Source organism: Polyodon spathula, chromosome 19 (genome assembly GCF_017654505.1).
Source record: "Polyodon spathula isolate WHYD16114869_AA chromosome 19, ASM1765450v1, whole genome shotgun sequence".
NCBI classification, from domain to species: domain Eukaryota; kingdom Metazoa; phylum Chordata; class Actinopteri; order Acipenseriformes; family Polyodontidae; genus Polyodon; species Polyodon spathula.
Window position 1 is genome coordinate 1,464,528 of NC_054552.1, and position 144,179 is coordinate 1,608,706.

The 144,179-nt window shown below is 38.7% G+C and overlaps 2 protein-coding genes across 5 annotated transcripts; one reads left to right on the plus strand and one right to left on the minus strand.

Moving 5' to 3' along the window:
- Nucleotides 1-12,848: 12,848 nt before the first annotated feature.
- kif18a (kinesin family member 18A) lies at nt 12,849-37,834 on the minus strand. Its single transcript, XM_041217908.1, has 18 exons — nt 37,694-37,834; nt 36,091-36,477; nt 35,658-35,815; nt 34,515-34,619; nt 34,123-34,233; nt 33,229-33,426; nt 28,518-28,691; nt 28,293-28,367; nt 27,849-27,964; nt 26,318-26,480; nt 24,453-24,617; nt 23,102-23,223; nt 22,715-22,959; nt 22,459-22,548; nt 16,251-16,752; nt 15,395-15,502; nt 14,539-14,651; nt 12,849-13,238 (listed from the first exon to the last, which is right to left on the minus strand). Exons 2-18 carry the CDS (start codon nt 36,413-36,415, stop codon nt 13,096-13,098), a joined length of 2,913 nt encoding a protein of 970 aa, XP_041073842.1. The 5' UTR covers nt 36,416-36,477; nt 37,694-37,834; the 3' UTR covers nt 12,849-13,095.
- Nucleotides 37,835-38,592: 758 nt separating this feature from the next.
- mettl15 (methyltransferase like 15) lies at nt 38,593-102,090 on the plus strand. 4 transcript variants are annotated; one of them, XR_005946852.1, is made up of 8 exons: nt 38,669-38,736; nt 45,224-45,496; nt 47,781-47,855; nt 76,930-77,066; nt 89,291-89,482; nt 91,101-91,279; nt 101,242-101,806; nt 101,850-102,090. XR_005946852.1 is itself a non-coding variant. In XM_041219435.1 (7 exons), the coding sequence occupies exons 2-7, from the start codon at nt 45,233-45,235 to the stop codon at nt 101,724-101,726; spliced, it is 1,332 nt and encodes a 443-aa protein (XP_041075369.1). In that variant the 5' UTR covers nt 38,593-38,658; nt 45,224-45,232; the 3' UTR covers nt 101,727-102,090. The 4 variants fall into 4 exon arrangements, 3 of the variants coding, with proteins under 3 accessions (XP_041075369.1, XP_041075368.1, XP_041075370.1); XM_041219435.1 differs by lacking the exon at nt 38,669-38,736 and adding an exon at nt 38,593-38,658 and having other exon boundaries at nt 101,242-102,090; XM_041219434.1 differs by having other exon boundaries at nt 101,242-102,090.
- The last annotated feature ends 42,089 nt before the right edge of the window (nt 102,091-144,179 follow it).

Consider the following 144,179-nt stretch of genomic DNA (forward strand, 5'->3'; position numbering starts at 1 on the left):
ACAAGGGAATTAACAGCCGCATTGAAGGCAGAACCGAGCCACAAGCAGACTGCAGCCTTTCAGGTTTAGACACTCCAAAGAATCTGAGGGTTCAGTGACATGTGTGAACAACCAATGAAAGAGAGTCTGGTTTCCTTGGAAGCTTTAACTAACACTTCATTTAACTCAAGGTTGCTGCATCAAGTAGGTAGTGTTTCTTCTGTACTACGTGCTACTGAGTCACCTTGTTTGTTACGTCAGTTCCAATCTGTTCTCATCTTTCACAGTACTAAAGCCAAGCCCACCATTAACTCCCATTCGTTTTTATTTACTGTGGGACACAGTGTGAATTGAGAGTATTGACAGTCTTTGTATGCCAGCATTCATTTAGTCTGACATGCACGCAATTTTCTTAGGACACGTGTTTAAAGCAAGTTCCATCTTTAATGAACTACCAACCAATGATTCTTGTTTCAGCACCAAAGTTGTAGACCAAAAGCTCTCACTTTCAGAGTTTAAACAAAATTCCCAAATCACTGTGTATTGGTATACTTTGTGACTTACTTGTCGTAGCTGAGTTAGAGGATTCCTGAGCTTGGCGAAATGGTTAAAAAGAAAGAAAGAAAGAAAGTAAGAAAGAAAGAAAGAAAGAAAAACCCTCCAATATCAGAACCTGTGATGCACGCAGAGATGTTGTAGTTGTTTTAATGAAGAAGGATGCCAGGTTAATGCAGCTTAACTTTACTGATTTACTGAGATCAAAGGAGACTCCTGTCTTTATATTTTTGAAGCTGTTCCTGTTTGAAGTGCAGTCGTATCTGTGTACAGTATTTATTAGGTGTTGTCACAAAGTTTTCTTTTTTTCTTCTTCTTGTATTGCACATTTACATCCAGATCAAACTAATTACAAATATCACGATTCTTGTCAATGTTTTTTTTTTTTTTTTTTAATACTAGACAAGGAGATAGAGACACTTATTAGTATGGAATTACTGTACAGGTGCATCCACCACACACTACACATCAACAATGTACAAAACGTCTGTGCCAAGTACATAGGGGAAATGGTAATGCAGCTTCAGTTAGTTAATTCACCTGTATGTGGAACTTTATCCCTTCTGCTTGTATGTGTATACATATATATATGTGTGTGTGTGTGTGTGTGTGTGTGTGTGTGTGTATACACACACACACAGTGCCAATAGAAAGTCTACACCCACTTGAAGTTTTTTTTTCACATTTTGTTGTGTCAGTACCTCAGAGTTTCATGCATTTAAATGAGTTTTTTTTCTCCCCCACTTATCTACACACCGTACTCCACACTGTTAAGGGAAAAAAAGTTTTTACAGAGAAAAAAATTATATATTAAAAGTACAAAACTGAAAGATCATAATTGGATAAGTCTCCACTCCCTGAGTTAATACTTGGTGGAAGTACCTTTGGCAGCAATTACAGCTGTGAGTCTTTTGGGACAGGTCTCTACCAACTTTGCACACCTTGATTTGGCAATATTTGACCATTCTTCTTTACAAAACTGTGTAAGATCTATCACGCTCCTTGGGGATCGTTGATGGACAGCAATCTTCAAGTCATGCTACAAATATTCGATTGAATTTAGGTCGGGGCTCTGATTGGCCACTCAAGGACATTTACCTTTTTGTTCCTTAGCCTCTCCAGTGTAGCTTTGGCTGTGTGCTTTGGGTCGTTGTCATGCTGAAAGGTGAACTTCCGTCCCAGTTTCAGCTTTCTTGCAGAGGGCAGCAGGTTTTCCTCAAGGACTTCTCTGTACTTTGCTCCATTCATTTTCTCCATAACATGATGCTGCCACCACCATGCTTCACAGTAGCGATGGTGTTGTTTGGGTGATGCGCTGTGTTGGGTTTGCGCCAAACATAACGCTTTGCATTTAGGCAAAAAAGTTCCATTTTAGTTTCTACAGACCACTAAACTTTTAGCCACATGGCTACAGAATCTACAAAGCATTTTTTTGCATTCTTCAAACGAGATTCAAGGTGGGCTTTCTTGAGTAATGGCTTTCTTCTTGCCACCCTACCATACAGGCCAGATTTGTGGAGTGATTGGAATATTGTTGTCACATGCACACTTTGACCAGTCTTGGCCATAAAAGCCTGTAGCTCTTGCGAAGTTGCCATTGGCCTCTTTTTTTATACCCATCCCCTGATCTGTGCCTTTCAACAACTTTGTCCCAGAGTTCTTTTGAAAGCGCCTTGGTGCTCATGGTTGAGTCTTTGCTTTGACATGCACTACCCAGCAGAGGGAATCTACAGGAACTGCTGAATTTATCCTGAAATCATGTAAATCACTACAATTTAACACAGGTGGAGGCCACTTATCCAATGTATGATTTTGAAGACGATTGGTTACACCTGAGTTAATATAGGATTGCTATTACAAGGGGGGTGGACACTTATCCAACCAAGCTATGTCAGTTTTTATTTTTTATTAATTTTCTACACATTTCTAGTATATTTTCTTCAGTAATAAACCATTTTGTAAAGAAGCATTTCAATAAAAAATACCTGGGTTTACACAAACGCCTAAAAGATAATAAAGGCATGAGTCATTCAATAGGGTCAGGTGCCTTTCAGTGTAAAATAAGTATAATAGCGTGGGCGTCTAACTAGTTTGAAGATTTAAAAAAATAAAACTGGATATTGTTCTTATTATTCTTTTTAGTTAAAAATTGAGTTTTTCCAAGTTGTGGCAGATATGTTAGAAACTGTAGGATTTTACATGTTTCAGTGATGATATTGCAATCTGTGAAATGTGTGCTTCTTATTCAGGAGCATTCTTGAAAATGATGGGTCTATCAAGTAAAACAGGTGGCTCATTAGGGAGTACAGTAACGGACAGGGAGAATACAGCCAGGTGATCTGTTAGTAGTTTAGTTTGGTTGGATGTGTGCTTTTGTTTAAATTTTTCATATTTCTTAACCTTCACAATGACATTCAGAATGCTCAGTGAGTCATCCTCGTTCCGCACGTATTTTTGTGCTTTCTTGGAGGCGGGGGGGGGGGGGGGGGGGGTGCATTATTGTTCAATTAGGCAGTGGCCGATGGAGGGACTTTCTTTAGACTCAAACAATATTCCCTGTATAGCAGGTCAAAGGTGTCATTTTGAATTTTTGGGATGGGAAAGGGAATCTGTGGCATGCTTGATTGTACAAGGTATTAAGTTTAGAATGTGAAAAAAGGTAAAAGTACCAGACAATTAGGTACAATATTGGAAAGGGCCATTCGATTTGTAACATGCACCAGTTATGTAGCTTCAAATTTCCATAGACAGCATGGAAAGACATATAAAAGGGGCACAATTTTTCTACACAGAAAAAATATACCACGTGCATCCAAGTATTGGGCTTCAGTGTACAGCACAGCCTGTTAGTTTATTGGGAATATGCTAACCAAAAATATAGCCAGCGTTTAATAAATTTGAAACCAGCTCATGATTCTCGATCACTAGGGCTGACCTGGTTTGTCTATGGGAAAGAATCACGGACAAAAGCCAGGACAAAGAACACTCAATGTTGTAACTATTACTCCTTGACTGCTACAATTCATTTCATGATAAGTGCAACTGTCCTCGACATATCAAACCATTTCACATTTGAACAAAGAGAGTTTTAATTGCATTCTAAGCTATGGGATGAACGAGATAGAGAGTCTGAGCTTGTGTTTCACACATGGCTGTATTCACGCTGTAGTTCAAAATATGATTTTAGGCCAATCATTTCACTGTGCTGTAGAACATCATGTGTTCTTATTTTATTTTTTTGGATACATTTAAGAATTAGGATGGCAGCAGATCTCAGCTAATACACCTGACTTAAATATCTTTGCATAAATGCTTTGTGATGAGTATTTGATAGCGTCGCAATTAACCTCCTGTGTGAGTCGTTGATGCATTGGCTAGAACACTGGCGCTTTAATGAGTTATTTAAAAACCTGTTTGAATCACAAGCCAGTCTGACTTGGCTCATGCTTTTAACAGTGATAGTGCCCTGGGAGTAGCAGCCTGAGCTCTAGTAGTTAAATACAACGATTCATAAATAATCCAGCTTCATGATTTACTTATTCAACATGCAGAATAGCATTTCGGGTTCCATCCTGAGGCAGGATCTCCAAGTCAAAGACCCTGAGCAGCAAGGCTGGGGTCTATGGTTTGGAATAGCTTGGTCTCAAAAAGGCTAGCTAATGGTTGTCAATGCTACGCAAGGTCTTGTTGCTTAAGATTTTGAATTTAAAAACATTGTTCCCTGGCTGCTGCCACCTTTGCACCATTTCTGCCTGTGCTTGATGTGTAAACCCCTAGCTGGTGGAATAGATGTATAGAACTGAGGTAGGCACATGTTTTTCAGTGGATTTTGCATCTTTATATACTTTCTAAATGATTGTTAGAAAGAAAAAGAGAAGAACTGTAAACACAACCAAATTTAAAATTTCCAGGTGTCTGGGATTGTCCAACAATACCCAAAAACCTGACTCTATTGTGTATCTTCAATTCCACTTTCACAGTGTGCTGACGGAGCATCCACAGCGCCCAGCAACCCATCACTGAGGGGCTTCCCTGCCGGCAAGACTCATTGCGTTACAAACTGCAGGAAAATCCTGCTGCAATCTCATGTGGGCATTAATGCAACAACTAATTACATTTTAATAGGGAATTAAAGTCATAACTCACCGCGTAAGATGCCCAATGGGAGTCCTATACACGCTGATGCCTTTTCAACCCTGCTGGAGATTTCTGGCCAGTTTCCCACTAGTTTGAGACTTAGGTGTTTCAGGCACAGTTGGTAAGAGCATTCTTCAAGAGCTTAGAAAGAAGCTGTGGTTCAGGAATGTGTGTAAACAGGACTTCTGGAAACAAGAGCTCAAAAGAGCCTTTGGTGTATGCTAAGGTGTGACATGCTTTGACCCTGGAGACAGTGACCTAGGAAGTGAAATAGTAACAGACTGCATCAACACAAGCCATGCATCAGAGCTTCCTTTAACCCAGAACCACATCATTGAGCTTTTTAAAAGAAATGCATGCTTGACCTATGGTAGAGAAAAGAAGTGTGACAGGTAAGATTTATAGAATTGCTTCATTGTGAGCCACCACCCCTTTGAAAACTACTTCATAAAGATGGCTGCCTGTTTATAGCAATCCTCCAATAGGGAGTTCTGTGCTTACAACACAGCATGTTCTCATAGTGACTGTTCTGAAGATAACTCATCTTTTAAAAACAGCTTTCCTTTCTGCTAGTCTACCCCATAGATTTTTACCAGCATGGGCACAAGCTTTAGCTTGATGGCTTTGGGCAAACAGTTTCCGGTCTTGTTTATAAAGTGTGGTAAATGCATACACATGGCAAGGAAATATAGTAATCAGCAGGATAAGTTTAACACAGTATTTGTTAAGATCAACACGGTAATATCTGCTTTGAAAACGTTGCAGGTTTGAAATGCCAGCAAAAAGGAACTAAACATTATTTTGTCTGGGTACAAGGAAAACAAGTTCGCAGTTCAGAGGCAGTGATTAGCTCTGTTCTGCCAAGGTGACCCATAGCTTAAATAAAAGTCTTGAGATTATCATAGCTACCATTACTTCACAGGAAAAAAAAAAAACTTTTGCTAATGCAAAAAGATTGTACTGTGATTACTAAAAGGTCAGGCCAGAGGAAGGCAGATGCCTCTATTCCTGTGTAAATCAAATTAATTATGAGCGTATATTGGATAGCTGTAGTCTCAGATGACTCAGTTGTTATTGTCTCCCCCCCCCAGCAGAAAAGCTGGCTAAGGAGATCACTTGCAGATTATCTCCACTGTTCTTTCCAGTCCCAGTGGTGCTCTGACCAGGGGTCAGCTTGGATGCCTCATGTGCTCTTTTTTATGTCTGTGTCATCCATTTAAATTGGAGGGCCTAAAACAAAGCAGCACCATTTCCAGGTAAACTGTAAAAAAAGATCCAATTCAGGGGAGCTTTCCGATGATTCAGTAATGATCAGTTGGAATGCCTGGAAGCCTACATGTGGAGTTGACGGACTGCAGTATGGAAAGAATGGGACTTTAATTTTCTTTATTTGGAGGCTTGCCCTAATTCTAGGGGTGAGGTTCAGCCCGATACACTAATCCTTTTGGCTGCCCTCTATTGAGCCGGGGGGGTCCTGCTGGACGAGAAGAGATCCAGGATCAAACAGTCCAATCATTCCATCCCACTTTCTTAAATCCCAGCTATCAATGAGTACCTCAAGCTCTGAATGCTTGAATTTATTTATTTATCTTCCATTTATTTATTTATCTTGGTGCATGCAAATAAAATCAACCACAAAGCATCAACAACGCAACTGCAGTAGGTAACCTGTTCCATATTCCTCACCACACTGTGGAAAGAAATGTCTCCTACCTTTTGTTTAATGTCTGTCTCTACTGTGTGTCATCTAGTCCTGGTTTCTGTGCTGCTCTTAAAGAATTGGCCAATAACATATCTGTCAGCTCCTTTTGCATGAGGCATCCAAGCTGGCTTTTATTTATTTTTTTCTCATTTTTGTTGGTTGTTGAAAATGAATGGAAGTCACTGCTGCCCCGAGCTCATGAAATCTCATGGATAACAAGTAGGGTAACTTTGACAAAGCCCTGGAAATCATTGCTTAAGAATTCACATTTAGCAATGACGTTGACCCTAATGTTTTCTCCACTGGGTCTTCACTTTGACACCATTGCGTTGCTTCTGTCGCCACTGTTGATGGCATCTGTCGAAGTGTGCAGAAAAATTCAAACAGCAGCAACTTAAGACACAGAAATTGCAGACACAGGGAAGCTATCAACAAATTACACCACTTATATATATATATGCATTTCATAAATCATGCCATAATAAATAACAAGCAGAATGGTGTCTGACAAAAACTGTACAAAATTCCAATAATTCAGTTGCATTATTTCTTGATTAGCCTCATATCCCTCACCTAACCTTCAAACACAAAGATCAAAAAATCGTCAGAAATGACAAATACTTTGGAAAACTATATGATAATCCTCCCCATCCCACTCCAACACAAATTGAATAATTTGTGAATAATTTCTTAGCACAGATTGCAGGCTTGCTCTGAATCCAGCAACCCAAAACAAATAGATTTTAAATAAGCCACTCTTGAGTCTTAGATGCATCATCTTGTATTCAGGGAAACAAGAACTGTATAACAGGATTAACCCATAATGCATCAAACATGTACAATGCCATACAATACAATATATAAATCTGTGATAAAGTAGGCTTTAAAGAGCTCATTCAGATGAAACAAATACAGACATAAGAACATAAGAACATAAGAAAGTTTACAAACGAGAGGAGGCCATTCGGCCCATCTTGCTCGTTTGGTTGTTAGTAGCTTATTGATCCCAAAATCTCATCAAGCAGCTTCTTGAAGGATCCCAGGGTGTCAGCTTCAACAACATTACTGGGGAGTTGATTCCAGACCCTCACAATTCTCTGTGTAAAAAAGTGCCTCCTATTTTCTGTTCTGAATGCCCCTTTGTCTAATCTCCATTTGTGACCCCCGGTCCTTGTTTCTTTTTTCAGGCTGAAAAAGTCCCTTTAAACGTACAGCGCATGAGGCAGTAATTGCATTAAGGTAAATTCTACTATTGCTACTGTGCTAATATTTAAGTGCAGTCGACTGCCACAAAGTGACCAGCTCCCCTTCAGGGCCTCACTTTGACACTAAAACACCATCTGCAGCTCTTTGTCAAATAAGACTTTTTTTTGAATAGCGATACAACAAACAAAAACAAAGGTTTGTATTATATATTGTCACATTATGGTACTTAAACAAACATTCTTTACTTAAAAAAAAACTGCATGGCATTAGGCACTGTCTCTCCAGTCACACCAGTGCACACAGCAGACATGCGTGTAAACGAGCTGCGGCTCACCTTCAATAATTTGCTGTGCAAAATTGCATCCCTGACCTTATTCTGCAAAATATACAAACTGCACTTTCAGTCATGATGGGCAAGATAGTAGACTCTCAGTTGATAGGTGTTTTCGGTATTCCACGAGGGACAGTCTCAAAGACTCTTTGGATGAGAAAAAGCTTTTGTATATTGTCCACTTGCCTGAAGGATTCATTAAGAACCTTTACTGTTATCAAATCGGTGCCCTACACACCCCCACGACAGTATTCCGACAGGTGTTTATATTATTGTGCCCCCCCGTATGTGTGCAAGTTCTCAGTGGAGGTCCCTCTATGATCCCTTACTGGTTCATGTGCCAGTTGAAGGGAAAGCTACATGCACACGAGCTCTGAGAACTGCGTTCCAATCCAGACACTAAACGCTCACACTCTGCTTTACATGTCAAATGCAAAGTGAAGCACATCCTGTGATTTCCATATGTATAATTTGTATATTTCCATTTGTTTAACACATTCCTGCAATAGCAGGCCCCCCTGTGCTCTCTGGGGTGTGTCCCTCTTTGTTCTGATGTCTGAGCTTGATTGGGGTGCCACAAGGATAAAGAACAGCTAATGTTTACATGTGGCTGAACCTTAACACAGACTCAGTGTTTAGAGATACAAGTCCCCTTGACACAGATCTGTAAAATGTGACTGGTGTGAAGATGAGAAGAGTGGTCTTTAAACCATACTGGTATTCATAGGGCTAGCCTGACTGTGGGTCATATTTTGTATTATGATTTACAAAAACAGTGAAGAAAGATGTGATATAGAACAAAAAGGTACATTCAGACAAGACAGAATTGGGACTAAGTTGCCTCCAGTTAGAAATTAGATTGGGGCACTCAATTAAATAAAAACAGTGGGAGGGGGGTTTGTCCTACAATAATCTTAAAACTATTTCTCATCTGTTTTGCTTCCCAATTCAACCTGTCAAGCCTACTTCAAAACTACAATATACCATAGCTGTATGACTGTGCTATAAGGTTTATACAGAATAGTAACCCCGTGTCCTGCAGTGTTTCGTCGCTGTGATTCCTTTGGATGACAGAATCTTATGCAATGAAGTAATGTTCGTGTAATCTGGATAATGATGCTAAGGAATGCAAATAGGAAGCAGCATTCAAAATCTAAATGTCAGCTACTAATGAAGGATGAGTTATTTGGAATCTACCCTTTCACCCTCCAAATCAAAGGCTATCAGTTACAAGGCAGCGCTTAGCAGTACTGTCTCTGGTGTGCTTGAATTAAGGTTTGCTTCCCTGTACTGTTAAGGGTTGATTGTGTGTGCAACCCATAGAATGCTCAAAAATCATTTTTTATCTTGCCCCCCCAAAAAAATTCAAAATGCAGCTCATCGTTTGCGTTGCCTGGAAGGAGCGATAGGTTACAAGAAGGTCTGGTTTATTTCCTTTTAGAAATCGTGGACAGTCAGATGAAATTTATGCACTGATGATAATTCAGGATAACTTCTTTGAAAAAACTTTGAGGAGACGATTCCTGCTATGGATTGTTCAATCTTAATAACCAGGTGCTGTCCCTGTACTATTTATTTTGTTTGCAATTTCTGATGGCTTGCAATGAAAGACACAACAGATGCCATTTTGTTGCTGCTGTCTAAAAATAATTTCACGAGTAGGGGGGTTGATGCAAACCGTGCTAAAACATGAAATCATTAGTGTATAAAAGTTATTTGCTGTAAATATGACCCTCACAGTACAACTGTGCTTCTAATAAGACAGTCCACTGTACTGTAGCTATGACCAGTGAGCCAGAAAAATATGTCGTGCGATGGACAAGACTGGTTAGGTATTATAAAATACTTCACAATTAAATAGCAATGTTTGCATTATGAAATTAGAGAAACTCTGCTTTGGATGGATTCAGTTAAACACTTCCTAAGAATGATAAAAAAAAAAAAAAAAAAGAAAAAGAAAAAAGTTTTTTCGTTTGTTTGTTTTTTTTAGCTCACTCAAGTACTGTAATACAGCAGGATTAAGAAAGGCAGTGTAGTTCGGCTTGACTGACAAGCTCCCAGATGCTATCAAACCTCACTTGGGAATGAAAGGTTTCTGTCGAGATCGGATTTATTTGAAGTATTTTTGAGTATTCTTTTTTTTGCTTGTTCATGTTGTAGTAACGTTACTACGTTAACGTTAGTAACTCCTCTAACGTTAGTCACGCTTTAGCAATGAACATATACCTACAGCAGAACAGCTTATCCAATTGTGATGGAACCTTCCAAAGACCTTCTTTAGCACAAGTAATTATGAGTTTAAGAAAATGTAAATACAAGGACATGTCTGGGTATCTAAGGAACTGCCTATCCTCTTGTGTTGTAATTTTAAGGGCACATTACACATAAAATCTATAACATCTGTAGGGGAATGACTGTATCAGATGGTCCCTGAGGATCAGCACTGGGAAGCACTGCTCTCACGGACCCATCTAATAGAACGCTTCACCGTGTTTGTGTCACAACAGCGAGACCACTAATTAGCCAAGAGACAAGTCACACATCCGTGATAGATTTACGAATTGGTGCGTGTGCATTCTTGTTTCCCACTCAAGTCAATTTCCATGAAAAACTACACGTACAAACTGGGAGCTTCTTTTCGGATGTTTTATTTGTCAAGGACTGCAACACATTTGGGGAAAATAAATCTTTAAATGCATGCCAGGAGAGGTAGGCATGTTTTCCCGAAGCAATCATTTTCAGGACGTAAACCAACTCTGTCGGTTGCTGGGTATGCCACTGATTAATAGTGTTTCCAGAACACATTTAGTTAATATGTATCTATTCTAGGTCAAGGTTCAGTTTACCACCTAGTGAAAAGATGGCCTTAAAACTGGAAAGGCTCTTACTTCACTACCAAGTTATTATGTTCACTACTCCACAAGAGTAGAGAATGAGCAATGGACTTTAGAACTTAACAGTAAATTGATTTTTTTTTTTTTTTTTTTTTTTTTTTTTTTAAATGGGTCTATGCTTTTTTGAAGTTGCATACAACAGTGGAGGTCATTGCTGGGATTTCCACCAGGGCAGAGAAAACATCCAAAAATCACACTGAGGGTTGATGTTCTCATATTGTCTAAGAGCACAAACCTGAGTGTTTGTCAGGGTGTAAATCCAGTAGGTGTGTCACATTACACGTTGGCTTGTCTTGCAAGGCGAATTTGGTATTAAACCCGCTTGACTCTTGATTCTTTGGACAAGGTGGGTTTGCAAGCCACAGGGACACCTACTGTATAATAAAATCAACAGATTAATCCAACATTTAATTAGAAATCAGCCTTTAAACACAGCTTTTTGATGCCTCATTAGAGCACTGTGAATTACATAAGCTGTTAAAATTAGACTAATATAGTATTGATGGGAACAATAAGAATAAGCACAGTAACTTTGGCCTGACCCCAGATCTTGCATGTGGTTGCTAGGTAACTCCCTCCCCCTAACTACCTTCTACAGTATTTTGTGAGTTCAGAAAACACAGCTGCCATCTTATTGACTGGTACAAATAACATAAGAGTTCAGTTATGTCCAGCCCCCAAAGCGTTGAATTGTACATTTGTATTGTACATAAGGGTACAAAATTCTACATCTCACTAAAGGAAAAAGCAAGATGAGAAACATTAAGTGACCATGCACCATAGTTAATGCTTCAAATGCTTGTTTTAGAAACGTAATTGAACAATTAAGAAAAACTTAAGCTACCTTTTGGGTTGGGTTGCATTTGATCCGAAAGTCTAGTATTCTCAACACTGTCAACTTGAGGGTGATCCATGCCATCAAGCAATTAGTGTTGTTATCAGTCCACTGTTTTTCATGACAGTCTTTTAATCTTGAGATACAAGAGATTTGGGGAGGTTTCTATATTTAACAGTAGAAATATTATTTCGATTCATATCATCTGGATTTATAAGCTTTGCTTGAATCCCCAGCAAGCCATTTAAATCCAAAGAAACACATTGTCACTACTACACAGAACACAGTCTTTGTTCCACACGACCAGAACACTGAAAATGCTAAATGCTCTTTCGTCTGCACTTAGAGGACATTTCCTATTCACATTTTGAATTCGATTAGTACTACAGGATTTAAAAAACTTGGATTGATGTAATGAAAGACTGATGTGGTGTGTGAGCAACAGTAGGAGGTATAGAAGCCCCTCCTCGCCCCTTCCATACTATGTGTCGGTAGACGCTTGCACTCACTGCGAGCAACATCCAACCAGGCATGAGTCATTAGAAGACCAGGTTTAAATGCAGATGTGCAAGGAATGGCTCACCTGAGGATTATTTTCCAGCGATCTATTTAAGAGATCACCACTGGCAAGAAGTAAATCTAGCAGGATTTGACAGCGCTGTTACTGAAACGGACACCATTCAGTTACAAATCCCCCCCCCCCCCGGTCTTTATATGCAGTCAGTGCACAATCAAATCCAGTATAATCAAAAAGAGTCTGGTGCACTATGTAAAACACTTTATTACCGATTCTAACAGAACAATGGTAGCAGTGCACATTTTTTTCTTCCCATGGCACGAAAAATGCAAAAACACAAATAGTATGTGTGGTTGTAAAAGTTTAAGCAAGGATAGCACAAGGCAGCAGCTATGCCAGTTCATCAGAAATAACCCCTTCCCCTCACCCTCAGAGCCTAAAAATGACACTAGAAATGGGTCCCCTTCCAACCTACGCTATTTGGGTTAGCAATTTCACTCCAGGGGGGAGGCAGGGAGCAAGCAGGATATCAGATTGAGCTGCCAACTTCAGGGAAGGTTGCTTATTAAACACCATAGCTGGCAGCCTACTGCCACTCTTGTGGGTACTGAACAGTGAAATACAGCAACGATCTCAAAGATGGCTTAAAACAAGAGACACCAACAAGAAAAGAAAAGTCACTATAGACATTTTATTTGAGAGATTGATTTACAAGACAGAGAAATGAAAAGACAGTTCACAAAAGTTATTGGGTTGTTTTTTTTGTCAATATCATTTAACATTAAGTTTTAATAACTAACCTTGAAACACTTAATATTGTTGCTTTTCAAGTTACCAACAATCCACAGGTGTAACATGTATTTTTTTTTTTTATTATTATTATTTTTTTTTTTTTTAACTAAAACATTTAAAAAATAATAAAATGAATTTTTTAAAAAGTTATGGTTTCATCATTTGTTTCTTTAACAAGTTGGCAGGTCTGACAAACTTGGATTTCTGCCTCTTCACCCCAACAAGCTGTAGGTTTCCTTCAGAAAAACTCCGCACAGCCATCCGTCCAGGATCAGACTCCTCGCTGTGCTCTATTGATAAGGTAGTTAAGAAACATTAAAATAGATATAGAACCAAGATAACAGTTCCTGTAAAAATGGAAGTATGACCCATAGATGGAGCAACATACTTTATATAATGATGGAAATAAAGGATTTGTTGATCAGAGAGAAAAAAACAAAAGGTTTAAAATAGATTTGTTGTGAATAAAAGTTATTGCTTAAAAAGGGGACATAGGTAGAATAAAATTATATAATCAATGGAACATGAAACACAAGAATCCCTAGTAACCACTTCTAAACAATAACTACAATGGCACGTGCAAACATGACTGACGGCTAATGGAAGTCCATAAAAGGCAGTTGATGGTTTTGAGATTGTCAAATACTTTTGTAAAGTTAAATCTCAAAATGATTCCAACTCCAGAAATGAGCACCTGGGTCAATGAACAGCCCAGGTTTATGTTTAAATTCGGACATCCTAGACTATTTATTTTAAATCTGCATGTATTTCCAGTAAAAACAAAAGCACTGAATGCTTCAGAAGTTTGAAATGATACTTTGGTGCACCCTGTCTTCTGTACTCTGAAAATATGCAGGACAGGAACTTCCCTAGAAGTCAGTATTTTGGGTATGCATTAACAGCTCCAGCAGACTGAACTAGTGTCTGCCTGGACAACACAATTAGTTAAATTAGAAAGCCAGCAGTGTTTAAAATAAATCAAAAGATCATGTCTCAAATATAGATAGTTCATAGCAAAGAATTAGAAAACTACAGTTTAGGAAGGGAAGAAGGTACAACTCAAAGAAGTTAAACAAGCATGTGACTGTTAGTTCACACACATTATTTGCACTCCTAGAAATCAAACTGGCACATTTATCCAATGCTTCCAGAGGTGTGCAATAGGAATATCAAAAGTGTGGATTACAAACCAATTGTAGTCTGAATGACAGTGCAATCAGAGTCGATAGATCATGTTTCTACTGTGGTTTAATTTGGTACAAAAATAGAAAGTCCATCAGCAAAGTCCTTACTAAGGACTCTCAGCCAACAAAACACATTCCAGACAAAAACCGAAAAGGCTTTGAACAGTTTGCTAGAATGCAAAGAGTGCACAAAATGCACCACAAAACTTTTATAAAATCGCGACAGATATGGCATCAGCATTCTTTGCAACATGATTTAACCAATAAAAAACACAGCAACAGGTGATACTAAGAGTGATGCTACACATAATAAATGGACTGCTAAGGGTTAAATATAAGGCATCATCTTTTAGCACAGCCGCTTACAACCATTTGAGTAATACAATATTAACCCCATCACACCTACCTCCAAGCCTGCGCACTCGTAAAGGTTTTCCACCGAGCACATTGTCAATTTTAACGCGCTTGGGTGCATGTGGGCCTTGCATGTTCCCTCTCAAACCAGTCAGGGACATACAGCTGAGGCAAGTCAAAAAAACAAAAAGGAAAGATGAAAATTTGTCTTCTGCAGGCCTCAAGTCTGTAATCCCTTCAATAATTAGACTGCTTTAGGAGTACTTCGTATTAGTATCCAAAAAATTATTTAAATCTAAATTAGACGTTTCAACCAGAAAGGAAATAAACAAAAAAAAAAACCCACCCAAAACCACATTTTTTCTTTTACAAAATTACTCAAAACTACTGCAAAAAAAAAAACTAATGCTAGCAGATATTTTGTTCTGCTGAAATAAGTGCGCAAACAGCACACCTATATCAGACGTAAACTGAATCCATAGGACTAAAACACTATGTACACATAAAAAAAAAAAACATGCAAACACATTATACTGATAACATTCCTAATTGTTTCAATGCAAAATTAGCACCAACTACTTTGCAAGTATAATATAAAATGCTGACATTAACCTCCCAACCTGTGGTGGAAACAAGATGTATATGACAGCACTCTGCTATTAAAGCACCTCAAATATACAAATGGAGTTCCAGTTAATTTATTCTTCACTCATAAGCAATATTTCATTGGTTTTGCTCGAGCATGGCTTTGTCTCACTCCCCCCTCATCTTGCAAATGCAATAAATCTGTTCAACAGCCTGTATTTTAAACAGCGGCCTGCCACGGTTATTTTCTAAACAAGCAATCCAAATGAGGGACAAACAGGATTATACACTGCATCACATAAACATATAGGCTTAATTCTTACCTAGACAGGTTCCTCTTTCTTTCTGCAGCAGATGTCATTCCCATGTAGGACGGTTTTCCTGACCGTGCAGGCTTTTTATTATTATTAAGCAACGAAGGAAGACCCAACCTGTTCATTTAAAAAAATAAATAAATAAAAAATTCAATTTAGGGATGTCTAATGCAAAGCCTAGTGGTAGAAAAAAGTCTCCAAATACACTCAAGGAGCCCCCCCCCCCCCCCCCCCCCCCCCCACCCATTTTACCCCCCCCCCCCCCCCCCCGCCCCCCCCCCCCCATTTTACATAGTATGGAGGGGAGAAAGAGCTTGGTCCCTCTATTTAAAAAATAAAAAATAAAATACACGCATCTATCTATTGTTTTGTTTTTGTGTAAAATTCTGTTAAAGCCATGTGTTTACTGAGATCCTCTCCAGTAAATTTGTAAGAGGACAGAAAAAAAAAAAAAAAGCTAGAAACTACCCTATACCACCTCCTACACCAACCCTCCTCTCCCCACCTCACCCATGTCATTTTCCCCTCAACAAAGCAAGCAAGCCATTCACAAATCCCCCTGTGTATGATCTAGTTTAAAATTCCAAGAGTTTTCAGCAAAGCCCCATCTCACAGGATTAATTACTGAAACACCCCTTCTAGGAACAGGGCCAAGAAAAGTGGTTGATGTCACTGTGTCAGTGTTTCACCTTGCTGAGGCAATGATGAAGGCATCAAATAATAAGCAGCAAGAACCTAGGACCACCATCATCACGAGTCATGCAACAGGTTCCTAAAAGTTTAAATGCATTAACTGCTTAATGACCCTTTATTTCTTTGTTTTTGGGACAGTTTTACCAGGCTGGGAAAAAACTAAAAAACAAACCTTTGAAGAATGCTACTGCCTTTGCTGCTCTCCTGGCCCTGCTCTAGTTCCGCACTGCCGAAAGCGGTCTCTAATTTGCTCGAACCAGGGCTTAAGATCACTGTGGCGTCACAGTCAGCTTGCCTGCAAACATCTGTCAGGTTAAAGGTAAGGTTCAGGGGGATGCTGCCGCAGCTAGTGCCATCCTCTGTTGCACAAGAGGTGCCAGAGTCAGTCAGCTTTGGGCTTTCCTCCTTGTTGGTGGTTAAGCCTTCCCTCTGCAACGCCCCCATCCTGCAAGCATCCTGTGTGGGCTGTGCTCGGCAGATCTCGGGAGTATACAGGATAGGGAAGACACCCTCATTGCTGAAGGAATCGTCAAGCCGAGAGACGCAGGGATTTGTTGCAGAGGTTTGTGCCAAAGGGGACTCCACCAGTTTCCTCCGAGTCGGTTTGTGCAAGGGGACTCGGCAGGGCACGTCCGTGGATGGCAGGACGTTCTCCTTGGATTTGTCCTCAATTTCTGTAAGGGCATAACAGCCGTTATACATTTCATCAATGTGTTCTGAAAACAGCTATGAAATACCTGGCCAGTCATCCCTCGCTCTAGATGTAACCAACATGATGGTAGATAAACCCTATAAAAACATGGAGGTGCATAAGTTATAGCTTTGCCTGCATTTCTATTGCTTCCAGGGCTGTGACAGAATATACTTGAGAATTCCTTGTGTCTAATGCACAAAATAAAATTATCCATCTGAAATGGGGGTGGGGGCATACAAAAATCCAACTCTGCAATTCAGACCCTGCATTATTAAACAGATTACTCAAATTAATTTAAAACCAAATACATCATCCGCCATGCTACCAACTCCCTCTCGTCAGATGGTAAATTAACAGTTTGTACCTCATTAGAACAATGAATGTATCGCCGTTGTGTTCTAACTAGCCTTCCTTGTCAGCAGACAAATGTGCAGCCTGATACATCTTCACCACACAGAAATTAGATGGGGTACTTACCATTCCTCCAAGGAGTGAGGGACTGCAGCCTTATACACTAATGGCAAAAGGTTTTTATTACCAGCTCTTTGTTGGTGCTTTATAAATCATGATGATATTTAATTGCTTGTTATCCACCCCCCTCACCCCACACAAAGCATTCCTTACTGAGGGACTCAAGTTATTCTGAATGGTGGTTTTACTATAAGCCTTTTTTGCGTCACACTTTACTTAAAATGAAAATACACAAACCTTCTTAGTATGTCACCTTCCACTCTTAAAAAAAACATTTCAGTGCAATGCAGTACAGTACAAGGAAGTGCTCCAGTTTAATAGTCAGATGGATTTCATCATAACATAGCTTTGCATTAATTCTTTGCCTGCAAGCAAGGCAGAATTAATACAATAAATTAAAAGATCTGCAGTAGTTCTAACGTCAATGACTTTTCACCAAGGCATTGTAGGAATGTATAGTAGCTTGGTTTCCACTACTACAGTCCTACACTTTACAGCAGCAAGCTTGTTTTTATTTAGAGAATCTGTGTTGCTAGTAATTTATTCTCAATAAAAAAAATAAATAAAAAAAAACACACCACCTGACTTCCAGATCACAACCATATCAGAATCTCAGTTGCAGCTTTGAAGCCATGCATCAGAACCTGCCCACCACACAGTAGAAGTGCTAAACAAAGGGCGCTGTAGACAGAGCGGTGCTTTAAAAGCAGATGAATGGCACTTAATATCTGAAGTACAGAGAACATAAATACCATCAAATTAAATTAGAAAGAGCTTGGTTATCCTTTAAATAAGAGAAATATATCAATTCAGAATTAAACAGCTACAATAAATGACAAAACTGTTTTTTCTTCCACCATGCCAATCCTAATTGGCACATTCTAACAAAACAAAAAGATGACAGACAGCTTTTACTCTACATAATTGCCTAATGATCTCAACTGGAGATGCCACTAACCTTGCTTGTAAAATTTACTTTCTACCCTTTTCTCAGCATGTTGAATTAACGTATTATATAGCGGCAATGTCAATATTGTATATTTACACACAGAGAATATTTATATTAATATGTTAATATTCAAAAACAATTTGACCAATTCAATACTAAAAAGGCATTTTCTTAAAAGCACTGGATTTAAAAAACATTTTTAAATAGCCCTCAGTTTTTCAGTTGCCCCCAGCCCTCTAATACATTTAAACATTAATGCAGTAATTATATTGACTCCAAACGTTTCGGTTCAAAATTGTAATGGATAATTTTAGGCTGTTTTTACATCTTGGGTATTTGATTTGTTTTCATTATAAATTTTAAACTGAATAAATTGCTTCCTGAAACATTAGGAATTGCATTTATACAAAAAAGGAGCAATTTTATAGCTCCCTTTCTCAAGTGTTTAATTTTAGTTTCAGACATGGTTGCCTGAAGTTGCCATTCAGTTTGCCACTAACTATGCAAAGGGTTCTCACCCACAGGAAGCAATTCATCAAAAGGCAAGGTGTACAAACATTAGAAGATTTATGGATCAATGTTAATGTGAAAAGCAGGTTGCAATATTTCGCAAATATGAGTCACAGCCCACATGCTGAGGGGGGGAGGGGGGGTATGACAAAAGATATTGATAAATGGGATTAGTTCTAATGGAGATTTGGGACGTAATAAATGGTAGGGATTTTTCTTCGGTACATATTAATACATGCATGAGAGGATATTTCTGGAAACTATGCTAAATTAAGAAAAGTCTAGCGGGATATATGTCTTTGCACGGCTAAAACTGAAATAAGATATTAATGTATGCATGTCTATAAACATTTATGGGCTACCATACCAATAACTCATAATAACCTAAAACTCCAATTTTTTTGGTTTGAATCATGGAATTCCAAGCATATGTCAGTGAATGAATACCAGCTACAGACCTGCTGATGGTAATGCTATCCCCCCGCGTCACAACACTACATCAGCTGGTACAGACTGCTGTACTTTGGCTCAGCTTGCAGCCTCTCTAATAGGTCAGGATGGTCCTCTATACATTATTGATGCTGCTCATGTATCACATTCACACTGCAGCCACTGCCTTTCATTTAGATGGCTTGTTTAAAAAAGGTCCATCCGACTTGTGCCCTCATTACTCACAAGGCACCATCATACAGTTACTCCAATATGGAAAAAACATGAAAAGAAATAAAACAAAGCTGCAGTGGTTAAATCATCTAAACTGGATGGATTCATAGATTGGTTAATACTTTAATATACTTTAATACTTGTTTATCACTTATTCCACCCCCATCCTCACACATTCAGGGTTCTTGAACAAAATGATGGAATGATTTCCTTTCATAAAATCGGACAACACACATGCATGCATGCATGCATGCATATATATATATATATATATATATATATATATATATATATATATATATATATATATATATATATATATATATATAAAAACAAAATTTTTCCCCACCAAAGGGGAACCTTCAAAAGGTTCCCTTGGAACTTTTAAGATCAATTAGAAGTTTACAAGATATCTAGTTGCAAATCACAAATATAACATGTGAAATGGACGCTTGCTTGCTTGTACTTGGATGTCTGCATTTGACTTCAGCCTTTAAAAGGCAGCAGTTAAGAGCCACCTTTACGTTATGAAGGATTCTAAATAGATAAACCTGTTGTATAACGAACGGAAAAAAAACGACGAACAAACTCCCAAATGATTCAATAGTATATGGCTTAGTCACCATAATCAACACAAACTTATCCCATGTGTATACATGAATGTTAAACAGTTTGTTCAACACAACTGCACCTGGCGTGGAAGAATTATTATTGCCAGTAGAAGATAAAAAAAAAAAAAAGTTATTTTGTCAACTTTAAATTGAAAGGAAAGTTGGTGCACTCAACCCCAATACTGCAGATTTACATCTTCCTGTGACTTCTGGCACAGTGCCATTAACAGAGGAGCTGATCTCACACCTAATACAGCTGTAACCTTCATTTGCATGGATAAGAAAAACAATAATCTGCATTGTTCAGTAAAAACAGGAACATTTACTACTCTGGCATTTGTACACTGCCAAACCAACACTGTTCTTAGTAACAGTCAACCACATTGTACTGGGAGTTCTTTACACTCAGGTTTTCCTAGCCTCATGTAACCATGCTTTCCCCCAAAAAATGATACATTTTTGTATACATGAGGGCTGCAAATGAACATGTTTCTTACAAGCAAAAAAGATTTAAAATAATTCATACATGCAAAGTAAAATGCAAGATTGAGCTATTCTTCAGAACCTGTAAAGAGCACTGAACAGAAATAATCCATTTAAAAACAAAAAGATTGGTAAAATATACATACCTTAAAACAGTGGCATATTAAATGTGTCATTTAGCTTACGTTACTAAAAAGGACAGTTTGAATGACAATACTTGGATGTGACAGACACGTCCTGCTAAAGTTAGATTCATTAAGTTTTAAAAGTGAAGTTTTAATTTTGAAATTAGTTTCATATAGTCCCCATCCTTCTCAGAATGTGTATCAAAACAGGTTAAAATAAGTTTTCCCTAACCATTGCCTCTGTATGCTGCAAACATAGCAATTAAGGCAACATATGTCAACTATAGATGCGTTAAATAGGACTACAATAGTAATAAAAATGCAACATTTAAATTAAACTGTCTTATTTTTATAACTTGTTTTGAGTTTTTTTCTTTTATGTAAAAAGTTACCTCACACGCTCAAACAGCAGCAGTTACAAATAGCATCATTACACTCATCCAGACAGGACCTTAAGTTTCATTTGGTTCTCATGGACACCAATGAAATCAGACACGGACGCACAAATTAAAAACACGTTGCATCTCTTAGGATAGAATTACACAACGCCAAGCACAGGGGTTCATTAAAACCACTTCATCTGACATCAGAACTTAGTCGTCTGCCCCCCCCCCCCCCCCCCTCGTCAAACGATATTTCCACTACACTATTTATAAAACAAAAAAAAACAAACTTGCACTTGACAAAAAAAAGTTATTCTGCCTGGGCAGCTTTGAAATTAAGATATATGTTCCCCTGCAAGTGCTGGATCGTCTTGCCCACAAATTTAAATAAGTATTTTATACAATTACCATAGGCTCTAGGGGGAGGAGGTAACAATGTCTTTGGGGGAAGATTACTTATATAAAAGCAAGCAAGTGAAATATGGACTTTTAAATAAGTAGTAATGAAGTCCACTGTGGAGCAGGTGGTCAGTTTTCTTTAACACATGGTGGGAAAACCAGGATTTCAATAGAACATCTTGAAACAATTAGGAAAATGAATTTTTCAGTGCAGAAATCAGCAGAAAAAGTTTATTATAGGTTATATAAAAAAAAAAAAGGTTTTGAAAGCGCATCTTTCCTTTATTAGCCTTGTCTTGTGTTAAGATTTTATATGCACGCAATAAGCAGATTAATGTTTTAAACTGAAAGGGTGGATTTGAAAAACACCAACCTGCTAGCTTTAACAAAATAACTATTTATCTAAAAAGTACTAGCAATACTTGTTACATGATGCCCCTTCGCTCACACCCCCAAGTTAAACATCACCTACAACTATTTTAAGTGCCAGTCCACAAAGGTACAACACCTTTGGAGGTATTCATATCCATGTAGAGAAAGTCTTTCAACATACAGTAATGTAAAGACAAATTCAATAGTACATTAGACTTTAGATGCACCAATACTTGCATGCATTAAATAATTGATAGCGCATTAATTTGCTTTTATTTAAATATGAAAATGTATTTGATATACACACACTATGCAGAACACATAGCTAGCTCTGTATAAAAATCTCACAAAGCATGCGGCATATGGATTCTTTAACAAAAAAACAAAAAAGGATACAAGATGAATCCCCCATCATCTCATGTTGCTTTTACAACATTTCCACATGTCCAGTAACCTCTAGTTAGCATAGGGAATGTAGTGGTAGAAGCTGGGTCAAATAGCCTGTTCCTTAATTACCTCTGTAAACTGTCAGTGCTAAATAGCAAACTTTTTCTTCTTTAAGATGTTAAAAGTTGGTTTATAAATAATCTACCAAAATACCCAGTGATTAGATACCCTAATCAGTAAGACAGCATTGCAAATGTGCTCTTTACATTTAGGTGGTGTGGGACAACTGAAAAACATACATCTAAAAACCAACACAAAAGAGAGCCACCTTACCTTGACAACATTTCTCTCTGGCTAAAGGACTCTCTGTTATCTCCGCCAACCACCCTCTCTGTGAACTCTTTCTCTTGTGCCTTTCTGCACCTGTAGGAAAAGAAGGATTTAAAAACACATTTCTACAAAAAAAAAAAAAAAAAAAAAAAAATAGAAACAGAGAGAGAGAAAGCAAGGAGAGAGAACTACATGGTAGGGAGTGTATTGTAACACTTGCTAATTCCATTAAGGTTAGAAATAGTCAAAAAGCACTTACTGCAAGGAGTGTTCTGATGGCAGACGAGGTGCGAGAAGGAGATGATGGAGGACAGCTCCTGCTGGCTGCTCGGGTTGTGCTGTGGCTCCTCCGGTACTGGCTGATCGGCCCACACAACCCCCCTCTCCCGCAGCACCAGGTGTTCCAGTTCCTTGAACTCAGACTCAACCATGAAGCTCGCCAGTCCAGCCTCCTTCAGGGTCTCGTACTGTCTACGGAAGGCTGGCAGCAAGGAATTCAATATCCTGTAAAACAGAAGCCACTTTTAAATCAGAAGGGGGGTGGGCTGGCTAACCAAAAATTACCTTTAAGAGCTTAGAAGGTGCTTCCTCCTCCACACACATACACAAAAATCCTAGACAAGCCAGGAGGCCCTCTACTGCTTACTTTTCAGTTTGTTTGTTCTCCTGGTCCTGAAGGCCAATAAGGTAGGTTATGTGTTCAACACGTTGTTTCAAATCCAGAACCTCCAGCTGAGAATGGTGGCAATCCAGATCTTTTTGAAGCATCTGAACAAGAAAAACACAAAAACAAGGATGTATGGGTCTATAAAGAAAGAATACAAAAAAAACTGTGCAAACATTTCAAAGCAGTGTACCATGTCTTGAGACAACTGCAGTAATAGCAGCGTCCAAGCACGGTTTAATGCAAGTTTGTGTGTCAACTTCTCACAGTACTTAGAAATGGAAGGGTCACGACAAGAGTGTGACAAGTTTCAGATACTGTATTGTGCTGCCTTAGGTAAGTTCAAAAGAGAGCGGGCAACTACCTCTTGGAAGTAGGCCAAGAGGGAAGGGAATTCGAGATCTCGCACATGAACAGCCAGTGTATGCTGCTGAATTGGAAGACAGCGCAGCCTAGTGCTTAGAACTGCAGACTGGAAGAGAGATTTCAGGAAACACACTGTACAGTACTACAGCTTAATGTGTCTTATTCAGCTTTTAAAAGATGCTTCACTGCACTGTAAAGCAACAAACCTAAGCAGTCAAGCCGGGAGTATTTAAGTTGTCCCACTGAATGACAGGGGGCACACCCAGAGGTCTACATGAAACAAGCCTGTCTAAAGTGTGGCTCTCTTGCTAGAGGTACATGAAGGACTTACAGGCACCTCCACCGGACCCACCTCCTTTTAAAAAATGAAAATACCATGCAAGTACCTTTGTGAGGGTCAAGCTCTTTATGAATATACACATATATACATGCATTTATACTCTTTCTACAGCCAAACATTATAAATAAATAAAAATACATCTCTACTCCATGCTATGACAATGACGCAGGAGAGACCAGACTACCAAGAAATCTCACCCCAGTGTGTGTCACCAGCCTCTGTGATTGGTTCTTTAAAATTAATAAAAACTTGTTTCAGGTATTTCATACCAAGACAGCCTTGTCCTGCAGTGATCAGTGACCATCATCGATCTCTGTCTTATTACGATCTCTGCTGAAAACTAAATCACTCCTGCCTGCTGCAGTATTAATTAGGGGGTAGCCCATCACAAATATATTGGTTTAAAATAAAAAACAACACACACAGCAGAAGAAAACCTAAAAAAATACCTGTCCTTTAAAAACTAAAGATGCAACAGCCATCTCGATTATAGTTCTTTCAACAAGTGAAATTTTGTATCATGTACCCAAAAAGCAATTGCAAGAGTATTTCTTTCTACTGTATATTTTACGTTGCGCTCAAATAAAAACAAACACACACACACACACCACTTGCTGATATTCCTACCTTAGGAATCTGAGCATCCTGACCCAGCAATCGCATTTCATTTTCAACACGGTGCAGCCAGTTGTCGTTTTCCTCAAAGCGCTGCTGCACTTCCTTGAGCTTTCGCTTCATGTGCAAACGATGGGTAGCAAGGGCAGCCATCCTTCGCTCACGTTTACAGGTGGCCTTAAAACAAGAGCATATCATTACTTTTCAGACTTGCAGCTTGGATAAAAAAAAAAAAGGAGGCATGCACCTACAGTTCCAATTTTTAGTGCAAACATAGAACATGGAGAAAGGGGGGTATACATTATTTTTTGGAATGCTTTCTATCCACCAACAGAACACTAACAGACTGAGAAATCACCAGTGTCACTGTATTCCTTGCAATTACTCACATAACGATGGACATATCGATCGGTACAGCTCATGGTAAACAAACGCTAGCCTTAGGAATGTATTTAAAAACAGCAGGATAGAGCGGGGGGGCGACAGACAGCAGTTTTGTGACGTCAAAGGAGCATGAATAGAGTTCAATCAAGCATACAATAAAAAAAAAATAATAATATTAACAACCATCATCACCGCAAGTAGTATTTAGCTCCCCCCCCACCCACAAGGTCTTTAAACTTAACCAGACAGCCAGCAATTATAGCACAACTGCTCTACAGCAAAGCCTTCAAAGACAGATAGACAGTTATCCACTATTCTTCAGCTGTGCAAAGCTGTTAATTCTACAGGGAGTCTCGCTGTTGTAACAGTTTAAGGGAAGAAAGAAAATAAAATGTTCAAAAAGCTTTTTGTATGGCTCTGAACTAGCAGATTTTTTAAACAGCTGTCCTTTATTCACAGGACTAGTGGGAAATACCTTACCTGCTGCTTACATTTTTTAAAGGCCAATATCGGTTTTCTACATAACACTTAAATACAAAGTACAGAATTACAGTATCAATTAGACTTCACCCCATAGCGATATAAAAGCAGAATACTGCTATTTAAGTTTGTAGTTCATAGCGCCCTCTTACACGGACTAATGTACTAAATGCAGCTATGGGAACCTGGATTTCAATAGGATGGATTGAAGTTCTTTAAATGGCAGACCTTCAGAAAACAGTATAAAAAGAATTCAAATAAGCATCACAAATGCAAAACTTGAACCAAAGTGGTGCTGAATTTTAAGGCGCTGCTTTAAAACGACCCCAAGGATCAAAAGGTAAGTTCACAGGAGAGAACCAATGAAGGAAACTATCCATCACAAGACCTTTTTTCAAGCCAATGCGCATGCTATCTGCATTGCAAACTGAGACCAAATTATTCAAATCTCACCTTGGTTTGGGAATCACGTTTGCTCAGAGAGATTTCCAAGTGAAACTGCAGTCATGAATTTGCAAAATTCTAGTACTCTGCTGTATTTTAAACTATGCAAGTTCTCTGAATTTAAGTGCCGGGATAATGTGAAACAGTAATTTAAGATGTGCATGGACTACCGAATCAAGAATGACATGATTCTATGTATTTATTGACTATTGGGTTGGTAGCTTTTTAAAGAAGAGCATATGAAAATAAAACATTTGCATGTTAACCATGCATGCTCAGTGGAAAGTATGAAAATGTAAACAGGATTTACAGCAAGCATACAAAACAATCTTGCAAAATATTTGCATCTTAAGTTTTTTTTTTTTTTTATATATAAAAAGAGCAGCAGTTTACAGCACATTGTGTCTTCAGGAAGTGTGTGGAGACCTAGCATTACTTGCAGCCATACATCTCAGTTTCATGAAAATTCCATCAAGAGGACATGGATGGCGATTTTACTTTAACCTCTCTCCACAATTAATAGCTTGTACTTTCTTACTTAACTAAGCATGTGCCTGTGGAAACCTCACCTTTTCAGCTTTATCATTTGAACACAGCAGCTGTACTTGCTGGTGGCACTGCTCTCTGTGGGCTGCTTTTAGCTCGTTCGTTTTCAGTTGCTTTTCCAAGTCCAGAAATTCTTTTCGGATCACCATTCGGTTTGTAAAGACACTTTTAAGGGATTCTTCCATCCTGCAGAGAAAACAAGACACAACCAAATTAGGCATGGCCTTAAATGGTAAACCTACGTGGTTATATAGATTACCATAAAATGCTTTAATCTCACCAATAAATAAAAAAGGACAAAAAAAAAAGTAAAAAAAACCAAAGTGTAGTTTATTTAAAAATTAACAATAACTTGTTAAATAGACCTTCCCCGATGTTAGGAAACCTTATTAAAACGCTGCATACAATACCATTTATAACAAGCAATTAAATCACTCTTATTAGTGGACACGGTAAACTAGCATCGGCAACCACACCCTTGTTGACGTTACAGGATATGCCTGAAAATCCATGATCCATTCCTGAAACACCAGTAGTAACAGTATAACTATACTGGCTTGTACAGCTCACTATGCAGGTGCTGGTTCTGAAGGTCTACATTGCATACTGAGTAATGCGATAGCAATTAAAAGGGGGAACAATAACCTTAAAATAAGGATGGGTATGCATTCAAATAAATCTAGCTTACCAAATCGTGTAACGTTTATTTGGCCAAGTAGCTCAGTAATGGTTTTTTTCAAGGTATCAAGATTCAGCAATACTCAGTCATTTCAACTTCCTAACTGGTAAGAATTTCATTATAAAAAGTGTCAGGAATGGTAGTTCCAGAGCCCAGTACTAGTTGAGGCTGAAGAAAATTATGGTGAAGGTGACATCCCTCATCTTTAAAATTAAGTACAGTATTTCACACATTCTTATAATTAAAGTGATTAATTTCATGTTATTAAATGCTGCGTGTCTAAACCTTGGGTTTTTTTCTTGCCATTGTGATCTGCAGCATGAAATGGAGAATGAATAACTTAAGCCCATAAAATGAGCCAAGAAAAAAGGCAAAAAGGACATAATATTTTCAATTCTTTCCTTTACAAAGAAAAGCCAAGTGCTTCGACAGTAAAACAAAGCAGATTTATATCAATAGTCCACTTTCTAGATAGACAGATTAGATAGATAGGAGAGAGTCGGAGCTATGTGACCGTACTTCTCAATGTAATCCCCATTACGTAAATAGTGCTGCCAAACTTCTGAATTTTTAATAAGGAGAGAAATCTGCAGCTCAACTTCTATATTGTAGATTGCGAATGCCAGGGTATGCACTGCGTAGGTGTACTAATACTTCAAAGTTACGACTGCCAGCACAGCACTTGCAGTCTGACCCACAATAATGCTACTGGTTTTGTTTAACAGAACTTGAAATCGCAAATAAAAAAGTGTTTCCTACACCTTGACTATGATGCCGACAGAAAGAGGAAAAGAAATACGAGGAAGAGAGAAAAGAGAAAGAAATTTTACCCACTTCCAAAACTCCATTTTAAAAGTAATATAATACAGTCTTACTTTTCTATGTCAGTTTGCTTCTGATTGGAAATTGCCAAAAGACTTAGACGACGGCTTTCTGGAACTGCCTCTTTTTTTTCCTCGTATTGCTTCAACCTCTCTTTCAGAATAAGAATCTGGGAAATAAAAACAATACATTTTAAAATAGAATGCTTGCATACCCTCCATCCTTTTTAGCGTATAAAAAAACGACGCTACAAAAATGCATCAGGTTCACTAACATTTCTTTGCGGTTCTATACAGGCATTTGTCCAACTCTTTTCTGCAACTTCATACCATAAAAAGCTTTTTCCAGGTCATAAATCAAAACTTTTTTTCCCCTTCTCAAAACTCAGTTTAACAGTGCACTTCAATTTTCATAACAATCACATCTATTTTAGTACTATTTTACATACAGTAACATCAAAACTGCCTTGAAGAGTACATATGGACTCAGTTACTTACCTCTTTCTTTTGCTGTTCACAAATTACAGCATACTGGCTGATGTGACTGTCCAGGCTGACAACATTGCTCTTCAACTGGAGTGGGGATGAGAGAAATAAATAAATGTATATGTAAACAAAAGTTTAATATTTCAAAAGATGTATTCAACTCTACAGACATAACAGGCATTAACTGTATATTTAAAAAAATAAATAAATAAGATAAAAGCAGATACTAAAACTTACTGAGGACTTAATATCCTTGGCTCGATTTGCGTATTTCAGCGTATTGTAGGTGTCATCGTAAGACATAGCGGAGGGGCTAACAGCGGCGATCATTACTGTGCGGCAGTTCCCTCCCAACGAATCCTTCAGCAGCCGAGTCAGTTTACTGTTCCTGTAAGGAATGTGTGCCTTGTTCTGTGGAAGACAAAATAAACAGTGACATTTCAAGAACGCTGGATGAACCTTAAAACTGATCTCTCTTTCATGGTGCAAGATTATTAAGAAGAAAAATCTTAAACTTTTGGCTACTGGGAGTAGGGACCAGAGCATAAAGTGCCTAGATTGATTAGGATCACAGATTTGAGTGTGCTTTTTAGTGTCCGATGCAGGCATGTTATCATCCCAGCAGTTACAATTCCTGTCAAACTTCCAACAGCTGAATCAAATGTTGACAGTTCTTACTGTGGAGCATTGTGGTTGCAGTGTGGTTACTTACTCTGATGTTTTAGCTTTACTGTATAGTATCTCTTACCAACCAAAGTTGAATAACACTACAATAAATAAATAGAAAGGTTTGTCATGCAACATTTGACCAAAAAAACTACCACCAAAACAAGATATATAAATATTTAAATGCAAAAATGCACTGCTAATTTTAAGCCACTGCTTATTATAAAACACAATCAACAAAATGGTTAAGGGTTTAAAGCAAATGTGTCCTTTTCTCATCAGAACAAAAGCATTTAGTCACATAATCACAACATTTCACAAGGCTGCTTGCAGATAGATGAGGCGTTTCGTTACTTTAGGACCTGCAGAAAGCAAAAGGGACAAAGCCCACCAGTTCAGATAGTTTATATTTCTCTATTTTACATAGTTCTGGTGCGATAGAAACATTTCTCAATCATTAACACCTCAGATTCCTTTAGGGAGTTTGGGTATACAGCACTGCAAGAAGTTTGGTCTGCTAAATAGATGGATAACTTCTCAGCTAACCATATGACATATTCAGGCTAACCTTTTGCACGCATAACAAATGTGGGTTTTTCAATTCTTAATGTAAAATTAAAAGAATTAGATACCTGATCACCATTACTATATATATTTACAGCACATCTTTTTGTAATGACATTAAGTGTCAAAACACTGTTCCCTTCTGAATTTTACATCTGGAAATAAACTATTATTTCCGTTTAAAGAACAGGAATCGATAACCCAAGGGCACCTCTGGCTCAGAGGGTCATGGCTACGTGGAAGCTGCCAGTGTTTTTTACTCCCACTTAAAATTGGCCATTTCATTAGCAAAAATGACCAGTGAAAGAAAAGAAGTTCCCTCACTAGAGCCTTACTGGAAATTGCTGCAGGCACAAGGGTTTATTGCTTGGTGCCATGTAAAACAAATGCAGGTCACTTGTTGCAGTGTGTAGTAGTGGCAAATGCAAACGCAAGGAAGAGCAGAGCTCAAATTAAAAAAGTGTTTTTTCTTGTGTGCGCTTTTAATGGAATAAACTTAAGAACTTTAAAATATAAAATCACAGTGGTCCTGTCATAATCTTTGAGAGTACGACCTGTCTGGAAGTACTAAATCGTGAGACCACATATATACAGTTGTAGATAAATGTTTACATACCCGAATGGAAATTTATAATTTCTTGAAATTTCTCAATTATAGGACAAATATTTTGTAACAAAAGTTTTGCTTCTGTGGATGAGGAAATAAAAAGGTACAAGAAATAGATGACTACAATTATTTTTCAGCAATTATTTTTGCAAAACTCCAAAAACGCTAATTCAAAAGTATTCATACCCTGAAAAGGAAAATGAAATTAATAGCTAGTTGAGGCACCTTCAGCAATAATAACCGCTTTTAAACGATTAGAATATTTGTCAGTGAGCTTTTGGCATGACTCTTTAGTGATTTTTGACCATTCAATGCAAAATTGTTCCAGTTCATTCAAATTCCGAGGTCTTCTCTTCTGCACAGCCACCTTCAATTCATACCAAAGAATACCAATCGGATTTAGATGGGGATTTGATTGGACCATTCCAGAACCTTGATTTTGTTCTTCTTTAACCATTCTGAAGTAGATTTTGATGTGTTCTTTGGATCGTTGTTGTGTTGGAACGTCCAGTTACGCTTTAAACCAAGTTTTGTAGTGGAGGGTTTCAGATGATTGGTCAATATATTTTGGTATGCTATGGAATCCATTTTACCATGTATTTATTGGAACAAAATTTCCTGTGCCATTAGAGAAAAACAACCCCATTAAAAGATATTACCACCTCTATGCTTGACACTATGGTGTTCTTTTCTTTGTACACCTCCAGACTTTCTCCAAATGTAACAACTATCAACGTGACCAAAAAGCTTGAATTTTGTTTCATTGCTCCACAAAACCCTTGACCAGAAGTCATAACCATCATTCACTTTAAGCGATTGTGACGTTTTCCTAAGAGTAGCTTTTTATCCTTCGCCCGCGACCATTGAGACCACCATGCAATACTCTATGGTTGAAATGGAGGCCCCAGTCCTACTTGCAACCAGTTCACTTTGAATATCTTTGGCAGTCAATCTCAAGTTGTTATTAACCTTCCTCACAATTCTTTTACTTGTTCTTGGTGAAAGAACCTTCTTTCTTCCAGACCTAGGGAGTGTTGCGACAGTACAATGAGTCTTGTACTTCTTGATAACAGAAATTGTTTAAATTGGGATACTCAAATGCTTGGAAATCTTCTTGTACCCTTCTCCAGCTTTAAGACAATAAATAAATAATTTTCTGCCTAAGGTCTTCGGATAGCTCTTTAATTTTTCCTATACTGACTTATTGGTAATGACAGCAATCATATGCCTGAGCCTAAGAATGTTCAGCCACAATCCAACATTTTCTAGAGTTCTCTAGAATTAGGTTCTGCAATGTCATTGAAATTTCTAACACCTTGTAGACAATACCATCATAGCATCTGAATTAGCATTTTTGTAGTTCTGCAAAAAAAATTGATGGAATTGCAGACATCCATTTCTTCCACAAAAGCAAAATTTTGCTATAAACAATCTCTTTCTGGCTGAACATCGATTCTGTGAGTTAACAGAAAATTAAAATTACAAAACAAACTACAAAAGAAAGATACTCCAAACACTACAATGGTGAAGTCACTGTCACTGTTTTCTGACTCGACAAAAAAAAATTAAGGACGGGCGGGATAAAACTGGAGTCTGCATTTAATTATATAGCTGGGATCACTTCACTGTACATCAATGGCATGCTTAGGCAGCATATTTACAATGCAAGTGGCTTGTACAGAGTCTCTTTAAAGAACAGGGGAAGCTGAAATACTTAAATTAATGAATCCAGATATATACATATATAACATACCAAAATTCTGTATCAGACTCAACTACCAAGCCAATAAATAAAGCAGATTTAACAGCATTTGTTTATGACAAGTACATACAAAACGAAAACAATTCCAGTATTATTTGTTGGACAAGGGAAAGAATCAAACTAGCCCAAGGTACTCCAGTCACGACATATTTTTATTTACAATAATGTATAATATCAATGTGTTAATTATTTTTTCAAACTACTACATTGCCTCCAGAAATCGTGACTCTCACCCCTCCCAAACACAATTTCATTTTTATTGTTTTCACTCCCAAGGTCAATAAAACGTCTTGTGTTTGCATGCATTTAAATTCAACATTAACACATTTTACCAGTTGGCTGTTTTTGCTTTGCAACTGCTGAACCCCATGTATTTAAGCTGTTAATATACCCTTGGAGAATACATGCAATATGGTTTTGATTATTAGAGCACAATGGTTTCTGTCACCTGTTTTATTACTTGGGAGACCAAATGCCACCCGGACTTATTCGATTCCATTGAACCCTTCACACAGCCAAGCACACTGTCTAAAACCCAAACGCAGCCTTAGAAAAACAGCGTCAAAACAAGGCTTTTAAACTCGTGTTGGAAACAATTACGGGGATGCCAGTCTAAAGAAAAACACCCATGGGACTGGTAAAATGTTGCCTTTGTATCAAATTGCTTTACATTAGAGCCCTAATTTAGGAACTGGGAAACAGAGGTCACTACAGGCACTAGGTGGGTAAGGACTTCCACTAGCGCAAAATATTTGCCAGTCTACTTAGGGAGATTTGCTTGCAATTGAGACCTGCGGTGTTCAACCACTTTTCAATATGTCCAGATAAGGTAGAAGATGGAAAGGTTGATCAATGATGTATACACACACACATATATTCGGTTTATATAGTAAAGGGTTTGTTTCCAGATGGTACAGGATGCAAGTGCACTTCCTTGTGACTCCTGTCATTTTTTCTAGGTCCCCCTCTACAATATGATTACATCATGCTACCTCTGTCTTCTCTTTCAGTTTGCAACACCTCTCAACCCACTCCCTGCACACTAATTGCAAGACCAGACATGCAAATTAGTTAAAAATAAACCTCTATTTTTTTTTTAAACCATAGTTTTATTTACTCAATGCAAGGGATGCAAATCTTGTTTTGTTTTTTTTTTTAAATAGGTTTTTTGGGGTCTGGGTAAAACAACATTAAACACATAGATCAATTTCAATGAGACAGAAAACATGCGCACAGAAACAAAACAAACAAAAAAAGAATACAAATATATTTCAATTTTGACAGAAAACAATCAACTCAAATGCACAGGCGATAATGATGTCCAGCCACTATATTGTATGAAGACTTACCTTGGGATCTGCTAGTGCATTGATTATATTGCCCAGGGCCAGCAGTGACCGGTTGATGTTTGCTCCCTCACGAAACCGCACTCCTTTGCTATTGGTGGCACTGGCCCGCTCTGACCCGGCAAGGTCTATAAGGCACATTTTAGCAATTTTGACATTTTGATTAATGCTAGCTGTTCTGTCCTGTTGCCTTACGTAAATCTAAAAGGAACAGGGAAAACGTATTAGTTTTGCAATATCAGTTCATTTATACAGTACACTTTATATCAGTGTTTTTCAATCCTGCTCAATATCCCCCAAAGTCTGAGGTTTTTTATTTCAACCAGGTTTGAGGAGCGCACAACATAATGTAATAACTCACCCACTAGAGAAACATTTGTTTTGGAGGAGGCCTGGGGTTCCTCATTGAAACATATTAATTTGTTAATTGTACAATTTGCCACGCTAAGCAAAAAATAGACAGGTTTCCAGGTACAATAAGAAAATAAGATTTCATTTAAGTCCCACATATTCTTCCTTATAATTTATTAAATTAAACAAATTAAAAAAAAACTAACTTCTGCACAACACACACAGTATGGTTTTTGCTTTCTTCTGTTTTAGACCCATCTTGTTGGCACAACCTATCAAAGTCAGAGACATTCAGGGCCAATTTTGCAGTCGTTCTCAAACTAAAAGAATACATTGATGAGGTTTAAACAAAACAGAGCCTTTTGTAAGCTTTGAAATATACCCATAATTCGTGCAAACTTTTACTTTACTTTTTTGTAAGAACTCTTGTGTGTTTGCTTCTGGAGCAGCCACTGGGCACCCCACAACTACAGCTCAGAAAAGGAATGTAACCTCTAACCCTACACACATACTATTCTCTAAATTGGACCTGGGCAACGTGTTTACCTGAAACACTGCGTGGGACCTCGAAGACGAGGCATTCACATCAGTTGGATGCTGTGTTCTATTTTTGTTCCCGTAATCCAGCGCTTCAAGGATATGCTCTGCGGATTTAGGCTACAAAGTGATGGCACAAAAGATTTTGGTTATCTATGGAGGTCTTAAATGAATAGAGATTTTACAGATTTTTATTTTTCAATTCACTTAAAACAGACACTTCACATTACAACCAGTGGTTTTAATGTACTTCATTGTTTCCAAAAGATTCCATTCATGCGATTTAACTATACACACATTTATATTTGGTCAAGTTATTTTTATTTTTTTATTTTGTTTAAAAAGGATCCCTCCTCTCCTTTGCACTGACTAATTATACATCCACTGCTGTAAAGGCGTACCCGACTCAGCGTAAGCCCTTGCACAACTACACCCTGATCGCCACCTTCTCGAACAGCCAGTGGTCCAGAGTTTACAAGGAGGTCACGGATCTGCTCATTGTACACCTTAAAAAAAAAAAAAAAAAAAAAAAGATAAAGCCACGTTATTTTGGAGGTTGGCTACAGATGTCGTAGTACAGCAGATGCACACTAAAAGGAAAGTAGTAAAAACCCTTAATTCTGACTAGAATTACAACGCCACACAATTCAAGTAGACGTAGTTCAATACAAACTCAGGCTTTTTTTTTTTTTATGAAATAGTCAAATGCAAGGTGACATCAAACCAATACTAAAAGTATGGTGTTTTCTGAGAAAACTACATTTCCCTGAACTCCCTGCAGGAAAAATGATCCCAGGTCCTGCAGTCACCAGATAGACAAGTAGTTCCCAACTGTACCTTATTAATTCTGTAATTATCTTGTTAGGTCAAGGTAACTAATACAAAATGGTTAACAAGTGCTTATATCCATATTACACTTGCATCAGCTTTAGAAGACCCCCAAGGTCTACCCTGATGAACAATAAATACATAGCATAGGGCAGGGGTATTTAACCTGTTGGGGTAGTTTAGTTATTGTAGTAGGTTATGTACACAGCAAAACTGATGGAGTAAATCTAATAGAAGCAACCAACATTACTGAACGAGGAAATCAGTTTGTACCGACACGATAAAGTACAATTAAACAGAACATATCCAACAGCATCTTTCTTCATGTTTTGAAATGGTATGCAATGCCAGGGTAGCTGTAACCACACCAACCTGGCTTAAAACAATGCACATCTGGTTTATTCTTTCCTCCCTGAGGTTACCATAACATTGATCAATGCACAGTAGCAGCAGTTGCCACATTCCCAACAGAACGGTGAAACCTCTGTCCTGTAAGTAGTAGTTAGCATTCATCCCCTCCCTACCTTTCCACTAATAGGATTCTAAAACAGAAGTGCAAAGTATTTTCAGGACACCTGTTAACATATTGTTCAGACAAGCAGCATGCATGTTATTAAGTTACTTAGATACAATAAGCTGTGTTTTTTTTTTTTTTCATTTAGACTTCATGAGACAATGAACATCCACAAAAAAAAGAGAATTCAAACAGGACTCACCTCAAGATAAGATACAGCAATGTCAAACGTTTTATCATCTTTAACCTGGTCGATGCGGTTGTATAGCTCCTTCATGGTTAGATACATCACGCCTGGTTCATTGGGAGAGCCCAGCATTGTGTGGGTCTTCCCTGCTCCAGTAGCACCATACGCAAGCACTAGAGTGCAAACAGTTTGAAATCAGCACACTTAGAATAAAACTACAACGCAAACTGTTTAAGATTAGCCAATGCTTCTTGCTTTGTTTTGCAACTACAGTGCAGAGCATTGCATGGGGCAGGGCACTGCAGTCATGATGTCACAGTCACCCACTTATTTATACTGTTGCTACATGAAACCAACTTGTGTTTATCATAACTGTATATACTGTACCTGCATACTGTATACTTGTGAACTGTGACTTGTACAAAATACACATTTCTCAAGTTCTCACCTGTGCAATTGTACCCATTTAAAACTCCATCAAGCAATCCCTTGGTTGTGTTTTCAAAAACCTCTTGTTGGGTCGAATTTTCTCCAAAGACATTATCAAAGACGAACTTGAGATCCTTGTTCGCTCTCTTGTTAATGTCCCTGCTTTTTATTTTCTGACCACGGAAAAAGCTAACCTCCTGCTCTTTTGGGTCAAAGACAAGCATGTGGTTGTCCACCACATGAACCACCGTCCTGAAGTTTCCTTTTGCCTCGTTCTGGTTCTCAGGCCGGACACGAACCACTACCCTCACATGGCTACACACATCGCTCCCACTGGCAGACATTGCGCTCTGCTTTTTTAGTTTTTTTTACAACATAGAAAATCCTTTCGGGTTTATCCTATTGCCTGCAAAAAAAACAAAACAAAAAAAAAAAAACTTCAGGATGAGCAAACGGACATACCCTAGGGTTTGCATTAATATCCACATTTCTTTACTGCTCACATTATTTAATAAGTTGTGGTTGAAGTGCCAAATGGAGAATATAATAATAAACATATTGCTCAGTTAAGAACACAGTACAGCAAAATAGAAACAGTACAACTACTGCTGATGTAGATTTTTGTTCTCACCTAGTAAAGAGGCGGGGGGGGGGGGGGGGGGGGGGGGGGGTCATTATTTAGAAATGTTATTCATAACGACTTTCTAAATGGGCCCTGCCTGAGGTCAAAAAAGATTCACCTTTACTGAACTACATAAGTATATACTTTAAAAACAAAACAAAACAAAAAAACAATACAAAACCAGTACTATGTTTCTGGGGGCGCACCTCGATATATTAATATTTTTTTATTGTTTTAACTGGCGAGGGAGCGAGTGTAAGGCACTGCCGCAGGGGCGGTGCTATGATGCCCTATAAACAGATACGCCTCGGATTGACTGTGACGCTATACTGTAAGATTGCACTGTGTCTACCAATTCAGAACAAACGCCCCCCCGGAGGCATTGCGCCCGGGACTGGGACTTGAGCTTTACAATTCGGCACCTTACATTTGGTCACCCCTACTTTTGGGTCGCTCTTTTCAAAACTCAGCTCAACATCATGCTTACAAATTAGCTGGTGTATGGATAGGTGCTTTATGAAAGCAATAATCTATCACTACCGTATATAGATATTTCAAAAATAAATTAAAAAAAAACACCACTCTCCATACTCGTGTAACTTTGAAAACATATAATTGTCTAAAGTCATTAATACACGCCCAAGACAACGTTTCTGTTCTGTGCAGATACGTATTGGGTGTATAATTGTTTTACTAGTACCACAACACCATGTTTCCAAACATATCATCCTCAAACATATATATATATATAATATATATTAGCTCAAAGAGCCAGCTGCCCAGCGTTTCGCTATGTTGTGCATATCTTTGTCAAGGGGGAATGTCATCTGAACTGGGCAGAAGCGCTTACACATTGCTGACAAGGCCACAAAACAAATCATACCACCGAGGCGGGTGGCGGGCATTTTTCAAAATAAAACATCAAACAAAACAAAAAAAAAAACAACACTGAATCAATAACAACTCTACAAAATTACACGTTACTTAGGACGGCACTCACCTGGTACGATGTGTCGGAGTACTAAGGTACCGTCTTATTACAAATACCCCTTTCCTACTACAAAAAAAAAATCAAGCTTCTAAAGCTGATGTCTGCGACTCTTTCTGGGGGAAAATTCAAACACAAGCCGCTTTCCATCCCGGTGATTTTATTGGACAATGCAGAAAGCTGAGCGCCAAAACGTCACGGCGTACGCTGACAGAGAGCCGTGCGTCGGGCGGAGCCCAGTGCAGGCTGTGACGAAGCCGCTCCATTGAAAGGTTGAGCTGAATTTTCTCTTGAAGAAAGTTCTGCAGTAGTACCTGTGAAACGTTTATTTGAAAAATAAAACTTTTAGGTATGTAGACTAGTGCAGGAGTAAGCAAAATCAGACGAGAAAGATACACATGTGTAACACGTTTGAGTTTAAAACATACACGTCTGTCCTTTTGCATTTCGTATGATTTACGTGAATCGTATGGAACGCGAAAAACACGTTTTTTTGTGTTTCATGGCGGCTTAAGTATAATGTAGTGTTTTGCGTTATTTTGGGGGTTTTATCAGTTTTAAAGTTTTGCAAACTGGTGTTATTGCTAGGGTCGGTTTTTATTGAAAAATATCGAACTAAAAATGTTTTACAGTGTGTTATGTTTAAGTACTTGAAAAGAACAAAGAATACACAAATAAAGACAATTTCTGCATTGCGTCAGCACACAATTTCGACGGGATAATACAATAAACCAGTAACCAGTTTGATCACAAGTAATCATTTTAACTGTTCTCTTAAACCAAACTTTAATGCTATGTGTTTTTTTTTTTTTAATGATTTATAAATATTCATAATTTTCTGCATAATGATAATGTAACAATTCTTAAACGGAACAGAAAATACTAGGTAACTGTTGTAGTACAACCTTGCTCAGGATTGGACCGAATCCCAGATCTGAGCCCTCACGTGTTGTGCCTCTATTCTATAACATCGTCTTGTAAGTGAATTTCGCATCATTATGCTATCTGATGTTGTCCAGTATTTTTACTTGAGTCTATCAACAGGCATGTTTAACGTGAGTGATATTTTTTGCAGCAGAAAATGTGCATGTTTGGGCACCGCGAGATATTTTGATTATTAAGCAGGTTCTGAAGTGATAGGAAAAAAGTGGTGATGACGCCAAACATTTTTTTTTTTTTTAAATTAATTTAATTGTGAAACGTGCGAATGGGGAAAATAATTTAATATCGATCCTCAATCATTCTCGTCACAATACAGGCATTATTTACGAATCAGAATCGATTGCCTATCTGGTGTCATTCTGCAAAACTAAATACCTAGTAACAAACTAGTTGCAGACGGAGACTCGGGTTTTCGCCGCAATCTCTAGCCTGTACAGAAGTGTACGGCGATGTTTTGTTATGCTAGGGTTGTATCTACGTCATTTGGGCGGTTGCTTCAGAAACACAGGTTCACCATTTTAGTGACTCAATTTATGCCCACGATGCGGTAAATGCAGTTCCTCCCAGCCCACTCACCATGGTAATTCCAGCGCAAGTGGACCACTAGCTCTTACTTTTTGTTGTTGTTGTTGCTGGAAAGCCCTTTTAAGGTGACTACTTATTTGTCATCCTCCACATTGATAAGTCATTAATGGGCTTTTGGGCACTTCCATTGCATAGTCGTTTGAGCTTAAAAAGACACGTGAGCTTGTTACCTGCACACTGGCCAATCAAGTTTGATGTAAACCGGGAACAGAGTTAAAAAGCTATGCAATAGGATTCTTATTATAGTGGCACCATTTGCAGTCTTGTGTCATCCACCAGAAATGGAGGTGGGGTGATCACAGAATTATTCATATATGCTAATTAGGTCTGTGAGGTGGATGTTAAGTTGTTTTCAGTTAACAGTGACTCTACTTTCAGCCTTTGGCCAATCATGAGAGCACCTGTGCACTATCAACTCTGTGACTGAGGACCACTGCATGGTTTGAACCAGGGGTGGAAATAAGACTCCTATTTTACAGCAGTTTCCCCCATTCCAGGTTTTACTACAAACTTGATTAGCCACAGTGTATAGTAACAAGATCAGGTGTGTCCTATTAAACTCCTAGTAAAACCAGGAATGGATCAGACTGCTATGCAATGGGGGTCTTATTTCCATCCTTGGTTTGAACGCTGGTACAATGCCATAGATTGTATTAATGTGCACACAGCTCGACCATTTACACATAACACGTGATCACAGGAACAATATGCATGTTCCTCCATTTTCAGAGAAATTATGATTCTTCAAAATAATTCCTAAAAAGGTTTTTTTTTTTTTTTTTAAGCAAAATTAAAACATGTTTCCTAGTGTATGCTTGGTTAAGGGTACTTGATTTTAAAGTTTGTATTTTTCTATGCACTGTAAATTGTGTCTATCCTGTCTGCTGTATCTGTCTAGTACTGTGTTAAATGATTTCACCCAAACTACTATAGGCATCTCTTGTAAAATCATATTTCCAACAGTGTTTTGTTAGGCTGTGATCAATGGATTGACATTGCCTTTATTTCTTCCCTGCAACCCTAACCCTAACTCAATTTGTTTTGACATTGGTTTTATGTTGGGAAATATTTTTAAGAAAAATAAAAAACTGAAATATCTTGCTTGCATAAGTATTCAACCCCCACACATTAATATTTGGTAGAGCCACCTTTCGCTGCAGTAACAGCTTTAAGTCTTTTGGGGTAAGTATGTACCAGCTTTGCACACAGTGTCGGAGTGATTTTGGCCCATTCTTCTTGGCAGATTTGCTCCAGGTTGTTCAGGTTGGTTGGATGACGCTTGTGGACCGCAATTTTCAAATAGTGCCACATATCCTCAATGGGATTGAGATCAGGACTTTGACTGGGCCACTGTAGGACATTCACCTTTTTGTTCTTGAGCCACTCCAATGTTGCTTTGGCCTTGTGCTTGGGATCATTGTCCTGCTGAAAGGTGAATTTCCTCCCAAGCTTCAGTTTTTTAGCGGACTGAAGCAGATTCTCTTGCAGTATTTTCCTGTATTTTGCTCCATCCATTCTTCCTTCAGTTGTAACAAGATTCCCAGTCCCTGCTGATGAGAAGCATCCCCACAGCATGATGCTGCCACCACTATATTTCACTGTAGGGATGGTGTGTCTTGAGGCATGGGCAGTGTTAGGTTTGCGCCACACATAGCGCTTTGAATTTTGGCCAAAAAGCTCTATCTTGGTCTCACCTGACCACAAAACCTTTTCCCACATTGAATCTGGGTCACTCTCATGTTTTCTGGCAAACTCCAGACTTGCTGTCAGATGGTACTTTTTGAGTAATGGCTTCTTTCTTGCCACCCTCCCATATAGGCCAGTGTTATGCAGAGCTCTTGATATGGTTGACTGGTGCACCATTACTCCACTCCCAGCCACTGAACTCTGTAGCTCCTTCAAAGTGATTGTTGGCCTCTTTGTGGCTTCTCTCACAAGTTTCCTTCTTGTTTGAGCGCTGAGTTTTGATGGACGGCCTTTTCTTGGCAGTGCCTGGGTGGTGTGATGCAGCTTCCACTTCCTGATTATTGATCCAACTGTGCTCACTGCGATAACCAAACACTTGGATATTATTTTGTACCCTTTCTCTAATCTATGCATTTGTATTACTTTATCTCTAACTTACAGCCTTACCAATGATCCTTCAACAGTGAGGTTTTTATCCAGAAAATGTGACAGCAACTTTAATGGTTCACAGGTGGAGGCCAATGGTAAGGTAATTGTGTCCTCGTTAGGGCAGTTTCTTTCATCGGTGCAAACTGGGAGCTTACACAGCACAGGGGTTGAATACTTATGCAAGCAATATATTTCAGTTTTTTATTTTTCTTAAAAATATTTCCCAACATAAAACCAATGTCACCTTACAATAATTGATTCTGAGTTTCAGTGTTTAAAAATAAAATATCAAACAGAACGGAATTTCAATGTACCATTTGTAATTCGGTAATATGAGAGAATTGGTCAGGGGTCTGAATACTTTTGCAAGGCACTGTATATATATATAGATAGATAGATAGATAGATAGTTGCTGCAAATCTATTTGAAATAATAGGAATACAAACATAATAATCATAACAACATGATGCAGGTCCCCAGTACATATCTTTTGTTTTTTTAAACTTTAGCAGCTCAACTCGTGGGTGGTGCATCGTGAGTCACTAATACTCTGTGGGTTTTCTTAAATGAATCTAACCCTGTTTGAGGCATGCAGCAGTGTGAACAGCCCTGTCACGCAGCGCTGGTGGCCATCACGTCTCTGTCCCCCAGAGCCTTAGGAAACAAGATACATCAGCAATACACTGGACTGTATTTAACATATTAGCCATCTGTTCCCAAGCTCTAGTTAACATTTTAACTCAGCAGTGGAGATGTAGTCCGGTTGCCAATCTAAAATCCCTACCAAATACTGTGCCGCCTAGACACAGACTTGCTTATTGTAAGGTACCAGAGGGACTGCCACTTTGAACAGCAGAAGAGCCTGTCTTTATTAAGCCATAGCTAGCCAGCCTGAATGGAAAATAAGTTTGCCCCTAGATGTTGCTTTTTGCAGCAGGGAACCAGTTACAGAAAATGTGTCTAAGCCCATTTTTAATGGAAGTGAGATACTATTTATGACAGTAACCCTCAAGATTGTAGTTTTATTATGATGTTTTATCTCATATGTATTGAATTAGGTGATTCAAAATGTTTAAACCTGAAACGTACAAGTTAAACCACACAGTACCACTATCTTACATGTTCACAAAGATGCTGTTTTTTGCAGAAGTACCCTCTGTTTTTTCTTTTGTTTAATAAAATTTAGTCTAATTGCCCAGTTTGGCAAGTTCATACATGATTTAAACCCACTAACTCAAGTCTTGGCACGTTGAAAAAGTTGGCATCCTTGCAGTTTTGCATAGGGGAAAAAAAAAAAAGTTAAAAATATCCAGCTCTGGGCTCTAATTTCAAATCCCACTTAACTGCATTTGAACTTTTGAGACACTACATTTTATTTTTTGTGCCCTGTGTGAATCATACAGGATCAACTGAATATTACGAGTGAGAATAAGCTTTGTATTCGATGCTACAAAAAACAAAAAAAAAAAAAAAAAAAACCAACATAATCCCCAGCTCCTATTGAAATAGCTCAAGGATAAAACTTTAAATGCATTTGTCAAAAAAGTTCCACTTTGACAACTTTTTACACATAGTTGCCACCTGGATCATGTCTATAATGTTTTTTGGGGTTTTTTTTGTATAGGGCACTGTGCCGCCCAGAGGCCACATATTGTAATGGCCATGTCATGATTTTTGTACACTGCGTTACAGTTTCCTCCTGCTTGAACCTCAGCCTGCTGCGGGGCGGGAGATGAGAAATGCAGGCTTTGCGGTGAAACTCAAACGCAGACTCGAGCTCATACTACTTTCCTGACATTCACAATTCAGTTCCATACTTTGCAGTGCACATTTTGTTTTTTCAATGAATGCTGTATAATGTTCTTTATAATCAGTTCTTTCACCGATAATAAAAGTTCAAGTTAGTTATGAGTTTAAAGTTTTATCCTTGAGCTATTTTAGTAGGAGCTGGGGATTATGTTTTTTTCTTAATGCTTTTTGTGGCATTGAATACAAAGCTTATTCTCACTCATAATATTCAGTTTATCCTGCATTACTCACACAGGATGCAAAAAAATATAAAGTAAAGAGTGTCTCAAACGTGCAAATGCAGTTAAGTGGGATTTGGGCTTTGAAATTAGGACCGAGAGCGAGATATTTTAAACCTTTTTTCAAAAAAAGATATCTCTTGTCTACAAAGTTTTTCTTTTTTTTTTTAAATCTTTTGTCTATAATCCCTTTATTAAATCCATTATTTATGTATATTTTTTGGAAGATGCGTTTGATTTTACAGCAGAGCCAAATTCTTTTAAATTCACTTAAAAAATGTTGAACAAAAGTTTGGCACATTAGGCCGAGTTCACCTACAACCATGCAGAGTAAGCAGTTGAACACAAGATAAATTGCCTCCTTTGCTATAAAACTGTTTTTTGTATAAACAACTCTGTGTTAATATATTACCTACAACAGGCATTTTTATCATTCAGTCAATATCTGTTATACTTGTATGATTTCTGTAACAATGAAACAAAGGAAGGTTCATATGAGAATGATTTAAGCGATGGCGGTATTTAGATATAAATTCCAACAATCAATTGCATGGACCCCACTGTCATAGGCATGTTTTATTACAGAACTGTTTGAAAAGGGAGCCCCACCTGAAAACAGGAAAAGGATAATGCAAACGAGAAAGAAAAAGTAGTGCAGAGATGCAGTACATGTTTAATGTATGGGGCTGGTGAAAAGGAGGTGGGCTTAGGGTATATCTACATCCTGTGGTTTATGTAGCCCACATAGAGCCACAGCAGCGATCCCCTTTTCCATGCATTCAATATAGGTGTCGTTTTTACCAATGAGAAGCTTGTAGAGCTGTCTGGCAGACCCCAGTTTGAGAACAGCTGAGTTTTGTGGTATGTGGCTGTTGTGTGGCTCTGTATATGTAGTACAAAGCACATGGCTTGGGGTATTTTCTCTGAAAATGCACTTTAGGAAATACCTGATTTTTTCAATAGCCCATGCAGCATCTAACCCCTACAGTAACTAGACCGAGAAAGCATTAATGAGCAGACCTATTAGGATGACACACCTTGGTGCCTGCTACCCTGACAGGCCCTTGTGTGGTTAAACAGCTGGAGTGCCAAAGGGACAGGCTGGTGCTCCTCAAAGGCTGTTGTTACCTTACAGCCTCTGAGACGAATGACACACTCGGATGAGTTTAAATGTGCCAGTTTGCTCCAGGCTGCTCCGCAGGAAGAGTCTGTGCATTTGGATTTACTTACTAAGGAGATGTGCAGCACATAGCACACGCACTGTTCTAGTCCTGCACCAGCTATCCCCCCACAGAGGACATAGCAGGGCTCCTGATGCAATCCCATGCTGAGACCTAATAGGGTTAAACTGCTGAGGACCAGCTGTCTTCTCTCTTCCGCAAGGCCTGGGACAGTCACTGATTCCCCAAGTGCTGCAGATGAGCGGTGAACTAAAACTAGTATCAATTCCCATTTAAAGTTTCTCATTGTGTGATTAATGGCCTGCATTTCCCTTATTCTATTAAGCTGTGCTCAAAATGTCCATTCATCCAGGATCTGTTACTAGCTAGTGTGTACTTTGTTATAACAATCTGCAAATTCAGGTCACCCAACATTAGGATTCTGTGTACACGTTTCCAAATCACCCTGGTAAGTTTTTCACAAGTTATAGAAGTCGCTAGCTATCATAGAAATATAAAACAACCAAAGATCAAGGAAAAGTTGTAAAACAGCAAAGCTTGCAAACATACATATCTAATTACAGGTGTAATAACAGATCTTGATCTTGCTAATTTAAGTGATTAATGCCTTGCTATTACAGAACACTTAAAGGGAACGCCGGATTTCCCAACAGACACGGTATCTTATATTTAAAAATTGGTTTTAATTTCAGGTCTTGGATATGCACATGTCTTTGGTGGGTAGCTGTCGACAGCTTTGCAGATGGCCCGCTCTTCACCTGCACAGCACAGTCATCTTGGCTGAAAATAAATTCAATGGGCTTGTAAGCTGTTGTTTGCTGCAGGCCAGAACACTACTGTCATCGGCAGGGAGGCTGGAGGAATCGGCTACAGCTAAGAATGTCGTCTCCGATGGAAGCAAGGAGCTGCACAAGCCAGTGATGCTGAAGGAGGTCATTAAGTGTTTGGCTCCACAGCAAGGACAGGTGAGTTACTTTCCAGGCTCATTGAAGACATTGCTTGAGGTGTATTTTAGTATCTTAAACAATATTGTACAGCATAGTGAAAAAAGGAAGCCGGTAACCTCCACTGTTTGTTTTCAAACCCTTGACAAAGGTATGTTAAACATGGCGAAATATTGGGACGTTGGTTCTTTTGAGCAAAAACTATTATAGTTTTGGTCTCCGCCTTTTGTTACATGGTAGAAATAGCGAGGTAGACTGATTTTGTTAGATATGCATTTGAATTAAACAAGAGCATTAAACATGTATAAGGCTGTGTGATAGCTTTGAAGAGCAATGTAAGTTGTCAGTTGGATAGATATTACAAGCTTGATAATAAGTTCTATTTACACCTTGGTGCTGTTGGTGGGTTTGTGTTCAGTAGTATCTGTTAGTTCAAGACGGTCATTCTGCTTAAAGCTATTGTAAAAACATCTGGGTTGATTGGACCCAAGTCACAAATTTGGATGCCTTTCAGGTAACTTTTTGAATTGTTGAAGGAACCTGTAGATGATTCTTTGAAAAAAAAAAAAATGGCAAAGTTACTCAAATGAACATTGTTTAGACTTTACACATCATGAAAATGGCTTGAAGAAGAAAAAAAAAGGGACGGGAATTCACATTCACAAAAAAAAAAAACGTTTCAAATTTAACACTGAACTGATGAAAAAGATCTGAACTGGGCGGTGTATTAGCATGCCTCAGATGCCAGTCCTGTATCAGTGCAGATGGGAGTGAGTCAAGGCCTGCTGCTGTGACTAAAACATCAGAAGAGGGTGTAACAAACTGAAGAGCCACGTGTCACTGCCTCCAGGGGGCTGCACGGGGCGGGAGGCACCAAAGAGGCAAAGCGGTCAGACCCAGGGGCTCTCACTGTGACTCTGAGGCTCTGGAACCCCAACCAGGCCCGAGAAGTCCAATATAGAAAAATTTCAGGTTGCTGTAAAGTTATACCTTTCTGTTCTGACCACAGATAGTATGTAGGATATAGTCACTGCACGTTACTAGTGGTGGTCGAACACTCTTGTGGTTTTTTTCTTGTTTGGGTTTTTTTTTTTTTTTGCAAGGATATTTTGAGATTTAAACCTAATTTAAAGTAATTTTGTTTTGTATCTTGGGTGAAGATGTGACTGTGTGGCTGAGATACAGAATCTTGTCAATCTTAATAAATAGTAACGGTGGTATAAGCTGGGTACCTGGATCTTGAAGTGTATCCAGATTTAAAGTAAAAGGATTGGTAAATCCCATTTATCAATAAATAATAAACCTGATCAATGACTGTGATCACACACTGCGATTGCTAAATGAGACCAGAGTTGGTTTGTGTTGATTAACCCTGACTGGTTAACTGGAGCTTGACAGTTTCCCTGACAAAGGCTCAAACAGGCCATTTTCTGATAAAGCTGTGTTTACTGCTGTATCAATTGCTCATGAAGGGTTTATTTTTGTATATGCAGCAGGTACCACTTAGCAATTACATTTCTATAGCTCTGCTTTATACACTGGAGTGTCTCAAAGAAGCAGTTTACTGATCAAGTGAATTTAAGAGCAAGCTGTAATTACTGTGAGTAGGTAAACGCAGCCATTAACCACTCAGCTACACACACACACACACACACACACACACACACACTAGCGCACAGGTGCATTTTAACTGGCTATATTATTCATTTTTTTTGTGTTAGTTACTGTAGGAATTTTAATTTTTTTTTTATATTGCTTTTGTTATATGTAGCACGTTTTTACCGGAGCTCAGTTCATATACAATTTGATGTATATGCCGCATATCACCTTATACTATGTTAAGTTTCCTGTTTTATGTATATTTTTGAATGCAAAAATGCAACTTCTCGAACTCCATAGAGTTCGCACAAACTGTTTTAAAAATTTCAAAAAATGAAATAAAAAAGAAACGTGTGACCAAAGGGGTTATCATCTTAACACACCTAACAATGGGATACGATGCTTTTTATTTACCATCTACCAATTTAAAAGAATGAATAATACATCTAGGATATATGAATTATATTCTGATAAATATCCAGTTGCCTAATATATGTCATAACTGTATGCAAAAGAGAATCTTTCTGAATGCAGAGCACATGTTTTTAAACATCTTGCTTACCTAAGCGGTGGGTGTGGTTATCGGTTACATCTATTACTTCCTATTCAGTCTATTGCGTAAGAATCACGATGGCCACGGTTTGGCATTACCGTAATGTTAGAATACAAGCCGTAATTTAAACCTGGACAATGTTTTTTTTTGTAGGTATGTGAGCAGTTGGGTCAAGCTCTGCAGCTGGCAGTGGAATCATTAACAAAAGAAGAAAGCTCACCTGATAATGTATGTTCCCTCTGCTCTCACATTTGCCTCGTTCGCCTCCTCCTCATGTTCATAAATTATACAAACTGGATAGGGCTCATTAACTGCCAAATTAGCCTTTAAAAGATTACTTTTCACACAATTGAATATTATTCCATTCACCTTGATGCAGATGCGTCCCGTCAGCTGGGTTAACTGTTACTCTAATTATTTTAGCCATCAAGATGCAATTGTAGCATTTGGCTAATTGAATAATGGCCAGCGTGGGACCTGAGCAGTGATTACAGATATGGATTTGATAGCCTGCTCTGAATCAGAGAGAATGGGAATCGCGTTTGATTTCGTTGCTGCACAATTGAATATACAGTCGCAGTCAGCAAAATATTTTGCCCAGTAACACAGACACATTGCCACAATGCACATTCAGCTATGCATCTGTGCAGTTCTAGGATTTTGGAGCTGTGGGGTCATTGGATGTTATCCACATTCATTCTGCTCAAGGTCCCTGCGGCAATGGACTGGATTATGGTCAAAGGGGCTGTGATGAGAACGAGGGGTTTTGCTAATCTTATAGGTCTGAAATTCCGTTGGGGCACAGCTGGCGGATTGCCTTGTCAACAGCAATCCTGTAATGAATAGCATTAAAAAGGCTGTGACTGTAAGCAGTACAGGTACTGTGAGAGTAAGTGTTGGAACCTGCACCGTGTATGCATATCATATCGCTGGGCAGTTTTAAGTCTGGTTTTTAAAGGTTTGTTTTCTGATTACGTCCTACAAAGGATATAGAGAGAAAGATCGCTTTTGAAATGTGCCTTGCTTGTCTACCACCACTTTTAAGTTCTAATTCTGCCATGACTGTACCCTAATCACTCTAGTTCTTTTCCACATAGACTCAAACTAATACTTTTTATTTTTATTTAGGAGTTATTTATTTATTTATTTATTTATTTTACATCTTTCAGGTAAAACTTATTGAGTTGGAAATCCTCTTCTCTGTGGGAAATCCAGCTTTCCATTAAAACACCAATAATCACCTCCTAAAAGTTTTTCTTTATTGAGGTACAGTTGCTTTCCATTAGTCATCTACAGAAGCTTGCTGCTGTGGAGGGTACACTCAAATCAATACAGCTACTGAAACTCAGTTACTACAATACAATAAAAAAAAAAAAACAACAAGCTGTTAGTGTTATCCACTATGACTCCAATTATCACTTCAGGCAGTTTGTATGGCTTCTTCTCCAAGTATGGCTACCTGAACTAAGGCTACTACCATCAGTGTCCTTTACTTAGTGTCCATAATTGCAGCCCCTTCACTTTCCTCTAGTTTCTTAGGATTTGAAAAAGGTCTTATGGTCAAGAAAATCTTATGAAATTGTTAAAAAAAAAAAAAAAAAAAAAATGTGCAAGTGCAATGTGCAAGTGAATATTGATCACTTACAACCCACCCACCCCTGTTGACTCATTTTCTTTGTAGCAGTTTATCCTATGAATGAGTACAATCTGATCTCTAAATTGCAGAACTTTTACACCATGTTCCCCCACCAGCTTCTGAGACATCAAGCAAATTGAAGGCTCTCATTGCGGTTTAGTGAGCTGATCAATTCCACCCACTGTGTGTGGGCGACCACAGTGGACAAGAAGTGCTGGGCTCCCCCCTGGCAGAGAGTCTGGGATTGATGACAGTTCTGGGGAGAGACGGGAAGCCCTTCTTTTTTCATTTCTCTCCCTGGGCCTGGCAGGCAGGCACACATCCAGGCTGCACCGCGGGGAATCCTCCTGGCCCTTCAAGCGTGACCAATTGTACCAAATTAATGAAGGCACCGGTAGGCGTTTGTCACAAGAGTATTCCTGTGGTTGAGGAATTGGGCTGTCACCACCTGAGCTTGCAAACCAGTACTGTACCTGACCCCACGGGGCTCCATTTCCCTCATCAAAAATAGGCCAGTCGCAGTTTTTTTTTTTTCTTTTAACTGCTGACAAAATGAATTACTGCAGTGCTTCACTAGTGGGGATTCCTGTTGGTCTGTCCCAGGATTTCTATTATATTACAGTATTAAAAGTTTTTTGAAATATGGTTATTAAAAAGTTTATATATGGGATGTTATAAAAGTTGTAAGCTTGTCACAGATAAAGAACAGATGGGACAAAACTATTTGTATTCCCTTTCAACATTATCTGCCTAATAGAAAAAATAAACAAATCTAACAGTTTAATGACATCCACTGTGCTTGTCTAAAATTCATGGGGAATTCAAAGGAGGTCAAGCAATCAATCAGTCCTTTTACTTATCCTGATAAATCAGTTGACACAATGACAACCTGGCAAGAGGCTCACAACACCACAGCAAACCACATTAAACACAATAAAAAAAGCATAATTAATCATAAACCATAAAACTATAAATAAAGGAGTAAAGAGGGTTGAGCTGTAATTATGTGATAGGATTTCACAATTGAATACCTCTGATACAGCAGGGTATCAACCTCGGTTTTATATAATAATAATAATAATAATAGCAGTAAAATACACAATATGCAAAATTGGTGCAAAGCTGATTGTTGGTCTTTTTTTTTTTCTTATTGTTTCTGTTTGCTGTGGGTCTTGCATCGTTTTAGCGCCTCAAGTATTGAAATGCATCTTGAATAATTAATCCCTGTAATTAAACACTAGCGGTTTGGGCTGTTTGGCTCAGTGATTGACAATGGGAAATGAAACCCTGCAGAACAAGGTTTCTAGATGTAGATGGGGGGGTATTGTATAGGGTGTTTCAGGATACAAGCTGGTCTCCACTCCCAGGTGGTGATCATTGACTTGTGTGTGATGTCAGGTGTCAGATTGGATTGTAGAATGTAGATGAAACTGGCTGCAGCCCTGTTTAATATTAGATGAGATTGAGTTTTACACACTCGCTGTGCATGACAATATTTGATAGAGAAAATACATTGGGAAGAGGTCTCTGAAAGAAGAAGGTTATTCATTGGCATGCTGTTTATTGATGCTGCCATCAGGCTCTTTCATCGACAGCTGGGTTTTGTAGGTCACTGCTCTAACAGTAGTGGCCTGAGAAATAGCCAGCATTTGCTGTAGTGAACACAACTTTGTTCAATATTGATTGTTTGCCAAGTTGAAGTGTCCACTGGCATTTCAGTGGAGATGCCACGTTCCTGTACATTGAAAATTCCTTGTCTAACAAATATACAAACAAAAGAAAACAATGTTCCTTAAGTGGCCTATTGATAGGTGTTTAAGTACATCTTGTGACTGTGATTTAACATCCTTTGAAAGCTAGCAAGAGTTCTTGATGTTCCAGTTAAAAGCTGCTTTAGGTAAAGTTTCAGATTTTACACTTGAGACCGCTTGTGGAATCCAAAAGTGAGTTAAACAAACCAAAAAAAAATGTTCTGGTGCAGAAGCAGGTTGGTGATGATGTGTTGCAGACAAAGTGGATGTGTACTGTAAGCCAGCACTCTAACCACTGAACTAATAGGACTGGGCACGCTTCAGTGAGAGTCTTGGTAATTGACAGCCGTTGAGGGAACTTAATGAAAGATGTGTCCAATCCAGCTGTTTATTTCAGCCCTTCTTTTAATGGTTTAATTGAATCAATCAATTGAATCAATTAAACCTCCATCTACTGTAGGTCCTGAAGTAACTAATTATCACATTGTTGGACAAGTATTGTGCACCTCCTGATTTTACTGCAGTCTTTATTTATTTATTTATTTATTTTTATAATCACATTACAAGAGCTCGCAACAAAACTTGTGTTACTGCGAAATAAGGTTTTATTATTATTATTATTATTATTATTATTATTATTATTATTATTATTATTATTATTATTTCTTAGCATACTATTATAACTGATATACTGATTTTTAAAGAGGAAAGATGATGCGATTAATTTGTAAAAAACTGAACAACTTCTGTAGAAGGAAAAGAGGAAAATAAACTGCATTTGCAAATTAAAATTGAATAAATTGTCAAAAATAACTGTGATTAACCCTCAGAAGGACACGTCGTAAAACTGACTTTCCTGGTAACCTGGGATCCAGTCGGACCCAGCAATTAAACAGCATATAACTAACAAGTGGAGTAAATGAATGAATGAAAATGTTTATATGAATTTTGCTTCCCCGTTACTTCTAGGCATATTTTGGTATAATGTGTTGTTTATGCTATGCAAAATGGATAAGATGGCCAATGCACACAGCTGTCTCCTCGCAAGTGAGGGCACCACTGTATTCTGGACGCAGCAGTTTGTCCTAGGAGCATGGCACTTGGGCACGTGAGAAGCCTCCTCTTTCATTTGGTATATCGTATAAGGTATACTCATGCCTTAGTTTCGTTTTGCTTAGGAACATGTGTTCAGGACATACGATATGTCATTGGAAAATCTGAACTGTTGCGGGGCCCTCGGTCTCTACGGACCCCAAACCTAAAACCATTTGGGAAATTCAACCAGGCTACCTGGACTACAATGATCCTTTGAATAGTGTAACAGGATGAGTGCCTGACAACTACCTAAAAAAAACAAAAATCAAGTCTCTAGATCCACATAATAACGGATACTAAAGCACTGTTGGGCCCCAGGTTACCTTATGAGGGTTAAGTGAAGGGGCATTTTCAATGCAGCCATACAAGCTAGTGTCATGAAAGCTAAGTATGCTTGACCCTAGTCAGCACATGGATATAGAGCTGGATGCTGCTACATTGGGTTCTATAGCGTCACGACTCAGCCAGCATTTAAGAGAAGTTCAGTGTCTACCATGTGAAGCCTAGGGTTGGATATTGGCACCAATGTCCTTGCAATTGAAGGCTCTTGCAAACATCCGTTTCGATAAGTGCTCTTCACAATGAAGAACAAAAAATAGCCGCATATACGTCCGGACAGAATCCTTAAGCAAAATAAAAACCTCTATTCTAATGCATGGCACAGTATTTTATGTAAATAAGAAGTAAGGCTGGTGTAATAATTTCCATAATAATTTTAGATTTTACATAAAAGCAATGAAATGTGCATCAGGAATTTATGCAGCACAAAACAATGTATGCTAGTATTTTAAATGACTTATTTACTATTTCTTTTTGTGGGGGTTGTGAAAGGCAGAAACATGTTGCTGTGAATTTATAACAGCACATTTTATTACAATATTTACTTTTATGAAATGTGTTTTCCTGCTCAACCCTAATGCCCTGTGGACAGCACTAATGAAAGTATGACGCATAACAGCCAGCATGCAACACATCCTCGGTTGTGATTTGGAAAAAAAAACAACCTTTTTTATTAATGGAAGGATTGTGGCACCCGATTTCAGATGCTTACAGGATTTCTATCCTTTAAAACGGAAAACATCATCTGGAAAAATTGCCTTAAATCTCGTTTTTAAATGGTTAAAACCACCAATTATGATCTGATCTAAAAAGGTTTGGATGCATCATTATTTCTGTATATTTTTACAATTTTGAGGATGTTTTTTTGGGTGTACACAAGGTGCGCAGTACACTTATTGTATTCTATATACAGTATGGTATAGAATTTTTCATTGGGTAGTATACAGGTGATGTAACTGATACATTGCAGAGAATAGATTTTAGCATGTGGAAAGTGCTTCTTTAATGCTTTAGAGTTGTCCTCTATCTTTTAAAATGCGAGTATGAGATTATTCACACTTGTGGAACCTCACCATTTCAGTACCGACCCTAAACAAGGAGAATTCTGAAAGCATGGTCTGTGTGTGGGCTCGTGCGAGTTTCAAGCACTGTACTGTATCTTAGGTCGAAGTAACTTCTCAAATGTAATATTGGCGTGTTTCCATTCCTGTTCAAAGCTTGAAAAGACTTTATTATAAAAGCAACGGTTGTGTGATTGTTCATCACTCAGAGACATGTGGAAACACAGAGAGATAACAGAACACTCAGGCTGTGTATTTATTTAGCCTCACTATTGTGGTGTTCCCTGGAGCTGTGGCTGGGTTGCTGTTACTTGCCCACATTATTTCATGCTTGTCAACCTCTCAGGACCTCTCTGCTCCTGATCTTTGGTGGGTTGTTAACAATCTTTTTTTCTTTTCTTTTTTTTTTTTTTTTACTTTATATATAATGTCAGCACATGGTGGAGGAAGGCATTTTTGGACTGCAAATTACATTTTTTTTTTTTTTTATTGATTCAACAAGGTCAATTACTTGACTGCCTTATGAATAATGAGCATTGAGATGCACAGTTAACGTGTAAATTCAGATGCTGAAACTTCAGCAATAATGAAATGCAGTGAGTGTGTGGTCTTTACATTATTTTTTGCCATGTTTGTTTGTCATAAGGTCGAGACCGTGATATTTTGCACTTTTGACATCTTTTCATATTAAACTCACAGCTACTATTCCAAAACGGAGGCTATCAGGATATTGCAATACCTATTTATGAGATGGCATAAAAGCAGAGGTTGAGAACACAGTGAATTAGCCTAGATTGTAATGACTTCAGTCTCTCTACCAGTAAATGAGTCCTGCCAGATTTCAGACTGCGTTAGCTTTCATTGGGCAGAGCTGGGAGGTTCACTTCTGTGACAATAATGGAGGTGTTCTAGAATGCAATAAAGGCACAACCAACAACATTGAAATTCCAAATGGGGTTGTAGTAATATAGCAGATATATAGCAGATTCTATGTAATATTCAATATATAGCAGATTTTATGTAATATTCAATATATAGATTTTATGTAATATTCAATATATAGCAGATTGTATGTAATATTCAATATATAGCAGATTCTATTTAAAGTGGCAATGCCTGCTTTATGGCACTGTTCTATTAAAAATACAAGAAGAACCCTCCACCAGAACACACCGCTGCATAGTGTGTCAAAATCAATTGCTACCATTCTCCAAGCTCTTTAAAAAGAGAAACACGCAGTGTGTCATCTCTTTTTCAACAGTGGACCCTGTTCACAAACTTTTTTTGTTTGTTTTTTATAAACTTTCTGCAGTGCTTTGTTAAATGGGAATAAAGTAGGTCGCTCAAAATCTGTTGCAAAACAGGGTTTCAGAAACTGCAAGCTTGATCGAATTGATCGAAACAGGCTTTAACGAAACATTTCTTAAAAAAGACCTCAAAGCTTTGTGAACAGGGCCCACGTGGCAGGCTTTCTGAAAAGCGCTGTGGAGACTTGAGCATGCTTCATTTACTGTGAGCAGGCATGAATCAGGAGGCATCGGCTGTGTGTATCGCCAGCATGCTCCAACAGTGCTCACTGGGGCTCACTCCATCCACCGTCTGCCTTGTGATTCAGGTTCAGAATGACAGCCCTCACTGTCGGGATTGTAACACATAAAACCCTACTGGGGCGAAGTAAGACGAGGCAACTCTCCAACAAACTTTTGTTTTTCTGCCACTGTTGCATCAACTACAGTAGTTGTAGGAGACATTTTAAAAAAAGTCATATTCAGATCTAAGCAACGTATCTGGGGAAACTCACCTACCAGTAGTTTCACCACTACCATTTTAGTTTTCTCTGTCATATATCTATCCAAATGAACTGGGCTGAATGTGTCAGGGCTTGTGTTACAATGTTACAAGTGCCTTTGAGTTAAAACAAATACCAGTGCACCTGGAAGCATTCTTTTTCTTCATATTCATCAAAACCCAAATGATCTCAAGCAAATTAGCTTTCCTAATAGCCACTAGGTTAGACAAATAATTACACCTGTCTTTTTCCTTTAAATATATGTATAATAACGACGTATACCTGTAGCATTTATTTTTGTTTTGTAATACAATCATATCTCTCTCTCTCTCTCTCAGATTTCTAACTTTAATCCAAGCACATCCTATAGAAGTGTCAGGGTCTTCTCAGTACGGGAAGATTGTTTTTATTATTATTATTATTATAATTTTTTTTTATTTTTTTTTTGATCCGCTATCCTTTACAGGTGCCCTCGGATATTTCTTTCGAAAGAACAGTTTTGTGGGATGAGTCAGAGCCCACTGACTCATACAGGCAGCATGAGGCTTAGACTTACTAATTGGAAACAGTCTGAGATTTAATTAAAGTGCAGTTGTCAGCTTAGCGTAACTGATTGACAACTCGCAGAAGTATGTTTTATCAATCCAGCTTGTTGTCCTTGTTGTATGTTGCTTTAGTGCCTTTACTTGCGTGTTTGCTGAGGCTCGTTTGTTTTTGTTTGCTCATTAGCATTCAGACAGTCTCCCATCATCTGCAAACCCCTCTCCAGCATCCTCATTTGTGAACAGTTATGAGCTGTTATAAGTCTTCTTAATAGGGGGATCATACTTTTTTGTGTTTGAGAGCAATTGTCATATACATGTGTACGTTTGTTAAAATTGGTAAAAATAACTGCAAACCAATTTAGTTAGAGTACAGTTTATGTCCAATGTACTTCAGTGACAATGATATGTAGTAAATGCAGTTCAGATGTACTTGCATACGTACACACATTTGCTAACATACATTTTACTATTAATACATTCATAACACTGGTAAATGGAGATGTAATAAATGCATACATATATGCTTGAATACATATATACAAAAACACATTCTGTCTGCGGGTGTTCTTAACACATTTAATTCTAATAAGTTACAAACAATGACATTTCAAGGTAATGTAGGTACACAAAAATGTGAATAATTGTGATATAAACAACGTCTACATCCCCTTTCAAAATTTTCACCTTTTGTTGCCTACAGCCTGGGATTTAATTTTTTTTTTTTCAATTATCTACACATCCTACCCCACAACTTCCAAGTGAAAAAATATACTAGAAATTTGTAGAAAATTAATTAAAAATAAAAACTGAAATAGCTTTGTTGGATAAGTGTCCACCCCCCTTGTAATAGCAATCCTAAATTAGCTCAGGTGTAACCAGTCGCCTTCAAAACCACACACCAAGTTAAGTGTCCTCCACCTGTGTTAAATTGTAGTGATTCACATGATTTCAGGATAAATTCGGTAGTTCCTGTAGGTTCCTTCTGCTGGGTAGTGCATTTCAAAGCAGAGACTCAACCATGAACACCAAGGCGCTTTCAAAAGAACTCCGGGACAAAGTTGTTGAAAGGCACAGATCAGGGGATGGGTATAAAAATATTAAAGGCCTTGAATATCCCTTTAGCACGGTCAAGTCCGTCCCTCCAAATTGGTTGACTGAGCAAGAAGGAGACTGATCAGAGAGGCTACCAAGAAGCCAATGGCAACTTTGCAGGACCTACAGGCCTTTATGGCAAGACTAGTCAAAGTGTGCATGTGACAACAATATCCCAAGCACTCCGTAAATCTGCCTGTGTGGTAGGGTGGCAAGAAGAAAGCCATTACTCAAGAAAGCCCACCTTGAATCCCGTTTGAAGTATGCAAAAAAAACCACGAGATTCTGTAGCCATGTGGCAAAAAGTTTTGTGGTCTGACGAAACTAAAATGGAACTTTTTGGCCTAAATGCAAAGCATTGTGTTTGGCGCAAACCCAACACAGCGCATCACCCAAAGAACACCATCCCTACTGTGAAGCTTGCTGGTGGCAGCATCATGTTATGTGGTTGTTTCTCATCGGCAGGGGCAAGGGCACTTGTCAGGATAGAAAGGAATATGAATGGAGCAAAGTGCAGAGATGTCCTTGAGGAAAACCTGCTGCCCTGTGCAAGAAAGGTGACATGGCCAAAGTTACATCTTTTTAAGATCTTGATAAATGGCGTTGGACTATCTGATTTCATTCAGAACTATTATATATCAATCCAACAATACAGTACACCAGGAAATCAAATCTTACAGTATATTACTGCTTCTGAATAAATATGCTATGCAGTGCAATTTGCTTGAAGTCCGATGGAGACATGCATCAAGTGAAAAGCTGTCTTTCTACGTCATCTGGCTTGGAAAATAATTTTAAAGATATTAACTGCAAATTGATTTCCAATGTGTCTATCTGTCTCTATCTGTGCTGTCAAGCTGAACTGGGGCACTAAATCATTTTGAGTGGTGAGGGCCGGTACACTTATTCCTCTGTTGGTACCCATCTCCCACATTTAAGCCAGACGCTATGAAGAAAGGCATAACCAAGCAGGTATGTGTGTATGTTTTTGTTTTGTTTATCAGCATATGAACTTCAGAGTGATCGTGCAGCTCAAACAGTGTTCTATGTTTTCTTGTGTGCTTCTATGAAAAGCCTGTAAGACTTAAAACTTGTGGATTGATTTGGCCTTCACAATGATGGTGAGCAAACAAGCAGAATTACAGAAGCATTCCCCTAAAACACTGAAAACAACCCCTTACTGGCCATTAATAATAAGCATATTTGTTGCTAGTGGCTCAGGAGTCTGTGTCCTGTGCGTTAGGGTTATGGTTAGGGTTAGGGTTATGAGCAATATGAGCCCAGAAAAACAATGGAACTGATGTGAGATGAACAGATGCCCTCAGTATTTGTACTGTAAATAGATTCATGAATGGGACCCCCAGCTTGCTCGCTCGCACCCAGAGGTGGCTGCGGGAGACCCTGTATCGCACGTTTCATTTCCTGCTTCCTGGTATTATAGCTTGCCTTGTAAAAACAACCTTTCTTTGCAGCAAGGCAGCCAATGCACAGACACTGTAGCTGCTTGCGCATCGCTGTAGCATCGCAGTCAGTGGCTGCCAGTGCTGTTGGGCTGCAGGTTTTAGCTGAGTCCTAATTGCCAGGCAGGCTTGTTTGCAGTACAGTGACGCTGAACTGGTGCGGGTTGGCGGGGTCAGTGTTTCATCCAAAACTTTGATGTTTAAAAACAAGATATTCAAAGACCAATTACACACAGAAGACTATTGTGTGCAGTGAGCAAACAAGGTTGTGAAACCAGCATGCAGATAATTGAACACAGGAGCTGGGAGTGCAGCGGGAGGGGGGATGGATAAGGTTAGAAATAATTAGCATTATTTAGTCAAAAGTGACATAATTAGAGCTTGTTTTAGTAGGTTTGTTGTGGTGGTCAGACATGCAGGCAGTGATCATGAGCTGTACTTTTTGGATTGCATGGAATCAGTGGGGTCTGGATTGCTTTCTGTCCTTCCTATACTTCCAGAAGGAGTCTGATCACAGTTTGCAAAGCCACGCAGATCAGGTCCTCTTGTAAAGTATTTTCTCTGTAAAACGTTGGATCTGAGGATAAAGCAGAGAGAACATGCAGCCACTTTTTTGGCTTGGAACTTCGTTTCAGGAGACTAGGTTTCAGGCCACTGCATGGCACACCAGGAGAGACTTGGGGTTTGATACAGCAAAGTTGTCTCAAACTAGATCTTCCGGTCTCCTGGAACCAGGTTTCCAGCCACTGTTCCTGTAAAAGTGGCTTCGTGTTCCCTCAGCTTAAAAAGCAGTGGTAAGGGATGCTTACTGTCTGGTGTGTCTAGTCCTTAATCCACCTTTTCCAGACTTCCTAGAATGTATCGTTTTCTATCTGCAGGCGCTTTGACTAGTTCGCTAGGAGGTAAGACCTAAGATTTTTTTATGCAGCAGACATATTTTCTAAGAGCCGCGTCACTGATAATGTTTATATTGAGAGGTGTTTTTCTTTTTTCTTAAATAAGTATAAGGGACTTGGAAGCACCTGTTTTTGTCATGCATGCTACCACATTATGCAGTCTGCCAAACTATCCCAATATCCTGATACACAACACTTTAAACATATAATTAATATGATTAGACGGTGACACAGCGGCCACTACCAGTTCTGTACCTCTGCCTAGCATTCGTCTGGGGAAGGGGAAACAATACAATCTAGGTGCAAGACTGCTATGTATGCTGACCTCATCCATTTGGCAGGTTTCCATGCACACGAGGTAACAGGGAAGCGAATATCTTGTTTCCATTTACCAGATTAGAGGTAATCCAGCAGTGGCGTTTGGGCCGTCAAGTGCAGCCGTTCCTATATCACATATAACTCCATATAGCTCCTGAAAGCACCCTAACAGATACAGTTTCCATAGTCGCAGTAAGAAGCACTCAGAGTGATGGCACACATAACTGTAACCCTAATCAAAGAAACTAAGAAAATGACTGTTTCATCTTTACCACAAAGAAAAAGGCATCTAAGAAAAAAAACACCACCACTGTTTAAACTAAAACTGTAACCAGTGTTTTAAAAGTGCGACATACAGAGAGAGGTGGATTGTGAGCTAGCATTCGCTTATATGTTCAACTTTGCAAAACTATTTTGTCAAACCTTTTTTTTTTTTCTTTTTTATCTGTGCCAGATAAATATTATTGTTGTTAGTTTAAGAAGCAGTAAGGAATGAAGTATTTCCCTTTGCCGTGTATTGTAACCCTATACATCTGTGATCCCGCTTCTATTATTCATACTTGGCTAGGTTATCACGGGTAACATCTGCAAAGCCTATCGAGAGTGACACGCCTCCCTGCAATAACTCTCCGAGACCTCACTTCAGATGTGACCCAAGTGAAAGATGTATTTCATCCACCTACAGGATTGCTGCCTCCTGCTAAGGGATTTCATGCTGGGAATGTCAACTTCATTTTTTGTATGTGTATTTTTATACTCTGCGTATGTGCCAAGCTACCCTCCTGTTGTTTAAATCAGGTGGCTCATTTTCTTAGCTTGCCAGGGGTGTGGATAATTTGCCTACCCACAGCGGGTAAGGCCTGCCCTTCTGGTTCAGATTGGAGAACTGTAAATGTGGCCCGACAAGAAAAATAAGTGTCAGCTTATTTAACGCTAATGAACTGTTTTCGCACGTTCCGGCTGCTTGCCGTGCTATCATTGTAACTCAGAATATAATTAGACGAGCTCATTTTTCCCTCCAGCTGTGGTTGTGATTCAAACCCAGAATCTCTTGGCTGTTATTCTACTGCTGCAGGGGGTCAGCATTGTCATGACATCCTGCCAGCAGTCTGCATTGTGAGTTGTCAGCAGGGCAGCTATTTTGTTTAGTGTTATTTCACCTTTCATGTATGGCATCTAAACAATACCAGATTACTCTGTTGCTACATATTCCAAAGTGACGAGAAACATTTTGGATGTACAGAAACAGCCAAGGTAGAAGAAACAGGTCAGCCATATAAATCTGTGATATTTAATAAACTAATGTATATTGTAACAGGATTACAAAATTATTGCAACATTTAAAATTAAATGGTTTTTTTCAGATATGTTTTTGTTTGTTTTAAGCCAATGCATTGTTGCAATATTTCTCTTGTAGCCAAATCCAAAAAGGAAATGCCCCCAGTCTTCTTGGTTACCAGATTTTCCCACTGGTACACACACCAGCACCACCTGCTGGCCATGTAATACATACACTATAACAACTGAATGCATTAAATGAAAAAAGTTCATGGCCAATAATAGAAAGGTGGGTATTTGACTAACTGAACATACAGTGTATTGGTTTCACTGTCCCCTGAGCTTATTGAATTCATATGTAGCTTTAGATTTCCTTACATTTTGTGCTTTCAGTCTTTGAAATGGTCTCCAGGACTGGTCAATATGTACTTCTATTAAGGCAACCCCCTTGTAAAGCAATCAAGGAGTTAAATGACTGAAGACGTCTGCCATTCAGTGACTGCAGGCACTGGTGGTTTGGTTAGCTCGTCTCTTAGGCAGCAGTGTTACTCAGGAAGCCATTAAAACATCATCAGGCCTCAGTGCTCATGCTATTGTTGGTTTTGTATTTGTGTCCCTTCCTGTCCCTGTGTCTCTCAGCTTACCTGATCCCAAAGCAAATATTCCCTTTTAACCGCAGTGCATAATTGGCTCGGGAAAGGTGGGGGAAGCAAGTTTGTTAGCTTCGGCACAAGGGGAAAAAAATAATGTCCATTAAATGTATTATGATCGACAGGTCTGTTTGCACATGGAACACAGAGTTTTGTTGTTTTGATTGGTAAGTGAAATCCAATGTGTTTGTTTCAACATCCCTAATGTGAATATGCTGTTTCTGGGAAAGAGACCAACAGGGCAACCTGTTTTGCAGCCCTACAGGATCTCTTGTGATCGAAGTACAAAAACAAAACAAAGCTGCCTAAGTTATGTTTTGTCACACCAAGCCTATGTACAGTATATTGGTGGTAGCAGTGTGGCAGGTTTCATTACAATAATAAACCAATTAAAATAATTGCAGCTAACAAACTAATTCCACAAGACATACCCATTTTACACTTCGACCAACTACATAATTGTGGTTTTGATATAGAAAACATGTATTTTCATTGTAAAACATGGTATTTGTAATTAAGGTTAAAGGAAGGTTTAAAGCTTTTTCACTGGAATAGGTTACACTCTATTCCTTTGAATATTCCCTGCAGTGGCATTTTTTAAACCAAGTCTTTCTTCTCAAAAATAGGCAAATCTTGAATTCGTGTACAGTATGGTGATGCGTGTATTAAAATCACCAACAAAAGATGCGACTATCCGAGTACACAGACAGCAACGTGACTGACTGGCAGTTGAAAGATTCTGTAGTGGTTATCCTGTGTAGCGGACACTCTCCTCCTCTGTGTTAGCATAGCAAGCTTTCCCTCAGCGCCCGCCTGTGTAGCTGTAGCCGTGCAGTAGCCTCGAACTGGCACTGCTGCGTTCTTAAACAGGCGTAGTACCTCCCGATCAGCTTCCCTGTTTACCACAGCAGCAGCGCTGCCGAACCAGCAACAGGGTCCTCCCTTTCACAATCGTCATAAGCTCCCTGAGGAATTCCAAGAGAAGCTTTTACAATTTCAGCATTTCATTATTAGGCTCAGTTCTAATCAATCCCCTGTATTTTTCTACTTGCTAAGCAGTACCACAGTTCACAGAAAGGGAGAAAAAAAACAGGTGTGAGTAATCATGACTGGAAATGAGAAGCAATGCGTAACTATAATGCTTTGTATGACAGCAGACGGCTTCAAACTGTCTCTATATTTCACATTATTATATGATTAAGTGCATCTTTTATTAGATTTTTTATTTTTTCTGCAAGTTGAGGGTAGGAAGTTTTGGCTGCGTCTTAAATTGGAAGGAATCCTGTTCTTGCACTTGCAGGGTCATATGATCTCAGCAATATCTTCTGGGTCAAAACATGTTACTGGCTGAAAGCATGTTAGTCAATAGGGGAAGCAGCTGATTGGTTATTGACAGGAAAGAAGGGATGGGGACAACAATTGAGGTGAAGTGATCAAGCAAGTGCAACACTATTGAAAGCATTGATATCAAACAGTGGCTCCTTTATCCAGATGTCATGCTTTAAAAATGCATGTAGTTCTAGTACAGTAAATGATAAACCTAGCTATACTTATAAATACACATACAGCATTTGCACTGGAGGCCTCAATTGGTTTTGCTTTTTGGGGTTTTTCTAAACATAATGTGAATTATTTTTCTTTGGCAGGAGCTTGTATCTTAATGTTAATATATACTAAAAAAAAAGAATGACAGAATATGTTTAAGCCAAGTACTCTCAGAAAACAGCCAGAAGCTGTACTGTACTGTAAGTATGCTAAATCCTGAAGAAGCAAGACCCAGACACAGCACAGAGTTAGACATGGGGTTTGCCATTAACTCTAGTTCACCTTTCCTCTCCTAATGGCAGTCTGATTGCAATTGGGACAAGCAGGCTTTTAAAATTTTGCAACTTTTACCTGCTGTCCCTCCCCTCTGTCTCCCCTGAAACACACAGTTCACAGCCCCTTCCCCCTGTACTTTTAATCAGTTCTATTCATGGTAAATTGTTAAAGCCAACAACTGGAGGATGTAAGCATGATGCACCCAATTCAGATAATGAACATGGCCCCATGTTGTTTGCTTTCTGTTCCAGCCTCCCATGGGTAATAATGGGCAGCCTCAATCAGATCCCTATACTGTAAGATGAGATAGGAGATAATGATTACCTCTAAACAAAGCGTGCTGTGGCTCACAGCACAGTCTTCTATTCACTGGAGCACCAGTGGAGGGCAATTATTGTGCATCAGTGCTTACTTTGTGAGGTTAAACTAGACCGAGTGGCGGTTCACCTTTAAGTGCAGCATCTGCATTGTTTTTAAATGCATGTACGGTTATTTCTTTAACCCTTTCTCTCTTAGCGACACCATTTGCAGCTGCCAGCTATCAGTCAAGGCTGGCCTATGCGTGCTGCAAGGTGCATTTTACAAAGCAGCCCATGCATTTCTGTCTGGAAACAGCTGCTGCATAAAACCACTCAATTTCATAATGAGGGCACACTAATGAAACTACTTCTATTTGCTATGTGCAGTTTTGAAAGAAACACGTGAAATTGTCCCCAGCCCATTAGCCCCTTTTTTTTTTAGTTTTTTTTTGTCCTGCCATAAACCAACCAAGTGCTTTTCCCTACTGACTGGCAGGCTAGCGGTCACATGCTTTCAAATCAAAGACATTGCAGAGGAGGAATGACCTGGCCATTGAAACAGACTACCTGAAAGCATAGCATGTACACTCAGAGCTAAACACCTAGTTTCCTTTTTTTTATGGAAATACATGGTTGCTATCAAATGGGCATCTTTCAAAACTACCCAGTGATCTTATGAAATGTACAATAATTTCATAAGCTGTAAGGTGAATCTGTAATACTTACAGGGCATGAGGTAGTTATGTAATTATGTTGTAATAACTGTGTAATTACCAATTATTCCTGCTCTTGATAATGACTGTGTAATTACATGACAATTACATTGTGATCACCATCTTGGTTTAGCATGGCACAGGTCATTCCTATGTAATTACACATTTATTTCAGCAGCAGCTACCATGTAATACAGAAAGCAGGTGGTAACCCAGTCACTACCATGTTATTAAATGATTATGCATGCCCTGTAATCTGAAGTATTACAAGGTGATCATTTTTAAACACCAGTCTTTAGCTACAGTATATATGCTGTGGGGCTTTTTTTTTTTTTTTTTTTTTTTTTTTTTTTTTTTTTTTAACTAGCTCATGTTTAGAAAATAAAACCTGTCATAGATATCTCAGGAAACGAACATTGGATGGATGGAAAGCGACAGACTCCCTAGCACTGCACACCAAGCCCTGTGTTTGTGGCTGCTCTGGGCTTCACAGTAGGACCTCTTGGCTCTGTCTCCTCAGCTCTAACCATTGGTAACACTGCCGTCTGTCTTATGCGGCTAGTTTTCAGTGCTGTGAATTTGGAGGTGTATTTTCACACCAGCACTTGTGATTTAGCAAGGGAGCTGTGACATTTACCACCAGAGTTAATTTTCAAAGTGGCTGGACTAAAAGTTTCAAACAATTTTTGGCAGGCGTCTTCTGCAGTGATCTAATGCACTGTACACCAATGAAAGCACTGGCCGAAAAGTTTGCCAACTTATCACTTTACATTCTTACGTTTTTAAGTCAGGATTGATAGTATTCATGTGTGTTTATTTGATATGGATTGTATCATGCTTATCAGAATAACAGTACTGCTCTTGCGTCTTCCTGCATGAGCACCACGTTAAATTCCAGAGGACAAATAGGAAAGAGTTAAAACAGTGAATAGCCTTCTCTTTTGTATGTGGTGCAAGATACAGTATTACTGAACTATCAAGAATTCTGCAGTCTAATTTCGGGGGGGGGGGGGGATTTGGACTTTGACTTTTGAAGAGTGATGACCTGCTAATGCCATGAAAGGATGCTGTCACCAATCTATGTACGTCTTCCGAAATCATGCACCGAGGGCTCTCGCTGATGTCATCGTGGCTCTCTGCCCCTCTAATGACAGGATGCCACGATAATCTTGTAATCTTGTGCATTCTGCACTTCAGTTAGCGGGATGATTTTATTTATTTTTTTTATCCTAATGGATTTGGTCTTGTTCGCTTTGTCTTGTTGAATACCATGAAATTCACCTTCAGGAGAGACAAGGTCTCGGTCAGCGGCTGAATATAGGGCTTTTTCGTCTTTAATATCTTTTCTGTTTTATCCTGAATATAAATAGGACACATTCTGTTCTGTGCACTTTAGGGGGGCAATAATGGAAGAATGTACAGTGCTGTAGTTTCCAGGGAAATAGACTTCAAACTGAACTGCGTAAAACTAAATCGCAGTCCTTTTGTAGACTGCATCTTTAGAGTAAGTTACTTTGCTGTGCAGTATTTGAAGAGTTGGGGGTTTAACCAGCTACACATAGCAGAATATCCAGCCATACAGTATCTTCAAATAATCAACATAGATCGCTTTTCAGAGCAAGACAGGTCACGTAGCACAGTGGAAGGCACAGACATTAGAGCTTCACCTCAAAGTGTGAAACTTGGGTATTATTTTTGATTCCACCTTGTCCATTGAAGTTTTATTTTTAAGTAGAAAAACGGCAATGAATTTTGTTCAGGAATTAAAAAAAAAAAAAAAAACATTGACCCGTATTTGAAATGATGTATTTAACATTTAATCATAGTGTGATGTGATGGTGTTCTTTTTCTTTTCATTAAGAATCCAAAAAGTGTGACTAAGGTCGTCTCAACTGCCATCTCGTTTAATTAGGACAGTCTGGATATTTTTCCTTCTCCCGAGGCGTCCCGATAAAACGGCGCCAACTGTGGTGTTATAAAATGACACATACAAATTAAAGCTAAAACTATTCTACACAGGCCTAGTCAGTCAAAGGGAAACCCATAAAAATGTATTATTAAGCGTATTGCTTGACATGAGCAGCTCCGTCATTTCTGTGTGATTGCATCTGTAACTGAGGATGTCTACACCTGTGTTTAACAGAGTCCCCTGCTGAGCAAGGGCAGACTGGCTGTGTGACTGCCCCCCCCCCCCTTTAGTCACAGCTCCTGGTGCCTCTCCTAGCCCAGCAACATGTGCTGGCTTGCCGACAGCAGGGTTTTTGAAATTCACATTTGATTCCCATCAGGGGGGCTCTGCTTGTGCCCTTAACAGACGCAGATTACTGTCGGACGGGATCGAGACACACGCTGCATTCTGCATCTCTTGAGTTAAAGGCTTGTTTCACAAAAGTAGAACATTCTCTTTAATACACTACTGTTCCAATGCAGTGCGTGCATTTCTTGAACACCTCTTAGGGCAGGCTGATTCTATACACAGTCTTGTCATTGATACCCTGGCAAACAAAACAAGTCTCTAGTTCAGAGTGAACTTTCCAAGTTTGTTGTTTTTTTTTTTTTTTTTTTTTTTTTTTTTTTTTTTTTGTTCAACAGGATTGTATTTAAATAATTAAAATTGCATAGGTGTAAATCATTGCTAGGGTTAATGTATTGCACACCACACTAACTGGTACACTATAATGAACTGGGATCCCTCGCTCTGCGTTTTTGACAAGTTGTGGATATTAGTTTTGACTGCTCCCGTGGGATTATTAGCAGTAATGTGGCCAGCCTTCCAGTGACCCAAACCCAATGTGAATCCTGGTTTGAATTCTTCTCAGAAGTTGTATTTTGTACCATTTTTTAAATTATTAAAGAATCTTTTTTACCATCGATTTTGGAACGAGGAAGACAACATAAACTGTGTTACCCATACAGACAACACAGTGGTTTTATGGTTATGGATGACCAAGAGAAGTACACAGCAGGTCTGCTGAAATAGCCTGCTCTCCAATCCTAGTTTTTACAGGCCGATCAAACAATCCTTTTAAAGGTTGCTGTTAAGGATACTAGTCCAACAGTTGTGAGATAAGACTGTAAGAAAGATGCTGTTATCATTATGATGCGAGCCACTTGCTGTTCTAAGAAGATTGAAAAGGAACAGGTATACCGTAGGCAGTGTTACACTAATTATATATATATATATATATATATATATATATATATATAATATATATATATATATAATAATCTATTAGAAAATGATCTAGATATCAGTGTTGAATTACTCACGTGTTGCGCGGTAGGTGTCTAGTGGGTTTTCTGATCTCTAATCTATGTGCTTCACTGACGACTGATAAAAGTTGGGTTTCTCAGGTGTTAACTAGAAAGGATAATTAGAACATAAGTGACTAACTCGGGATTGCTAAAACAACCCAATTGCACACAAAGAGTCACAATTGAGTGAAGTGGCGTTTTCCGAATCCGGAATCCGTAGAGAATGTTTTTCTGCGTAGAAAGAAGCTGCAGAGTAAGAGAGGCTGTGCAATACTAAGCTTGCATGCGAGGGGACCAGGTTCTGGCAGATATATAGTATGATGTTTGACTGGTGACCAGGAGACTCAGAGCTGACAGTAGCGTATGTGTTGCTATGGTGTTGGCTGTAGACTGTTGCACTCTTGGAAGGACTGATGGTCTTACAGCTCTCTCTGGGGCTCCCTGTGGAATTGCATGCAGCCAGCACCAGGGGGGATTTAGGTTGTGAGTTTTACTGGTAGTTGGGGTGCAGCACAATAACAGTGACAATAGTTATTTATTTAGAAAATATATATAACTTGTTATTTTTCACTGCAGCCCCCACAAAAACTTCACATACTTTGTTGCACTTTTTAGTTTTTCTTTTCTGTTATTAAATCCGATATATTTTTTTGCAATATTTATTTTTAGAGATTTAAGCAAAGGACCAATCAACTCAGTGCTGCTCACACAAAGCTGCATTCACTAACTATGACTGAGGCTCTATTCTAACTAATATATATATATATATACACACACACACACACACACACAATGTAATGCTGCTCCCCCTCCCTCTAGTTCTAGAATCCTTGACTGGTATTATAGATTTTGCAGTTTTCTCTTTGCTCTAGAGTTGACGTCATTAGAGAAGTAAACAAATCATGACGTTTACCTTGGCAAACTGATATCTCACTGCGTTCGTTCAGAAAAAAAGCCGGGATGAACCCTTCATGAACCGGGTGTGTTTTAGCCTGTCATCGCCAATATAAAGACCTTTTTATAATGAGGACTCCCTTTCAATCACAATACAAAAGAAGGATCTGTTCTGTCTGCTACTATTTTTCAAAATGATTTTTAAGAGATGAGACATTAATAAGACATGTACACACAACATGTTAAAATATTACGAATCCCCAAAACACAGACTGTGCTCCAGGTCTACTGTTGATCATAAAACAAGAGGGTTTAATCTTAAAAGGGGTGCCATGCGTTCTGTGCATGGGATGCTATCTGCACACCAAGATGTACTGGAATTTTGACAGAACAGCGATTTGGTTGATTTCGCATACGCGATTTTATAATTTCAAGTCCTTAAAAATCTAGAAGCCCCTGTTGTAAAACTCAGCAGGTGTAGAGGTGTTGCCTTTGAACAGAAACCGAACGTTCTGTGGTTCCCAGGGTAACCGGAAGGATATTTGATATTCAAATAAACAGCTTCCATGTTTCCAAAACACTATTGGTTCTACTTCGCTGTCTCATGGGGCATAAATAAATTGGTGTGCAGTGCAGTCATTTCACTTCAGCAGGCGTGTGTGCCTGAAAGATGCCTTTTTGGAGCTGACCCTGCATAAATATAAATCACTAGAACTGCTTGTTCTTTAATTGTGTATTAGCGTATTGTATCTGCATACCAAATGAGAATGTTCTGGTTCTTAAGTTGCCATACCATTGCTGTGCTGTGCGGCAGCTAAGGATATGGATATGTACACATGGGTTACCACATATTTTGTGAAAACGTTTGTCAGTATTGAGAGTAAAGGTCTTTCATATATGAGTGGTGTAGTTCATAACAGAGCTATTCAAACAGTTAGTTTATAAATGATGAGTCATAGGTGATCTGCACGATGGATGGTTAATGAAAAAAAACTATTAGTTCCTTGAACAGACGAATGGAGCCTTTTATTTCAGATAAAATATACCTTCATTGTGTGTTTTAATCGCACAACCGCAGGAAATTAAAAAAAAAAAAAAGAAAAAAAAAAGGAACTCCTTCTCTCCTCAAATAGAAGAGATATTGTTTATTGTACATTTTATATTGGTCATAAGATGTTATTTTACGTTTGAAAGGTTGAAATAGCTATTTCTACCATGCAGTCGGAAGAAGGCTGAAGCTCAAATGTTGTAGCGTGATGCTAAGTGGTGTAATCAGCTGGAGCAAAGGGACCCCTTTTGGCTCTGATTAACACTTTGTAAGTGTTAGAATGGTGGAATAGCAAGTATCAGTTCCACGAGGGGCTGATTTAGCACCCTCCTATTCTTTTATTGGCCTTAAAGATCCATTATCCCTGGGCAGCAAAATGACTGAGCAGGAGACTCTCACGGCTGTAATCATCTCTGAGCTGTCAGTCACACAATACCACTTAGACAGAAACCTGTAATTTGCAATGATCAGTTCAAGTACAGTACTGTGTTTGTGTTTGTTTTGGTTTTTTTGCTCACTGATCGCCAGGGCCGGTAGCGACGGCAGTGGTGGCAGCAGCAGGTAGATTTACAGAGCTGTGAAGTGAATCCCACAATGAACTCCAGGTGACAGGAAAAAGACCCCGGCACGAGGAACGCGATCCTGATCCTGTCGATCTCTCTCTCCCTCCCTCCATAATGTTATTCTAAGGAGATTCAAAAGTGCGCCAACATTGTAGAGCGCTCGGTTTAACTAAACTGAGGGACTACTAATGAGTAATAAAAGGTAGATAGAGAGATGCTGTAGGTAGCTTTACAGAGTTAGTGATATGGGAAGTGTTTATTTTTTACAGGATATCTACACAATCAGACAGTCCTGTAAATTGTTGCCCGCTCTTACCACTGTATCCCTTTTTTAATGAGTGCAGATACACAAAGGGACAGACAAAAGATAACTACTGTATAGAGACAGGTAACCCCCCCCCCACACACACACACACACACACACACACACACACACACACACACACGCACACACATACACAATTAAACCTATATTTTTTTTCCTCTGGTCGTGGTATGGATTTGTTTCACTTGGTGTTGAACTTGGTGTGTCTTTTGCCAGCAGAATTGTCTGATATAGGGGGTTAACTTTTTTGAGGTTTTGAGGGCTGTACTGAACTACTGAAAAATTAATCAAAACCGGCTGCATGAATACACTCAATTTTAACTGGTACAAAAAAAAAACTCCACAAAGCTGTCAGGGAGATAAATTACTACCGTAATTCTTTCTGAGTTAATGTATTCAAGCAGACTCTTGAAATACAATATCCTAAAAATTACAAACAGGTTTGCCTGCCCCTGTACCACCAGCCTGTTTTCAGTAAGTATCCTAACTCCCTTTTCAGGACCAACTTTTTCTTGGAGCTGACATGTCACCCCAGAACTGTGCAGACGAAGCTCTGTATAAAATATCAATGAGGCTGACTCATTTCCAGTTTAGTGTCATTCGCAATTGCAAATGCCAAGCCCATTACAGCCCAATCCTTAAGGGAGACGCTGCATTCCGGCTGCTGGTTTATAAAAATGACTTGTTTTTAAAGGGGGCCTCTGCGCATGTTAATATTTCATGCATTTTTATAAAAATGGACTGTTGCAGGGGTCACATGCCCAGGGTGAGAGAGGTCCAGATGACTCACTTATTTTCAGCTAAATGGATGGCTGTTTTATTAATGGTACACAGACATAGAAAAACAAGACAACAATAACATGTAAACAAAACAAAAATTCGCCTCTGTAAACCATATAGCAAATGGCATAATGTTTCCCAGCTTTCAACTTTTTCAGCCATTAGAGTTTAATCTATATAGCTAGGAGACTTAGCTTAGCTCTCCACACACAGGTCTTTAATCCTTGAGGATTCACATTTGCCAGAAAACAGGCTGTATAGACCTAAGCAACCCTGTCAAAGCTATCAACCCCCAGTCACAATAATGGATCATGGGGTTATACTGTAGACCACAACAGACGCCACATACAGGCACTCAAACATCTCAGCCATCCCAGCAAGTGGAAAATAATGGAAAGACTTTGCTGACTTCATCAGCAACCACCTTCACATTAATGCATTATCAGGTTTACTAATTCTCCAAACCCCCGAACTGGAATTTTATACACATTACGCTCAGAATGTTTTAGTTTTTATAGTTAAACCACTTCCCTCTTGTAAAGGTATGCCCCTCTCCACAACGACGCTGCTAACAGAGAACAGAGTTGGAAAAGCTGACGAAGCAGGACAGAGCCAGAGAGAGGGACTGGGGCAGACGTGTGAGGGTTAAGTGAAGGCAACTGCATTGGGAAGCCGGTAGAGGAACCAGGACAGGGTCACGTGTAAATGGTGTGCTTGAAATGAACCTGCCTGGAGTTACAGCCTTGCAAACCAAGGGATCCGGAAGATTTCCCAATAGATCAGCGACTTCAGAGTCTTCTTCTGTTGGGCCTATTAGTGCTGGCAGCTGCTAACACAATCCTTACTCCATGTCTTGTTGCTCAGGCTTGCCCTAGTGACACTACCAGCTGCAAGGGAGAAGCTGCCTCCCAGAGCCCTGCCTGCCACATGCGCACAGTGCATTATGCCTTCTCTTCTACGCCTCATTGTGTTGTTCACCTTGTCAGCAGGTGGGAAGCTGCTTGCGGAACAAGATCAGCTCCCCGGTTCTAATTTTAGTTTTGATGTATCCTTTATTCCCCAGCAGAGATCCCTCTTTGTGTCTAAGTCTAATCACCAAACTAAGTCACTGCCGTCATAAACTGCCTGGCTATTAAAAGAAGACGTCTCACTTGTACTGCTGAACCACTCAGGGTGTCAACTGTCTAATCCGTATGCGACTCGTTCATTTTATTGTTGAACTCGCTGGAGATAAAACTAGGTGGGATCAGACTGAATTGATAGAACAATTTACTTTATCTTAGGGAGTAATCCGATAGTGGTAACACAAGCGGAAGGCTAAAGAGGAGTTAGACACAGCAGCCTAGGGGTATCCGTGTTACTGAATGTAAAGATAACAAAGGTGAAGATCTTGTATATCTGGCTATACTGGTGTGCAGTGTGAACTTCTGCACAAAACTCCACCAGTGTTCTCAAATCTACTTAAATCCTGGCCGGCGTCTCCGACGAAGCTCTCTCTTAATTCATTTGTGCTGAAGTGTGTCAATTACTGTCACCTAGTGGAATTAGGTTGAAGCCTGGGAGCAATCTGTTGATTTTTGCAATCTTTTTGTGCTGATAGTGTTTATTTTTCAAATGCTTAATGTTTTTTAGTATTAACATATCATCCATGACACTTGCTAAGTGGTGTATTTAAACTATATGCATGTCTTTCATCCACGACAGGGTGTATTGTTTTATAGGCTTACTGACATTTTTATTCTGTCCATGTTTTGTAACAGTTGTCTTTTTAAAATAAATCAGTCAATAAAATCAGTCCTAAACAGCCTGTGTTAATAAAACCATGCCTGCGGCTTGCAATTGGTCACTACATATTTCCATACCTCCCCCTTGGCAATGTTACATTTGGTGGTGGCGGTGGGATATTTAACTTCTGTTTCTACAACAGTTTCTTAACAAAACCCGTTTCGTGATTCCTGTTGCTTTGGTAGTTTAAAATGGGTGAAATTATGCAATTTCTTAACTTCTATTGATTAGCAGACAATTCTTACCATCAGTCCAAAAATATGTTTAGGAAAGAAAATATTCAGAGCATCCAGGTGATATTTGTTAATATTTTGCATGCCCTCCTTTGAACTTCTAGATGCCTGATGCATAGCATATAAGCTTTTCACACCACTGGGGGGTACATTTTGCCGCCGATCAGTTTTATCTGCTCAAGACATGAAAACTGTATTCGTTTCACAGGACTCTTCAACTTGATACAGCCCATGCTTGAATGGTTTAAGAACCAGAGCATGAGCTATGAACCAAGGACCTAGATGTTTCCTCACTAGTGCTAAAACATTTCATCAAAGTGCATTGCAATGAAATTGTCAGAGGGTATCAGCGCATATTTGTGTGTAGAAGGTTCGCTTGACAGCAGCTCACGATTTCTCATGGGTCTTTTTGAAAGACCTCAAAACCCAAAACTTAAGAGAATTTGAAAATTAAAAGTGTTTACATAGGCTGCAATTAAAAAGCTGGGGCCCACACAAAACCCCATGCTGAGTTGAACAGAAGGGCTTTTTGTTCTATTCCATTTTCTTTTTCTTTTTTATTTTATGTTTCTGATCTCCTTATCCTCTACTGGATTTCCATCGGATGAGACGCCTGGGATGTAGTTAAGAGACCCCCATCCAACACCTGCCCCCCCATCCCTAACCAACCCTCCCCCAGCTGATGTTTAAAAACACCAATACTTAAAAAATTAAAAATGAAGATGCAAGTTGATAGATTAGTGGAAATTCCCATAACATCAGTCTGGCTGGGACAGACCTTTTGCCAGCTGCAGCTTGTATAAGGCAAGCACCCCCCCAATGCCTTCATATACGATGTCAGATAACAATTACTGACAACAGTTGCTCGATAAGAGGCAGTTGAAGAGCATTAGAAACTGCGCACACAAACAAACCTCCCCCTTAAACCAGTGGCCTTTTACCAAGCATCAACTTTCCCTGTTCCTTAACCTTTTTGAAAGGCTGGCTTTGGTGATGCTGTGGCGAATAGGGATTTGTTTCTCTAGGAGAATGTGAGGGAGAGAATCGTGACTCATCTTCCACCATCCGGTGCTGTTGACTTTTAAAATGAGAAATTGACATTTTTTCAGTTATTTCTTCTTGCTACCAGTATTTGTTTGTTTGTTTGTTCTTTACAGCTACCTTTAGCCCCTCCATTTTTTAAATAACGTGTGTTTTCGGAGAGGTAGCTCAGATGATTAAAAGGGACTTTAAACTGACATTCATTTGGAGTTTGTGCTCTCGTTAGAAATAATGTGAGAAAATAGCATCCGCTCTGTATGGTCCATGATTCGGGTTCGTGGACACCCCTACCAGGTGTTTGGCCTGTACAGTATATTTTGCATCCCATTCCTCAAGAAAATATTGCCTGAAAATAAGCACACCTTTAGTGTACCAGAGGATAGCATTTTATAATAATGATTTATTATTATAGTTTTGGGAGATATTTTTTTTTATTTTTGTCAGAAGATGTAAGGAGAACCAAAAGGCCTTGGGGAGTAGCTCCAATTATTCATTTTTACCTTCTCCTTTTCCTTTGTGAGGTTGTCAGAGATAAGAACATGAGACATTTTACGAGAAGGAAAAGGCTTTTAGACTCGACAGACAACTTGCCTCTTTATGGTTGAACCTTGTTTATGTTTATTCTTCCACATTTCACACTTTTTGAAATAAAGAAAAGGCAAAAAGTATGTAATTATAAAGTTTTTTTGGGGGGAATAGAGATAACCCCGCTTTGGTGGCAGCATTACTATATTACTATGAAATGTACTTGAAGAAGCTCCATTTACAGCAAGTGCATCAGTTAATTTCAGGATATATCGATAAATTGAGCAACTTCTGTGATGGGCATTTGAAAGTCTTGGCTTTTGTTTTGAACACAAGATTGTGGCATTTTTGTGCTGGAGGTGTGTACTGAAACTACGGCATCTCTAACGATATTGGAGAGCTGATTGCTGCAGTCAATTCCTGTCTTCAGTCTCTCATTGGAAAGCCCAGCACTAATTGTTATTTCCAAACCTTCCCCCCCTCCCTTGGAGACCTGAAGGGTGCATAAGCAAGGATTAGGGTTATTCTGTAATATCTGAACCCTCTTCAAAAAGCACCCATCGGGCAGTTTTCAGATCAAACAATGTTATTACTGTAACTATTGAAACGATTCGACAAAGAGGACTAAGGGCACCTTCCCTCAAGAAAACTGCATATTTCCATGGCAGGTACTTAGAACATCAGTGACTAAAGTAAAAACAATCTTTCTGTCTGTCTCTTCAGTTGTTTAAGAGACCCCTATAAAGACAAAAAGAGATTTCTGTATGCTGTAGGTCCACTGGAAACCTGTATTTTCCAACGTACCATGGGGCAGCGATTTTATTTTATTCTTTAATCGAGTGAATATGAAGCTCCTCTTTCTGACACTTGGTTGGTGCTGAATAGACACGGTCTTGCAGATTGTCTATAAACAAAGTCCCGGGGAAGGATAATGAGAAAAGGGGGATCGTGTCTTCTGAAACAGTTTTATAATTTTCCCACTGGCTTCTACTCCACGGATGGATGCTTACAGCATTCCACTTTATTTATTTAAGGAACACAACAGATTCCACAATCCATGACAGTCCTAACTGGCATTCTTTACTTTCCTGGCAGATTCAGCAGGGGCTGATTGGGAGGCGAGCAGACAAGTCACAGATAGGAATACTGCAGAGAATTGCATTAAATGCATCAAATTGTGGAGCTTTTTCAGCAAACAGTACTGGAGATTTTTTTAGTTTTTTTTTTTTTTTTTTTTTTTTTTTAACAGTGTTGATTTCCTTTCCAGTTTCTACATTTCAACCTCCATTTTTTTGGGCCATATAGAGTATACAGCAGGGGTGTCCAACCCATGGCTCGAGCCACATGCATGGGCGCCCACTGAGCTCCACAGTATGCTCTTTTGATTAAGAAGTGAATTGTCTCATTCAAGGCTCTTCATGGGCTTGGAAACAGACTGTGATGGCAATTGGCTGTCTTTGGTAAAAGCCAGCGGAGTCATAATGCAAACACATTGATGCTCTTGTTTAATGAATACAAACCTATCAGCACTGTGTTTTCATGCAGTCTAGTTAAACCTTGTCTCATCTTTTTCTTTTTTTTTTTTCTTTCTAAACGTCTTTGCTGCTCTTCATTGTGTATTGAAAGGTTAAATATTTACCAAGAACCTTCCAGCCCCATTCCATGGTTTAGGGAAGTATGAATGTTGATCAGCTCATTGCCAATTACTTGAAAGACTGTATATGAAATATAATCAATGGTACAGTACATGAAGCATATTTTCATACATACCTACCCCCCCCCCCCCCCCCCCCCCCCCCCCCCCACACACACACGTACACACACACGTACTGATTTGGTGATATTGAGTGACTGGACACTAAGTGTTGTTAGATGTGTGTCTCACAATCTTAGACACGGTTTATGGTCTGGGTTACAACGAACCCCCATATAATGCCCCCAGTGTGGCTTTCCCATGTTGTGAAATCTTAGTCATTCTGTTACTACTTAAAAAATGCTTGCTATCTTTAAAAGGTTATGAAACGAAACAGTAAAGATCTCGGTAATTCATACAGGACACATTGCATTAGAAATGACTTCTATGTGTCAATTTTGTATTTATTTATTCCAGACTTTCTTAGATATGACATTTGGAGCGGGAGGACACAGCAAAGCCATTCTACAGCAGGCATCAGACATCACTGTGTACGCATTGGACAGAGACCCAGTGGCACACCAGATAGCTCATCAGCTGGCAAAAGAACACCCGTAAGTATGGTAAACTTCCCGGGCACTTCATTAGGAACTTCTGTATCCACCTTGTGTATATCGCATTTTCCTGTCTGTGTACACTGTGTTACGGGCTACGAGGAACTGAAGTACAGTAGACAGGTCTTTATGCAAGTCTGTGCTGCAAGGATAAGGTTTTGTTGATGGGGCCTGTTAACTGAAGCACATAATGTGGGGTAAGTGAACAATGGAACAGTACACATGGAATTAGACAGGTTGGATTTTTACCAAGAACTGGCCACTATATTAGGAACGCCTCGCTAGCAATTGAAATTAAGTCCCTTTTATTGTAAACAGGTATACAAAAAAAAAAAAAACCTTTCAAGCTGTATAATGAGAAATAAATTTACAGACTGACTTGCATACTTACATAAATACATGCTGTGTTTATTCCCAGTTTTCATATCTTTAACAGGTACTTTGTCCTCCTTATGAAAATAATGAATAATACACTTTTTGGAGTGAGTAAAAGGATTTGAAAATCAGCCTCATTGCTGACGAATCGAGTAGTATTCTGATTTTAAACAATGATTTAATTCAAGGGTTTGGGGTTTCAAAACAAGCATCTTTCTAAAACATACCCCCCTTATTTTAAAGAAGCAAACCCCAGATGCTGCAGTCCTGCAGAACCACTAACATTGTTAGAGCAGCCCACTCCTAATTCAAACTTGACAACATATTACCAAGGCGGGGGGGGGGGGGGGATTACCAGCTCATGCAGCAGTAGTTATGCAGTTAAACAGGAGAGATAGGTGCTTCGATGTGGTTTGATCTTGTGTTTAATAAGAGAAGTTTGGATGTTTGGATTTCTGTTGCTTTTGCGTGGGCAGAGATCCTTTTGACGTTAATTCTGGGGAAGCCTCTATCAGGGGAATCGAGGCTACAGGAGCTCAAAGAAAAAAAGATACATTTCCGTCAGTAACAGTGTAAGCCGCCAATAAACCCTTTGACTCCCACTTGAAGACATAGGGGAGAAAAGCAACTGAAATCTAGCAATTAGACAATATTATTGGAAGCCTATGTCAAGCACTGTAGCCTACGCAGTGCCTACACACACAGGAGGCAGATGATTTTTTTCGTCTTTCTTTTTTAATGTTCTGTGCTCCAAAAGAAAGTACACCCGAAAAACAAGGATTAATAAGGATATTGGTGCAAACTTCTTGCATAAATTCCGACTGTCTTGCTGCGTTGGATAGAGAAGAGGAGGGAGATAAACAGAACCTCTTAATGAACTGCAGACATCTTTATAAATTTTATAAAATAAATGAGCTAAACGGTTATTGTTTTGCAGTGGAGCGGGGTAGCAGTCTACATCTAGTATATGAAAGGTACTCTGAGGCACTGTTTTAATACTCCCACACCAGGGTAACTGAGTCTGGGGTTATTGCTGCCTCTAACAAAGTCATTCACTACCCCTTTTTTCAATAAGCCTAAAGAAAAATGATTCTCAATATATCTGCCGAGTCCTTATAACACAGCAGTCCTCAATTTCTTTGTTAGCCAAAGGCACAGTTGAGTATTTGCCAGAAGGTCAAAGGCATGATCATTTCTTCCTTTTGACATGTAACTAACTACTTCTTTCAAAATGGGAATAAAAAGACAATAAAATACAGCTTTATCTAATGACACACAAACAGAAATCGAGAGTCTGTAGCAGTAGACTGTAATGACTTCAGTTCCCCTACCTATACCTAACACAATATTATGTTAGATACTGTCACAGGCACAACAGCCTGGTCTCCTGGGCACAAATTAGTGGAACATTATGATATCACTTAGATTGAAAAACTCAATTAATCTCAACACCAGAAGTCCAGATTTTCTCTTTCCCTTGGCCTTTGCCCTCCTGTTTATTTCAGGCTGCTTTGACCTTCTTAGTCTGATCTGAGCAATCTCAAATGAGCTCATTCCTCCTTCCCGATAGTAAGCTGTCCTTTCTGTTTTCCGCAGATTTGTACCGTAACGAAAGAGGCTGTATTACATTTGCGGAGTGAAATGACAGAGGGCAGTGCTCCATACAGAGTGGTCAGCGGCAGCAGCAGCAGGGGAGAGCGGTGCTGTGTGCTAATGGTCTGATGTAAATGGGGCTGGCTGTGATAGCATCCAGTCTAATGCATTATTGCTGCCGCTGTCCCGCATTTTAAGGAACAAATTGCAGTGCAGATCCAGGCATCTCTCCGAGCTTGATTAGTTTTGTGACTGCATGCTATAGCCATAAGCAAATTAGATTGAATTGTTGGGATGGAACTAATTAAGAGAACCCTTCCAGTCGGATTGCACACATTTCATGGTAATATAGAATGACCAGCTAAACTGCTGAGAAAGGGGTCACCCGGGAATGGGAGGTCATTGCGGTTTTGACTCCTGGCTGCAGTTTTCTCTGTTCTACAGGTCTGGCTTTACATTTATACTGTGAGCAGATCAGTGTTCAACTAATTTTAGTAGTCAGGAGGCATGCATATACCAACTACCCAAAGCGTACAACTGTCAATGAAAACAACTATACCAAAACTACCACTGTACATTGGAGGGGGAAAAACTTTACTAATGTGTGCCAAAAAATTAAACAAAACGCATCGCTAAAGCCAATTGAAAGTGATGAAATGCATGTTATTACCTAAACATTAACCCTCCTATTATGTTCAGAATTTAGGTACATCTGATATGTTTTGGGTCATATTTACACCATGCAATTTCAAACTAATTTAAACAGCCTTAAATTGATTAACTGTTTTTATTTGCAAAGGTGTTACTCTTTCATGCTCTTTTAGTCCAGGAGCTGTGATAAAACTTGTTTGACTGCCAGCCTAGGAGCTCCTCATTTTGGAATGTTTTTACCAGTGAGATGCTGTTGCAATACTGACAGTGAAAATTGTTGTTTGTTTTTTTGTTTATAAATATCTCCAGGCAGGTGCAGACATTTCCAGAGATAATGATACGATTATAATAATAATAATAATAATAATAATAATAATAATAATAATAACATATCAAATTAAAGAAGTTGGTTTTATTCTTGCACACAACTCTACATAGATAAATGCCACGGGTCACAGTATTTGTATACATGACCTGTTCTAAAAAAACGGTTCTGTTTTCTGCGTATAAGTTCATCACTCCAACTTAGGAAAAGTCATAACATTTTATACAGAAAATGAAAAGAAAAATAGCATTTAAGCTAATTGGAAACTAGAGTCGGGTCAAATAGACCTGAAACCTACTAGGAGTGTTAAGTAAGCAAGTTAATGTAAGTACTCTGCAGAGTCATAGGAACATGCGAGGAGCAGTACACACACACAGGCTAATGCACTGGGGCGGTATTCTTAACATCATGTCTTTCAATGCTGCTGTTCAGCTAAATGCATGCATAAAATGTCTGGAATGGTGAGCTAAGACTATTGCTGGTTTTGCTGGTAAAAACATACAATAGCACCCAAGGTCCCCAGTATTTAAAAAAAAAAAGGCACTGGTTATTAATCATGAAAGACAGGCAGAGTTGAGAGGTGATTTGGATTTAGGAGAATTCCGTTGGTCTGTCAGTTTTCTGAGGAGTGAGCATGTAGGAGAGAAAGAGAGAGACTAGTCTTAACTGAAGTAGTTGTCAAGACTATAGGTTTTTTGCATTATTTGGCACTGTCTTCAGAATGTGCAATACAATAATACAAATATTTACAATTTGACTTGCAGCATAACAGTTTGTACAGCATGTGTAGTAATGCACATGTACTGGATGTATGTAACATGATGTAGTATCATATACCTTGTAGACTTGACCTTATTGTGTCAGGGCATTTACCCCAAAGTTTAACTGAATCCTGATAGATACAGCTCCATTACATAAACGTATCATTTTCCACAAATGTTTCCATGCAGTACAGTTTGTTCTAGCACTTTTGCAAAAGTTTGAAGAAAGAAAGAAAGAAAAAAAACTATTCTAGGGGTCACTGGTTTCCTTTGTTTCTTGGTTCATCTTGAATGAATAATAATAATAATAATAATAATAATAATAATAATAATAATAATAATAATAATAATAGCAGCAGAGGGAAAGTGTTTTCATTATAAGTCTAATTAGGAGTGGCTGGATTTTGAAGCTGTTGGAAGCTGTAATCCGGACCTTTTACACACATTTGACAGAAGGAGAAAAGGGGTAAAGGTGTTGCCTCTGATCATTTAAGCTGAAACTTATTTCCTCTTGTGTAAAAAAACAAAATGGATTGTTCTTTTCCAATAAGCCCTTTGCACCTGATCTCCCAGTGAAAATCAAGAAAGAAAGAAAGAAAAAAGAACAGTACAGAAACCCACAGCAGCCTCTAAAGGAATCCGAGAAAGCTTTGCCTCAGGTATTCCTGCCTGTACTTTTCACATTTGTCCTGTCAGATATTTCTGTCCATGCTTCCCTGTCGTCTTTGACGCACTTGGGTGAGCTGGAAGGTCAACACTCAGGAAATTTTAAGCTTGAATGGCAGCCTGAACATAGATTCATGAAAGCAGAATGTACCGTACCTTACATCTGGAATGAAGCAGACGATTTTGACAAAGTGACGGCTTTTCTGACATCTTCTTGTCCTGTGGTAAAGTTTTCAGCAGCAGCAGGGAGCTTGGTGGGGTGGGAGTCTTTGCTCGCTCACTCACTCACTCACTCACTCACTCACTCACTCACTCACTCATTCATTCAGCCTGTCAGCCATTCTTTTAATTAGAATTCTTCTTTTTTATTTGCTCTGGGGAATGTAACTCAGTCTCTTGATTTGATAAGTAGCTCCTATACTTATACCCTGTCAATTAACCGTGGTTATATTCAACACAGATTGAGAGAGTGAAATGATGGGTAAATCAAATTCAGTGATTTTGAAGTGCACACTTGCAGTAACATGGTTCGAATCTCTAGAGCGGTTTTCATTGTGCAATCAAAATTAACACATTTGTAGTGTTCAGATTTCAGCTTTCTAGGAGTTGAATGTACGTTGAATGGGAATAAATCTCTTTATGTGAAATTCAGCGCTTTTTTACATATACAAAAAAGGAATTACTAACAGGCATTAACAATATGAAACCAGTATTTCATGAAAAATGTCTTTATTGGCACAGTTCTCAAACGTTAAAAGAAGTATTTTTGCTGGCAGATTTACATGTCAAAGGTACAATTCAGGGATTTTGAAGTGTATGTATGTATGTGTAGGTATGTATTTATTTTTTACATTTTACACACCAGGCTATTTCCTTAAGCAAGCAAGTCTCGTTTTGTAGGCAGCATCATACTTAAGTGGGACAAGGCTGTCTCTTGTTTATTCAGATGATTATTATTATAGTAGTGTCATTATCTTCAGCGCTTGTTAACAATCTGTAGTTATAGTGTCAGTGACACATATTAAGATTTTAAATAATGGGAATCTTTTTTATTCTGCCTATTACCATCTCCTCCAGAAAACCTGACAACTTTTTTTTTTTTTATACAGTGGCAGTCGAATCTAATGTGGTCTGCTGTTGTGTGGATCTTAAAACAAAAAAAATATTAATAATCTAATGAGATATGGATTGTTTTCTGCCTTACAGGATTGTACTTGACCTGAGTTATAATAACGTTGATCTGACGTCAAGCTTTTATGGAACTTGTGTGAAGTGTCTTTCTTAATCAAGGTTCGAAGCTAAGTTTAAAGGCCACGATTCTACAGAAGTTACTTTCTGTTTTTTTGTAACATATTGATGTATTCTATTTTGGGAATTTAGCATAATACAAATAAGTGGAAAAGAGGGTGGGTTATGCAGGTACAGATTGTACAGACAGCCAATCAGATTCAACGACAAACCAGTTTAGCACTCAGGAGAATATTCATAAAAGAAAACCAGGGAGATGACTCTGGTTCTACACAAACCACCCCGTTGATCTCCTGGGCTTAAAGCCCCTGGGGTATCCCATTTTAAATCTGCAGTCTGGGTGTATGCTCCAGCCACGTCAGCCCTGTGGTGAGCTGTGAGAAGCCAGCAGGATTGCGATGCTCCATATTTAATGTACAGCTTTATAAACACGAGGCGAGAAAGCAGGTACAAAGCCAGTGCTTTCATTAAACTCCTAATTGATAAAATACAGCTTTAATAATCCCAATGTGGGTCAGGCGGTGTCCCGTCAATTTGTCACACACTTTTGATCACCAACAATTCATCACCGACGACAATTTATCACAGACAGTAACTCGCCGATTAGGGTTAGGGTTACAAGCGCCACACTGGTCATTTTCACCTGTAGCGTTTTAAACAGCTGTGATATGATAATGTACCCGCCGTGACGACCTGTCACTGGTGATCAACTGTTGGTGATAAATTGTCATAGACCCGGGTCAGGTGCTTTGCAAGCCCTGTGGGGTTGCCTGACATCAAAGGTTTCCCAGCGTGTTCAGTGTGAAATGCAGTGTGGAACCTCGCTAGAATGCATTTGGAAGGCGTTGCATTCACATTGATATTATTACCACTTAGAAATGCCACATTTCCTAATGAATTGATTTTGCATTTCAAATATAGGAGTGTGTCAGTACTATTGGGCATCACTGTGTATATTCTGAGAAGGCAGAGTTACACAGGTGTCTTGGCATGGAAGGACAGATTTAAAGCCTGTGTTATGGTCTGATTTGATTTGACCCAGACAGCATTGCTTGGCAGACTACCTCAAAAGGAAGACATGTAAACTAAAAAGCTTTACCTAAGCTAATGAGCCCCTGAGTTACATTTTGTTTAGCCAACTTTCAAAACTGCACTGAGTGGAAGAGGCATTTTTGTCATTAGCTCTAAAACCCTTTGTCTGTTGCGCTTTTCTTCCCATCCATGGGTGAGCGGCCATCCTGTCAGAGAAAAGGACATCTCTGAAGCTGGTCGACCCACACAAAGGCATAGTGCTCCACTGTCTCTAATCTGACTCGACCCACACAAAGGCACAGTGCTGCTCTGTCTCTAATCTGACTCGACTCACACGAAGGCACAGTGCTGCTCTGTCTCTAATCTGACTCGACTCACACGAAGGCACAGTGCTTCTCTGTCTCTAATCTGACTCGATTTACACGAAGGCACAGTGCTGCTCTGTCTCTAATCTGACTCGATTCACACGAAGGCACAGTGCTGCTCTGTCTCTAATCTGTCTCGACCCACACGAAAGCACAGTGCTTCTCTGTCTCTAATCTCTGCGATAAAAAACCTTTTAATCTCCGACTGTTGATTTAGTTGTATTACAACGCAGTCCTCTTGTGGAGCATTAAGTGCTGCATGGTTTTCCCAAACTCTGGTCACTATGTAACCAAAGCTGCCGCTTTGGACATCAGTAATTTCTTATCTATAAGGCTGTTATACTTCCTAATTTAACCTTGATTTATATTTGGTGTCGGTCAAGTTGGCCCACTGTACTTTAGCAAATTCTCCTTAGAAACGTTTGTGTAGGTGGTCTTAAAGTGCAGAATAACTATTTTGTGTCATTTTAAGCAGTTTTTCTCTTAGTGTAATAGAAAGCCAGCTGGAGCCTTTATTTGAAATAGATATGTTGATTTGGTAATTATAGAACAAAACAACATGTTTTACTTATACTACAGAGACTTTCTCAAACCATGCAGCTCGTGTTAGGAAATTAGTCATTTCAAATTTAATGTAACTCCTTTAATTATACTCAATTTATTGGCTACATTATTTTATTGTACCATTATGGTACCATGATAATAAAAAAAGTGTTTTGGATTGGGTTCTCGAGTTCTAATGGCTTATGCCATTGGACGGTAACTGACATTGGTCTTCTGCACCTTCCCCTAATACATAGCCAGTGCAATGCCAAATAGTGGTAGAAGATCAGTAAGTAATGATCATCCATGTTGGTAGCCTTCTTCCGTTCTGTCCAGGTGTGTACCAGTGCCTCAGAGTCAGTGCTTTTGAAACTGCCTTATTTTGGATGAGAGGTGAAAACCAAGTGCTGTTAATCTGGCAGCTTTTTAGGAGTCCCAAAATATAGTACAGATACATTCGCGAAAAAGAAAGAAAGAAAGAAAGAAAAAGCAAGTGCAAGGGTGTACTATTGCCGTGCCGAATTGATTCCATAAAGAATAACGTCAGTACAGTTCATTCAACTCCATAAGCAGGAGTGAAAACCAACGCCGTGTGAGTGATTTGTATTTTATTCAAGAGGAGCGTGTCACTGACTACTTGTAAGCTGAAGTGAGCTGCTTAGTGGACTGGAATAAGGTTCTGACGTCAAAACGTCTACCGGAAAACCATTAGCAGTGCTGAACCCTTTGCCCTCCTTTTTTTTTTTAGAACCACTTTTAAAGTTTCATGAATACTGTGACCCATTCAGTTTCCTTTCTGCTTTGTTTTTTGATTTGTAGCACAGGGACATTGGGCTCTTCATTAACTCCTCAGGTTCTAAACCATGATCAGGAAGCAGCGACGCACGTCATGTCATGTGTCTGTAATCGTGTAAAGGGTTGTGGTGTGAGACATTTTAAAACAAAAACTTGTTTTCCTTGCACTGCTGTTTAACAGGGATATCAGTTTCTTTTCATCCCTAAAGAGTATTTTATCATCTTGCAGTGTGATTCTTGAGCTGCTAGTTTTTTGCGGGGTTTTTTTTACCATCAAAAGCTATAAGACATCAAACCACACAGCCTGAGACTGAACTAGTAAAAACATTTATGGTAACCACTAGATCGATTTAATAAGCTTTTGGTATTTATGGAAGGTGTTTATGATTTGAACACGCTCTTTTTTAAGCTGGAATGGTGTGACAATGGAGACTAAATCAGATTCATCACATTTGACACTGCACCTGTCCCAACCTGTCTTGTTGACAACCCTTGTAGAAAAAGTGTTTTTGTAACCAGTTATTAGGGTTTCCTGATGGTTAGGTTCAAAGTAGGTATCCAAGTTCATCACACCCTGAGTTTGTCATCACCTGAAAACAACTACTTAGCCAACGAGACAGCACAGAGAGGCGTTGCAAACACACCCTGGCCCTGTCATACAAAAGACTGATGGTTGAAACCTTCATCGAATTTTCCACAACCAATTAGCTAACACAAAACACATGGTTTGACTCATTCCTGCCAAATTCCTGTGGTATAAATCCATAGAGCATTCCAGTTGGAATTAACCACCCAGCGTACCACATGGACCTTAATCGCACTTAAAGGTACAAACAAACCAAAGCTAACAACCACCCAGACAAATTTGCTGGCATTTGTTCTACTGGACATCTCCTACTCCTGCAACAACGTCAATTCATTGTTTCTACCTTTTAATTCAATAGCTGTAGTCCACCTATAATTGTAGTAAAATGAAGCCCAAGGGATGACATGGCCAGCAGTTTCAATACCTCAGTAAACACATCTGAGTGGTGGTGGTGTCTTAGTGGCATGATTGAGTTGACAAGAGAGTGGACAAGTGCTTTTGCATCTGATCTGAGCACCCAAAATTGCTGGCCAATTTTGCTAACAGAGAAAGGAGAAAAAGGGGTCAGGTAAATTATGCTGACTCACCTTGACTGTTCAGTCATCTACTGTTTATCATCTTTTTGGTTAAAAAGTGTGGGCGATCTGAATTGATCCATGCACAGGATATAAATGGGGATACTAATATTGCATGGTGAGAAGGCACCGACTTCTACATTTTAAACAGACCACTCTGGTTTTCAAAGCTTGCTGGATGTTTTTTTTGTGAATTGGAATTTGAGGTTTGTCTCTGCTGAAATTTCTTGCACCTTTTTTTAAATAGAACCACCTACTCACTGCGCAGGGGGTGGAAGAAAAAAAATGGTATTTTTAAGCATTGCTGTGAAAGAAAAAAAAAAGACAGGGTATAAAAGTATTACCTGTTTGATGTCTGAGGAGGCAAGTAAGTAAATGGGAATGCTGCAGGCAGAAATGTTTAGGCCACCGTCCTGTGCTCTGATGAGAAGCTTTTGCAGTTGTGCTGTGCACTGAATCCTGTGTGACGCTCATATGCTTCCCCACCTCAGATCTTGAGGAGTCTTTTCAGAAGAACACCAAATAATGATCGAAGCGCAGAAACAACAATAGAGAATCATACAGAACACTCGCAACAGGATATTACACCAGTAAGAAAAAGGGTAATATAGTAGCAGGATAATAATATGATAGAAAGTATTGCTTCTACTGTATTTAGAGTGAGATTTAATTAGAATATTACTTATCCTCCTCATAGGGGTATCAATTGCGATTGGATCGGTCAGTTTTGGTAAAGACATAACATGCAACCTGAGCCTGGTTATGTGAACTCTGCAGTATTTACAGTGTCGTAGCTGGTACGAAGGGTTCTTTCTAATCACTCGTGATTCAGTCATTTGTTTCCTCCTCCTGGTTTGTGGCGAGGCCACTCCTGATCTCAGTACTGATCTCTTCCGCTCCCTCCCGTCTGACAGCTTTAAAAGGTCACGTGAGAAATACATTGCCGTCACCAAAGTCTAATTTTCTAGCGTACATCACGAAACACCCTGCCTTGAATGGAAGGCTCTGTGAAGAGAGAGTGCGGAGAATGGAAATATCTCCACTTTTAGTGAGAGGCAGGTGCTCTGTGATTGATCTAGAGGGAGATGTGCAGTGAAGTACAGAACAGGGGGGAGCATCAGATCAAACAAGAGTAAAAAGGTTATTACAATGAGTAGCAATAGCACTTTTCCAGTGGGATGAAGTCCTGTTCAATAACATGATATTTCTATATTTTTTTAGGGAGAATGCAGCAGGATCTACAAGAATATGGCAGTGAAGTCAACAATACAAAAAAATAAAAATAAAAAAAAATAAGTGTGCTGCCTGCTGTCCATATGCTACCCAACAGAATTACAGGGTAACCAACAAAAATAAAGAAATAAAGGAAATGAACAAAATTGAAAGGGGTAGTTGCCCCTAGCCAGTTGCTTTTTATAAAACTTTTACACATTGTTCTGCTAAAGGGCTAATAATGTGTTTGCATGAGAGTCACTCAGGCAGAGAGCCGACACCCCTTCAGTTTACATCGACCGTCATTCCAGTCTGTGATCTCTGATATTGCACAGGCTGCTGGCCCCTCACTGTATTCATTACATTTCAGACTGTTTGATATTTCAGCGCCGTCGACCGCACTGCAGCATGTCAAACAAAAAGTTGGTTAAACTTATCGGATTCAATTAGCACTGGTAATTTTCCCCCCTTTTTTTTCAAACTGAGAAACAGCCGCGATTTCACTTTTAAGAGTACCAGATTACTTCCATAAACACTGCCAATTTTCTTATTGAATAGTCTGTATATACTAAGCAAAAAACTGGAATAGAAGTCGTGTGTGTGTGTGTGTGTAATGTATCTCATGAGTGAAGTACCATACTTGACTACTCTGCTTTGTGCATAGCGGCGCAGAAGCATAGTGACATGGTCAGCTGGATTTTGAATGTCGATAAGTTATTTTAATAAACATGGCAAAGCAGGGTAAAGCTGCAAAATACTGTGCACAAATACCAGGGTAAACTTTTAGAAGATCTTCAGAAAGATGGGGTAATCACTTTTATTGCACATGGACTGTTCTTTACCGTGATTCTCACCGTGCTGTGATTTACCATGCTGTCTCCTTTACCATGCTTTTATTACCTCACTTTAATATGCTTATTGGAATCATTTGATAGTCAGTTTTAAACATTAAGGGATCTTCAAAAAAACATGCAAATAATCTCACTGGATTCCTTTTAAAAATATATATATAAAACAGACACACAAGTGGACATTTCTGTCAACACAAATACAGTGTGAAGGTTAACGTGCTGAAGAGTAGCTTGCGTTGTGCATTTGTGGAGGTCATTGCAGTGAGATGACCTACAGATACCTCTTTAATTGTATCAAAGTGAGAGGATGCTGACCACCCTCCATGGCTTGACCTCCAATACTGCGGTCAGTGCTTGGGAAGCTATGTGGTTGATACCCTTGGACAGAGTGCCGTTACACAGACTTGTTTCTGAGCATTCTGGGGGTTGTTTTTTGGTGATGATTTGTCCCTACTGTATGTGACTGCATTTCCCTTCACAACCAGATACCTTCTGCAGTTCAAAATTCTTTCTGAATGCAATTTTACCCATCTGCAGCATCTACAATGCAAATATAAAACAGGACTAGTGGCAGCTCTTTTAAAACCATGTATAAGTTATTTATACATTATTATTATTAATATTATTATTATTATTTATTTTGCAGCAAACAAGTCTACCCTCTCTTGGGACGGTTTAGTGATCTGCAGGCCCTGCTGCCCTCCGCGGGAGTGGAGCCTGGGAGTCTGGACGGGGTCCTGCTGGACGCAGGCTGTTCCTCCATGCAGTTTGACAATCCCGAGAGGGGCTTCTCCCTCAGCAAGGATGGCCCTCTGGACATGAGAATGGACAGCAACAGGTGAGCAGAGACTTGCAGCAGAGAACCGACCAGGCATGGGCAGGCTCTGCACCTTTTCATCCTCTCAGAAATTAATGCATGTCTTAGTGCCCGTTTCCTTGCATGAATCCATCATCACGTCAAATCTGGGGTTGTGATTTATAGTGCCTCCAAGCTTATTGAACTTTGGAGAAAATAAATAGTTACTCCCTACATTGAGCTGCATGTGATCAAGGTATCCAAGTGGAACTTGTTCCTACTGATGTCGGATAATAGATCAATTAGCTGCCCGAATGCACTGTTATTAGTTCAATACTTTATTACCTTTTAATGACTTTTAATATTGTTTTTCCCCCCATTAGTCCAACATAAAAAACGAAAAGAAAGTATTATGTTTTGCCACTCCTCTAGCCACGATTTTTGAAATTGCAGTAGTACGACAGTAAGAAAAAAGTTATCTTTTAGGTCTAACAGAAGCACAGGCCAAGCGCAGTGTCGTGTAGAATTGGGGTAGGGTGCCCTAGTCTTTTTGTGGGAAAAGAGAGAGTTACAGATTATTTAAGTGTCTAGAATAGGTTCTGAAGACAGTGTGGCAATCCCAAACAAATTTAAAGCTGTTGTAATCCGGAGCAGAAACCAAGCTTGACCCTTAAGGCAGACCTGGCACAAGACCCGAGCTGCAGACAGGCAGCTTTGAATTGTCCGAACCATAAACAAATCGAGTGCCTGTGACCCCAGGCTGCTTCCCTTCTGAAGCGCAGCAGGAAGTGAAGCCCAGCTTCAGTGTCTCAAAGACGATGCTTGTAATGCAAAGGGTAGCTCACATCTGAAAGATCTATTTTTATTACTATACTGTACTGTAAATTGAAAACACTGCAGCGCCAACAGTGGTGTCAGATTGGGCAAAATTTGAAACGTTCTCTCCTCTTTATGTGCACCAACTGGCTGAAGACACAGGATTGAGGGTCCTCCCCATTGAAAACCGGAGGATTCAGGCATTATTTTTGTGTGCCCTGTGTTTAGAACCTGTTTGCAGAGTGTCCAGCGAGGACATGCTTTGCAGGAGGCTGTTGGATTAGGCTGTCAGACCACCATGCTAATTCTATGCATACCCTCTGGGATTACACTGGTAGTCAGTTGTAGCTGTGGCTCCATGAATTCATACCCACTAGTAATACAGCACACTTCTTTAGCAGCATTGCCCATTTCCATCTTTGTTTCTTATTGATTTATTTATTTGTTTCTCTAGGTTTTAAATGCGACTCATGCAAGGTGCTTAAAAAGGACACCACAGGAAACAGAAGCCTTTTACTCACCCACAGAGCACAGCTATGTTTTTTTTTTACTTCTTTTAAACCCCCTGTTTTTGTATTGTAGTGATTTCTGCTGAAACTTCAAATGAATTCATTTCCAGGTATAAACATTTCTCAAGGAGAAGACAGAAGTGTTTTCTATAGTATATATTCATTGCTGCTGCCTTATGTCCTCCTTCTTCTCCTTCTTTTCTATTTTAAGACCTCAAACACACAAACTCACAGATCGTCGAGTTTAGGTCTGTGTGTCTGGGCGCTGTGGAGTTTCACCTCTTGTCAATGGAAACTGATGTCAGTGAGCTAATTGGGCCATTGTCTGTGCATAGGTGCCTTGCCATGCCCAGCGCTGCTGATGTGGTGAACGCCTTAGATCAACAGGCGCTTGCGTCCATCCTGAGAACATACGGGGAGGAGAGACACGCCAGGAAAATAGCTTCAGCAATTGTTCAGGCACGCAGCATCTACCCCATCACCAGAACGCAGCAGCTCGCCAGCATAGTCGCAGGTACCCTCATTAATTCTGTATGGCGTCTCAGAGAAAGAAAAAAAAAAATTAATCCTGTCTCTTCTACTGGGATCTATTTGTACTAGAAACCAAGCCTCATCTAATCCTGGGTATCATCCTCTGATGTCAGCCTTGTGTTTTCTTAGATCTGCCTACTGATGAGGTTATTAGTAATAGTCTTGTTTTTTTGTTTAATTCCTTAATGGATCCTTAATGGAGATATATATATATATATATATATATAATATATAATATAATATATGTTGTGATTATAGTGTACACCCCCTTGAACTTTTTTTTTTGTTGTGTCAGTGCCTCAGAGTTTCATGCATTTGAATGAGGATTTTTTTTCCACTTATCTACACACCATACTCCACACTGTTAAGGGGAAAAAGTTATATATTAAAAATACAAAAGTGAAAGATCATATTTGGATATGTCTCCACCCCCCTGAATTAATACTTGGTGGAAGCACCTTTGGCAGCAAGTATAGCTGTGAGTCTGTTGGGATAGGTCTCTATCAACTTTACACACCTAGATTTCGTAATATTTGACCATTCTTCTTTACAAAACTATTCCAACCCTGTCAAGTTCATTGGGAAGCGTTGATGGACAGAAAGCCATGCCACAGATTTTTGATTGGATTTATGTTGGGGCTCTGATTGGCCACTCAAGGACATTTACCTTTTTGTTCCTTAGCCACTCCAGTGTAGCTTTGGCTGTGTGCTTTGGGTCATTGTCATGCTGAAAGGTGAACTTCCGTCCCAGTTTCAGCTTTCTTGCAGAGGGCAGCAGGTTTTCCTCAAGGACTTCTCTGTACTTTGCTCCATTCATTTTCCCCATAACATGATGCTGCCACCACCATGCTTCACAGTAGAGATGGTGTTCTTTAGGTGATGCGCTGTGTTGGGTTTGCGCCAAACATAACGCTTTGCATTTAGGCAAAAAAGTTCCATTTTAGTTTTGTCAGACCACAAAACTTTTAGCCACATGGCACAGAATCTCCAAAGTGTTTTTTTGCATTCTTCAAACGGGATTCAAGGTGGGCTTTCTTGAGTAATGGCTTCCTTCTTGTCACCCTACCATACAGGCCAGATTTGTGGAGTGATTGGAATATTGTTGTCACATGCACACTTTGACCAGTCTTGGCCATAAAAGCCTGTAGCTCTTGCAAAGTTGCCATTGGCCTCTTGGTAGCCTCTCTGATCAGTCTCCTTCTTGCTCAGTCATCCAGTTTGGAGGGACAGCCTGATCTAGGCAGGGTCTTGGTGATGCCATATACCTTCCACTTCTTGATAATCATCTTGACCTTGCTCCAAGGGATATTCAAGGCCTTTGATATTTTTTTTATACCCATCCCCTGATCTGTGCATTTCAACAGCTTTGTCCCGGAGTTTTTTTGAAAGCCCCTTTGTGCTCATGGTTGAGTCTTTGCTTTGACATGCACTACCCAGCAGAAGGAACCTACCGGAACTGCTGAATTTATACTGAAATCATGTGACTCACTACAATTTAACACAGGTGGAGGCCACTTAACTTGGTTTGTGATTTTGAAGGCAATTGGTTACTCCTGAGCTAATTTAGGATTGATATTACAAGGGGGGGTGGACACTTATCCAACCAAACTCTTTCAGTTTTTATTTTTAATTCATTTTTCTAGAATATTTGTTTCACTTGGAAGTTGTGGGGTAGGATGTGTAGATAAATGAAAAAAAAAAAAAACTATTTTAATGCATTTTAATTCCAGGCTATAAGGCAACAAAAGGTGAAAATTTTGAAAGGGGGTGTAGACTTTCTATAGGCACTGTATACAGTAAATGCCGCTTATTAACAACGTCTCAGTTCCCAGTATAAAGTTGTCATTAACAGCCTCACCATGCTGTCTACAGTGTAGTCACTGTCTTCAGATAAATAAACTTGGTTCTAATGAAGATCAACCAAGTGGTAAGGGAAAGAAAAATGTGAAAGTCTTTATATATATATATGAAAGACCTTCAAAGAGGGTGTAATAGCCCAGGGCTATAAAGAACTCCAATGGGCTACTGGGAATTTGAAAAAGACTCAGAAGAGCGACATCCCTCCTGTTTGTTCAACACAACTTGCCTTCGTGCTTCATTTAAATGTAGTTATGTGAATCTCGCGAATGATCATCATGATAAAAAAATCTAAAATACTGAAAAACTAAAAAAATAAAACAGCACAGTTCATTTTTATTCCACTGCTTACAGAATATTAACTGAATATCAAATGGTGTTCCTGGTAGTGTTTTATAAGACAAGGTTGTTAACATTTCATTTGAACTATTAATAATCTTTCCACTGCTTTGGGTCATGTACACATTCCACAGTGATCTGTAGCGGGGGGAATAATAATACAGCTTTCTATAGATCTAGTTAGCTAGATAAAAAAAAAATATCTATATACTGTATCTGTCTATCCATATTTTTAAACATCTAAATGTCCATTTGTCCATCCAGCCATCCATCTTATCTACTAATAAGAAAGACATCTTGTATTTACTTTAACATTCCAATTTACTTTATAAAGTAAACATAAATGAATTCTGAAATAAAAAAAGCTTGCAAAAAATATTAAACTTTACCAGTGCTTAATACTTTTATCAGAAAGAAGTTTTCTCTCTTGACTGTCTCTCTCTCTCTCTCTCTCTCTCTCTCTCTTCACCAAGCCAGACTGTTATTTAATTATCTTTCCGCAAGTTAATATCCGTTCGATCATCAAACATCCCCAAGTGGTGGTAATTAGACCAGTTTGTCATTGTTTATGCACCTCAAGTGACTGTATAGATGTTACACATTTAATTAGGTATGTGTAACCCCAGATGGCATCACTGCTGTTTATTGAGGAAGGGGAGCATCAGGGCATTAAATCTGCAGTGCTGGAAGCTGTGGTCAAATGTGCAGCGAAGTTTGGCTGGGGCACACATGGCATGAGTCATACCCCTTAATTTCAAGTGCCTGCAACCATGAGCATCCTTTCCTGTCATTTTCAAACCCCTTGTGAGGCATCCCAAACTCACTGCACAAATGGTACACATCGATATGGCACCATGTGTGTCATTAGACGTTTGTGGTATGGCATTTCAGCTTCATAGGAGCGTTTGAGGTAGGAAAGGCCAATACACTCGTGTGTGTGTGTGTGTGTGTGTGTGTGTTGTAATCAGGAGCTTTTAGGGTTTCATGTACATACAGAACTGCAAAAATCACTGCCACTTAGGTAAAAGAGCAGACAAAAATACCTTGAAGTGAATCCTAGACTAATTTACAAATCCTAAACTGAAGATCATTTCTCTTTAGTAGTGTCAGATATCATTGTAATTGCTTTCTTTTCATATCCCCATTACTATTGTATGGTGTTTGCTGTCATGCTGACTGGTTGCTTCAATACTGAGTTATTGTCATTTGTCTTTATGTCTGCCTTTACCTGGCTTTGATCTACTTTGAGTTTGTCTGGAGAGTCCTAACTGCCAGCACTGAACAGCCTCCCTCCTCATTTTATTCAGCTCATATGACAATGTGACATTTCACCCCGCCAGTCCAATCTACATTTATATAGATTGGGGGTGGGTGGGGCTGGAAGAGTTGAAAGGTTATAGTGTCACATGATTTAAATGGAATGAGTAAGACTGGTCAAAGTTGGCACTTCTCAAGCTCAAAGCAAGTTCAAAACCAAAGACTTCCTTGAGAAATCTGATGACACGATCTTGCATGTACAGAACAGAACGATTGCTAACACTATAGAAAGTAACGGCAGTGTAGAAAACAACAACAGGGGTCCTAAGCATGGGGTCCTTCTGTACACAGGTGGTATTTTGCTGAGGTCGTGAAAAATCATCTGTGCATTGTAAAGGTTGCAGTTTGTTTTTCTAATTAGTCTTGCTGTTTGTTTTTTTATGTCATAATAGGGATAATTAGCAATTGGTGCTATAGTCCATCTGAAAGGTTTACGACAAGTTATGTGAGGCCAGTACTGCGAGTCACAGCTGAAAACTAATAATAGTTATTCTTAGCTAGAGGGTTACAAAAAAGAAACAAGTCCATACATTGTAACACGCTAACACACCCTAAACATGTTCTCTGGCAAATTGAGTTTGCTTTCGATTAGTTTCAGAGAAGTAACATAAAGGTAGACATTTTGAAAAGTGTGTTTAAACATTTTCAAATGTTTCATTTAAAAAAAAAAAAAATTTGGTGGTGTCGGAATGTTTGTTTTCTTGTACATGCTATTTAAATCCAAAATTTGGTTGTTCATTTAAAGTTGTTTTCTTAAACATGTGGTTCTTTGGACAGACGTTTGGCCTCTCTTCTGGTACCCCTAGAGCAGGAAATGACCTTTTACTGAAAACGCTGGGAGAAAGATTGTGCCTAAACTTCCTTACTCACACAGCCTCTCACCCACACCCCCACTGCACTCTGCAGTATTTCTTACTGTGTTAATTTCAAATCTGACCATATTCTGTATAAATTGAGACTCCCACATGTTTCATTAACAGGTAATGAGACACAATCTATTTTCAGTGAAATTGCGCAGAGAAATTCATGACACGTTATTCTGGGTTATGTGCTGTATCATTTCCTATAATGAATCGCTTGCTTCATTTAAAAGCCGTGCTGCTGATACCCAATATTACAGGTGTCTTTAATGCAGATTGGATCAGAATGCCCAGCTGTGCTTCCAGCTATTCATCAAGGCAACAACAAAGAATGCATCTTCCAGTATAGCTGCTGTTTCAGGTGCAGCAATAAACAAGCAGCTCGCTGCACTTGCTGTTGGGCATGCATGTCATTAATAACCTTTGGAACAAGATTCCCGTGGCATATCAATGTAAAGTATGGTAAAGATTGGTAAAACTTCATGCAAACCCATAAAACGGACAAGACATTTACTGCTCAGATCAACCACAGTAACTTTTTAAAAAGAAAAGAACTTGCCACTCACGGTTGCTGGACTCAATAAAACGAATGTATCAACCTCTGTAATCAGTCAAATGTAATTCGTGGTGTTCTTTTTGTTTTTTAAGCATTTCTTTTTAAAAGCCCACAGGCTGCAATGTCTTACATTCCAATTACATTATATTAAATACAATATTGCATTGTGTGTGCACTGCTCACTGAAATACCTGAATGCTAGCACATTGTCACATTGCACATGTCACCACCTAATTCGCTCTGCTGCCGCAAAAGTAGAACACCTAACAAGAGCTGCTAATGGTTCTGCTTGCGGGGATATTTTTGGGCTGACCCACTCAACACAGGAGGGACAGGGACAGGGGGAGCCACGCAAAACCAGGGCACTGCTTTGAAAATAAGTTTTACGAATTGGAACAAGCAGTGTGGGGCCCACAAGCTTCAGGGGGTGTCAGATTGAAATGATACAATCTGCAGAATCACATCTGTACTCGGCTGACAGCGAAGACGTGCTCAAGCTGTGGGGTATTAAATCAGCGTTGGCCAAAGGGGTCAGTTGTTACCTACCTCACCCAATCCATTGTGATTCATTTCTTTTGATTTTCCAGGACTATCCCTGAGCCATTCCCACGCAGTGCGATTGGCCTCGCTGGAAGGAGAGTACATCTGTTTGCACAACAATTACAGCACTCCATTATAATATTACGAATATCATTTATAATATATATATATAGATATATATATATATAATATATATATATATATATATATATATATATATATATACACACACACACACACACACACACACACACAACATATAAATACAGTCCTACTGTAACATCATCTTTTCCAGTAAACTATGTCTCAAATTGTCCTATATGAAAAATGCACGCTTTATGGTAAACTTCTATCTGGCTCACATCTTTTAAAAGGTCTCCAGGTTCCATGTGTTGAAGTGCATTACAGGGAGGTGGTAGGAGTGCTGCATTGAAACACCTGCTCACTATAAAGTTTCTGTTTTTAAAGGACAGTGTGAGCCCCACAGAACTATGGCAGTATAAATTGGGTAGGATTTACTGGAATTGTTATATTGGCTCTGTGTACTTTTACCAGAGCACACCACCTCATGCACTCTTGCAGCACTCAAGTGAAATATGTATCAAGAGGCGCTGATGGTTCTGCTCACAGGGTTCTTTTTGGGGCGGGTCCATTTTGGAGGGTGCTGGCTGACCCATACGGCGCAGGGGGGCTTGATAGGGATGTATAGAAGAGCCAATGACCCCCTGCCCTGTCCAGCAATAACAAACCAAACAGGCTGACAGGGAAGAAAGATCAGTCAGGAATTCAGCTTTAATGGACAGAACTCTGTAAACTGTCATTGTGTTGGGAAATATTGACTGAATCTCCAGGAATAGCCAGCCTTCAATTTCAAGACAGAAGCATCATTACCTGCTTGCCGTTCCCTCCAACTGCCACACTGGGAGAGTTGCACGCTGACGTCTTTTCTTTGAGGTAAAGGACAGGGGGTAAAAGAAAACATTTTCACTAATCCCAAGAGTCTTTTTTTAATAGGAATTTATATTACAAAACGATGTTTTCGCGTCGGTTGATTTAAATGCCAGTGAAATAAAAAAAAAAAAAAAAAACTTCCCCTTTAACTTTAAAGGGAAATCCCCCCATTTAACCTGCCTTGGAGGTTGTTAAGAGCAATCAGCATTCTGTTAATATCGTTTATACGAGGAGAAAGCTGTACCCCAGTGGCTTGTAAGCATTATAATGGATGTTGAGTAAAATTTGAAGGTATTTAAAGTAATGTCTACCATATGGAAGGAAACTATTAAACACAGAAGACCATGCAGATGCTGGTGAATTGTTAGTAATTCTCAGAGTCGTAAATGAGTATATTAACCCTTTCCAGTGTACGCCAGACCAGAAAGCAGTTAGAACTTTGAGGACAGTTTACATGCATCTCTTCGGTGCTGTGCTGGTAAACAGTTGTTTAGGCTACAGTCTGTGTCATACAGATTGCATGTGCTGCAGAAAGTCAAGTCTGCGTTCCCCTGATACTAACTTTTCAGCCGTGTTTTAGGAGCTTAGAGTTCAGTTTGGTTAGTGAGCCATATGTAGAAGCATATGGCTGTTTATTTACACCATTGCCAGACATGACCTGGCAAAATCCTGTGATCCCGGGCAATTGTTTTAAAGTATCTAATTTTCCAACCCCTACAATTAGGAATATGATACAGTAGAACGTTGGTGGATCTTTTCTGTACTAATACATTTACATAATACTAATGTGTTAGCTATTGTTTCTACATGATAATTTCATATTACTTAAAAAATCCATTGCCTTTTCTACCAGGTATCTGTCAGTAAGCTAAACCATAAACTATCATCTTCTTTTCTGTTTAAAATATGCATACAGTCGTACTACCTACTTTTAGATCAGGGTGTCAAATAACTGGCCCTCAGGACTGTATTGTTAAAAATAACGACCACTTAAAGAGATGATTGGACGTAGCAGGGGACCACTTTAATATAAAAGGCTATTGTTTTACATTGAGGAACCTGGCTCAAACAGTAAGCAAGGGCATTGATTGTGTCTGTCTGGTGTCACTATGGATTATATTAGAAGTCAGATCCTCACTGAATAAATAATGAAATAAAAAAAAATTAAAAAATCTCTGGTATTTTTAATTTTTTTATTTAGTAGTCGCCAATTATTTTTTATTATCTTCTCCCAATTTAGGATATCCAATTATTACTTAAGCTCGGCTCACCGCTACCACCCCTGCGCTGAATCGGGAGCGGCGAAGACGAACACACTCTGTCCTCCGAAGCGCGTACCATCAGCCGACCGCTTATTTTCACACTGCAGACTCACCGTGCAGCCATCCAGAGCTACAGCGTCAGAGGACAGCACAACTCTGGGCAGCTTACAGGCAAGCCTGTAGGCGCCTGGCCAGACTACAGAGGTTGCTTGTGTGCGGTGAGCCGAGGACACCCTGGCCTAAACCCTCCCCCCCATTAGCATAGGTAATGCTACAGGTTACAGCTCATAGGTAAAAAATAAATAAAAAAAAACTAATACAAATGGGTGCAGTTAATTCTGTACATCTATTCAAGAGGAAGGGCCTGTTGCTTATTGATTCAGGGATTCATACAGGCTCACGTAACCAGTGCTGTGCAGAAGCAGTTAACAATTCTGTGAAAGACCCAAAGGATAGATCTCCAAGGGGTGCTTTGTGACTGTTCAAACAGAAAGGCTATGGGACTCACGAGCCTGGCAGCCACCTGTTTCAGCTGCACTGTGGGTGGTGCTAATGGAAGGTCCACAGTATCTTCACTTGTGTTCATTGGAAGGGAATTTCATGGCCCCCTAAGTGATGTTCAGTTTTCAGTGAGTGCGATTCCTTTATCTTTAGTGTCAGAAAGCATAGCGTACCAGAGGTCACACTTCTTTTGTTAAAGTTGTCATTTTTCTTTTAGCAAAGAACACTGTTCATCCATGTACTTCTCCATTATGTATAACGCAGATGTGGTCTTCATTTTACTTTACAAACCTGGTACCAAATGCATTCTTAGGTAAATTCCAGTACCGACGAGCAAGCAGAAATCAAGTCATGAGTCTCTGGCTTCACTGATTCAGTGAGAGGGGTCTACAAGGTGTCTAGATACATGACAGACCCTCAGAGATTACCACCACCTAATTTTATTGCTGGTGGGAATTCGCAAAAGTCTGTTTTCCGGAAAGATCCACAGTCATGAAAGTAACTCTTTAAACATGAGTAGTTTCTACAGTCTTAGACTAGAGGAACGTCAACCAGGTGCCTTCCATCAGCCCTGGATCAGAGTCTGCCCACCTTGGCTGAAACGGGAGCTTTAACGATAGATAGATAGATAGATAGATAGAATGCAAGACAATGATGCCATTTGTTTAAGAAGTGTATTAGTTATGTAAAAAATATTTAAGGAAAGGTAAACTTATTTGGGAGACACAAATACTAATAGTTTTATAATAAAACAAATCTTAATTCTGAAAATGTAACTGAAATCAAGTGAGCCGAAGGCCCCTCAATCTCTATCACCTATCAAATAGCCTGGGAATGTGCTGATGCTAAAGTGTCCTGAACTGTACTCATAATGGCTTGTGTATGAATGACCTTGTCGATCTTTAGAGGCTTTACAGAAAATTAAAAATAAAGAACAAAAATATTTAGGAATAAACTTTTCACTCTCATGACCTATGACTAGTTGTCTTCTTCAAAGCAGAATCATGACAAATCATGTTCCTGCTAAATAACGTGTTGTACTGCAGTGCTTTATTACACTCGGCCTTCTGACATAGCACACAGAAGGAACTCTTTGTGGGAAAGGTCTGATTGTCTTGTGCTGCAATTGTGGGGGAGTGAACCCAATCATCTTGAAGTGTGCTCAATTGAATGTCATAAGAAAGGCTGTCTTTTTTGTGATTGTCTCTGCACAGAGTCCTATTGATGGCAAGTGGGCTGATGCTAGGGTCACAGATGATTTACTCATATCTGGCGGGCCAACAGTGTGGAGACCCTATTGTTAAAAGAAAGGGAGTTTTCAAACACTCAAAGTGAATGCTCAGATGAACCAAGAGCAGTGAAAGTAGATTTTTTCTCTCTTTCTCTCTCAGTTTATTTTGCACAAATGAGTCATTTCAAATAACTGATTTTAAGATTTGCCACACATTCCCTCTTTATTGAAACATCACCATGTCAATTTTTACTACTGTGTACAATCTGCAAATTGCTCTCTCTGTTTCAGATGTTAGCACGTTAAACACAGATCCTTTTCAATTAGCGATGTTTTGTTTCCAGTTATACACAGCACATCAAACCAGGTTTTACTGGCAATAGTAACATTTTATTCTGTGTTCATGAAGTCGACTCTACACGTCGACATGAACCACTATCACGCTGCTGGTGATTGGACGTCCAGCAGAATAAGCATAATTGATATTGCTTGTTAATTAAATAACACTCCTTGTGTTCTTTGCCTACCCAGGAGCCTTCCCTGCTGTTGCCCTCTACGCCCGGAGAGATCTGATGCTCCGCCCAGCCCACGTGGCCACCAAGACCTTCCAGGCACTGCGGATCTTTGTGAACGACGAGCTGAATGAGCTCTATGCAGGCCTGCGGGCCGCCGAGGGCTTCCTGAAGCCTGGGGGCTGCCTGGTGGCGGTCAGCTTCCATTCACTGGAGGACCGCATTGTCAAGCGCTTCCTCCACGGGATCGACGTGGCCGCGCCGCACAATCTCAACGTCCGCCAGAAGATCCGACAGAGCCGACGGGGCTGGGCGGAGCAACATGGAGGTGAAGTGGAGGAGGAGGAGGAGGAGGATGATGATGATAATGAGGAGCAGTCTCGTGGTCCCGGCTCTGCAAACTGGCACCATGTGCAGAAGAAAGTGCTAACGCCAGACCCACAGGAGGTGTTGGAAAATCCACGTGGGAGATCTGCCAAACTCAGAGCAGCTCGGAAACGGTGAAATAGTTCACAATAGTAAGTCCCTTTAGTTATCAGAGGACAGGGTTCACTGAGCACACTACATGGTGGAAACTCAATGTGGTTAAGTGGTTGTGAGATTGTGCTGCAAATTGACTCTATTAAGCTTTGTCAGAAATAAAATAAAGGACCATGTGTTCTATGTTCTGTATGCAAGTGCATGGGTTAAAGTATTTTGGTATTGCAGTACCTCTCCCTTTAACCCTTCTGCTCCAGTGAACATTCTACCTGTTTGAGGTCTGATTGCCATAACGTGACTTTCAGCTTGTGTGTCAGGACAAATATCCACCGAAAGTATACAGTATTATACCTTTCTAAACAGCTGAAAATCTGAAGATTATTAAGAGAATAACATTTTCACTCTATGATGAAATATACCCTACGATTACCAAGTTTGAATGTAAAAAAAAAAAAAAATTTTAAAATGTACTAGAAAATACATTTTTCTTTAGAAAAGTCTCCAAGTGTAATTTATTGATCTTCTACCTAAAAACTCTAAAAGTATCAGTGGTAGCTACAAGGATACTGGGTCTGGTTTTCATTTTACACCAAATTCTTTGAAGGGTGTGTATTTAAAGAAGTTTGCCATCAGGTAGCATAGTCAACTCATCAGCTTCTGTAAAAGGTTGGTAAGCATTGTTGGTTATTTAAAGCAATTGATTATACTGGTAATGCTGTGCTTTAAAATCGTGGTCTATACAGTAATCGAAACCGAAGCCTAAGATACTGAAATGCTGCACCTCATAATAAAAGGCATCTCTATTGGCCAGGGGCTTTAGTCAAATCCCTTTTGATTGGGGTGTCACCCCTGAAGTTTATCCTGTGAATATTTCACTACAGTTAATATTTAGTTATTTTAGTTTTGGATTTATAAACATTTTGGACAATTTAGTGTGCTTTCTGGTAAGCTTGTACTTGTGATCACCAAATCTCCTGATAAAAATAAATAAATAAAACTCACTCATCCAGCTTTTTGTCTGTTTAACTTTACTTTTGTTTTGAAAGTACTGTATATAAAACTGTCCCTGATTGGTTGTTGGAGCGTTTGGAGATGTCCGTCATTTCGTAAGCAACCAATGGTTGTTTAAAAGGCTTAAAATGGGCGTCTAACGTCACCATTACATTTTTTATATTTATTCTGGTAAAAATTTAGGTGGAAGAACTATCAATATAAAGCCTCCTGTAAAGGGAATGTCCGTCTGCATTCAAATAAGGGGAGTTTGGTCCCCAGAAGTGCTATTCACCAGAACTTAAGTGTGCTAGGCTGCTTGTCAGCAGTTGTATAGATTTGCTCAGTTACCTTTGTGCAGTGTTTGGGTTTGTGTGTACATTGATTGAAGCCTTCCATTGTCAGTCACCAGCGCCTTCTGAAAACAAATAGGTTAAATGCACACTGGGATCATATGGTATAGATACAGCAAGCACCTTGATTTCCTTGTTGCAGTTCCCAGTTGCATAGCTTCCAGCAAGTTTAGAATTTCAAACCTTTAACTAACTAATGGCCCGTTGATCTAGACCTCGATTCTAGTAAACTTCTTTTCAGATTCGTCTGAGAATCTGTACAAGTCATACAAACCGAGAACGACGGGATTAGTGAAACGGCAGAATTTGTGCCCCACTTTGCAGAAATTTGAACTAATTTAAATAGGAATAAAAAAAAAAAAAAAGTATTCTCAGTTCCGCTCTTATCGGTCTCACTCGGCCATTGAATGGTTTTCACAGCTTTTTCCAGAGGAAAAAAAAAAAGACAAGAGACCTGTTCTTTATGTCTTTTTGATGATATCGGACTGGAAAGGGAACATAGGACTGCAAAGGGTTAAACTTACTCCCAACAGTGCAAATATTTTGATACCACTTTCCCAGCTGTGTGTCTAAGCTGATTTACATGAACACACAGATGAGGAAGAGACTTGATTCCCTCCCCTCCTAGTTTTTTTTTTTCCCACCACAAGAGATTTATTGAAATGTATTTCATGTTTCTTTTATGTGAAAATAAATATCCTCCTTTCTCTCATGTTATTATAGGTAAAGTCTGTTCTGGAAGTTACATTTTGCTAGATGATTTGGTCAGGGATTTGGAAGCAGTGTGAACAAAGCAATGCAGTGTTATCTAAAACTGTGGAATAAAGTAACTGCTTGGTATTACTTATTTGTAATCACCACCTTTATCTTTGTGTGTTAGTAGCATTAGCTCTGTGTTGAATTGGCTGAGGATTACTTCAGGGTACCAAGAGGAAATGGAGCGCTCCTTCTAAACTCCAGAACCAATTACAGTTGAAGCTGTCATAAACTTCTGCAATTCTAAACATGTACAGTAATATTGTTCATGTATTAACAGTCACTCGATGCATGATGTGCTTACTCAGTGTACGTAGTGTACAGATCTAATGCTGAAAAACAGGTTTTTTTTTTTTGTTTGTTTTTTTCCCAGCAAGGCTAAACAAAGTATTTTGATGGGCAACCACTGGAACAAACGAAAAGCAGGGAATGCACCACTTTATTCTGAGAGCGTTGATTTAAGAGATCAGACCTGAATTGTCCTAGAATCCTTGCACTGGCTGCCGATTTATTTTCTGTTAGATTTTAAAGCTGTACATGGTATACAAATCTGATATACGATTGGTATGGTATAAAAACCGGGCATGGCGGGGACACAGACAGACAGAGAAGCCTCCGCTAATCTGATCAATTGCCTATCTCTGTTAGTACTAGTGGCACATCTGTTATCTAAACAGTAACGTTCGATGCAGAATGTAATGTGGGTGTTTGGAACTAATAAATGGGAAACAAAGTTTGAAACACGGTCTGCTGTCACTCTTATAGCGTAATGTAACAGTTAATTCCATATTTACCTCAATTCATAAACCTTACAGCATGGCCTGGCCTCACTGAGCTGGTCACCACAGTCACTAAGCTCGTCTGACCAGGGTTTACTCTCCATACCCTCCATACACAGGGCGATCATTTTTTTTTATTTAGTTAGATGGGATTATCTTCTAATTTTCAGAATTTTCTTTTGTAAGCACTTTGGGGGTGGGTTTGGTTGTAAACCGAGCTCCTCAAGTGCTGTGTTGTAGTTGTCGTTGTTGTTGTCGAGTGGCACAGTAAAAGCTGCCAAGAAACTGAGTTCCAAATAAGTAGAAGCATTACATAAATAGTAACATTTCCAGATTTATTATTAATATTATTATTATTATTCATAATAATAATAATAATAATAATAAAAGTCTCATAGACTTAACACCACGTATAGCCCTTGTCCTCGTGTGTACTGACTTGAACAGACCCAGGGGAGCTGAAATGCCAGTCTAAGACAAGGGAGGTGCATTGGGGCCTCTATGGCAGCAAGCACAACAGGAAACATGAATAGCAGTAATGAGCAATGCATTCAGCTACAGTCGGTCTTGTACAATTCATTGGCTCTAGTTTACAAACACAATGGCTTATATGAAGTCCAGCTGTTGTTGAATACTGTAGTACCCTATGCATGATGAATGTAGGGCAATGAAATGACTCCATTGTGGGTGGGCTCTGTCAAGCAGAAAGCTAGTTTCCTTGTTTTGGGTTAAGTACCGTATCACCATGTTTGTTGGCCAAGGATATACAGCAACTCTCGTTTAATCCTGTCACTCTGCCAGATCTTGCATGAGGGACAGAATGCACCAGAGAAATACAATTCGGCAATAATTTAACTGTTGTCTTTCAAGCACAAGTGTTTTTATTGGATAGAGACCTGAGAGTCGCACTGCGCTGCACGATAATGAGAGCATGTGCATGGCTTGACAAGGAGAGGAAATTGTTATCAATCTCAATTAGAAACCCAATTAACAAATAGCAGAGATCAACATGGACCAGGCGTGCTTTGCTGTAGGAGACATATTTCCTGGTTCGTATCACCAGTTATGTTTCTTTGGGGCATTGACACGGGCCACTAAACTGACAACAAGCCCATAATATAGCAGCTATTACAAGGGCACCAGTTTATATTTCTCCTTGCCTCAAGTAGCCTCGGGAGCTCTGGGACTAAATGCAGCTGTTTAGCAGGTAGCATATATAAAAAAGGAAAGGAAATGGTTTAACATGACTGAAGGCAAAGAAAACAGAAAAGATTGCTCTATGAAACGTATTTAAAAATGACACGCAACCAAGTATTGCTGTCGTTATTTCAGCTGGAGTTTAACCTGCAGCAAATAAATCTAACAGTGTAAAGAAATAAAAAAAATAAAGTTTTGCACGATATATTTAAGTACTCAATTGTATCAGAAGCATGGTTAGAGTTGGGGTTAGGGTTGTATCATGCAAAAAAGGTTTACACATTGAGTACATTGTAACTAATACACAGTAATTACAGACATTTCATGTAAAGTGTTACCGATTTTTTTTTTTTTTATACAGCTTGTCATATCACCCCACTGAGCACAATGATTTAATTTTTTTTTGCTGTTGCTTATAATAATACAATGCATTCAAACAGCACGTTTTATTTAATATGCTAAAATGGTCTTATTAGTTCTACTTGGTGATATGCATTGCTCCAGTGTGGCATAACATCTAGCATGTCTTCAACCAGGCAACATTCAAGAGGGATTAACCTGCAGAGACAACACACAGCTCCAATGTATTATTCTAAACAACCTGAAGAATTTGGCATGTTTTTCAACCAAAAAAATCTATGTGCTTGCATGATTCCTTGCCAGACATTCCTTCAGGGGTAACAATGCAGAATAAAACACTGAAGTGGCCAGCAATGGCAATAATGGGCCAGTTAACACACTGCAGGTGTCTTTAAAGTTGTACCTTTATAAAAACAAGAATTTTTGAATTAATCAGCCAAATATCTCCTTTCACTAATTCAGTGTATTTGCAACAGCGTTAATACAGAGATTCCACCCCCCACCCCTCATAACCTGACATTGAGCAGCCTCTCCCTTTTGGGGTTCTACATTCCACCCCTCAGCCATTGCTGACTGCTGATCCAATCCATTTAACTTTTCTCTCTGTCCCATCTAATTACAGAACTGAAGTATCTCGGCAGAACCCCCAGTTGTGTATTATTCTTTACCTGTACAAGGGAGTGGTTCTGGCACAGCATGCACTTAGTAAATGTTATATATATATATATATATATATATATATATATATATATATATATATATATATATATATATATATATATATATAATAAGCAATAAGCAACATTTTTGCAAAATTAGCTCAGTCAAAACTGCACTGAACGCAATATACAATGCATTTATTGTTACTCTTTAATTTATTTGTAAATAAAGTGTCAAATATTCTTTAAAACACCAAACATTGCTCTACTTTGAATTGTTAGACTACATCATACTGCAAACTACTCTGTGCTAGTGAGACCAGGCAGCTACCTATTTTAGGTAGGCCTGTGAACAGAATATAAAAAATAAATAAATAAAACGGTATCTGTGTACAGTGCAAGACACGCAGTGCTGCATCTCAACAGGGAGACTCCTGCAGATGATAAGCAGACAGAAAAAGAAACCCATTTAAAAATAAGTAAATAACTCTTCACAAAGGATTCTTTGAAAATGTACTCGCTATAGAAGTGCAGATCCCAGTAAGCTGAAATGTTAAGTGGAAACCGTGGAGCATTACATTAAGTCAGCAGTATAATGTGTAGAACCGCCAGGGCACCGTGACATGCACTGCAATCCTAACACTTACATTGAAGTCATTTTATATTAGTACAAAGAAAAAATCCAGAAGTCTACCTTCAATAACATTTCTTTAAAGAAACAGGTACAGGGCAATTAGCTTCATTGGCTGCTATTGTTTTGTTGAATCTGCTTGACATGGGCTCGCATTTCGACTGGAAATATGCTCCTTCTTTTCTCCTGTCAGCCTCTTTCAAGTGAAAATGGCAGAAGGTAAACATGCATTTGAATCATTACAATAATTACTCTTAACTTGCAGGGGTGTTTTTCTTCTGTGGGAAATAAAAAGACTTTCAATTGTAAAAGAATACCTAAACACAGGGAGAACATTTTCCACTGTAGATTTTTGTATTGGTTACTTAAGCAGGCATGAATCAGTCTTCACATAAAAACAGCAGTACTACTGCAATTAATTGCACTATTTTAGACACATCTATCTGTCTATCTATCTGTGTGCAAGTAACTCTTCCAGAATAATAGAAACAGTAAACCATCCATGCAATTAAATGCAAACATTGATGTGCAACCAAACAACTGCACTTTTCCCCATGTAAACTGTGAACTTATGTGATCATTATGTAATCATTCTTATGTGTTTGTCAGTTCTGCATGAGTTGCACTGTCTTTGAATAGGAACATCTGGGTAATGTATCTATAAATGTAAAACAGCTGAAAAAATAAACAAAAGCACATAAAGCTTGGGTATTTAAAAAGGTTCATTAAACACCACATCAGCCCATTTCTCCTATCTGCAGAATAACTGAACAGTATATCAAGAATAAATAATATTAAATAATAGTATAAGCCACACATGTAGTTTTTCCTTTGTTAGTTTGGATCTCGACCGTATTCTATACAACATTTACATTTTTAAAGACACACTTTATCCAGGACGCACAAAACAAAAAAAACAGATGTTTAAGTATGTTAGGGGTCCCCATTCTTTAAATGCTGTTGATATTGTCATACATTTTTTCACATCCCTTTGTGTCCTTGATTGCAGTGGAATTCCTAGGTAGGGATGAAAGGAAAATTAGTTTGAAAGGCAGACTGGTAATGATCGGCACCTGACAAGTGTGCACAAAACAAGGGTCAAATATTAAAAGAAGCGCCACTGGGAACTGTACTAGGCACTCTACAGTACATTTCCCTGCATATTGTACAGATATTATATGAAACAGACATCATCTGAAAGCCTGCAAATACCTTGATTTGTTTGATGGATTAAGTGTCTTCCTTTCAGACTTGTTCAGCTGCATGTTGAAAATATTCCAAAGCTATAATGGGGCATGGACCAAATGGGATTAGTGGCGAGTCACAATTAAGACTGTAAACATTAAACCAGAATTGACTCTGTACAAATCTGAAATACCTGATCCTGGTGTCACTATAAGTTCATGAATGTATGCTTGCTCTAATCTAAAACAGTGCTTTATTATACCAACAACTAACTGTTACTATATACACCAAACCACCTGGTGGACTTTTAATGCATAACCGCTCTGAATTGAATACAACATACAGGTAAACGTGTTTGTTTTGTTATATGCCAACCCTTTTGTGTGGGTGATATTTAACTAGACACACATGTTCTGCATGTAAGTAAAGGTAGATTGAAAGGATTTTTTTAATAGCTTGTGGCTGGGCTGGGTTTGGAAAACATTTGTTTCCCTAATGAACCGTGCAGCCTTGCATGAGTTATTGAAGAGAGCCCAATTCTACATTGGGCATGGTGAGTGGTAATGTGATTTCACAGGCTTTCATAATTCTGCAATCATCCAATGAATGGTTTGATGTCACGCATGTTGATGAATGTACAGAATGAAACTCAGTATACAGAATGGAACTAAATGGTCACTTTTATCATGTCTCCTTTATAACCACGTCCATTAGAATGAAAAACTCTGCAGTTACTGAATTCAGAAATTCTAAAAGAAACAGAATAAATTCATAAGAACATAAGAACATAAGAACATAAGAAAGTTTACAAACGAGAGGAGGCCATTCGGCCCATCTTGCTCGTTTGGTTGTTAGTAGCTTATTGATCCCAAAATCTCATCAAGCAGCTTCTTGAAGGATCCCAGGGTGTCAGCTTCAACAACATTACTGGGGAGTTGATTCCAGACCCTCACAATTCTCTGTGTAAAAAAGTGTCTCCTATTTTCTGTTCTGAATGCCCCTTTTTCTAAACTCCATTTGTGACCCCTGGTCCTTGTTTCTTTTTTCAGGCTGAAAAAGTCCCTTGCGTCGACACTGTCAATACCTTTTAGAATTTTGAATGCTTGAATTAGGTCGCCACGTAGTCTTCTTTGTTCAAGACTGAACAGATTCAATTCTTTTAGCCTGTCTGCATATGACATGCCTTTTAAGCCCAGAATAATTCTGGTCGCTCTTCTTTGCACTCTTTCTAGAGCAGCAATATCTTTTTTATAGCGAGGTGACCAGAACTGCACACAATATTCAAGATGAGGTCTTACAAGTGCATTGTACAGTTTTAACATTACTTCCCTTGATTTAAATTCAACACTTTTCACAATGTATCCGAGTATCTTGTTAGCCTTTTTTATAGCTTCCCCACATTGCCTAGATGAAGACATTTCTGAGTCAACAAAAACTCCTAGGTCTTTTTCATAGATTCCTTCTCCAATTTCAATATCTCCCATATGATATTTATAATGTACATTTTTATTTCCTGCGTGCAGTACCTTACACTTTTCTCTATTAAATGTCATTTGCCATGTATCTGCCCAGTTCTGAATCTTGTCTAGATCATTTTGAATGACCTTTGCTGCTGCAACAGTGTTTGCCACTCCTCCTACTTTTGTGTCGTCTGCAAATTTAACAAGTTTGCTTACTATACCAGAATCTAAATCATTAATGTAGATTAGGAATAGCAGAGGACCTAATACTGATCCCTGTGGTACACCGCTGGTTACCACACTCCATTCTGAGGTTTTTCCTCTAATCAGTACTTTCTGTTTTCTACAAGTTAACCACTCCCTAATCCATGTACATGTGTTTCCCTGAATCCCAACTGCGTTCAGTTTGAGAATTAATCTTTTGTGCGGGACTTTGTCAAAAGCTTTCTGGAAATCTAAATAAACCATGTCATATGCTTTGCAATTATCCATTATCGATGTTGCATCCTCAAAAAAATCAAGCAAGTTAGTTAGGCACGATCTCCCTTTCCTAAAACCATGTTGACTGTCTCCCAGTACCCTGTTACCATATAGGTAATTTTCCATTTTGGCTCTTATTATAGTTTCCATAAGTTTGCATATAATAGAAGTCAGGCTTACTGGTCTGTAGTTACCTGGTTCAGTTTTGTTTCCCTTTTTGTGGATCGGTATTACGTTTGCAATTTTCCAGTCTGTCGGTACCACCCCTGTGTCAAGAGACTGCTGCATGATCTTGGTTAGCGGTTTGTAAATTACTTCTTTCATTTCTTTGAGTACTACTGGGAGGATCTCATCCGGCAAACGGAGGATCTCATCCGGCAAATTCAAAGACAAACGCTTCGACTAGACGTCAAACACATTGAAAAAGACCTCCAGTCAAGAAGTTTGTCATTTAATTGATTACGTTTCTTTATATACTTCTTTATAACAAAAATATTTTACAGTTGAGGGGAGTGATATCTTTACTCACCTGGTTCCCGTTAGTTCGGAAAAAATTTGTTAAGTTGGGTCTTAAAAGATCCATCAACAACATGGCTAGGTATCCCATTGCATACCCTCTCTAAAGAAGTGTCTATTTCCAGCTCTGCTCCTGGTTTTCTGTGCTGCTCTTAAAGTATTGCTTGCATTATTGTTTTTATATCATAAAAAGTGTAAGCATACTGTATATTCAATCTGTTTATTTGCCAGGAAGCCTTTATAAACTAGGTGTGAATCTAGGTTTGTTTCTGCTTTAAAAAAATATGCTTTTGTGTCTGCTGTTCCCAAAGCTGTCACTGTAGAAGTGTAGGGGCAACAGCAATAATGACTTTTTTCAACTGAGAAAAATTGAGACCCGTCTAAGTTTTCAAAGGTTTATTAAACATAATAAAACACTACCATGTTAACAAGTTAATTCCTGCACCATGGCTCAACAATAGTGATAGCGGCCAGGACATGCTGGAATCAGGAACTCTGCAAACAGCAGCCACTTGTTAATATTCAAACCCACAGGCGTCGTCTGTAGGCAACAAGCGTCCGAGTTCATTGCCTTTCTGCACTGCAGCCCTCCAGTAAGAGTTCTGAAGGAATACAGCGAGCAATGCTAATCAGGTAGGGACTACATTCCCCGCTATAAAAATATTTCTCAATGAAATGCTTTGAGGTTGAAGCTATTTGAATGATTTTTGTGAATGACGTAAGGTGGAACACTCAGGAGAGTCAGATCAAATCCAGCTGAAGAGACTAAGATGTTAAACCAGAATGAGAGCACAACTGGGAACTCTGCCATTCACAGACTTTCAATTAAAACTTTGATCAAAACGAGACTTGTAAAGTTGTAGCCCTCTTGGGGGAAAAGCAGAGTAACTTAAACCGAGCAGCTATATGAAGAGGAATGCTTCTCAATACTAGCTTACATTTCTATTTTAAATGATTCAGTAAGGTTTCTTTTTTTCTTTCTTTTTAAACCATGGTATTTGTAAATGCTGCCTTGCATGTATGAGTGTCTTTTTTATATATAAAAATCATTAACCCTTCCCTGACCAAAGAGTTTTCTTGCTGTAGCAACAAATACATTACATGTACTGTAAATAATTTACTCTGTGTTAATGAAGAGTACACATATATAATGCTGTATGTGAAAATATATATATATATATATATATATATATATATATATATATATATATATATATATATATATCGCGCAAAGGGCATTAATATGTAGCACTTGCCCAGTGTCAAAGTCAAAGCTCACCTATGGATTTTGTAATCTTGTGATGTTGGATTGTTATTGACCATTCAGCACATGTGAACCAGAAACAAATAGATTTGTGAGCCATTTAATAATCCCATATTAAACCATAGATGTGTAGAAGAACATTGTAGCCTTCAACAATCAACATTAATGTGCCTCATTGATCAAGAAAACATTTTCAAATCAATTGAGCTGTAATATAAACTATATATATATATAGTTGTGTGTAAATGTAATAAACAACATTTTAAATCTATTATAATTTACTTACAGTTGCTGTCTAACTGCTATGCCATATTATTTGGATTTATAACATCTATTTATAAATTAAACAAGGATCAAAGGAGGCTTCCACACAGCGCTGCAGTTCACAGTTACAGTACTAATGATTTCCTCCCCCAGCCTGTAGCTCAGCTGGTGGGAGAGTTAAATTAACTCTTCAGAATCCTGGGACAAGTATAACTGCTCCTATGAATGGTGTGTTAGTATATCTTGGCTTGCATAGGTTTGCAATGGAAAATATTTGATCTCTGTCTTGTTGGTTATTAATATCTGGACAGTCTGGTCTAATGTACATTTTTTATATTTACTGAGAAAGGCATAAGAAGTGAAAAAAACACCCCACAGTTTAATTAAAGAGCTCCTCGTGGAATTAAATTGTTCCATGCTAGTTTTGTTAATATGCAATTATTAAAAATCTAGGAATAAACGTCACAGTAAACCCAAGATTCAGGCATACTAACCCTTATACATGACATGTTGAAAATAGCTAAATTAAAGCAGTTTGGGGGACATAACTAATATTTTTAATTGAAAAAGTTTTACTTTTTTTTCCATTGCTTTATATGGGCGGAAACAAATGGCATCATGCATTTGCATCTTCCGCATGTCCCCATATAAACTTTGGAAGATAGTTTATAATATGAGGTTGCCATGCATGAAAGGGTTAAAACCTCAAATTTCAGCCAGTTTTTCCCTCATACTTCGTTGTTGTTGAGTTCTGAATTGAATCTGCTCAGTTCTTGTTGAAGCTTGTTGATTAATTCCAGTTTCAGATAAAGTGCTAGCTATGGAGTTAGGCATCTTTACTAGCTTTATCCACCTCCTACAGAGACTTTGTACTAATGACTCCTGAGTAAATAAAAAAAAAACATTGCTAATAAATGTCTTATGAAGTTGGTAATTAAAAGTTGAAGCGCTAATCAGGGGAAAGTGACTCATGTCATGACTGTCAGTAAATCTTCCACAGACATTCTTCCTTGCAGTTTACAGTTCAATTCTTGGTTTCAATCCACCTCCGTTTACTTTCGTTTTACTTTCACTAGGGGTGTGCTTGAACCTGAGACATGAACCCCAACTCTTTCTTGAGACCAAAAGCCTCAAGTACAATGTATATATCTGTAAGGTAGCCCTGTTTTCTTGAAAATTCTTGATTTTTCTATAAAGGGGACATTAACCCAACCCCAACTTAGCTGAATATTGCTTCTTAGACTCTTTCAATGAGCACTCTGACCAGGTCCAATGTGCCACATCTACTCAATGGAATAGAAAGGCCCGTGCACTAATTCAGTGCTTTCTGCTCTTGGGTCTTTCAGCTCTTTGCGAACAGCTCATCCTTCACAGCAGTAATATCTGCAACAGGTCAAAATGAAAATACCAGAAGGTTAATTAAGGGCTTGTTTTTATTTTGCAGTATAATAAGTGTCTTTCAGGTGGAATTCATTGAATATCAGCTGGTGTGTGTTTGTCAAAATACCTAGACTGAAACAACTATGCAATAGGACCTTTATTTGTGATTTTGGTGGAAGCAAGGATTGTCAATGAGCTTTTTTTCTTTTAACTGACCGGCTGCACAGATTTTTCAAAGGGTGTAATCAATAGTATTATACAAGAAAACTATGTTAAAGCTTAGGGAAGGCAAGGGAAAATTATTTAACAAAATAGAATGACAGCTTTTGATTTCCTCAAACATCAGCGATCCTTTAGGGAATTCTTCAAAATTAAGAAATCTTAACGTTCATGGAATATTTCATACAAGTTCCACAAGTCTATATCTCACAATGCAACTGCCACAAAAGTCTTGAGAACATCATTATCTGTTGCTGATCGGCAGAATTGCCCCTCTATGACTAGAGTGCCAGCCATGAATTCCGAGTGTGATGTCTGGATCGCTGCTACTTTATGAATGAAGCTGTTGCCCCCGTGATTGATAAGCCTAGAGCACAGTGCATGCATTTCAATTGGAAAATGCAGAGGGTTCTGTTCCATTCTGTGCACTTCCTAGAGACAGAGATGGAAACCTCAGACTGATTCTACCAAATCTCACAGATCTTGTTGCAGCTTCAGAATCTATCCAAGCTAGAGTCGCCTCCTAATTACTGTGTCTTTATCAACAGTCTTTATCAATATTTTGAAAAGTGCTTATCAAATTTGGGGTGATCCATTTAAAAAAGAGCTGCTGCCTCTCTGCAAGCTTCTAATTGTTTTTGTTGCACATTTTAGCCTGAATCGCCTTTTCTTTATGTAGATTAAATACGACTGAAGAGTTTAACAGCATCCCATCTTTTCTAGTAGAACACACAGACATTCTTATTCTCACCTGACAGATCCCCTCTCTGTGCCCTTAATCAAAGATTATATGCAAAAGCTCATGTGTGGTAGGAATATGTTTTTAAGCTTTCAATTGCACGAATCTTGTCTTATAGCACATGTGTGGCTATAGACAGATTTGTGAATATTCTGTGTGATTCCAATGCATATAAATATGTGTGAATAAGATCAGTGACGTCAAGCATTTTGGGCAGGTTTTACATTCAGCTTCCTTACATGTCCTCTGTCAATAACTGTAACATTTATTTAAGAAAAAAATAACTTGTAAATGTGCTTTTGTATCAAAGGATTAATTCTGATGAGTGAACAGAAGACAGCAGAATCTTGCTAATCCCAACAAGCAGAGACCTGACCCTGTTGAGATTATTGATTTGTTCAGAGGACTAATTACAATCTGTACCATTTATAAAAAGGAAAAGAAGAAAAGCATTTGCCATGTTTTGTTGTAGCTTTTTGATTGTTATGTTTCAGCGAGTATCATCAGTAACAGCACAGAGACAGCCGTGAATGTTTTACACCCTTATTGGCTGGGATCTACAGATGAATCGGATTACAGAGGAACCTGGAATACCAGGGTTCAGATTACCAAGAGTTTTATTTTTTAAATGAAAGAGCAAGTGCAGCAGCTTCGATTGACATTTCAACTGCTTTGTACATTCCCTGCTTACTATTTTAGGGTGTTTGCAATCATACTCAAAAAAAGTAGTTATTATCTTTTTTTTTTTTCTCTAAATCTGCCTTTACCTGGCTCTCAACTGCTTTGCCTGGAGCACCAGTCAGAGATGAACAGCTGTCTTGATTATCTTCCAATCAACATGACCTTTCAACTCTCAGCCCCACCTACTGCTTCTGGCATATCAAGATGTATCATTGTCAGTTTAAAGCCTTGGTATGAGATTACAAATCTTAGGGCTCCGGATGGGAGGAACATTCGCTTCCAATCATTTATTTTTTAAACACTCAATATGGAAGTCAATTACCATTCAGTGGTACTCGATTGAAAGCTTGAGATAGACATTTTTTTCTGTTTTGAAATCAACACATTAATGAATGGATTTATCGCATACTTGCCGATGAATGACTTCTCAAAGACAACATCTGGCATTTCTGTACCTTCAGTTAGTTTCACGTGATTTAGGCCACCCTGTCTATACACTTTCCTTTGCATAAAAAAACTTTCGTGAACCTTCATCTTTTGAAAAATAAAACTTTCAGCAATGCTGTGTTAGTTATTAGAAAGGCTTTATCTTCAATAAAGAACTATCCACCTGATACATCTTTCTCCTCTCAATCTGCCTTTACTGTAGACTCAAGCAACTGCCAAAGAAACATCAATTCACCTGGTGCTAAATGGCACGGACATTATTAATATCCTCGGCTTGTTTTATTTGTTTTGCCAGACACAGTTGTAATTCAATCCAGATTTAGTTTGCCATTGTTTTGTACTAGATTTTGCATGCTCTGTACTTTTACAATAATTACTAATAAATGATCACAGCAGCAGGCTTTTCCCCAACAACTTGGCTTTTTGGTGCAGTTCTTAAATTCCTTGATTGGAGAGCGTAGGATTCCTGGTGTGATCTATGTTCTTGCTGGTGCTTCAGTTTCCTAAACCTCAAACCCTTAGCCCGCGGATCGAACCGCTGAGTCTGCCAAATTGTTACGGTAAAAGAGAAACTTTATTACCCTAAACAGAGGCAGGCCGGAGTGGCTACATTTTCCCTGGCTAAAAACACAGGCTTCTCCAATAACACCAAACTAACAGCAAACTGACTCTGCCCTCTACTCTCCATCCTATTTATACAGTATAACCTGCCTACCTCTAACTCAAAAACATAAAGAGGCGCATGTTGTATGTAGTAGCCAGTGGCGGAGGAAGAGGAAGATGGGCCCCCCTCCCCAAACTTAATTTAACTGTTATTGATAAACATCAAATAAATAAATAAATAAAACCTTTCTAACCCCTCCTCGGCCATCTGAGTGGGTTGGCCCATGTGCAGCTGCACCTGCTGCACCTCCTATTGCTCCTCCACTGGAGGCTGTGCTCCCAATTGAACTGTAACACGAAAACATGTCCAATGCATATCATAGCCTTTTAACTAGAAGTGGGAGAGCAGGCTGATTAATATCCAATTTGCCTTGTGCAAAAGCATATGTAATAGCACTGACAAATATTGAAATGCACTGCATAATGAGTACCCCCTGAGTCCCTCTAATATACGCTCTCAACTAGATTAGAGGTAGCCATCGAATACTTACGAACATACAATAAATACACCTGCTGATTGTGTTATTGTATACAGCTGTTTTAACAGTTTCAGAGCTGCTACTTCGTCAATCAATTGAAAATTCCAGTTTTTTACTCTGAAAGTCAGATATCCCGACTCATAAGTGAAATAACCACAAAACATTATTCTGTTCATACCACTGCAACGTATGGAACAGAATTAAAGCTAAAAAACCCCATGAAGCATGAAAAGGTTATGCAGTGCTGGATCCTTCAATACTTGCTGTATACAATTGTACATGAGACCGAGGTTTGGCGAATCAGACTTTTTTTTCTGGTTCTGTCAAATAATTCTGTAATACACATTTTTTTTAAATCCTTTGTATGAAACCTTTTTGTTGTTAGCATGACCTCTTTAATGTTATATGACAGGACGTGTCTTGCTGAATATTTACTTTGGAAGCTGGGTGGATTTTTAAATCAGGTTCACACGGGTATCTTTTCGGAAACAGAGCTTGCAAATTGGGGTCAGAATCTTGGGATCAGAAGTTTTTACTTCCTTTTCCTGTTACTATAACTTTTTCACAAGCTTAGAGCTTTACACCAGCCTTCACTATGCAATTTGGAATAACTTAGTTTAAGGAAAAACAGATAGCATTTTTTTTTTTCAGATATCATGGGGCCTGTTTGTAAACTCATATATTATTAACTAAAGTTTTTTTTTTTTATTATTCTGTTTTTTGACATGGCCAGAAAAAATGGGAAATGTAAGTAAGTACAAAAAAAAACAATAATCATAAAAAAATAAAATCATTCCCTGGACTGGAATATACTGTATGCAGTTTAGGTGATATGTCATGTGATTCACTTGACCTGTATAAGCGATCTCCATATAAGACTATTAAAAGTTTTAATAATATATTATTATGTACTGAGTCTCTATTCAAACACCGTTATAACTGAGTCTCTATCAAACGTTATACAGTTCACCGGAGGACAGGACGGAAATAAAAAATGAACAATTATTGTTTTTTCAAGCATGTTCAACAGCTGACGGAAAACATACAGCATTTTAAAATCCTGACACCACTGTCGCTGTTACTGAATTAAGAGAAATGACCTTTTAGAGTCAATGAGATTCAGGAGAGGAATGGCGAGGAAGGAAGCAATCTAATTAAGGGGGCGCCACAATTTAAAACACCAGCAGGACTGAATATAAAATCAACATGATAATAATAATAATAATAATAATAATAATAATAATAATAATAATAATAATAGCAAACAATGAGTGCTAAGGAGGCTGTAAAGCATGGTGTGAAGGAGAGCTGCCAGCTAACATGCATATATAGATAACCACCCAATATGTTTAAATAACAATGAGCACAGCGTGTTGTTAATTGAGACACGAGCTCAGGATAGCCGGGGTTATGGGCTTATGTAAATCAAAAGCACTTTATGTAAATGTAAAGCTATTTCACTGGTGTTGATAATTACAAAAACAAAACAAACCAAAAAGAAAATATGGACAAAAAAAGAAGTTTTAGTTTTAGTGTTCAATCAGTCCGCCTAGAAATAAATCTGCCAGAACAAATAACCAGCAGATATCAAATTAATTAAGATGATTTCAGCTGTATTGTGAGCAATTAAGCTGCAACACAGCTGTGATTGTTATTTCCATTATTTCCATTACTGTAGAACAGCTCTCTAACAGACAAGCCAAATTATGTCAGTTTGCTAATTCAATTCAGTCAATTAATTATCGAGCCACGAGATACATGGAAAATTCCACTTGATTAATTGATTGATTTGATGTATCTATCTACAGAGCCTGCATAAGTGGGCTTAACTGATATTGGTATTTGCTCTGTTAGTGATTGCATGTCCATTTATTGCATTTACAAAATGAGTATATTTCCTCACACATAGTACATAGTAGGTAGTTGTAGTAATGGTGATAATACCACTGGTAATACTGTTTAAAATGTATGCTATAGCAATGGTCTCTGTGTCCCACATATATTAAAATATATTAAAAATCTTTATATTGTTTGGCCACATTATTGGACACTGCAGCGGGATAAATACTGTTGAAATGTCTTCATTTTTTTTAAGTTGGGGCTTTTGATAAGTGTGATTATTTTATGGTTTAGCTTTCATGGAATGTAACATTTTTTGATTTAATCTACAGCTACTAAAAAGGTGAATTATGACGCCCCTTTCTGTTGCTGGCAAATCAAATATATCTTCAGGTCTTTATTGATTACGTGTTGGTGGAGATCCAGTCGACCATGGAAGGAATTAGTCTATCTCAACCAGAACAGATTTGTATGGGTCTCATTGCTGCCCTCATTTCAGTAACCCATTTCTAACAGGGACCTGTACAAACAATGCTGCTTACAGGACACCCTACTCCTGTTGCAGTCTGTGATGTAAACTAGAACAAGTCTACACTGGGCTGTCAATAACTGGCTACTATAAACAAATCAGTTGACAAGTTTTGTTAAGAGGAGTAACTACACCGACATCCAGTTTGACAACCGAAAACCAGTTCAAGAGCAAGGTTTATTCTGATATTGAAATAAAGCTTCTGTCCTTGGGTTTAGAATTATATGAAGAACATATTTCTGCACTGTTCTACAGCAGTCTCTTTATAAACCACAACATAGCATAACTACCCCACAGTACCTGTTTATTCTTGCTATGATGCTGGGTGACCATTAATTATTAAAGTCTCCAATCATCACTGAAGCGTCAGTCAGTATTATACCTTACTGTTGACATTATAGGGCCCAACAAAAGATACAGGAAGGCATATGTGTGGGTAGTGTGTTTTATTCCAGCAGCCCTGGCTGACAGTGTTAACTGAAAGGGTAGATTACTCCATCAAAATATTTGTAAGTGGTAATTACTTCAAATGTATAATTGCAGTGGTGCATAATTATATGTTATTTTCACATCAAGAGAGTTCTTCAAATATGACTACGATAATATTGGCATACAACACGAGGTTGTCTCCCGCTCTCAGATAACAAGTGAAAATTACTCATAAACAATCAGTAAATTGTACAGTTCAGACTGAGTCCAATAGAAAAAGGTTTTGGCTAGTGCTTTCTTCAGTGAACAAATTGTTTTGTCTGACTACATACAGCTTCCATTTTCTAGTTTTCCCAGCTTATTAGTGTCTAGTGAACATAGTGTTCAATCGCTTTGCTGAAGATGACACTAGCCGAAATCTTCACTGCATGAACTGTATCATGAGCCGAGAAATATTCAGTGTTGGGCTCTTTACAGCTCCAATAACTAATGAGTTTATTGAGCGCTAAAATATCTAGCCCATGTATCAGCCCTAAGTCTATGCTGTCATTAGAGTAATGGGCACAGGTCCAATGCCATGAACACAATAGACAACACGTGTGGGAAGGTACTGCTTGGTCTGGCCGAACACAGCTTTGATTTTGTCTTTTTACCAGCTTTCCAGAGTCCCTTTGAAAAATGTGCTTGTGCCAAGGCTTTGAGACATAACATCTTGCAGGCACCCAAAGTTACAAGTTTCTAACATCTTAATGAGAAAAAGTGAGATTTGTTTTTTGAAAAGTGCCCCAAAGGCAAGTACACAATGAATCTATGTGTTCCTTCACACATCCTGGTTGGGGGAGGTCGTAATGGAAGCATGTCTGGCAGTAATGTAAAACAATATATATATATACTTTTTAGTTATGTTTCAAATCAATTATTAAACAGCACCCAATCTTCAATCAGCTCATTAAATTGGCAGCCCACTTTCCCTTTCATGTGCTGTGCTTACTTACTCCTAGGCAGAAAAGTCACAAACAATATAATATCAAAGACTTTTAATGCTAAATATTTCAACCCTAACCTTCAAGAATTCAATCCCAGACAAAAGTATGGGTTAAAAATTGAACAGTGTCATTTAAACTGTGAGTACTGTACGGAGCTGTGTTTCCAATGCAGATCCAAATCATTTCCAGATTTTGCCTGCACTAGGGCTTGTATCATGTACAACATTATTAAAAAAAAAAAACATTTTTTATTGGAGGTACCTATGTTACATTGTAATGATATAACTATATTACTTACATATTTTTGTAAAACAGAAGATTGCAACAATTCAAATTAAAAACTCTTATTTGGATATTAAGACTCCCTATTTTCTATTTGTTTGGTGTTATTAATTGTTGTGTAAAATGATTTGGGGGTTACTCATTGAAGCTGAAGCGCTGGATGTCAGCGACCTGGGCTCTTTTTGTTCCTGGGCTCCAGCTTGCATTCAGTCAATGATCTGTGAATGACCCACAGTCCCACAATGACGTGGTAGCTGGGCCCATGGGGAGCCAGTGAGTCACAAGGAAGGAGGCAGAGAGATTGCCTGAACAACCATTAGCACGTCATTGGTAATCCCAGCAACACATTTTCACATCCATGGCATTTGTCTCAATGCACTCTGAAGGCTGCAAGAATGTTTTATTTAAAGGGTCTTTGTCTCTCAGTCTGTCACCACCAGAGAGAGAGAGAGAGAGAGAGAAAGAGGGACAGAGGGAGAGAGACATAGAGAGAGATAGAGAGAGAAACACGGTACCTGGGTTTGACTGACTGCTTGTCTAAGGAGTTTGACGACTATTTTTCATGTCCTGCGGAAGTTGCTTTCAAGGCTTTCTTCTTGTATACAGTACATGCATTCCCTGTCTCATATCCTTTTCATCATTGTTTAAAAAAAAAAAAAAAAAGTATTCCATTTTTGTATAACCCTGCAGGAACCCCAAGATCTGCAGTATTTAATGTACTTTGGTGTTATTCACATGGAATCTTTTCATGTTGTAAAGTATATTAAAGTCTTGTTGACACTGCTGATTAAATGAAGCAGAAATTTTCCTCTTCCAGAGAACAAAAAAACACAACACAGACATTAAAAAGATCTAGATCAAATATGCAGTATGTACTTGCAGGAAGAGAAAACATGAACTCCTATGATGTTGAACCCAATCAGGTGGTATTAGTGAAGCATGAAACCCTCACAAAATACCGGTCCCACTCACAGAGTGCTGAGAATGGGGACAGTTCAGATAACATGTCTGTATGACTCATACTGTTGTAAGTGGTCCATCTCCCATTTCCAGAAAGTGTAAACTAGATCTCAGCTCACACAGAAACAACAAATCGTGCATCAAGTCAGGTGTGTTGAATGCACAAACTCAATGCTGTTAACCCTTCTTCACTGGGAAATTGAACATATGTGTAAGGAACACCTCTGTGAACCAGCATTCATTGCATTTTCTATATGGCAGAGAACAGCATTTTAAATAAGGGCATGGCATTATCCCACCCCACAAGAATATATATATATATATATATATATATATATATATATATATATATATATATATATATATATATATATATATAAATTAGGAATGTTTAAACTATTAAGAGCTCAAATTGTATATGTTGCAAAAATCCTTTTACACAGTTTCATTTGAATATGTTCATCTCTGAACATAAATCAACTTAAATCAATTAACATTTTTCCATAGAAATGTAAAGGATCACTACAAATCAATCATCTTTTCTTGGATAATGCATTCCAGTTGGTATAACACAACACCACAACTCATCCATTGATGCTGAGCCTTACCTACCTTGACTTCTTACAATGCCAATTGTTTATTTTTCATTTGACGGCATTGCTATTGACAAAGCTTTGAAGGACCATTCAGGTTCTTTCTGTGCATGTGACGCACAACCCATTGCTCTCGCTATCAATGATAGTGCAACACTTGTAAAGTAATCATGGAATATATTGAAATAAATAGGAACATTTCACGAATAGAGGCCCCAACTTGAGAATTCAATGACTGTTTTCAGAATGATGCACCTTTTATATCACCATCTTCCAATGAAAAAATTAAATAAGACTAAAAGAGATAAAGAAATCCAAATGACCTGTATCTTTAATTAAGCTTCCTACCTCTAATCTAGAATATGACGTGGAATTAGTCTTACATGTACACTTATGAACTAATTACTTTTAAGCCTGCCATAACTGAAGGTCCTGATAACATGCAAAAAAATAATAATACAAGTTCACATACTGTGAATTCAAGTTTATGTACTATTAAAATCATCTGAAAGTTAACTTTGTAGTTGTTACATAATATGATACATAATACAAAGACTTTTCAAATGATAGTGCTTTACAGCATGTGATCTTGCAGTAATACCAAGTAATTCCATTTGCCATAGTCAGTAGGTAAACATAACAGTTCATGTTGAAAAAGACTGGTCAGAAAAACTGCTCATGAAAAGGTTGTCAATGAATTTAGTTCAACTGCATATTTCTCCAGTGGGTGTTTCAAAGTTAGGGATGAACCACCTGCAGAAGAGTATGTGATCGCGATCAATCGCGTGTGATAAAAGAAGTGGGAAAGCAGCAGCAAACAGGGTTATCTTGGGTGTGGACAATTCATGCAGTTAACAATCCGTGAACCCGTTTGCCATCATTGCTAAAACCTGTGTTCAATTTATAGACGTGCCATAAACATGCTGCAAAGATACAGAAAGGAGGCATGTCTTTCAGCTTTTCTGATGCGATAGTGTTGATATTCTCAAATAAAGAATGCCTGATGATCTGATTATGGAAATAAATTTGCATTTACCCTTTTATAACAAATCTGCGCTCCAGTTGAGTGATTCTGTTCATCTGTGACATACATCTTTTGTTAAAAGGCAGGCATGGAGAACATAGACACAGCAATTTAAAATCTTGCCACCTCCCTTTCATGGCTTGGAACGCACATTTTTAAATCAGGTAATTTCAACTGAAATGAGAGTGAAGAGATAGCTACTGATTAACTTTTGAAATAACTTTAAAATGTAAATGCTAGATAAAATTGTATCTGTTAGCTTGGAATACATACTTAAAATGCTTTAACAGGTAATGATCGCTCCTTAGACCTGCACAGGTAGATAAATAATCATTACAAGATTCCTAAAACATAAAATATAAAGTGGTGACAGATGTTGCTCTGTCAGTGCAAGTGTGTATATATATATATATATATATATATATAAAACATGCCATGGCTTGGCTTAAACACAATTTATCACACTGTACATCATGCCAAGGTATTCTCCAGGGTAAATATTCCCTATCAAGTAACAAGTATACGTGCAGTAATAGATCTGTGGGCAAAATGCCCATGCCATAGTATAGAGAAAAGCACGACGTGGATAATCTGCCCAAACAGTGGAAAAGCAGGCAGAAAATGTTCCTTAAATTCAACATTTCCCCATGTGAGGCATCCATTTATCATCAAATGAAACAACTGAGCTTCACATGAGTTTAGCTCTGTTGCCAACACTTACTGCCCCAGTGAACATTGTCAACACTTTGATTGCACTTAGTCACCGCAGTATGTCATACTGTTTGTTTTTATAGTTCATCAGAACACGTAGTATACAGTTAGGGCAACACATTAATGGGCTTCTTGCCTGAACACAATCATGTGTTGTCCCGCAGTCACGCATGCCCACTGGTTGATATCTGGTTTATGACTACACCCTCAACAATTATGTTTTGTAAGTCTAGTGAATAGTCTATCTGGTACTTGAGTGAAGTGAAGTTATCAGCTCTGGTATTTGGCACCAGATTATCCTTCCCACTGTATATATTAACCTGGCTAACATAGCAAATAATAAAAAAAAGCAGGAATAGGTTTTGTTAGGTACGTTAGTGCCCCCTTTGCAAGAAAGCCGATCAAGCTGAGAAACAATCAATGTAATTTCTTAATAGCATCCTGTAAACAACATTTGCATTATTGATTCCTTAGAACAGAACCCTTGCTACCTACAGTGTTAACAAACCACAGTATTTTGGTTAAAAAAAACAAAGAAAAGGTAGCCTCAAGTTTTATTTTTAAACAAATTTGACATCAAAAAATACAAAAAAATAAAGTCTTGTTACTACAGTTCTTACATTGAAGGTCAGTGGGGGACCTCGAATTCCACCAACAAGCCGATCCCCTCTATATTCCTGGGAGCCTGACAATGGATGCCGCTGAGCTATCCCACTAAATGACAAAGGCCAGCCCTGCAGTTGTCTGCTCAAGCACAACAGGTCAGTAAAGATCCCCAGTCAAGATCGACAACTTGGCACAGCCAGGATGCTGACCTACACTCCCCTGACTGCATGACTCATCCATCACACCACTTGCTTTAACAGATGAGCCACTCAGAGACCTGTACTTCTTGAACTTTCTGACAATTGCTTTTCCCCAGCACAAGAACAGGAAACACTAATGAAAAGCAAGGTGCCACAATACCCCAAAACAGAACTAAGCCAATTGGTGTCCTTCTATTTGCTCTGTATAGCTGGATGGAAGCTATTACTGTTAACTGCCATGGTAGCAATACTCTCTCTGAGGATAGTAGCCATGTAAAATTTCTTCACTAAGACATAACTACACAGAACAAATTGAACTAACACTGCCTGGCGCCGTAGTTGTGACACACCGAGCGATTACACTCTTTGGCACTGTCAATTAATGTTGTTACTCGGTAACAGAGATCTCAATAACTCTGGCATCTGTAAGGAATGGTTCATTCAGGCAGTTCTGCTAATAGAAGGTATTTTTAAAAAGCGCCTTCAGCTTTTATACGTCTGCATTGTGCTTAAATGAAATACACTAGGCTCCCCTTTCTTCTGCCCAGTAATTGATGAAAGTAAATATACACACTTTTATAAATTCACTCATATCAGGGTGCTATTCAAGCACTACAGAAAAAGCATACTTAGAAATTAGCAATCCCCCTTTCTTAGTCTAAACTGTAACTGCAAATGCTTATCACAGTATTTGTTGCACATTTTTTTCACTATGCTCTATTACACTTTGCTGTGCTTTTACTATGGCAAACTTTTATAAAGAACATCAGAACACAGGGACATAGCAATAGTTTAATCTACATATCTTTTCTGAGATGTTGTCTTTACTGTCTGTCCCCTTATATTTGTATGATGTCTGTGATCATTCTGGGTGATTCTTCTTGAATTTACACAAATGCTGTGTTTGGGACATATCTGTGCCTTCAGATCTAATTGCTTGCCATAGACATAAAACCTGTAATATAGACAAGATGAGATTAGACTAGATCTGCCACTGCTTATATTATTACATTAGACCCAGATGTTAATAATCATATGTAACACATGCTCCAAAACTGGAGGCAGTGTAGTCCAATGTAAAGTCAAGGGCTTGTAATCAAAAGGTTGCCGGTTCAAATCCCACTTCCCACTGACTGACTCATTGTGTGCCCCTGAGCAAGTCAATTAACCTCCCTGTACCCTGTCCAGCGGATGAGATGTTAAATCAATGTTCTATTGTAAGTGACTCTGCATATAATGCACAGTTCACAGCCTACCTCTGTAAAGTGCTTCGTGATGGTGGTCCACTATGAAATGTGCTATAAATAGATATTATTATTATTTAATCCTGCAGATGATGTAACATATACATTTCTTAGTATTTAAAGGATTATGGATTTTCTTGTTGTTGCTGCATCTTGTAAAGCACTTTGTGATGGTGCTCCGCTATGAAAGGCACTATATAAAATAAAGATTGATTGATTGATTGCTTTGCATACTGATGAACACTACATGATGTGCCCAGCAAGCCACGACTTTTATATGACCTTATAAGACCAGTCCCCTTTCAAAACACAGCCAAGAACAGCAACTCTGATATCTACTGTAGCCAATTAAAAGAAAGCAAAACCAAACCAAATGATGGTTGAAGTTGCCTAGGGGCAATGCTACAGTTAAAGAACAATGAGGTGACCATTATACATTAATTTCTTACCAAAAACAGAAAGAGTAAAGAAAGTAATCTCGATGCAAGATACTACCCTTCTCAGCCTGTCGTTTTTATGGGCTGCTGACTAGTTTTAACTAACGCTGAGTAATAGAGAGGCACTCATTTAAATCAGCCTGTGGATAGTGTGGATCACTACCATTCTTTTTCGATTATTTTGCTAACATTTTGTAATGGTTTATTTAAAAAATATGTATAGTTGGAAATAATCAAGATCTAGTTTGTAATCTTTAGTTGATCCAGTACGAACAGTTACTCAACACTAGACTGAAGTGCGTTGACTGTTGTGCTCTTGAGCAGTATTACTTCATTAATAATGACTTCATTCAATCAGAGACTGAGATAAAACATAGTTCACGAAATTGCCATCTTCTTACGATATCGATCAGTCAACTATCATTTCATGCCATGCTTTATTTGAAAACGGAAGTGATGATCAAATGAAGTATCTGCCTGCTCTGATACTGAACAGGGGTTGGAAGAGATCTTGGTGCTTAGTGGCTGAGTGATTTTTAAAAGCTTCTGTTTGTTTAAAAAAAAAAAACTCAAAAGGGAGATGAATGGAACTAATTCCCTTTAAGAAAAAAACAATCTATCACTTTCTTTTCAGTCTATTTCAGTGTCTCTGTGTTCTGAGCATCCAGCTAAGAGCTAACTATGGTGATGAATTTAGTGATGACTGAAGCAACAAGGCTAAAGTTCAGGAAGTTGTCACACAGGTGAATACAGTTATCAGTGTTATAAGCAGGGGATTATGGTACTAGCAAGTGCCTATCGTCAGATAAAGGGATCCTTTTAGCAAATCCAGCATAAGCTGTAAATGGTAAGCTGCAGGGGCAAGAGACTCAGGGCTGCATACGTGGGAGTTCATAATGGGACAGATTTCTTGAGCATTAAGAGGTCGATACATGCATATAGAACTACAATGCATTTACTTGCATGCTAATGTGATATGAATAGGGTCTAATAGCTTACTTAACAATCCATAGGCTGCTATTGTTTTTTTGTTTGTTTTGGGAGTTTGGGAAAGGTATCAGCGGTTCTAAAAATAAGCAAAAATCTAAAGAGATCTAAAAATAGGGTTTTGTAGTTCTTGTAGTTGCTACATGTATTATTTAATATTAGTAACCTATGTTATATGACCCAAGGTATTTATAATAAAATTCCACCATATTTAAGCACTCCAGAAATTGGACACTTGGAAAATCTCTAACCCAAAATGCATCTTCATATCATTCTATATAATTCAGGCCCTATAATATTACAGCCGTAGACATTAGTATTTAAGCATGCATGGTCAGCATGATCAGATGCTTTCCTTATGACTAATGCACAACAAATAACTCCTAAAATCATCAAGCAAATCAACAAATAGCTTGGCATCGACTGCATCTGTTGATGTGGTTTCACTGCGTTTCCTTTCTTGCTGTGAGCGAAGGATCTCAGAACATTGCTGCTGGTTAAGGAATGGTAAATGCCAGATTCTGTGCTCCAGCAAAACTGTCTATCAGTCTTTCTAGGCTCATTGGCACAGTGCACAGCACGTGGTATCATGAAAGACCAGAAATATTAGCAATTGTTTTTGTGTTGAGATTAAAGCCGTGATAACAAGCATCTAGATAAGTAACCATTTCTCATGCCCTAGTGCCGTACAGAAAGTCTGTAGGGCTTGGTCAACAAGCTCCTTTGTTGGCTCACAGAAAATGCATCTGCTTATTAAAAAATATTTTTTGAGTGATGTTTCTGAGTCAATAATAATTGCATTTGAAACTCTTTCATAGACAAGACATGCTTGGCTCACGCCCCTCCTCCCATTTTGAAATGATTAGTACATGAAAGATTGTCTGCCCCAAAGGTATTGGCTCTGTAGCTATGAAGAATTAATCACCATTACGATCAATTACTTTTTTTTCAGGACTTCAGTCCTAATTCGATGACTAGAAGTGATCCGCTTTTAGATGTTTCCGACCTCCTTATCAAACCCGTCCTCCACTTCATTTCAAAATGCTTGTTTAGGTGAGGGATGAAAGTGTGAAGAAGGAAGAATGAGTTTTTCTTGCTTCCAATCAGCAGCACTCACAAAGTGACGCATCAATGCTTTGGTTCCAACGCTCATTACAGGCTTCTGCAGATCAGCTCCAAGTAAACACAGCTGTTGAAACTTTGCGGCTTTTTTAATATCTGTGTTGTTAAATAAAAAGATGCTGAATTGAAGACACTGGAGATTAAAGCTCTCTCTTTGTCCTCAGGACACAAGTGTTAGTGGCAGCTGTAGTGCAAGCTACCTGGTGCTGTCCAACAAACATGTACTATATGTGGGTCAATGCAAAGTCCTTGTGTTTGCGTGTGTCTCTCTGAATGAAGTCTTTTTGCTTCTAACCCCTCGGCTTTCGATGTGGGAGTAAGGTGTCTACAACTGTGTGTGTGTGTGTCTATATACATATATATGTATGTTTTGGTTATTTAACAGGATCCTGAAATCTTTCTTAGTTAAGTCTGCCCATTGGCTGACCTTGCTCACAAAGGGATTTAGTTTTACTTCCTTCACATGCTGTAGAATATAGCGGTAAAGGAGTTAAAAAAATAATTACTAGGCATATCATGTTCTGTACTGACAACAGTGCTTCACGGTGAAAAAAGGAAAACATATAATTTGCTAAGATTGAGAATATGAATGAGTATTACGTTTACAGACAAAAAAAAACAACAAATCCTGTCTGAATGTTTTAATATACAAATCATTTAAAATATATATCTTTTTGGACTTTATTATTTATCAGTACTTTAATATATTTTGCAATGATTGCATACAGTTATTGTGTAATATCTACAATACACTAAAGTATTGTGATTTTTAAATATACTGTAATGCACTAAGGAGATGAAATGTAAATGTCAAATTGTACTGATAGATAACATATTCTGTATCTACCTCACTTTAGCAGCATTTTCCTTAGGCTTTGCAAATAATCAGTAAATATGCAACTCGCTACCACTGACATTGTTACTGGCGCAAAAAAAAAAACATGCATCATATTACATCAAGACAGTGATCCAGCAACTTTCCAGCACAATCTCAGTACCTCCCCTTGGTGGTTTAAAACTCAATCAGATTGGGTCCTTGTATAAACGTTTGCCCACCCCTGCTTCAAGGTCTCACCTTAAACACCTTCCTAACTGTAGAAACAGGCTTTTGGGAGCTGATAATTCTTTGGTTTAGATGCACTCGTCTCACTCTGGTCAATCATGATGGTGACCCGCAGCACAGGAAGCAAGAGAAGGTAACAGGAAGGCAGCTGCTTAAACATTCTAAATCTATAGTGTGGTACTTGGCATATTTGCTTACCCCCAATCAAAGTAAGGAAGCAAGAGAATAAAAAAATCAGCATGGTTATTTTTTACAAGCAAGAGGTTTAATAATGTTAAATCTGTGGTTATCGCATCTTTAAGGGCTGTAATGGCAAAACTTATTAAAGCAAACTTGAGCTTTTCCCAAGAGGGCTTGAACTTCAGTAGCAGGATGGCTCGCTTTGTTTCTTCACCAGATTGACAGCAAACAGTCCACACAGATGCCCAAAGCAAAGAAAATTAAACAACATAAATATAGTTCATCTCAAATAGCCTGCCTTTTCCCATGCCATGTGTAGAAAGATGCACAATAACTGTCCTTGGGTTATTGCTGCTGGCAGCTGCAGACTCCTGTCTCCAAATGGATCCATTGAATCCGAGATGCAACTCATTTACTTCTACCCAATAGCCATACAATATAGCCTTCTGAGCTATATCTCTGAACCCACATTCAAATTCTCTTAACAGTCATGGGAATTTACTCTGAACGTAACTCTTATTTGCAGAAGTGGTATCCAAAGGATTAATCCTCTATGCACGTCATTTATCTGCACAATACCTTTATCCTCAACTGGCATGGGATAAATTATAAAAAACGATTTTTTTTTTTAAATGTGTGTTGCTTTTTGCATGTATGTATGTATTTATTAACAGGGCACTTCTGCAACTTGAGTTTTAATTTTCATGCTGTTATGAAAGAGGCATGCTGTAATGGGGCACCAATATGAGCTCTGGCATGTGCACACATCATAGCAATACCTTCACTCCGCTTCATGCAATTCTAGATGCCCTTGCGTCACTGGCCTAGTGTTTCACTTTATCAATTATTTACCAGCAACCTATTGGCCATATGTTACTGAGTTTTCTTGGTGACAGATTCAGTGTTCGTCACCTTTTCAAGCTGTCTATGGCAAATCTTTTTTTTTTTTTTCTGTACCACAGGCAATGCAGACCTTCCCGAAAGACTCCTCTCATCTCATTCTGTGCCCCTGCTCCCTCCTCTGATGCTAATCTGGTGTCAGTATCCTGGCTGACGTTCTATTGAAACGTCTCACAGGAACCAACTTGCTGAGGCTTTCTTTCGACAAGGTTGCCATGAAAGATGTCCGCAGCCCTTTCTTAAATTCTGTGTTAACTGACAGTAATTGTCTTCACCTATTTTCAAAGCACTGGGGTCTGGCTTTCCATTAGCAAATGAAAAAGAGTCAGATGATATGATCGCGCCATCCTCAACAACGACAACAATGACAACAACAATAGAGGCAGTAGCGCGCCCCCTGCCAGCTTTTATTGGCTGCATAGTGACCTGAAATAAATTATGTCTTTTGAAGAAAGAGGCACAATGAAAACCAAAAGTGGTGATCAAAGTGTTGAAAAGAAACTTACAGTGCTTGTTTGTAAAAGTTGATAGGAGCTATGTCATAAAAAAGATGTGAACACTTTAATTATTTTCTTAAATCTACCTGCACTGTTCTGCTTTCTTTGGCAGTGCTTTCCTCCATTTTTGTCTGAATTTGCTAATATTTTCTTTTTTTTTTTTGAGCTGCAAATTAATCCTTAAGCCTGGGGAACAAGGGGACACTGGGGCATGAAACTTGGTTTCTGGAGACTAGCTTTCAAGCCACTGCACGGCACACCAGGGGAGACTTGGGGTTTGACACAGCAAAGTTGCCTCAAACTAGCTCTTCCGGTTACCATGGAATTTACAATCCAAAGTTGCTTCATTCCCTAGCTTCAGGAACAACCAAACCAATACAGTATGCTTATATAATATAATCCTGTTGAAGTCACTTCCACTATCGTTTTTGATTTTCCATTATTTGGGAACTGGACCTTCCCAGTCTTCAGCTATAACTGTTATGCTGTATTAGAACAATAGATATGCTTTTTCATTCTGAGCCTGTCTGCTTTGTAATGGGAGCGATCTATGTGCAAACAGTAAAATGGGAGCGAACTATGTGCAAACAGTAACACTGTAATAGAGCTGAGATCCATTAATATCCAGAGCTGTGAGCGAAGGTAAAATATAAGCCTTGGGAAAGAGTTCTGAACCGCTTGCAGTATTAACTAGGCTTCATGACGTCAGCTCATCAATAATTAATACATTTTATTCATAACCTGGGAAAAAAAATAATCCATTGACGAATCATATATTCACTCTGAGTTACTTCAAACACTACAACACAATACAATGGTGCACAGGCAGGGTTCATATTGGTCCACAACATAACCCACCCCACCCCTCCTAAAATTGCATTTACATGTAGGTGCATGGTTTCAATTCTAATCTTGCAGCCATGTGTTCTGCAATATGAGTCATCCCTTTATCAAGGACACAGATATATTTAGTGCTTTTCCTATACAGGTATGTATTTTAAGGTAGGCAGTGTCGCATTTATTTTTGTTTCTTTTTCATATACAGAATTTAACAATTATTACTGTACCTTCTACGTGAATACTGAGTCTCCTTTCTGAGCTAGAGATGGATGGTGTAGTTTATTTATTGTGTTACAAATATATGAGGCAGACTTGGGATCAATTAGAATTAGAATTAGAATCACAGCTGAATTATTTGCTGAAATTCCAATTCCAATGCTATTGTATTCAATTACTGGTACAGTTACAGTTATGAGTAAGTAATTACAATTAGAATTACAATTACACTAAAACAATTAATATATTGGACACTGGGCAGCAAAGGGTTAATACAGTTTTGGATCTCCTAAGCATGATTGTTTGATTTACTTGAATTTGTCAGATTATTGCCTGGATCCATGGTGTAGATTACAGATTTAGCACAATTTATCATTTGTGTGACGAGTGACGAGATAAAAAGAGCAGTCATTGACTGAAGAGTCTGACTACTTGCTATCTTCTACTCTTCTGATGTGCTCAAATCAGGGCTCTTTTTTTGACATTTATGAAAGCAGTAGAAACATCTGTTTAAACATATATTTTTTTCTGGTGGATTTAAGCCACAGAGTAATATTAAAAAGAAAGGATTAGTTAAGACACACCTCAAGCATAGGCAAAGCGCTTTTAAGTAAACACAGCAAAAAGGAATGCATTGTGAAAGCATAGCATGAATAAGCTTGTGGAAGGGGTGTGGGTAATTCACTGACTAGGAGACAGACAGGTGTAATTGAAAACACCACCCAGGTGCCCAGTTTTATTTGCGAACAGTTCTTGCTTTTCCCCGCAGAGGGTACTGTTGACCGTGGGCTGCCTATCAACGATGATAGACAGCACCACAGAAATACCACAGCTGGTACGTGAACAGCAAGTGCACTCGTAGGTGCTCAAAGAAATAATAATGAAAACAGAAGGCGAAAAGAACAAGGGAAAATAAAACAGTAATAAAACTACAAATAAAAGGTGCTGCACTCGGCAGCGTTATCCCGGTCGCCGCTACCCGCACGACCCGGATCACCGTCCTACTCTGTAGGCTAACTAGCCTGCTCTTTTACAATACGTCGGGGTCTGCCCAAGGGTTCCCCGCTCTCTCTGTCTCGCAGTGAAACTCTCTTTGTTTCACCTGATTCCCGGTCCTGGATCAGAGCTTCCACACTCTCGGCGTGTCTAAGTGGGCAGAGCTGAGGAAACAAAAGAGCGTTAATTTATAGGGCTAACAATCTCCCAAGACGCGCCTCTCAGCCATTCAGAGAGGGGGAAAGTCCACACACCCACTTTCCCACCTCCCCGTGTCACTGCCATGACTTACAGGCGGTTGTTGGACGACTGCCTCCCTCTTCCTGCAGCCAGTGAACACGCCAGCAGAGTCAGCACAGATCTCTCCCTGTTACAAAGCTGTTGCCCTTACCTTTCTCTGCATGTTTCTTTACTGTTAACTGTCTATGAAAAGCATTCATACAAAAGCTAGTATTGCAAACACAGGTGTACTGGAAAAGGTTTTTAACATGATTTGGGGTTATAACAGAATGCTAATAACGTGCTCACAAAGGATGGGGGTGGGGGCTTTTTCTGAGAAGCAAAGTCTGATTTACAGTAAAGTAGGTACTTGCTTCAACAAACCTAGCCCACAGAATAACATTGCTGCATCAAACAAGCAGTGAGCAGCTAAGCAGTGCTGTTTTTTTTTTTTTCACCTCTTAGTCTGTGTAACGTCACTCCAATCGCTGTGTCTCTTACCAGTCAGATGTCCAGGAAATCAGAGGCAAAGCATGAGACAAACTGGAAGCATTTCCTCAGTTAGAGGAAGTTGTTGATTTTAGAAGGTCATAGGGGTTTTTAGGCGGAATGTCTAAAGTAACACTTTAAGTCATTTTCTGTCCATAATCAAATGAAGGGGATCCCTGTTGAAGTGAGTTGGTAATTAATAGAAATGAATATTAATTTGCAGCCAGCCTCAGCATTGCCCATGCTTACATGCACAATGCTTTAGATATGGGTGTTCAGTGCACAGCACAATGCTAATGTGCTAATAATCAGCCTCAAGTCTTTTCAAAGACAAATTTAAGAAAGCATGGCATGCTGGTGAGACATTCATTGGGAAAATGTGGATGCTATACTGTAAAGTATCCATTTAACGATGAACAAAAACACTAAAATAAATCTGTGACCAAAATAAGCAAACAAATAACACACTTTCCATGGAGCAAATTATTTAAAAAAAAAATACTCTTCTGATCAGAATTTTAAATGAAGATAAAGTAACCCACTTGAATAAAACCAGCCATGACTTCATTTGAAATGGGAGCATGAAAAATGCTATACAAAACAAATCCAAGACAAAAAAAGACAGCAATTAACTGTTGTGGAGTCATTGCCAAGAATGTGCCGCAAGAATTGGACATGTTCCATGGAATCCCTTTTTAACCTGCTTGGCTGGGACAAAGCCGCAAACATGACACATGATACAGTCAAGACTTCAGCATTATTAATGCTGTGATTCTATTGGTATGTCAACAGCTGTAAAAATAATAATAATAATAATAATAATAATAATAATTACATAAAATGCCTTTTAATTACTTGGATATGAAGACAGGATTCACAAGATCTGTTGTACAGACGCAATATTTATTTCCACTTTTTAATCAAAAGCCAATCATATCCTGAGATTGCAAACGGGCCTGAGTCAAATAAAATGAACTAGCTGAAATCCGTAGTCAGACATTCTAGGTTTCTTTTCCTGATATTAATAAGCTTATGACTAAAAAGCATGCTTCTCTGTGTGGTTATTTCCTTTGTGTGACGGACGCTCTGCAGCTAACCTTAAGGAAAGAAAAAACTAAAAATGTCTAACATCTTGAGTGAAAGTAATCTTAGGCCAAGTTACACAAATCGCTGGCTTGGTGTTGCTGCTGTGCAAATTTCCAATGCAGGTCTGGAGCATTCACAAATCATGGCAGAACAAGGCCATAAAAAACTGAAAGATCCCTCAAGCACTGCTGGGTGCTGAATAAACAACATGGCTACAATTGGTCCTTAATCCCGACAAAGTTGAATGCCAACAGGTCAGAACACATAGACTCAGCATTAAGCGAACAGTGACATCATTCACACTGATCTAACAACCTCTACCTGTGACAAGAAAAAGAAATCCTTCAATATTTCAGTCACATAGCATGTACTGGGATTTTAGTCGTCCAAGGTACCGCCATTCCTGCCGTGAAACCAATTCAACTTGTTTTCTCTGCTGCTAAAAAACGGTGTGGTAATAAACATAGATGTAATCTACCAGCACTTTATAGTGTGTCACGCATTACTGTCACATCAGCATGAAGCCAATTTGACAGACCCAAATGGGGAAACACAAGCTCTAGTTGACCGACTGATTGAGGAATAAAATCGATCATTGATTTGCACATAGCTTTTTGAGTGTTCACGACTGTTTTGCAACAAGACAAGTTAACCTTTTTAAAATGTTCGTATGGCTTGTAAGAGGCTGGATGGGACACATGATGTGGCGTTTGGTGACAGCTGCAAAGGAGAATGTTTCTTGAAAAATTGTGTGCAACTTCTTTGAAACACAAACAGGATTTCCACTGTGCAAGGAGTGATTGTGCTGTTTATCCGTACAGCTTTTAACAAAGGCTTCAATTTCAATACAGGCTGCATGCTATGAACACTGTGGAGAAAAAAAAAACAAAACACTAATGCAGAAAATAAAAAGTGAGGATTTGCAGTGCCCTGAGTTGCTGATGACAGCTGATTAATTCTTTCCAGTAATTCATTGTGGAGGATGAGCTTCGTTGCCCACTATAAGTCAGGCCTGCCTAGTCCCTCATGACACATAGACATCTATAAAGTAGATTTAAGAGGACCTTAATTGCTGATAAATTCGCTACAACAAGCAATCACCAGTTTGCAAACCTAATCAATTAAAGCAAACAGCCTTTAGTGCTTTCCCAGCGCCGTTTACACAGTCGACTGAGAAAGTGCTGTGCAGTACCTATGTCAAGTAATCTCTTTCAGGAGTTAGACAACAACAATCAAAACAACTCTGGATATAATTTCATTTCAGAATTGAGTTTCTAAGGAGAGAAAAATTATTTACAATGCCATACCATGCCATGTCATTTATATAGCGACCTTCGTGTGCAAACATCGCAGGGCACTTCACAAAAATAAACAGACAGACAAAAGAGTTCCAAACTATTTGCCAGTGAATGGTCAAATCAAAGAGATATGTTTTGAGCTTAGATTTAAAAATACCGGCCGACTCAGCATTTGGCATAAAATGTGGAAGCGAGTTCAACAGTGAAGGAGCTTTAAGACTGAAATGCACAGTATTGGTCGTCTGACTGCATAGTATCTCACTTAAGGGATTTTAAACCAGGATCAATTTGCTCCCTATTTAAAACACTTTACTAGGCCAAGTTCACTTTTTCTTTCAGCTCAGAGAAGAGCAGTTCTTTAACAAACAGGAACAAAGCAAAATTCTTCTTTTTTTTTTTCTTCCCCCAAGAACATTGTGAAATATCAGAATAAGCTCTGAGAATTTCCTTTTATGCTCTCTTTCTGTTCTCGGTAATGTACTACCTTTATTTGAGATTACAAGCTTATCCAGCAAAAGGAAAGAGCCTACTTTCCTACTGACATGAAAAGGCACTTGCATGACTTCCCTAAAAATAGCCCACTGTGACGGTAAGCATGAGTTATTTCAATTGAAGAGGAATGTACAGATATGTTAAAACTTTAATGTGTACTATTTTAGTCCTTCTATGAAGAAATCTAGAAATTTCTTTCTATAAATATTTTGGTGACAGTTTATTTTAACTTCCAGTAATAACACTGTAGCTGCTTATTTACTACTTAGTAATGAAGGTTCATATGAATTAAACAGGATTTAATGATGCATCCCTTAGCTGTTTATATAGAAACCTAAACTTTACATGAAATTAAGCAAAGCAGTGGTTCTAGCAGGGAAATCACTTTAACCTTCTATCAAATCACATAAAAGTCAAGCATGTTTTAGCTGCTTCCAATACCAGATCAAATTGTCAATCGAACACCTGCTATCTTATTTGTCATTCGCTAAACATTGCGTGCAGGGTTCGCCCTCTCCTCCCCAGCGTCCCACCTGGCTTTTGGCTTTGTTTAATGGGACAGGGCAAAGATCCTACCCCCTTGCCCATGGCTTCCCTATGGTCAGCCTCTCTACTTATCTGCAAGTTAATTTATGGGCAGGGGTACCTCGAAAGGTAACTACTGGAAAGTGGGTAGACCAATGGCATGTCTCTATCTGCACTATGAAACCAGCCTATATAATGTATAATGTGTAAGTGTTTGGTAGTAACAACATCATTGAGTGAATCTTAGCTGTTCTCTAGGTTCAAATAATCTGTTTGCAAGCTGAGTAGCATTGCACTTCCCTGTCCTTTCACCTGGAGAATGTCCCCACCTGCTTTGATGCCTTCTTTCCAGTTAGCCAACTAGCAACTTTCTCTGTTGACTGACATGCTTTCAGCCAGTAACATGCTTTGGACCTACAAGACACAGGTAAGGTGAAATGGCTTAGGAAGTGGAACAGTAACTCATAGAAACCTAGCCCTTTTTCTAACCTAGTGTAGTACTAGATATCATGATTTCACCCTTTCAGTCCTGACGGGACTTCAATGCCTCGTCTTATCTTAGCACTGTATGTTAAACATATCGGAAATCATGCTGGAACCTTAGAGGACTCCTAGGTCCCAGTCTGAAGTAGTGTAGAAATATATAAACTAAAAGACTGCCTAAGTGCACAGTCACATGAGGAGATTTTAATGCTGGAGTGCCTGCAATACTGATCTATGCCACTTGAAACTGTATTCATAATTTTGCCACCACTTTCAAAGGTGCCAGTCTAGGATAATTTGTAAGACTGATCCTGTCACTGTGATGGAACAGCTGAGGCTTTGCATCCCCCTCAGACTCCTACGACCAAGGGGCAATCACTTTTATTTTAATTAGACCCCACTTACAAAGGTGAAGCCCTTTTCTACTCAGCACTCAAATATTGTGCTTACAGTTTTTAAAACTTTGAGATGATGATGCATCATCACTTAGAGCTGCACCAGACTAAACTCCAAAAAAAATAAAAAATCCTTGAATGCCAGATTCCCGACCTTTGTTTTCTCTTCCATCCCACCCACAGTCACGTTATCGTCTCCACACTGAATAAATGGATTAAGGTAGTCATTTACATTTCTCAAACTGCTGGGTTCTTCAGAGCTGTGAAGAAAACCTTGTCACCTATTTCATTGCTCATTAATACAATAATGTCAAGCTTAGCTTCCAACCAGTGACTGCAGCGGCTGATGCTTAAAGATGTTGTTGACGGTGATTACTGTGCACTGTTTACATCTGCTCTGTACCTATGCTTTGCATCCAGTGCTTCTAAACACTTTCAGCATGGGATCCTCCCCCATCTGCTGTCTATCCGTGTTTGGGTCCATCAGTCCTGATGTCTCTATAACAGATTTAAACAATGCACCATGCATTCATCTTGCTTCATTATGTTACCATCTGCTGTCTGTCACAACATGGCTTGTGTTATATCAATAGTTTGAGACAGTTTGCTGTGCTACTGACAGCCTTTCCTGCAGTTTGAACAGTTTTGTCGGGAACAGTAATGAATTCTGACTGAATACCACAGAACAGCACTTGACTATCTTACGCATGTCCTGATCACATGTATAAGGCATGCATTCATGTATGAATTAACACTTCTCAAATCTTCTGGAGTAAGAGGGTATGAATGTATGCCTTATACATGTAATCAATCATTTATTACAAAGGAGCATGGAATGAATACAGATAATTCAATCCACATGACAGGGCTAAATTCAAAATGAATTACTTCAGAACCTCTGAGAAAGTGCATGAGATATTCAATTGCAATTCATTATGAATTTGAGAATGTTACCACCACCCCCCCCCCCAAAAAAAAAGAAATCAATAAAACTCAATATTTAAAACAACGGCATTCAGAACTACTCGTCGTGAAAATTAGGTTCCTCATATTGTATTGGCATTAAGCACATAACCACCCAATTATCTCTGGAGGCAACAGAAATGTCTAACATTACACTTTTATAGATATTCTAAAGGTCACCAGTGGACAATTATTGCATGAACATTTGTTGATACCTGTGTTCCCTTTGAGACCCATGATTGTGGTAGAATGCCAGGCAGATCCAGAGAAAGGTTATGGCAGATCCTTTCACTTTACAATGACAGGATGAATATCCCTTATAGAAGATAATCAACCTTAACCTGCAAAAGCCTAGGTAAGCAGTCTAAAGTACAGAGAGGTAAGGTAAAGCATGTTAATAAACATGGTGGACCAGGATAAACTATGATAAATGCATACTATAACCATGGAAAAAGCGTGAGAAAACTAAAAAAATACTGCCACAAAAATACTGTGGTAAACTTGTTTTTAGGGGAGATGCTAATAAATCAATTCCTCGCCTCCACGAGGTTTAAAGTTTAAAGCAAAAAAGAACTGGCATTTGCAATTGCTCCTATCATCTGAGGATCCCATATATAAGTTTGCCATTGTATGTCAGTTTTGCAGTTTGTGTGTCAGTCAGTGTTGCTGGCCAATACTGTAAATAAACGCATGTCTCTATTAAACGCCGGGTCTCTGTCATTGTCATTGAAGCTAAGGATTAGCTTGAGCGTAATGAACTGCAAAGAAATCTCACTGACCGCATGAAACATGTGAAGCGAGTGATCTAATATAAACGCCGGTCTCAAATAATCACCGGCCTCCAATAAGGGCAGAGTCTGCTGGCAAAGATTGTAAATAAACACATTTAAACACTTATTTAATTATATTTTCTCACAATTATGTTCCCATTAACGGCTTGTTCACAGTTAACTGTTGATTCCCGTGTTGATTTAGTGCACACGTTATTGAAGCACACATCTTTGTAGTTTCTGCCGATCAATGAATGGATCAGACAAGCTCAGTTTGACAACATCGGTATGGTAATATAGTTGATACACGTACACGTCATCTAAGCAGAATCTCTAATACCGCAGCTGGATCTGAAATAAAAACCATGGCTGTAATCTTCCTTCCCTGGTACTCTTTGCCACCCAGCAAAGCTGATGACAACAAATGCCCTTTCTGTTTTGTTACCAGACTACATTAATTTATATGCTGATTATATTTTCCTGGGCTGGTCACCTTTTTCTCTGCCTTTGTCATCAATCTCATTTGGTTGGAATCAATTTCTTTAACCTTTCTGCGCCAGTGTAGCTGGTACATGAATTAATTACTACCTCGCCCCACTTGGGTCAGTCAGAGAATAGAATACGGAAAATAAGACAGGCTATTTTGAGAGTTGCAAATAGGGCTGTATAAATACGTATTACTGAGCATAGTAACTAAAACTGAGGGAACAGAAAGTTGCTTTTTATGGAACAGTGGCTTGGAACCCGAATATATTATATTATTAGCACAGGCATGTTTTCAGCTGCATTTCAAGGTGTGGCAGGGCTGAGGCCTGCCAGTAAATAGTGTGCATTGGTGGTGGTTTTAAAGAAAATGTGTTTCTGTTTCATTACATATGGCAGGGCTGGGAGGTTTGAATTCCCTGCTTAACTGAAATGTCATGTGTAGCAGGTGGTCAGGTGTCAATTGAATAATTGATAATCACTTAACCCTGGTCACCTGCCTCAAATGGTCTTCTTTTGATTAGTGCTTTCAATCAGCCTGGAGGTGAAGAAGAAGAAGAAGAAGAAGAAGAAGAAGAAGAAGAAGAAGAAGAAGAAGAAGAAGAAGACCACCCCCTCACCACTGTGTGTCAAACCAGGGTGAGCTACAGCATGCTCACTGTGTGTTATCCAGGATCTCAGCATAGGGATTCGTGCTCAGCATAGGGATTTTTATTTAGTTTAAGCAGGGAGAAGGTTCCTCCTTTTTAGTGGAATCGTTTTCAATCGCAAGCCCTCTGTGTCTCTCTCTCATCTCTCAGTGGATACCCCCACAGTAACAGAACACCCGTTACACAAGGCTTTTGTAAAGAGTCTGTACATTTCTTGTGTCTTATTGCTTTTGATTGTTCTTAATGATTATTACCTGTCCAATATTGGATTAGTTAATTGGTTTGTCTAATTACTATAACAACAAGGATCTAGAGACATTTGTTTGTTGAGATGATGTATTATTGTATGCATTGTGTAGAGTAACTACAACCATCTGGGTTTATTAACATGAAACATAGTTCATAACAAACAAATAAATAAATTCCTGCCTTTGGTAATGTGACAAATCACATGGTCTGTCTAGGATATTATGAGCTAAGTTTTTTATGTCAGCTTGATGCATTTTGCCAACTGAGGGGAAAATACAAAATCACACACCATTAATGGTTCTTGGAAATCACGCCATTAAACTAAACACCAGTCAGAACAATCCTTCAATGTAACATGCTGCATGCTGGCACTAAACATTGACATTTCTATTGAGAGTAAAGAGGAATGGACCAGCAAAACTCAGACATTCACAAAGCTCCCATGAGCCTAACCCCCTTGAGACACTCTCTGTGATGATAACGCACATGCTTAAACAATGACTTCACTGCATTTCACAAGTAGAGATGGGGCTCTAAACTACCGGCCAAAGAAAGGAAAGAATCTTTAAAGAATGTCTCTTCCCCCAGAATCTGCTGCATGCTCTTCATAGCTTTCTCCTGCTTGTTAAGTCTATCGCAAGCCTCCTCCAATGAAATATGTAAATATTGTGACTGCTCCTGTCAGTTTTTTTCTAGATCACCCAGAACTTTTAGTTCTGTTGCTGCATAAATGGAACAGTCTTCCCAGAGCGTGTGAAAGTAAATAAAATGAAGTCATACAAATACCCAGGGCTGATTCAGATGCAAGTCTAAAGGCACATTTTCAGAGAAAAGTAATTTGAACAGTATAAAAAAAAATTCAAGAAACTACCCTGGACAATAATTCAACTGTTTCTACCTGCACCAGACTCTTCCAGTTGCATATATGAAAAAGATCTAGGCAAGATTTGATGAATGTATGCTCGCAGGTTAAAAAATTATCCAATGAGAAATGCTAGGAACAACGCCTTAGGTTGCTATTTGGTTTCTGCTGTAATCTTGCAAATGGATCAGAGGAAAGCATTATGGGCTTCCACTGTGTAGTTTTTCAGTGAGAGAACCGATAACCTGCTTCAGTCTCACCATGATTTTATTCAGCCAATCATTGAAAGAGGAAAGAACAATGAACAACAGAGGCATGTAAGTTACTGAATTAGTTTAATACAATCCATGTCAGCAATGTACTTGTCTGGTCATGCTTGCTGTACAGACATATAATCATTACATAGAATTGGATGGCAGAAGGGTTTGCTAAAGAATATGACAGGAGAAAGAGATTTTGAAACCTGATTGGGTGACAGTAGGCCTATAGGGAACCACAAGGAATGGTCATACCCTATTAGAGGGAATAGCAAGTCTAGGCAACATCTAATAAACTTCCTCTAGAGACATTCACATTTTATGTTGAATGGTTTGGGTTTGAGTTCTGGCTTCGGGAACACCAATCGTAATTGATTCAATGGTCTTGAATAATTTTGGTTCTACCAAAACGTTGGGAAGTTGGTTCTTTTGAGCTCAATACATAAAGATAAAGAAAATCCAAATGTCATTTTCGGATTTTTTTTTTCTTATGTTCTCCTCACATTTGTATGATCTCTGCTATCATTCTTGCAATAACGCAAACACTGCATGTTTACATTTTATAATTCCGTGTTAAAGGTCCTTTCACAATGACTTCAGAAGCTGGTCTTCAGTGCCTGCCGTAGACATCTGTAATGCAGGCAAGATCAGCCAAAGTGTCTTTATATTAGTAAACAACAGTGCCATCTAGTGCCTTGATGTATTAGTTCAGCAAAACAAAAGCTGAAAAAGTAAAGTTGCACATCACTAGATGGCACTGGCTCTTAATTCCATAAGCATGACCTGGCAGATCTAGTTTGTGTTACATGTATAGAACTGCTAGAACTGACGAGTGGCTGCTGAGCTCAGGTGAGAGCACATTAAAACAGGAGATTACATTTGAAATCCCATGCTAGTATTTGTTTACTTTAGAACTACAGTAACCATGGTAGCTGTCAACTGCTAAAGAAGATTAGTTGAGAGGGTTTTTTTTTTTTTTCTTCTAATAAATATTGACAAGTTCACAGTTTTACTGGTCAAAGTGTGCTCTCAGAAGGACTAATGAGCTGAGAAAGGCTTTTTGCAGGTGTGCGGTTCAGAAGGGAGCATAATATGAAAAGGTTAAAAGTGCTT

Bases quoted from the DNA above. Each gene is read 5' to 3' on its own strand.
- kif18a (XM_041217908.1), bottom strand. From the start codon at position 36,415: ATGTCTGCCAGTGGGAGCGATGTGTGTAGCCATGTGAGGGTAGTGGTT. The intron at 28,692-33,228 runs GTAAGTCTTCAT...TGTCTTCCACAG, and splicing joins ATGCACTAGCAGATCCCAAG to AACAAGGCACACATTCCTTA. The intron at 23,224-24,452 runs GTAGGAATATCA...TTTCTTGTTCAG, and splicing joins AGGATGCTCAGATTCCTAAG to ATGCTTCAAAAAGATCTGGA.
- mettl15 (XM_041219434.1), top strand. From the start codon at position 38,680: ATGCTATCTGATGTTGTCCAGTATTTTTACTTGAGTCTATCAACAGGC. The intron at 77,067-89,290 runs GTAAGTATGGTA...TTTATTTTGCAG, and splicing joins CAGCTGGCAAAAGAACACCC to CAAACAAGTCTACCCTCTCT. The intron at 89,483-91,100 runs GTGAGCAGAGAC...GTCTGTGCATAG, and splicing joins ATGAGAATGGACAGCAACAG to GTGCCTTGCCATGCCCAGCG.